This window comes from Pan troglodytes, chromosome 9 (genome assembly GCF_028858775.2).
Source record: "Pan troglodytes isolate AG18354 chromosome 9, NHGRI_mPanTro3-v2.0_pri, whole genome shotgun sequence".
Taxonomy (NCBI): domain Eukaryota; kingdom Metazoa; phylum Chordata; class Mammalia; order Primates; family Hominidae; genus Pan; species Pan troglodytes.
The window spans coordinates 126,130,729-126,274,907 of NC_072407.2; the positions used below are offsets into that span (position 1 = coordinate 126,130,729).

At 36.8% G+C, this 144,179-nt stretch overlaps 6 protein-coding genes, 1 non-coding gene and 3 pseudogenes across 7 annotated transcripts; 8 read left to right on the forward strand and 2 right to left on the reverse strand.

Annotated features, from left to right (window-relative positions):
* The first annotated feature begins 16,159 nt into the window (after positions 1-16,159).
* LOC466823 (olfactory receptor 8G50-like) lies at positions 16,160-17,136 on the forward strand (annotated as a pseudogene).
* Positions 17,137-23,745: 6,609 nt separating this feature from the next.
* Positions 23,746-24,879, forward strand: LOC107967308 (putative olfactory receptor 8G3). The gene has a single exon (XM_024347552.3). It carries the CDS (start codon positions 23,807-23,809, stop codon positions 24,680-24,682), a length of 876 nt encoding a protein of 291 aa, XP_024203320.2. The 5' UTR covers positions 23,746-23,806; the 3' UTR covers positions 24,683-24,879.
* An 8,835-nt stretch (positions 24,880-33,714) lies between these two features.
* Positions 33,715-34,721, forward strand: LOC466824 (putative olfactory receptor 8G2). The gene is given in 2 exon segments (XM_024347520.3): positions 33,715-33,952; positions 33,955-34,721. Coding segments are annotated over 2 exon segments (972 nt in total). The 5' UTR covers positions 33,715-33,747.
* A 12,814-nt stretch (positions 34,722-47,535) lies between these two features.
* On the forward strand, positions 47,536-48,660 carry LOC101059118 (olfactory receptor 8G1-like; annotated as a pseudogene).
* Positions 48,661-50,444: 1,784 nt separating this feature from the next.
* OR8G5 (olfactory receptor family 8 subfamily G member 5) lies at positions 50,445-97,914 on the forward strand. Its single transcript, XR_008538171.2, has 3 exons — positions 50,445-50,512; positions 64,985-65,360; positions 97,834-97,914. It is a non-coding gene; the product is annotated as an olfactory receptor family 8 subfamily G member 5 (transcript).
* On the forward strand, positions 58,767-59,250 carry LOC129135379 (putative olfactory receptor 8G2; annotated as a pseudogene).
* LOC134806920 (olfactory receptor 8G5) lies at positions 73,640-74,966 on the forward strand. Its single transcript, XM_063784595.1, has one exon. It carries the CDS (start codon positions 73,674-73,676, stop codon positions 74,607-74,609), a length of 936 nt encoding a protein of 311 aa, XP_063640665.1. The 5' UTR covers positions 73,640-73,673; the 3' UTR covers positions 74,610-74,966.
* An 11,351-nt stretch (positions 97,915-109,265) lies between the features above and the next one.
* On the forward strand, positions 109,266-110,198 carry LOC466827 (olfactory receptor 10D1B-like). Its single transcript, XM_016922398.1, is given in 1 exon segment — positions 109,266-110,198. A coding segment is annotated over 1 exon segment (933 nt).
* Positions 110,199-116,051: 5,853 nt separating this feature from the next.
* LOC466828 (olfactory receptor 8D1) lies at positions 116,052-127,230 on the reverse strand. The gene is made up of 3 exons (XM_054662811.2): positions 127,002-127,230; positions 124,798-124,902; positions 116,052-124,008 (listed from the first exon to the last, which is right to left on the reverse strand). The coding sequence occupies exon 3, from the start codon at positions 123,990-123,992 to the stop codon at positions 123,066-123,068; it is 927 nt and encodes a 308-aa protein (XP_054518786.1). The 5' UTR covers positions 123,993-124,008; positions 124,798-124,902; positions 127,002-127,230; the 3' UTR covers positions 116,052-123,065.
* Positions 127,231-133,950: 6,720 nt separating this feature from the next.
* OR8D2 (olfactory receptor family 8 subfamily D member 2) lies at positions 133,951-134,886 on the reverse strand. The gene has a single exon (XM_522229.7). The coding sequence runs from the start codon at positions 134,884-134,886 to the stop codon at positions 133,951-133,953; it is 936 nt and encodes a 311-aa protein (XP_522229.4).
* Positions 134,887-144,179: the final 9,293 nt, after the last annotated feature.

The following is a 144,179-nucleotide window of genomic DNA, read 5'->3' on the forward strand; positions in this document are numbered from 1 at the left end:
TTAATAATTTCATTACAACATCAGCATCATAAATTCTGAGAAGCAATGAGAGCATGGAGAAGTGACCAATTATTTCTGCCTAGGCTGTTTGGGAAGGCTTTGCAGGAAAGGTGGGATGTGAGCCAGGCTATGAGGGATGCATGGAGGGGAGTGTGAATAAACATCAGACAGAGGGTTAGAAAGTGTGGAATCAGAAAGAAGGGGACATCTTGTGGAAGCATGGGCATGTACCAAGCACACTATTTCCAGGGAGAACGATATTGTTATAATAAAAGATGATTGGAGGTGGAAGTGAAAGACAGGAGAAAGCAGGAAGAGAGAAGGAGATGGTAGAATGGAGCCTAATCATGAACGAGTTTCTTATCATGAAGTACCCTTTGTAGAAAAGGCCATATATTCAGATTTGCCAGGATAGTTTATACATGATTTTTAATAGTGTTAACACTCTAAAAAGTGTTCTGATGTGTAAAATAAATTATGTGGACACCTTACTTCTCTATGAATCAAAGGAGAACTTGGCAATGAAGATTCAATAAAAGTGTGGAGGCTGGTTATGACTTAGCTCAGCCAAGAGCATTTGCAAGTCCAGCCAGTGCCAAGAATAGAGTGGGCAGAGCACTCCACCAACAGAATGGAGAGGAATCTGCTCTCTTCTACCCCTGTGGGAAGTACCTAACACTTAACACCCACTGACCTCTGCACCATCAGATGTAGGTTGTACCAGCTCAGCTATTTACCACCAAGGACTCTTTCTCCTGCATTATTGGGGCTCATGCAGCAACCTTATGGCAGGACTAAGACTGGATCAGAACTCTAGTTTCTCTGACCTACATTATGTGAATTATACCACTTAAACTTTTTGCAAATGTGAATCATGTTATATTTTGTTACATACTACTTGTTATATGTTTAAGATCATACATAACATGGGCTCTGGGCTCTTAATTTTCCAAACTTAAATGAATCATGCTAAGCCCCTGTGCATGCTAACCTACTTATGTATTAGTGATAGTAGACACTGAAGGATAAGCCACAGGAAAATCGAGCATTTCTTTTAAAACACATTCCCAACTCATGATAATCCCCACAGAGGATCAGATAAAGAGATGCTCAGTTTTATCAGTTTATCATAGTCAGCAAGATATGGTTGACACTTATGCTCATAAGACACATGACCAGGAGGGTACTGAAAATCTCAAAGTCATCTGCTCACAGATCCAATGATCATTATCACAGAGCTTCTTTAAACTACCAAACCTCTCCCATCAGTGGTCTGAATCCTCAGATCTACTGGTTTATTTCCCAGTCCACTCTGTCAAAATTGTTCTTTCTAGCATCCTCCAAATAAATAAACACGAAGGCTCTTTCCTCCTAGATTCCATGACACCACCCAGTGATGGCTGCTCTCCACCTCTTTCATCAGATCTGTTCTGTAGCTTTGCTTACTTCTGTGGGAAGTTTGCTGCATACTTCAGGACTTGATCCTTCCCCCAAAACTTCATCTAATGAAATTATTCACTTCATGATTCTTAGTTGTAACCCATACACTGTTCATTTCTCCTTGAGCTCATGGGCAGGGTCTCCGGATAAATCTTAGATATTATGAAGAAAAATACCTGGATCTAAGTCTGCTTTGTTATGGGGAAAATTATGAGAGTAATTCTACTTATCTCATGGAACTGTTGTGAAAATTACATAAGAAAGTATATCATCAATCAACAAGTAAATAAAGAAAAGGTTATATATATATATACACACACACACACATATACACACACACACACCGTGAAATGGTGTATATACAGTATACACTATTGTATATATACAATGGAATATACTGCTATATATATTATATATATATATATATATCATGAAATACTACTCAGCCCCATAAAAATAAATGAAATAATGGCATTCGCAGTAACCTGGATGGAATTGGAGACTATTATTCTAAGTGAAGTGACTCAAGAATGAAAAATCAAACATCACATGTTCTCACTCATATGTGGGAGCTAAGCTATCAGGATGCAAAGGCATAAGAACAATAAATTGGACTTTGGGGACTCAGGGTACGGGGTGGTGAGGGATAAAAGACTACACACTGGATACAGTATACACTGCTCGGGTGATGGGTGCACCCGTCATCACCCATCACCACTCTCAGAAATCACCACTAAAGAACTTACTCATGTAACCAAACACCACCTGTTCTCCAAAAACCTATTGAAATAAAAAAGCTAAAAATTTTAAAAAGAAAGCAAATAAATGCAAGATTGTGAGATGTCTTATCATTTTAAAAAATAATGAAGTAAAAGGCAATACAACTATTCAAACAATTATGTAAATAAATTCTGTTTTGCATTTTAAAGAGAGAGAGAGAGAAAGAGGGAAATAGAGTTTCTCAAAGGAGGAAGTCTTTATACGTAACAGATTCACTGAGGTTAAGCTCTCTTTTGAGTATAGCTCAAGAGTGGAAGGGCCTGACTAGTTAGGTTTTGTTTTGGTCCCTCCACCTTCAATAATTAATCCAGGTTGAGAGTAGTCAACCCTGTTCCTCAATAGGGCATTTCAATACATTTTTCTTTTAAATTTTAAACCACAGTCATCTAGTTACAAATATTTCTGAAAAAAACTAACCTAATTGCTTATATTTCTCAATCATGATTTCGTTTCTGTAATTTCACTTTGTTTTTTTAACTGCTGCCAGTTTTGCCATATAAAACATTGACAAAATCATTTTGCTCTCTTGCTAAAAATTTCTTTGGTATGTTTCCATTTCCTATTGATGTCAAGGCTGACTATGTTGAGTTTAACATTCGAAGCTTTTTAACATCTGGTTCTGATCTCTGTCACCAATTTTATTCCTATTTCTCTTTTATTCTTGACTTCTCCACAAGCCAACTCAAACTCCTTTGTAATTTTCCAAACCAACGCTAACAACATGGTCTGGATTTTCCAGTTCAGTCCTAAATTAAGCTATTCTATTGCCGTGTTAGGCCATGTTTCTCACATTGTGCTCTATCGTGGATCCTGAATTTTGGTGTATTTCTCACATATTCCCTACTTTTGATGACTCTGAGTCCTAGTCTTCATGTGGCCTGTGTTTGGGATGTCAGTTTCGTTGTTCTCCATAGGACCAAATTATGCTCATTTTTCAGGACACCATCCAAACATTGTTTTCTTGCCAAAGCTTTCCTTAATGCTCCAAGCTAAAAGAAATGTTTCTCCTTTGAAATCTCATTTTCTTTGGAAGTACATATACTCTTGACAAATACCACCCATCTGAGAAAAAACACTATGAGTGAAGTGAAATAGGATGACCATAGTTTTTAACTAAACAGAATACAAAGATCTAGAAATTTATATGAAATAGTAAGACCAGAATCAACCTTACAGTAGCAGATCTGATGTTCAGTTTCAGCAAGTTTGTAATGAGGGTTTGAAGTACACTCACAAACTCTGATAAGTAGTTACATTTATGATGACATGAAAACTCAAGACATTATTGCTAACTGATCCATAGTGGTTGTGACAATTGGGGAACAAAGGTCACCCCTAAGACAATATATACTCAATATGTCTCAACTGTATGCTTCATTTTAGAGAACAGCAATCTTTGATAATTTTTCGTATAGTTCTAGTTATAGCTGTGCATTTAGATAAAGGGAAGTAGTAAACATACAGGGTATGTTAGATTTTAGAATTGTATATTGTAAATTCGTAATGAATCTGAGAATATGAATTTGCCACTCCTGGTCATAAGAATGTTTTCTTGTTTTGATTCTTAGCAACCTAGGAGCTGGAAAACTTGGAATTTCCCTTTGATGGATATGCCAGTAATAGGATTTAATCCCCTCCCTCTTTAGAGTCTCATGTTCCTGTAATATGAGAAAAGGGGTGACTGCATTGGGCTCCATGCCTCTGGGCAAGCTCTCTATCACAACATGGGAATGTTAAGCACATAACCTACCAAACTGAAAGCAAGTCACTGGGCACAGTCTCCATTGCAAGTCCCGGAGGGTGGAAGGGAGGTCTGATCAAGAATGAGAAACTTGCTTTTGTCCTCTCCTTGCCTTTTTGGCTGTGATCCAAAAGAAGGACATGCAGGCTCTCCTAGAATCTTCAAATCATCCCTAGTTCTTCTGATCTTTTCCCCGGTCTCTGTCCCTGCACTAATATGACAGCCATGGTCCCTATCTCCTATTTAGTCTATATTAGCTCTACAGATAGGATTCTGGCGGCATGTTAGTTATGTGATGCAGTCTAAGAAGTCAGTAACTGGACAACAAATTGTGCCAGCCTGGAGGCCACATGATAATCCGTATTCTGCAAACTGTGCTCTATCGCCCCCTGATGGACATAGGATCATCTCCAACCTTAGCACAGAGCGACCAATTCTCCTTGGCTTTAGGGGTAATCATGATGGGTGCTTTTGGAAGGGCAGGGACAGAAGAGGAAATTTGTTTTACAAGTTCATTGGTAATTTGGAAGAAATGACAACCTCTGCATAGATATTTACGCGCAGAGTAGATCTGATCATGTTAATTCCCATGCATTAAAATATTTTATGTCTCCTTGCTAACTTTAGAGTAAAATCTACTCTAATATGATATACAATGATTTTTATAATCTGTCTGTATCTCAGTGCCCAGCCTCATGGCCTTGTCCATTTTCCCCATCAGGCCTTACACTCTAAACTCACCAAATTATTTGTCATTTTTCCAAAACTAACTATATCAAACTTTGGTATATTTGGATAGGCTGTTTCCACTCTCTAGGATGCAATTCATTGTTTTCAAAATCTGTCAAAATTCTCCTGCAAAAAGTCTGACTTGATACTGGTGAGAAGACATAGGCTATGCTTCCTCTGTATTCTAATTTTAAATGATAAATACCATAATATTTCACCTTACATTACATTGCACTTTCCAGGCGGTGTTTCTAATTTCTACATATGTTATACTTCACATATGCTGAAGGGACTCAATTAAAAGAAGATAAACTATACATACATTATCAAATAATGGAGAAGATATAATTTATATTTCAAAATATAAAATTATTCCAAAATATAAAATTTTTCGAACAATAGTATACAAAATTACATGTAGGTTTAAAATTGAATCGAACATGTAGAAACATATCAACATGATCATTTCAAACATATAATGAAATAAGTTACAATTAATGCAAAGAAAATTGAACTAATAAATATAGATCCTTAATGTGACTATTAATTTTGAAAAATATACAATGTGACATGATGGTACCATTTTATATCTACTGAATAAGCAAACTAATATTGAATAGTAAATAATCAAGCTATATATTAACAAAGCTACAGAAGCCCCACAACATTTTTACACTACTGGTAGCATTTATTGATTTATGTGTTCATTCCAGGAGTATTTATTATCTATTCTATGTTTTGTATAGTGACAGGAGTTGAATTTACAAGTCCAACAAGGCATTTACCCTACCCTGAAGGTGATGATTGCAACAATATATGAACACGCAGGATTTTATGACAGCACTTAAGAGGAATACCTGTCTCAAAATGGGGAGAGATATGGGAAAAAACATGCAATAAGGGAATAAATATTAAATTTTATAACAGATAATAAAAGTCAGCTCTGCAAAAAAAAAAGTGGAGGAAGAAAAAGCAGGATTTGTGAAAGTACAAAGGAATAAAGCAGCATGGTTCATTCAGAAGTTTAAAACACATTGGTAACATCCTTCAGAAAAGGAACTTTTAAATACAAATAAGATAAATTGATATGTTTATATACTTTGGCCCTAGGAGTCTAATATTGAGAAATTATTCTAAAGGAAAAATATATGTAATGCCAATTCATTTCAAGTGGCAAGAACAATGGCATTTAAATATTCAGATATGGATAACATTAGGCAAAATATAATGTGTTGACTTAATAAAACATATGGTCATTATTATTGGCTATCAAAATTATTTTAGCAGCATGGAAAAAGGATTATAGAACAATTTAAGTTAAAAGAACAAAATAGTACATTTCTCTTACTAGGTCTTAAAGATAGTCTCTTGTATTCTTTTCTAGAAGCTTTATAGCTTAATTTTCTCTGTTTGTATCTATGACCCATCTCAAATTAATTTTTGTTTGTGGTCTGGAGTAAAGATTGATGTTCATTTTGTCCCCATGTGAATATTCAGTTGTTTCAGCATAATTTGTTTAAGAGACATCTTTTCCTACTGAGCTGCTATGAGGTTACAGTCGAAGAATAATGGGTGGGGCTACTTTGGACTTTCTCTTCTATTTCTTTGATCTGTCTATTCTTATGTCAATTTCACATTGCATTGATTATGGCAACTTTACAGATAATCTTTTTTTCCTTTGTCGGTTTAAAAACATTTTATTTTATAGGCATACAATTTTAATTGCCTATATTTAAGGTGTATAACATCATGTTTTGTTATCCTTGTATGTAAACACAGTGAAATGATGACTACAGTGAAGCAAATCAACATTTCTTCACATTTACTTTTGTTTGTGTAAAAGGACCTGAAATCTACCATCTTGGCAAATTTACAGGATAAAATATGTGATATGCACATTAGTCTTATTTATCCTACATAACTGCAACTTTGTACCCTTTGACCTACATCTACTCATCTTCCCCCAACCTGGTCCTACCCCTAGTAACAACCTTTCTACTCTGTTTCTGTGTATTCAGTTTTTTAGATTCTACATATGTGAGATCATAAAATGTTTTTATTTCTGTGCCTATTTCTGTTTTTTCACCAGCTTTATTGCGGTATGATTGACAAATAAAAATTGCATATATTTAGGTTATACAATGTGATGTTTTTATATACACATACATTGTGAAATGATTACCAAACTCAAGATAATTAACATATTCGTCACCTCACATAGTTAGATTTTTTTGTATATAGTGAGAACACTTGAAATCTGCTTTCTTGGCAAATGTAAGATATAAAATGCGTTATTATTAGTTATAGTCACGATGCTGTACTTTAGATCTCTATTACTTATTTGTCTTATAACTGAAGGTTTGTACCCTTTGGCCAATATCTTCCCCTTTCCCTGACCCATGTCCCTGGCAACCACCATTCTACTCTGTTACCATGAGTTCAACTTTTATTTTTTTAGATTCCACATATCAGGGAGATTATGCAGTATTTGTCTTTCTGTTTGGCTGATTTCACTTAGCATAGTGTACTCCAGGCTCACCCATGTTGCTGTAAATGGAGGGAACTCCATCTGTCAACGAACACTTAGGTTGTTTCTGTATCTTGGCTACTGTGAATAATTCTGCAATGAACCTGGGAATGCAGATACTTCTACAAGCTATAGTAATCTGCCCTGATCCTCGGGGAATACATTCCAAGACCCTCAGTGGGTACCTAAAACAGATACAGACAGGAGGCAGGGAATACTGGGTTGAAAGGGTGGAGTCTCTGGCGAGGGTTCCACCCTTAAGCCTGGACTCATGGCCCTAAATGAGAACTTCACATCCCAATTTTCCTGCCGGATTGTTGCTTTTTCCAAAACCACCCTGTCCTGCTCTGCCCCACACCCTGTACCCATAAAAATCCCAAGCTCCTCTAGCAGAGAAGCACAGCATAGTGGCAGAGAAGGAGAGAAGAGAAGAAGCAGCTGGACATTGGAGAAAAGCAGCTTGACTTTGGAGGGAAGGCTTGATGGTGGGACTTCAGAGAAGAGATTGACTGTCCCCAGGCGGGACTCCAGGGGAAGATTATCTTCCCACTCCATCCCCCTTCCAGCTCCCCTTCCCTCTGAGAGCCACCTTCACTACTCTATAAAATTTTCCACATACACCACCCTTCAATTCATTCATGTGACCTGATTCTTCCTGGATGCTGGACAAGAACTCAGGTACCAAGAGGGCAGTGTGTAAAAGGCTGTCACCCTGACCCTCCACTGAGCTGGTTAGCACTTAGCCATCTGTGAATGACAAATGCTAAAAGCACTGATTGTAACACATGCCCTCTAGGGATCTGGTGTTTGTTGACACCCCCTCCCAGACAGCAGAGCTAAAAGAGCATTGTAACACACTTGGACGCTGCCACAGGGCCCACACACAGCCTGCTTCTGCCAGAGAGGAGTGACCAGCCTATTCCAGCATTCATTCACTTCAGTTCCTGTACCCATTGGCTTGTGTGCTCCCTCCGGTAAGGGATTGATGGTGGCAGTTGAGCAAACGAGTCACCGTTTCATGAGTCGCATGAAGGGGTCAAGGGAAATACCCAATCTCAAAACCATGAATAGTACCAAACCCTATATATTTTATGTTTTTTTCCTCTACACACATATCTATGATAAAAGTTAATTTCAAAATTAGATATAGCAAGAAATTAACAGCTAATAATAAAATAGAACAATTATACACTGTAATAAAAGTTACGTGAAGGTGGTCTCTCTTTTTCTCAAAACAAAAATGTCTGTCCTCACCCAGGTCCGTGGGCACAGGCCCAGGAGTAGAGCCCTAGCCAGGGACCACCCCCTTCCCCTTCCCATCCCACGTCCCTTCCCCCTTCCATATCATTTAAAGGAATCATGCCCTTTCCTTCCCAGCACTTTCCTTCCATATCAGTACGAATAAGGACTCTGAAAAGTATTAGATTTGTTCATTGAAATATACACAATATGAACAGGGAGAATCCTTGGTATAAAATTAAATTATTTTTTATTTCATTTTCACCTCTCTACTTAGAGGAATTATATAATCTTCAGTCAAATAATTTCTATTAAGCAACTAAAATGAGATTTGTGTTGAAAAGATACAGGAATTTGTAAGTCATGGTCCATGTCCTTATGGAGGTCAATTACAAGACTACATTAAAACCTTTTAGAAAAGAGTAAACAATGCAACACAGTGTGCAAGTGAGTCAGAATTTGAATGACGTCATGCAAGCATCCATTATGTGCTTTAGAAATCAGGGATGGCTATGTGGAGGAGGTTACTATCAATGGCAAATAGAAATGGTACTTCTAAATAGGTGGAGTAGAATGATTATAAGCAGGATATGGAATGGAGCAGTGTGTTTGAGAGACATTGAGACTGTTCTGAGGAGAATATTTTTCCTGAATAAGAGTAAGAGATGAAGTTGGTGACATTAGGTAGGTAAGACTTTGATCTGGATGAAATTACATTATATTTTGAAAGCCGTGTGGAATAATTTAGGTATGAAACTTACTCTTTTTTGTTCTGTTTTTAGCTTTATTGAGGTATAATTGATATACAAAAACTGCACATATGTTATCCATACAGTTTGAATAAGTTTGGACATGTGTACACATATGATTCCGTCACCATAATCAAGGTAATAAACATAACAATCACCTCCAAAAGTTTCCTTTTTTTTGTTTTTGGGCGCGTGCGAGCACATACGCACGCGTGTGCATGCAAAAAACATGTAACCACAGATCTACCAGAGATCTTGTTTTCCTGCCAAAATGTTGCATTTCCCAAGATTACCCTGGCCTGCCACCCCCCGATACTGTGCCTATAAAAATCCCCAAGACCTGGCCTGGGCGCGGTGGCTCATGCCTTAATCCCAGCTCTTCGGGAGGCCAAGGCTGGTGGATTAGGAGGTCAGGGGATCGAGACCATTCTGGCCAACATGGTGAAACCCCATCTCTACTAAAATACAAAAAATTAGCCGGGTGAGGTGGCGGGCGCCTGTAGTCCCAGCTACTGGGGAGGCTGAGGCAGGGGAATCGCTTAAACTGGGGAGGTGGAGACTGCAGTGAATAGAGATTCTGCCACTTCACTCCAGCCTGGCGACAGAGTGAAACTCCGTCTAGGAAAAAAAAAAAAAAATCACCGAGACCGTACCAGGCAGACACACAGGCGGCTGGACGTCGAGAGGTGCACACCGACAGGCACCAGCATGCCAGCAGGCCACCGACCGGCAGAAGCAGAATGACACAGTTTGGCGGGGGCAGTTGGAGGAAAGCCCAGGCCACTGAGCGGCCTGACTCTAGGGGAAAACCTTCCCACTCCATCCCCTTCTGGCTCCCCCGTCTGCTGAGAGCTACTTCCACTCAATAAAACCTTGCATTCATTCTCCAAGCCCAGGTGTGATCAGATTCTTCGGATACATCAAGGCAAGAACCTGGGATACAGAAATCCCTCTGCCCTTAAGACAAGGTAGAGGGTCTAATTGAGCTGGTTAACACAAGCCGCCTATAGACGGCAAAACGAAAAGAACGACCTGTAACACACCCCCACTGGGGCTTCAGGAGCTGTAAACATTCAACCCTAGACACTGCCGTGGGTTGGAGCCCCACAGCCTGCCCGTCTGTATGCTCCCCTAGAGGTTTGAGCAGCGGGGCACTGAAGAAGCAAGCCACATCCCATCGCACGCCCTTCGAGGGGGACAAGGGAACTTTTCTCGTTTCTCTACCGTCACGTTGATTTTTTTCTAAATTTTTTTACATATATAGGAAACAAATGTCTTGGATTACAATTAGTAAGATGATTCTAATAAAATAGTGGCCACAGAAAAAGCATGAGAATCATTCTGTGAGTAAAAAACTTCTATTAGCCTCATCCCCCAAGACGAGGTTATTGATTTGTTAGCTCTCTATCATGCTTGAGGGCCTAGAAAGTAGTAGTGACTTTTAGACACTGTTCAGATGCAAAAAATTGAAATCAAGAGATGGAAGCCATGAAACTGTAGTTCAATTAAAAGAAAAATTAGAGTCTGAAACATGAGGAGAGATCTAAAAGATGTGAAGGCAAACAAAATGCACAAAATTTTCTAGGGTTGTTTTTTTTTGTTGTTGGGGGCGGAGAAGTTTTTGTATTAAATTAACTTCTCATTTTAGAATAATTTTAAATGTATAGAAAAGTTGCAAAAATATTATAGCGATTTCCCATATACGTTGCACCCAATTTTTCCTTGTACCCAGTTTAAATGTATCAAGTTAATATTACAATGGAATATTTGTCACAACCAATGAACCAATGTTGAAACCTTATTATTAGCTAAAGTTCATATTTTATTTTTATTGTCTTAGTTTTAACCTCTTTTGTTCTTGGTTGTCCTGGCTAGAGATTTATCAATTTTATTCACCTTTAAGAATAAGTAATTTTGATTTTGTTGGGTTTTTTTGTTTTCCTATTTTCAGTTTTTAAAATTCTGCTCTAAATTGTTATTATTTTTCTATGCTTTTAAAAAATATTTACTTGTCTCTTGCTTCTGTGGATTCTAAGGTATAAGCATAGTTTATTAATTTTAGATCTTTCTTATCTAATTTATTTTTTAATGTTCTAAATTTCCCTTTAAGCACTACTACATTTCACAAATTTTTGTAAGTTGTATTTTAGTTTTCATTTAGTTTAAAATGTTTTTCTTTGTCTTAAAACTTCTTTAACCTATAAATTATGTAGATACATGTTGTTTATTTTCCAAGAATTTGGGAAATTTTCATTTTCTGTTATTGATTTCTAGTTGTTGTGGTCTGCTAAGTGAAATAAACCCATCACAGCAGGACAAATGCTGCATATCTCCATTTATATGAGGTATCTATAATAGTCAAACTCATAGAAGCAGAGAATCCAATAACCGTTTCCAGGAGCTAAGAGGAGGGAGAAACAGGGAGTTGTTCACTGAGTATAAATTTTCAGTTATGCTATATGAATATGTTCTAAAGATCTGCCTTACAACATAGTGTGTATAGTTAACACAATGGACTTCAAAATTTGTTAACAGGGTACATCTCATCTTAAGTATTCTTACTACAAAAACAAACAACATAAATGGACACAAGAAAACTTGAGGAAGTAATGAATATGTCAGTTACCTCGATTGTGGTGATGGCATCAAGGATGTTTACATATGTCCAAACTCATCGAATTATACACATTTAAATATGTGGTTATGTGTCAATTCTACTTCAGTAAAATGGTTTAAAAACAAAAATATCCTTTCTTCCCCTTAAACTGTTTTGGTATTTTGCTTCATCTCTAAGATGGCTCAGATACAGATAGGCTAAGGCTACTGATGCAGACCAGGTTGTTTGGAAGTTCCCCACAAGTAATGATCATGGGCATTCAAACACAGAGGTGTTGTTAACAGGGCAGAACAGGAAGCAGTAGGCATTAAGAGCACGTATCAGAGTCAGACTTCAGTGGAAACTGTTCACATGCAATCAATCAGAGCCCCACAGCTGCTGTCAAAGTTACAAAGATTGGACACGAGGTCATGGAGCTTCTATGATGGTGTCTAGTAGTTGGTTGAACAGACTTGTGAGAGTCAAGGAACACAGAAAAAAATAGTCAACTGGCCAACGTGAAGAGTCAGAAATATGGAAGGATATGGAAACTGAGCTCTCTTAATACAGGTAAAATCAGGAGATATATTAAAATAAATAACTGGGATTTTATAAAAGATAACTGGGAAAAGATCATTTCTGGGTTTGCAAAATCAGCAATAGTTTGGGTTGTTCAGGAGTTGACAAATTTGTACTCTAGATTTCCATAAACTTTTCTAATGAAGTATAGAATTGATTCAGAGTTGGGGATGATTGGCCTTTGCAGGAGATGGCAAACTGGGGAGTCAGAAGAAAGGAGGTGTCAGGTAGCAAATTACTGGCTGCCTCACTTAAACCTGCTGGATATTTTCCGACAATCTCCAACTATACTGTGATTTCAGTTCTCCTTAACTATGTCTACTTTTTAAACTTATTTTTTTTCTCTGATAAGACACACAAGAAACATTTTAAACATCTTAACATTTTAAAGTATGTGTCTGCTCAAGGCCCTCCATATAGTACCTGGGTATCACTGCTGGTTACTCAGGGCCCAAGGGCTCTTCAGTTAGCAGGTGATGAATGCTGCCAGGACTGGGTCCTTTCCTTTAATGCAATGGGTTTCCTTCTGGCCCAGTGTGTGTCTAGAAATGTTGTCTGGGAGCTATGGCCTAGAACAGAGGCTTCCCCTCTCTGACGGGTGCCCTCTCTTGCTGTGGCTGAGGTGACATCCAAGATGCAAGACAGAGTCCTCCCCACTCTTCCATTTCCTCTCCTCAGGTGGAAGGAAGGGGTCTCTTTTGGAGCCACTAGCTGTGCAACCTGAGGTTAGGGGAGGGGTGATGCCAGCACTCTCTTGGCTGCCCTGGCTGGTGTCTCAGTATGTCATGCGTCCTCCTGTTCCACTGTCTCTGGGCCTAGTTTAGCATTGGGTGTTGCCTAAGAGTTGAAGTTCTTATAGCCTTCAAGTGTGCCTGGAGACGCAGAGCACTGTAGCCTGCAGTGGTAAGGTTTGCTGGAGCTCAAGTTTTGACTGCTGGGATCGGAGGTTCCCCTCTGGCTAGGGCTGGTTTAAATGCTCCCTCTGTGGGCAGACATCAGCTGAGTTTGGTCCGTCTTTCCTTTCTGCTCTAACAGGACAGCACTGAGTTCAATGCCTCACAATTGCTGTGTTCTCTTTCCCCCAGTGCCCAGAGATGCTCTCATGACCAGGCTGCAGCTGCTGGGGGTGGGGGAGGAGTGGTGTCCATGATTCAAGACTGTTTATTTCTCTCTTCAGTGCCTCTTTCAGCGATATGCAGTTAAAACCTGGTGCTATGCGTGTTCACCTGATTTTTGATTCTTATGAAGGTGGTTTTTCTGTGTGGATAGTTGTTAAATTGCTGTCCTTGTTGGGGGGATGATGGGTGGAGCTTTCTATTCTGCCATCTTGCTCTGCCCTCCCCAATTATCACTATTCTATACATACGTTTGAAACTGTGATAACCAAAAATTACTTAAAAATTACAAGTAAGACCTTACTCCAGGAGGACTTCACCATTATGAGTGAACTCTACTGCTGTAGACAAAAAGTGCTGACAAGAAAGTGGCAGAAAACCATTTCCTATTCCATTAAAAAGTTTCACAATGTTATCACATTCTTACATGACTCTAATTTAAGTAATAACCAAGTAGTAAGCCTGTGAAAACTGCCAGTAACAAAACTTGAGAGCATTTAACTATTAATCATTAGTATTACACTGAAAATATCTTGGTACTGTGAGGCAAAGTACTACAAAGAATATTACATTTTGACTTTATGTTTACCTGTTCTCAGCCATGACCTACAGTGTAAGTATAGAAACCACAGCAGACATTTTAGTGATAGGAAGGCACCATGCACTTAAAAGGAGTTTACATGCAGCTGGCAATTTGGGAAAGACAAAGGCTCTTGGTTTTACTTATTTCATGCTGTGAACCCAGTTGAGTCCCTTTATTCATACACCACTTATTGAACAATCTATGCACGTGTAAGTAATAAGTACAAATATGGACTCTGGTCTAATTAAAATTACTCAGTAAGTGCCAAGTATAACCTTTATAATTTTTCTCCAGTGCTTATGTTCTTTGAATCTAGTATATGTTTGTACATGGTTTGGTTTCAGAAAGACGGCATTTCCGGAAGATATAAATACTAGCTGATGTGTTATTTCTTTTATTTCTCACGGCTAAGTCAAATTTTTCATCTGCACTGCTAGAAAATCATCCTTCACATCTATATTGAAAAGCCACAGAGTCACCCTGAAAAACATTATAAACGTCTCTGAATTGTAGCTTTTGCATCTATAGAATGGGAATAATATTCTTGTACCCCATAGTGCTGTGGGGGAAAGAAATCATTTAACATTCATGAAAGTGCCTGAACAGTTCTAAGCATGTGGTAAACATGAAATAAATAGAAATACCGCTTTTTTTTTTTTGAGACAAAGTCTCACTCTCTCACCAGGCTGGAGTGCAGTGGCGCAATCCCGGCTCACTGCAACCTCCGACTCCCTGGTTGAAGCAATTCTCCTGCCTTAGCCTCCCGAATAGCTGGGATTACAGTCATGTGCCACCATACCCAGATAATTTTTGTATTTTTACAAGAGACGGGATTTCACCATGTTGGCCAGGATGGTCTCGATCTCCTGACCTCGTTATCCGCCCTCCTTGGCCTCCCAAAGTGCTTACAGGCATGAGCCACAGTACCCAGCCACCTTTCATCCTTACCTAAATATTCATACCTTTGTTTGATGATACCTCAAAAACCTCTTATGCTGTCTTTCAGATCTCTTTCTTTTGAACATAGAACTGTCATCACAGTGTCCTGTGCTCAGACCTTAATTAGCTTTCTTCCAAGCTCTTGTCCTGAAGCTAGAGAGATATCCATATTTTTTCCTGCTTTGGTCTCTCTTGCCTCTGAGGAAGTGCTGTTAAAAACTCTGGTTTGAAGGTGAGTGCAAAATATACCAAGACAAAGTGCACACTGTTACTATAGTCCAAGCATCATGCAAGATTGCCATTCTGCAGTCCAGGTCCTCCTACAGGCCCAGAGGGCCATGGACTACATCAGGTCAAGCCAGAGTACTTAGCACATGCTGGGCACCCCGTCAGTGTTTCTGGAATGAATTAATTTCGTATTTATTATTTCTTACTCTGAATTCTCCTCACTAGGAAACTCAAATCCTTCTTGGATGTCAAGTACAAATAGTTTGTACTAACCATTCGGTTACTTTTTAGAGCCATAATTTCTATGTTTTTGAAGCAGTGCCAGTAGTCCAAGTACTCACTTAAGGGGAATCTAGTCTAGATCAGTGCTGATACATCATCGTTAGCACTTTATGTGAATTTTTTCTTTCACATTAATTGTTGTAAGCGAGGCTTCACTGACATGAAAAAAGAGGTAAAAAAGTAGGAGGGAAGTCATGAGTAGCTAAAATAATAGAAGGTGAAACAGGTTTTATCTCCTTGATTATTTACTTATTACATGCCTAATTTTGGGCAAATATCCAACCGCTATCATCCTCAGTTACCTAATAGTAAAATAGGTACATTAGCATTTGCTCTGCTGAAAGAGTCAAGAGGATTACCAACAAGGCATGGGAAGTCCTTAGAACATTCAATCAAAGTTATCAGTACAGTTCTTTGGGTTTTCAGGGATTGAGCAGTACCAGTAGCCACTCTCATAGCATAGAACACAAATAGAGAAAGTTCTGAGATGTATCTGTGTATCCCATATTTCAGGGATCCTGGGGTCTTTTACTGCTAACATGAGGAACAGGCAGAGAACTGCAACTACCTAGTTGAAAAACTTGAATTTTGTTTCACATTTTATCGTGTTAGTGGGATAATGAATACCTAACTCAAATTTTCTTCTTCTCTTTCTACATAAAATTTCCAGAGAAAATGGTAAAAGGAAATCATTCCACAGTGACTGAATTTAATCTCGCTGGGCTAACAGACAAACCAGAGCTCCAGCTGCCTCTTTTCCTCCTCTTCCTGGGAATCTATGTGGTCACAGTGGTGGGCAACCTGAGCATGATCACTCTAATAGGGTTCAGTTCTCACCTGCACACCCCCATGTACAATTTCCTCAGCAGTCTGTCCTTCATTGATCTCTGCCAGTCCTCTGTCATTACCCCAAAAATGCTGGTGAATTTTGTATCAGAGAGGAATATTATCTCCTCCCCAGCATGCATGACTCAGCTCTACTTCTTCCTTGTTCTTGTCATATCTGAATGTCACATGTTGGCTGCAATGGCTTATGACCGCTACATTGCCATATGTAACCCACTGCTTTACCATGTCGCCATGTCTTATCAGGTCTGCTCCTGGATGGTAGTTGAGGTGTGTTTTGTGGGCTTTATTGGTGCTACATGCTCACACAGTCTGCATGCTAAGAGTGCTTTTCTGTAAGGTTGATGTAATCAACCATTACTTCTGTGATCTTTTCCCACTACTGGAGCTCTCCCGCTCCAGTATTTCTATCAATGAAATAGTAGTTTGTGCTTCAGTGCATTTAATATCCTTTTCCCCAGCCTCACCATCCTTAGCTCTTACATCTTCATCGTTGCCAGCATCCTCTGCATTTGCTCCACTGAGGGCAGGTCCAAAACCTTCAGCACTTGCAGCTGCCACATCTCGGCTGTTTCTGTTTTCTTTGGGTCTGCAGCATTCATATACCTGCAGCCATCATCTGTCAGCTCCATGGACCAGGGGAGTGTCTTCTGTGTTTTATGCTACTGTTGTGCCCATGCTGAACCCCCTGATCTACAGCCTGAGGAATAAAGATGTCAAAGTTGCCTTAATTAAGTTCCTTGAAAAAAGAAGTTTCTTGTGAAAGTTGCCTTAAATAACCTCCTTGAAAAAAGAAGTTTCCTTTGAAGGGGGGTATTTTGCTTTAGCAAAATACTTTTAATTTCTGGAAAAGGTTTGATAAGGAAACAATCTAGAGACAGTAAGGTATGTCCACAAGTAATGAGATGGCTGCTACTACTTGGTTATTTGGAAGAAAGATGCCAAGGGTAAGGCTGAATTCATAGGATCAGTTACATGTTGGGAGCATTTATGGGATGCCACAGAGTTCATCCACCCAGAGTAACACGTATCACTTCTAAACATTTAAAAAAATTCATAAGTCTCCGTGTGTGATTATACTTTATATGTATGGAATATGGCACTTTTTAAGGCAAGACTTATTTACCTTACTTTAAGGAATAAATATATCTTGTCAGTCCCCATGATATTCTCAATACTTGTGTACCTGAGTTTTTCTACTAAGTGTATAGGTAAACACTTCTCAAAGTGTGATCTCCAAAATAAATAATTGCAACCATTTTGAATACCAAATTCAATCACTAATTCTTACTAAGCATGTAGAAATATATTAGGGAATATGGAGGCATATGATGGGTAATAAAACAGTTTCTACCCATAAGGAGATAATACTTAGTGGAAGAGATTGACAGCAATAAATATTGCTAAATACATTTTGTGTATTTTGACATATATTTATGGCAAGGCTCCCACTACTGGCCTGGGTCTCACACCTCCAAGGGAGACTGTGCGTCAGGCATGGAATAGTGAGGGGTGTGTGAGTGAGCATGGGGTCTGGCCACTGCATACAGTCAGACACACCAGCTGCTGTTGCGGGATGGGCAGCTCCAGGTGCTGACACACTCTGCAAGGCTGCAGCTGGACTAAGTGCACTGCAAGCAGCTTCCTCAGCTGGCACCGGGGAATGTGGTGGCACCTAAAAGCTTGGAGACACCAGGAACTGCAGGGGCCCAAAGAAGTCACAGTGCTGTCTCGGGGAGCTCCCAGGTCTGGGATCCCCAAAGGGCCGCAGCTCTTCTCTCCTGTTCACCCACGACATGGTGAGCAAGGGGCATGTTTCAGCCCTGTTTCTGTTGCAGCTCTTTTAGCCTTGCCATTCAGTGGGTCCCAGGTTCTCGTCCTGAGACCAGAAAGAATAAGGCGCGCAGACAAGTGGAAGGTAAGCAAGACACAGAGGAGCTTTATCGCAGAATAGAACAGCTCAGAGGAGACCTGCAATGGGCAGCTCCTCTCCATAGCAGGGTTTCCCAATGAGTGTCAAGCTCTCAGCAGAGAGGGTAGTTCCTCTCTGCAGGTGGTCACCCAGTCATCTCTTCAGCTCTCAGCAGAGAGGGTATCTCCTCTCTGCTAGGCAGGTCATCCCGTCAAGTGCCCAGCTCTTAGCAGAGAGGGTAGTTTCTCCCTGCAGCTGGTCGTCCTATCATCTCCTTGGTTCTCGGCAGACAGGAAACCCTGGGGTGGGCAGCTCCTCTCTGCAGCTGGTCATCCCGTCATCTCCCTTTGTCTCTCCATCCTCTGCTCCAGTTTGGCCGACTGTGGGATTTTTATGGGCCTCAGAGGGGAGAAAGCGTGTACTGATTAGTCCATGAGTGGCCGTAGGGAAAAGCACCATAAGTTCCCCCTCTGGTCTGTGGGACTGTTGACCCCATCCCCAAGCTTCAGGCCCTCTCCAGCTTGGAGGTAGGGCTTCACCAAGGACCGCCACCTTCTGCCCAGGAGCCCGCCTGAGCATGTGCACCCCCGGCTGGGCTACAACAATGCCCGGGCTTGGTCCTGACTCAGAGCTGGCACCAACAGCAGAGAGAAGCCAGGCAGAGGGAGCAGGCACCCTCATCCCACCGAGGGCCAGGGGAGCCTTCCCAGGCCCCCAAGTCTGCAGAGATGCCTGGGCCTGCAGCCACAGCAGACATGGCAGGATGGCTGCACCTGCACCCAGGGAGTTCCCACTCTGCCAGCTTGGAAGGGGCCGGACTCCTGCTTATCCTTGGCCCTGGAGTGTGCAGCCCCAGCCACGCCTCCTTTAAGCCTGGGGCAGGGGCTCCAAGTCCTTGCTGGGCCTGGGCTGGCATCCAGGGCAGGAGTGACATCAACATAAGTTCTTCCCATGGCCCTGGTGATCAGGGGTGTCCCAGGGCTCCCACTTGGTCAGCTTGTGACTCTGCCTCAGGGGCACCTCTAGGAGCCGATTTCAGGTCCTGGGACTAGAGGTCAGGAGTGTCAGGCTTGGTGGTTGTCCAGATGCAGGGCAGACCCCTGGGACTCAGCCCCCAGTGCAGAGCCTTTTCTCAGGGCACAGGAACCTGGCACCATCAGCAAGGTGGGCATGGTGGCCATGCCACTGGCCAGGTCCCCAAAGCAGACGTTACCTCTGGCCCATCCTCCACACTCCATCTCCAACCACAGCACCATGCTGGGCCCAGCTCTGCCTCGGGGCCATCTCTGCCAGGCCTCCATGCCCAACCGTGCTGCTCCCCCACCAGGCAACTCGGCCCAGCCCTTTCGTGGTGGTCCCCACCATGACAGGCTACAGGTGGCTCCCAGGGGCGGGGTCCAGAGACTGTCTGCCTCCTCCCCAGCCCCTCCCCACAGCAGTGGCAGGCAAGAGTGGTGACATGGGGCCAGGGTCAGGAGCCACAGAGTCTCTAGGCCCAGGGGTGGGTCTTACCTGATCATGCAAAGGTGGGGGTGGCTCAGTTGCCTGCCTTGGAGGCATGGGGGATGGGGGTCCCACCACCGTTATTGCTGCCCCTGCAGCCTCTCCTGCCACAACCGCTGGCCTCCCCACTGCAGCTGGCACCATGGTAGCAGCGGTTCTGGATGGCCTACTTTTGCCATCAATATAACATTTAACAAAACATGAAATATAATTTTACTTCCAAAATTATTTAGTTTTATATAATACAAAAATAACTTCTGTAACACATATGTCTTTATTGCTCCTCAATATCATTCTTATTTTTTGATGAAAAAAGTCATCAACTCTCCTTGTTAGGCTTACTAGGAACTCCTCAGGGTCTTGGCAGTATCTATCATATTTTAACTTGGGGGCTGAATGAAAGCATTTTCTTCTTCATTGATCTGAAAGGAAGCAGCCCCCAAGTTAAAACATTTCAAGCATTACTGTTTTATGAATACATCATGATATCAAAATATCATTAGTAGAGGTAAATGAAAATGAAAACTTTCAAATTATAGAAACATTTGTTATTTCTGATTTTCTATTTTCCCCTTGTGACAAATCACTTTAGACAATTCCTTTAATGTATGTTTTAAAAATTGGCTGAAATTTTGAACTTTTCATTATCTCACTAAAGAGATGAAACTCACTAGAGCTCCAACAAAGTCTCTCATGTCCTCATTTCCAATCTGTAATATTACAAGAACAATGAATCACAACATATGGCAATAGGGAAACACTTGAGAACCAAGAGGGGGAAAGGGAAATTCTAATTGTTTCTTTTCCCAAGAGCTGACATTTGTGGGAATAGAATCTAGAGGGAGATCATTATCATTGTTTGTTCCCTATCAGACTCTTACTCTTACCCAGCATATAAAATCCTCACATCAGCCACCCTTTGCAGAGTGCCAGATGGCTTTAGGCATCAGCTTTGTCAGAGATCAGGATGAATGACTCAAAATAATTGCCAAGGAGACTTTTGGGCTATGACCTCCTCGTACCATCAGATTCATTTTTCCCTCCAGAGCAATGGAGAAGAAAAATGTACAACCCTGAAACCTGGCAGAAAGGATGGGTATGTCTGAGTCCCAGTCTTTGACTTTAAAATCTTGGAGTCTCCTGTTCCCGCTTCTTTCGCAGTGCATAGAGAGATGCACACAGCTATTCATCTGTCTCTCCCTGTCCTTATTCTCACATTCACATGCCTTGATGAGCAGTGGTTCCCTTGTCATCTACTTGTTCTCTGCAGTATACATTTATGACAAACACTTCTGTGTTTACTCAATTCAATTCAGGCAGTAAGAGGGTTTTTATTCAGTTATTTTGAATCCATGTTTACGTATCTCTAAGCTTCTTTGAGCAATTTTATTGAACATATATGTATTGAGTTGCTATATGCAAGGCACTACGCCAAGCACTATATTGAATTTATAGTCTAGTACAGAAGAAAAGCAAATAAATAAATAATAACATAGAATGAAATTAGTGTTACATGTAAACATAAGAAATATATGTATGGACATAGAAAATGGCCTTATTAAGTAGAGTTTGCACTATTAAATGGCCTTATTAAGTAGAGTTTGCACTATTAAAGCCCTTAACTAAAGAGCCTTAACTATTAAATAGGATGTCATAGGCTAGAGGTGATAGACAAAGAGAAAAATTAAAGGGACATCATGAGTTAAAACTGAGAGAGTACCAAATGGCCAAATCATGTAATAGCCAAATCATATAGTACTTGTTGGGACATAAAAGAAGAAAACTTTTATTTTGGTTTCCAGATGATAACAATCTTTGAATAAGAGATATTGATTTGAGCTTCCTATGAGGAAATAAAAAATAGTGATGATTTAAAGAGGTTACTGTTCAGTAAAAAAATAATTCTGAATCTCTGTGTTAATATGTGTATCCATGTAGGAAGGAGCAAAAACAAGATATGCTGAGGGAGGGAAAAAACCTTCAGCCATCATTATTGGAATAAAAATTTGAGCAAATAAAAGATATTTCAGAGAAGGCTCAATAGATTACAGTTAAAATAACACTGACATTTATTAAGTTCTTACCAACAGACGGGAACTATGCGTCTTTTGATTTTTACATGAGAATGATATTAACATTTCTACTTTTTAGAGGCCTGAAGACGAGAAGTAATTTTCTCAAGATCACACAGCATGTATGGGGTTGAGATGATATTTTAGCCCAGACTGCCTAATCTAATATCATAGCCCATTAGAATTTTAAATCATGAAATATTGGAACCAGAAGATATATTAAAGCTGATTGAATTCAAGCACCCATCTCATGCTGTGTCCTTGAATAATGTCTGCTAAATGGTTATACAGGCTGACTCTGACATTTCTGGCTATAAGTAAATTAAGGTGTGTTTGACTTTTGGAATGTTCTTTTTTGTTGTGAAACCAAATATTTCTCTCCATCATTTGAAGCACTTAGTTTTTATTTTTTCTCTCTTAGAGACATATACAAGGAGCCCTATACTTCTTAGATATTTTGAACATTTGGATATAAATGCCATGTGCCACATATATTTATATTGTGCTAGCTAAAACCTCAGTTATGTCAGTCGTTATTCAAATGACAATATTTTTAGATCATGTTTCTGATATTGTCCAGTTTTTCTATATTCCACATAAAATATTAAACCCTAAACTGAAAACACTAATCCAGCTATTGCTGGAGTGTTACATAAGACCATAAATTTCTTTCATCTAGAATCTACTAATTTTCTTTGCAAAAGTAAATATGTATTAGCCTTTTTTGAAAATCCACATCACACTGTTGACTAGTTTTATATTTAGACTAAGATTGTGAATTGTATTTTGCATGTGCTCTACTAATCCACATAGCCATTATCTTTAAATTTTATAGTGAGCACAGGCAAAATATATGATTATAAAAAGTGATCAGTATAGAAGATATCTAATGTTTGTTTTCACAAAGCCTTCTCGGTTTTGGAGAATATGAGTACTTTTCTGATCTTCTCCAATTCAGCCACGAAGCACACTTAATGTAGACCAATCATAGTTTTCTGCTCCCCTGGCCAGAATGGGATAATAGATGACCTGCATTGAGACCATTGTATTACTCCCTTGGGATTATTCAAATTAGAACAAGAGAGGCAATTCCCTCACTGTTGGAAAAGCTCCTGAGGTATAAGGATGCTATCAGCCACGCAGTTATGTTTTTGCCTTGCAGAATAGCAGGTCTGGGTGAAGAAAGTTGAGAAATAAAGAGCTGAAATTTCAGGCAGAATGAGACAGGTCATTACCCAGTTCTTCAGCTATTTTCAGTTGAAATTCTCATAAGAAAAGTAACTCAGACTAATATAACTAATTTTATAATCTCATGCCTTCTATTTTCATTTAGATAGATAGATAGATGGATGGATGGATGGATGGATGGATAGATAGATAGATAGATAGATAGATAGATAGATAGATAGATAGATAGATATGAGGTCTTGCTTTGTTGCCCAGGCTTGTCTCAAACAAGTGATCCTCCCACCTCAGCCTCCCAAAGTGCTGGGATTACAGGCATGAGCCACTGCGCCCGGCCAGGACTTCTATATTGATACATTATAAGGAGCATTTGGTTCTCTTTCCTAATCTGAGTAAAGTGAAAATCTCATGGCTATGCTATTTGATGTGCATGACGTATTTATATCCCAGAGAATATGGTAGGAAAGAAAAGAATCCTCTGGAATAACATTAGTAGCTTGCTTTCTTATTGAGGTCAAATATTGGTGTTTTCTCTTAAAAGGGTATGAACTAAATTTTAATGTTTTTAATGTCTGCAGTTCCTCCTCTGGTCGACCAGACTATTGTCTATTAAACAGTAGCAAGAGAGGCTCAGGAGACCACTGCATTCTGTTTCTCCTCTGATAAGGTATAGAATATGCGATGATTTACAAATAATTTCACTCTCACACACAAACACATTCAATTTCTATTTTTAAAACTTAGAGACTGTTAACAAGATCATGGACCCTGGAAACCATTCCTCAGTGACTGAGTTCATTCTGGCTGGGCTCTCAGAACAGCCAGAGCTCCAGCTGCGCCTCTTCCTCCTGTTCTTAGGAATCTATGTGGTCACAGTGGTGGGCAACCTGGGCATGACCACACTGATTGGGCTCAGTTCTCACCTGCATACCCCCATGTACGGTTTCCTCAGCAGTCTGTCCTTCATTGATCTCTGCCATTCCACTGTCATTACCCCTAAGATGCTGGTGAACTTTGTGACAGAGAAGAACATCATCTCCTACCCTGAACGCATGGCTCAGCTCTATTTATTCAGTATTTTTGCTATTGCAGAGTGTCACATGTTGGCTGCAATGGCATATGACCGCTATGTTGCCATCTGCAGCCCCTTGCTGTACAATGTCATCATGTCCTATCACCACTGCTTCTGGATCACAGTGAGAGTTTACATTTTAGGCATCCTTGGATCTACAATTCACACCGGCTTTATGTTGAGACTCTTTTTGTGCAAGACTAATGTGATTAACCATTATTTTTGTGATCTCTTCCCTCTCTTGGGGCTCTCCTGCTCCAGCACCTACATCAATGAATTGCTGGTTCTGGTCTTGAGTGCATTTAACATCCTGACGCCTGCCTTAACCATCCTTGCTTCTTACATCTTTATCATTGCCAACATCCTCCGCATTAGCTCCACTGAGGGCAGGTCCAAAGCCTTCAGCACTTGCAGCTCTCACATCTTGGCTGTTGCTGTTTTCTTTGGATCTGCAGCATTCATGTACCTGCAGCCATCATCTGTCAGCTCCATGGACCAGGGGAAAGTGTCGTCTGTGTTTTATACTAATATTGTGCCCATGCTGAACCCCCGACCTACAGCCTGAGGAATAAAGATGTCAAACTTGCTGTGAAGAAAATTCTGCATCAGACAGCATGTTAATGAATAGAATCAATGTTATGTTGTTACATCAAGATAGGTCTTTGGTTTGATTAGATATCTAACTTATTGGATTTATTGTTGAGATTTATGAAAATTTAGTGATGCTCTTTTATGTAACATAGCTCCAAAATATTCCTCCGGTCTGCGTCCATCGAACTTATATTCCAATGAGCATATGTAAAGAAATGCAAAGAATAAAATCAAAAGACTTTTGAGGTTTAAAGTATCCCTAGTTTTATTTATTATTATTATTGAGATGGAGTCTAGCTCTGTCACCTAGGCTGGAGTGCAGTGGTTCGACCTTGGCTCACTGCAGCCTCCGCCTCCCAAGTTCAAGAAATTCTTTTGCCTCAGCCTCCTGAGTAGCTGAGATTACAGGCGTGTGCCACCATGCCTGGCTAATTTTTAAATTTTTAGTAGAGACAGGGTTTCACCATATTGGCTAGGCTGGTCTCGAACTCCTGACATTCAGTGATCTGCCTGCCTCGGCCTCCCAAAGTGTTGGGATTACCGGTTTGAGCCACCACTCTCAGCCCCTAGTTTTATCTTTTAATTATAATATAGACAACAACCTCAACAACAACAGCAATGATAATGATGATGGTAATGAGAATGATAGTAATAACATATATTATTGAAAGTTTATGAAATATCAAGCACCCAGCTAAATGGGTCACTCTATTTAACATTTACAGTATTACTTCAGGGAAAGCCTTAGTATTATTATGCTTTTAAATATGAAAAAAATTAAACATTTGTTTGAGTGACTGCTCAGGATTCCAACCATAATATGACATTGAGACTGGAAAGGTTGGCTCAAGGACTTTTGACATTATTCAAAGTAGTACTTGGTCCAGGTAATTGTGAGTAGGTCTAAGGACTCTAGAGAATTTCTGTCTGCAAATCAAGCTTCCTGCGTTCCCTATGACATGTTCCCTACATGATTGTGTCACTGTCCTCTGGACAGCTTCATGACAGTTTCACTTTTATTTCATTTATTATAATGAACATAACCAAAATCTTTCAAATTTGTAATGATCAATGAAAAACAAAGCAAAACCAGAAAATTATTCTAGTCTTATTATAGAGATGCATTATACTTATATTATTATACTTCATATCAACAATTTATAAAAAACACACATTGTTTTATCATCATACCAATAACCCTATGGCTGTTTATGAGGCAGATCACTGGGGCAGCTGAAAATTCTGCTAAGTTGCATTGCTTCCATGTGGTTCACACTCTTTGGTATCATAATTTATAAACAGTTGCCATTTTATGTCAATTTTTCCTTAAAAAAATCTCTTCTCTGCCCTCATGTTATTACTTTTCTGCTTCTGGGCATTTAACATCCTGTAACTGTGAATATCCATGATATTCTAATTACTCGATTGCCTGTGTCTCTCCCCAATTTAAATTACCTACTCGCTATTGTCAGATCAATATTTTTGATGCTGTTCCGTGTTATTCAACTAATATAACAAGTTTCAGTGTTCACTATAATTTCCTAATATAGGAACAACTAGTACAATATGTCTTTATCATTCTTACATTTCATTATCCATTCATTCAATGCAGTAAGAGATTTGTTCGCAAGGACCCATTGCATTTATTATTTCACTTAATTTTCATCATTTATATAAAGTAAGGGAAAATGGCTACAACTATAACTCTTGTCTTAGGCATGATTCCCAGTCTAACACTCTGTCCAACAGACTGTCATATATACCAATAGGCTAAAAGAGGACAAACCAAAAAGCACTGTTGGGTAGACACTTGAATCAATATGGCTTGAGCTCATACACAAAATATAGACTACTTAAAAGGCAGTAGCTTTATCAAGGAAGAGGGAAAAAGCATGTCATATTCAGGGTACTATAATCAAGGCACAAAGATAGAAGAGTAAGCAGAAGTAGTTCATGAACCACCCTGGGTCACTGTAAGACACCACTCCTTATTTTTTTTAATTTCAAGTTTCAATTTTTGTGGATACATAATAGGTGTATATATTTATGGGTTGCATGAGATATTTTGAAACAAGCTTGCAATACATAATAATCACAGCAGAGTAAATGGATTATCTATCACCTCAAGCATTTATCCTTTGTGTTATAATCCAATTATACCCTTTTAGTTATTTTTAAATATACAATTAAATTATTTTTGACTGTGGTAACCCTATTGTGCTAGCAAATACCAAGTCTTTTCCATTCTTTCTATTATGTGTACCCACTAACCCTCCCCATTTTCCCAACCCTGCCCCCGCATCTGACCCCACCTACTACCCTTCACAGCCTCTGGTAACCATTCTTCTACTCTCTATCTCCATGAGTTCAATTGTTTTAACTTTTAGCTCCCTTGTTGAGAACATGTGAAATTTCTCTGTCTGTGCCTGGCTTATTTCACTTAACATAATGACCTCCAGTTTCATCCATGTTGTTGCAAATGACAAAATCTTATTCTTTTTTATGGTTGAATAGTACTTCGTTGTGTATATGTACCACATTTTCTTTATCCATTTGTCTGCTAATGGACACGTAGGTTGCTTCCAAATCTTGGCTATTGTGAATCGTGCTGCAGTAAACATAGAAGTGCAGATGTCTCTTCAACATACTGATTTCCTTTCTTTGGGGTGTATACTACGAGTGGGATTGCTGGATTGTAAGGTAGCTCTATTTTCAGTGTTTTGAGGAACCTCCAAACTATTCTGCCTAAAGATTGTGCTAATTTACATTCCCACCAACAGTGTACGAGGGTATCCTTTTCTCTACATCCTCATCAGCATTTGTTAAGCCTGTTTTTTGGATAAAAGCCATTTTAACTGGGGTGAGATGATATCTCATTATAGTTTTGATTGGTGTTTCTCTGATGATCAGTGATGTTGAGCATCTTTTCATATGCCTGTTTGCCATTTGTATATCTTCTTGTGAGAAATGTCTGTTCAAATCTTTTGCCCATTTTTAGTTGGATTATGAGATTTTTTTCCTATAGAGTTGTTTGAGCTCCTTATACACTCTAGTTATTAATCCACTATCAGATGAGTAGTTCGCAAATATTTTCTCCCATTCTGTGGATTTTCTCTTCACTTTGTTGATTGTCTTCTGCTGTGAAGAAGCTTTTTAACTTGATGTGATTCCATTTGTCCATTTTTGCTTTGGCCTGTGCTTGTGGGTATTACTCAAGAAATCTTTTCCCCCTTCAGTGTCCTGGAAAGTTTCTCCAATGTAGTCTTGTAGTAGCTTCCTAGTTTGAGGTCTTAGATTTAAGCATTTAATCCATTTTAATTTGATTTTTGCATATGGTAAAACATAGGGGTCAAGTTTCATTTGTCTGCATGTGGTTATTTAGTTTTCCCAGCACCATTTCCTGAAAAGAATGTCCTTTAGTTCCAATGTATCTTCTTGTCACCTTTGTAGAAAATGAGTTCACTACAGATGTACAAATTTATTTCAGGTCTATATGAATGTTTTATTCCAATACCATGTTTAAATCAGTCTCTCAGTGATTCTCATTATTGTATAATTAGTTATGAAAAGGCCTATTGATAGCATTCCCATTTATCATCTCAACCAAGCTTCAACTGTTTCTCACTCCTATTATTTATCATGTTGATGTAATAGTCATAGTCTGCTCTCCTGTGAAGTGGTGATCCAAATACATCATAATTTGTTATAGACAGCTCAGAATCCTGCAGGCATTGTAATTCTAAAGCTAAATAGAAGCTCTCTGATACATGATATGAAAGAACTTGCTGCACTCTGAAAAAATTTTTGTGGGAAGGATTTAATACGAGATATCATGGAACACCTCAATTCTCAGAGTGGTCCATGCACCAGCAGCATTGGCAAAACTTGACAGATGCTTAAAAGTGCAAATCTGAAGCTATGTATCAAACTTACCAAATCAGAATCTGCATTTGAAGAGGATCCCCAGTGTGATAAGCTTTTAAGAAATACCGGTATCTGACTTCAGATCCCAAGATTTTGATTTAAGTGATATGGGGAGGACATCTAATATTGTATTTTAAAAATCCCTTGGTTTTAAATATGCAGTAATAATTGAGAAAGATGAATATAGTCCAATCATCGACTTCTTTAAATAGAATTGAACCTAATGTATTTGTCTCTACTTTGATATGAGTGTCCAAATTTACCTTGATTTATTCTGTGAAGACTGCATCCAATTATTCCTATGTTAGAGAAAAACAGGAAAAATATATAAGAAATAAGAAGGAACATGGAACATAGGAAGCTAAAAATAAAATATCTAAATATTCGAATTAATGCAGGAAAAATATTATTAAGGGATCTTAAAAAAGTTAAGTACTATATCAATATTATGAATTCCTACCCCATATCTCTTAAAATCCAAGTATATATAGATTTTACTTTTGAATCAAGTATATTACCTGTTTATACATAAAATAAATTGAACATTTTTGCACAAGGAAATAAGTGGCTTAATTGGTTATTTAGTATTATCTAGTTCTATTAGCAGTAAGATAGCTTGTCAGGATATGCCTGGTGCTCTGAAACCTGCTCATTATAGTATAGGCTGTGAACCAATAGCACTGGCTATAAGAAATGAAGAATCTCAGACCCCACTCAGACCTGCTGGATCAGTGTCTATATGTTAACAAAATGCTCAGGTAATCCCTGCACACAAAACTTTATCACTAATTGATAAGTTTAGGATTGGCAGATAATCTCACTTGAGGAAAAAAAAAAAGGCCACTAGAGAGTCAACTGTAATTGCTTCTTTTCTCAAGAGCTAGCTTCCCTGAGAAATGGAAATCTCTGTGGAATATTTGTTCCATGTTATTTGGTACCTGATGTGTTTAAACCAAGGACATAGCTTTATAGCACAGCCATCAGAACCACTCAGGCGACTGTCAAAGGCAAGAATATTTGCTTCTCTGGTGCTGCAGAAAAAAATGAAAGGTTACAATTGTGGATGCTGATTTGTGATGTAGACCAGCTTCTGAGGCCAGACTGAGGGATGTGCCCTGCCCTCTTTCTCAGCACAAAAGATAGTAGAAACACCCAACACCAGCATTAGTGCCATTCTTTTCCAAATCAAAGAGAGTAAGTTGCAGGTAAAATTTGGCATTGCATTTCTCAAGCAGAGGTAAGGTGACTGCGGTCATCTCACACTTGTGATTTAAAACTATTAGGCCCGAAGTAATTGTTGTCAAAATTCAAAGATCCCTCTAAAAACATTAATTCATTCTTTCATTCACTCATAAAATATTTTTAAGCACCTTTGATGTGTCAGACGCTGGTTACTTGGGTTAAAGAAGAGGAGAAATTTAAGTTAGTCTTACATCTGTCTTATAGTTTAGCTCACAGTGTACAATTGCATTGTGTTGGAAATAATAGGTTGCTTTCTAAGCTTGTGTTAGGAAGGTCAATCTATTCCAATGAGTTGCAGATGTCTTCCTGATGGTGTAATTTTTAAATGAGACTTGGAAGAAATACAATTTCACCAGGCAATTGAGGGATAGGATTTAGTAAGACTATTTCATCTGAAAGGAAGCACAAATAAACGTTCAGATAGCTGAGAGAATATGACATATTCCAGAAACGGAAAGGAACCAAATGTGAACTAGGTCTGGAGAATTGCAAGAGGTAGCATAGACAGTCATACTTTATTCCTTTTTTTTATTTTTGAGACTGAGTCTCACTCTGTCACCCAGGCTGGAGTGCAGTGGCGCTATCTCGGCTCACTGCAATCTCCACCTCCCGGGTTCAAGCGATTCTCTTGCCTCAGCCAGTTCAACAACTGAGATTACAGGCGTGCACCACCACACTCAGCTACTGTTTTGTATTTTTAGTAGTGAGGGGTTTCACTATGTTGGCTAGGCTGGTCTTAAACTCCTGGCCTTAAGTGATCCACCTGCCTCGGCCTCCCAAAGTGCTGGGATTACAGGCATGAGCCACCACGCCTGGCAGCTATATGTGCTTTTTAGGCAGCTCCAAGAACTTACTGCCTATGCCTAGTTTGCTAAGAGGCTTTTTATTTATTATTACTTTTGGATATTTTCTATGTGCTTTTTCTATATTTTAGAAGAAAATCTGTAAGATTGGTGTTATTACATTCTTAAATGTGAAGAACAGTGAAAATGTCTGGGAAAATATTGTGCCTTGCTTTATGAACCAGCATATAAATAATTCTGTAAAGGTTCCATGTGACCTTAAAAAGAATATGTGTCATTAGTTGTTGCATGCCGTAAGATCGTGTGTGTGTGTATGTGTATACAGCTATACATACATATGATTATCTTCAAATTTATGACTCTCATTCATACCTCCTTTATCTTTGCCGATTCTTTATTAGGGTTTTTATTTTGAAAATAATTTTATTAATTTATTTTATTATATTTAATACTTTATAAGAGTATATCAAAATGTAATTTTATCTAGATTACATTAAGGATAAAAGTACCCATTTTAAGTGTAAAACTCCTAAATGAGTTTTGACAGATGCATACACTATAAACTGGTGAAATCAACACTTCCTTATTGAAACATTTTTATCATCCCTGAAGATTTCCCGTGCTCCTTTCTAGTCATTCTACAGTAGCTACTGACCTCATTTCTATCACCATAAAATTAGTTCTGCTGTTCTACAAGTTCGTATGAACGGAATTGTACAATATGTGTTCTTTTTTGTCTGGCTTTTTGCTTAACATGATGTTTTGAAGATTAATCCATATTGTTGCATATATCTGTGATTTATTCCTTGTTATTGATGAGTAGTGTTCTATTCTATGCAAATCCCGCAATTCATTTATTTATTCAATGGTTATTGAATAAATGAATGAATATTTGGGTTGTTTCCAGTTTGGAGTTGTTAGTAACAAGGCTTCCATGTATATGTTTGTACATGTCATTGTGTAGATACATGTTTACATTTCTCTTGAGTAAACCCTGAATAGCAGAATTGTTGGGTTATAATCTAAGTATATGATTAACTTTCTAAGATATTGCCAAGCAGTTTTCCGAAGTAGTTGTACGGTTTTACACCTCTCCTCACCAGCTATGTGTGAGAGCTTGAGTTATCCCATATCCTTGGCAAACTTTGGAACTGTAAGTTTTTGTTTATTTTGTTTTTTCTTTCTTTTATAATTTTTAGCCATTTCCATGTGGATGTGTAGTGGTATGTAATTTTCCTGATGAATAATGAATTTGGTATCTTTTTACGTGCTTATCAACTATTTACATATCTTCTGTCGTATATCATCTATACAAATACTTTTCTTATATTTTAATTTGGTCTATTGTCTTTGTATCATTGACATGTTGATATTATTTGTATATATTTACATAAAAGGCCATAGTCAGATATACGTATTTTTTGTGGCATACTCTTAATTTTCTTTTTTTAACTTTTATTTTAAGTTTAGAGGTATATGTGCAGGTTTGTTACATAGGTAAACTGTGTCAGGGGAGTTTGTTGTACAGATTATTTTATCACCCAGGTATTAAACCCAGTACCCATGAGTTATTTTTCCTGATCTTTTCCCTCCTCTCACCTTCCACTGGCTCTGATAGGCCCCAGTGTGTGTTGTCCCCCTCTATGTGTCCAAGTGGTCATGTGTTCAAATCATTTAGCTCCCACTTAGAAGTGAGAACATGTGGTATTTGGTTTTCTGTTCCTGTGTCGGTTTGCTAAGGATAATACATTCATGTCCCTGCAATGGACATAATCTTGTGCTTTTTTAATGGTACCTTTGGAGATGTGCTTTTAATTAGGATAAAAAAGGATTTATCAATGTTATGTGGCTAATTCATGTGTGCATATATGTCCTAAGGAATCTAATTGGATTACTCCACTATATTGAAATTTTCCTCTAGTGTTTTTTCCTAAAGTTTAATAGTTTATTGTTTATGCTTAAATTTAAGATTTATTTCAATATTCTGGTTTGCATGGGTGTGAGATAGAAGATTTTAGATTTTCTGTTTCTACTTTATTTAAAATTCAAGTATGACTTATTTGGAATTTTACATTAATGTATCAAATGACAAAATCTTTTGTTTAGTGCATAACAGAGGCTACATTTATATATTTCCTAATTTTATAACTCCATCTTTGGCACACTCCTAATTAAAGAAAGAGGAAAGAGATTAATGAAAATGTGTGAACATCATGTTTACTATTTTTGTATTTTGAAGTATATAAATATCCCTCATTTTCCAATTGATGGATGGTGGAACAACAACAAAAACAATTATTGTTGTCATTTTCAGAGTGCTAAATATCTGCTAATTAGATGATGATGTTAATTTAATTGTCCACACTTATCAACTGGTAAATGAGAGGATCAGAATATGAACACAGGCACTTTGATATTAAGGATTTTTTATTTAGCTGCTACTCCCACTGTTTTCCTCCAACAAAGGCAGAGGTGTAATATTTGGTCCAAGAGCCATAACACTGCTGCAGTGGGACAATTCTACTGGTAGATCTGTATCATGAATCTTGTTGGTGCCATTTCATTTTAATAATAATATTGAAAATCTGATAATTTTTAATAGAAACCTAAATTGCCTGATTATCATTAAAATCCTCCAAAGATGTAGCCATAATGCACCTCTGTTACCCTTGGCAGAACTTCTCTGCTCGTTAATAAAGGACACCGTACTGAATGCAGGTCTGCTCTCTCCCAGTGGCAGCTCAGCCAGCTTCCATCATTTTCATTAGCCCTTGTAAGTTTTTAAGTGTGCGAAAAACAGCTCAGAAAAGTTGACTTGAAATCTTTGGAATGTTCAACCCAGAGAGTAGCAATTAAAATTCTTAAATGATAATAATTATTGCTGAAATATTTTATATAAAAAACTATTTGATATTAAGCTATAAAATATTTAATTAATAAAAATATTACTTAGCTAATTTACCCAGAGTTAAATTATTATATATAAACCAAAGGTCATATAAATCATGAATCCTCAGCATGGGATACCCTCCTCCAAAAGTAGAATAGCAACTCAATCCCTACAAACACCATGGTTTTTCTTTCCTCCGTAGAAACTGACCAAAGGAAAATGTCAGCAGGAAACCATTCCTCAGTGATTGAGTTCATTCTGGCTGGGCTCTCAGAACAGCCAGAGCTCCAGCTGCGCCTCTTCCTCCTGTTCTTAGGAATCTATGTGGTCACCGTGGTGGGTAACTTGAGCATGATCACACTGATTGGGCTCAGTTCTCACCTGCATACCCCATGTACTATTTCCTCAGTGGTCTGTCCTTCATTGATCTCTGCCATTCCACTATCATTACCCCCAAAATGCTGGTGAACTTTGTGACAGAGAAGAACATCATCTCCTACCCTGAATGCATGACTCAGCTTTACTTCTTCCTCATTTTTGCTATTGCAGAGTGTCACATATTGGCTGCAATGGCATATGACCACTATGTTGCCATCTGCAGCCCCTTGCTGTACAATGTCATCGTGTCCTATCACCACTGCTTCTGGCTCACAGTGGGAGTTTACATTTTAGGCATCCTTGGATCTACAATTCACACCGGCTTTATGTTGAGACTCTTTTTGTGCAAGACTAATGTGATTAACCATTATTTTTGTGATCTCTTCCCTCTCTTGGGGCTCTCCTGCTCCAGCACCTACATCAGTGAATTGCTGGTTCTGGTCTTGAGTGCATTTAACATCCTGACGCCTGCCTTAACCATCCTTGCTTCTTACATCTTTATAATTGCCAGCATCCTCCGCATTAGCTCCACTGAGGGCAGGTCCAAAGCCTTCAGCACTTGCAGCTCCCACATCTTGGCTGTTGCTGTTTTCTTTGGATCTGCAGCATTCATGTACCTGCAGCCATCATCTGTCAGCTCTATGGACCAGGGGAAAGTGTCCTCTGTGTTTTACACTACTGTTGTGCCCATGCTGAACCCCCTAATTTATAGCCTAAGAAATAAGGACGTCAAATTTGCCCTGAAGAAAAATCTGGACAGCAAAACATGTTCATGAATCCAATTATTGCCAAGTTGTCATATCAAAACAGGCCTTCAGTTTGATTAGATATGTAATATGTTAGATTTATTGTTCAAATTTTTCAAAATATAGTGATGCTCTTTTATGTAACACACCTCCAAAATATTCCTTCAGTCTATTTCCATTGAACTTATATTCCAATGAGTATGTGTGGAGAAATACTAAAAATAAAATCAAAACTCTTGAGGTTTAAAGAAGCCATATTTTTATTATTTCATTAATAAAAATAACAATGCGCACAACAATGATAATCACAATAAGATGATAATGAAGATGCTAGTAGTGGCATATATCATTCATATGTGATGAAATAGCAAGCACTGTGTCCTAACATTTAAGTGGATAATTTTATTTAATATTTACAGTATTCCTTCAGGGGAAGCTGTAGTATTATTTCCCAATAAGTAAATAAGGCTTATTTTTTGAGTGAATGCTCAGAGCCCCAAACCTAAGAAGTCATTGAGAGTAGAAAGTTTGGCTTAAGGACTTGTGAATACTATTCAAAGTGATACTTGGTCCAGCTACTTGTGGATAGGTGTAAGGACTCCTGAGAAATCCCTTCCAAACATCAAGCTTCCCCAGTTCCCAACATGACTGCATCGCTGTCCTCTGGATAGCTCCAGGATAATTTACTTTTGTTTCATTTGCTATAATAAACATAATCAAAGTCTTCCAAATTTGTATTGATCAATGAAAAATAGATCAAAACCAGAAAATTATTATAGTTTTATTATAGACATACACTATAGATATTTATAATATTATTATACTTGATAGCAACAATTTTGTATAAAAACAACCCACACAATATTGCCTCATCTTTATGTCAGTAATGCTTTGGCTGTTTATGAGGCAACTCATGACAGCCGTAAATTCTTCTAAGTTGCATTGTTTCCATGTGGTTCATACTCTTTTGCCTTATAATTTACAAACCGTTGTCATTTTATATCAATTTTCTTTTAAAAAGTCTTCTTGGCCCCCAGGTTATTATCTTTCTGCTTCTCAGAATTTAACATCTTGTAAGTGTGAATTTCCATGATACTCTAAATAATTGCCTTGTCTCTCTCCCCAGTTCAATCTTTCCTACTCATTGTTGGCAGGTCAATAGTCTTTGGATGCTGTTTTGCATTATTCAGCTGATATAAGAAGTTTCAATGTTCACTATATAGTTTCTAAGTATAGGACAAACCTATATATTTTTATCTCCCTTGTATTCCGTTATTCATTGCAATCAGACATTCATTCTCAGAGTTCCTCTCACATTATTTCCCTCAATTTTCATCATTTATATAATGTAAGAGAAGTTGGCCACAATTACAACTCTTGTCTTAGGCATGATTCTGAGTCCAGTGCTCTGTCCAACACATTGTCATATATGCAAATAAGTGAAATGGGGACCAACAAAAAGCGTGCTGTTGCATAGACCTTTGAATCACTGGGGCTTGAGCTCATATAGAAAATACAGACTAATTAAAAGGTGGCAGTCTCATTAAGGAAATGGCAGAAGCTTGTGCAGCCCCAGAAGGGATGTCGTATTCAGGGTAATACAATCATGCTACAAGGATAGAAGAGTAGGCAGAAACAGTTCATGAACCAACCCTGATCATTATAAGACATCACTCCTCATTTTAGTGTGGGGAACTGCTAGAAGTTTTTAAGCAGGAAAGTGAACACAATTAGTTTTGCATGCTAATAATGTCACGTATGTCAATATGGAAGACAGATGGACGTGAATGAAGAACTTATGCTACTGAGGAAATGCCAAACGTAATTGCGTCTTTTCTCAAAAACTTGTTTCTCTGAGAAATTGAAATCTTGAGAGTATTTGTCTCTATGTTGTCATATCTAAATCTAAGATATATCTTTATAGCACATCCATCAGACCATCATAACTGTCAAAGGTGAGGATATTTGCTACCCTGATGCTGGAGAAACCTAACTTGAAAAGTTACAATTGTGGAGGCTGACCTGTGATGCAGACCAGCTTCAAATGTGGTTCTGAGACTAGACAAAGGGTTGTGCCCTGCCCTCTCAGCATTAAAGATAGCAGAATACTGAGTACCTACAACTCTCAACACCAACACTAGTGTAATTCTTCTCCAAATTGAAGAGAATAAGTTATGAGTAAAATTTGGCATTGCAGTTTTCAAGCAGAGGAAAGGTAACTGTGTTCTGCTCACACTTGTGATTTGAGACTATTAGGTCTGGAGGTAATTGCTGTAAAAATCCAGTTAAACATCCTGCTTTATACATTCATTCATTCATAAAATATTTTAAAGTGCCTTTGATGTTCCAGACACTGTACTCTTACTTTGGATAAAGAGGAAGATAAGTTTGAGTTGGTCTATCTTCTGGCTTATAGTACAGCTCACAGTCTCAAGTTGTACTGTTAGAAATTATAGGTGGTGTAGCCTAGGCGACATGGCAAAACTGTATCTCTACAAAAAAAAAAAAAAAGAAAAGAAAAAAAGTAACGGGACATGGTGGTGCACATCTGTAGTCCCAGCTACTCAGGAAGTTGAGGTGGAAGGGTAGATTTAGCCAGGTTCAACCAGGGCGAGGCTGCAATGAAGCATGATCACACCACTGCCCTGCTCTAACCTGGGCAACTGAGTGAGACCATGTCTGAAAGAAAGAAAGAAAGAAAGAAAGGGGGAGGGGGAGGGGGAGAGGGAGAGGAGGGGAGGGGAGGAGGGGAGGGGAGGGGAGGAGAGGAGAGGAGAGGAGAGGAAAGGAAAAATAAATTATAGGTGGTATAGGTGGCTTTTTCTGAGCTTGTATTCAGAAGGTCTAATCTATCCCAACAAATTGGAAATGTTTTTCCGATGGTGTAATTTTTAAATGCCACTTAGAAGAAATAAAATTTCACCAGGCAATTGAGGGATAGGATTTAATAAGACTATTTAACCTGAAAGAAAGCATAAATAAAAATTCAGATTTCTAAGATAATATGGCATATTCCAGAAACTGGAAGGAACCAGATGTGAACTAGGTCTGGAGAATAGAAAGAGGTAGTAGGTATATTCATTCTTTATCTTAAAAACAGTGAAGAAGATCCTTTTTTTAGTGTCCCCAAAAGTAGATTTTCCTCTGTTTTATAGTTGAGTGTATTGTATGATTTAGGAAAAGTACCTAGTTCCATTTTTAAGAACTCAAATTGTTAGAACCTTTCCCTCATATCTAGTAAAAGATACAGCCTTCAATGTTCCAAACACCGCACATGAAAGAAGTTTTCTTCCCTTTTGATTCCCTTTTGATATAAGACGACGCATGCTAATTATCCTATTACCTTTGAATATTTCCAAGTTATTCACAGCTTCTGTGTCCCTTTCATTTTGTCTATGTCCCTCCTTACAAAGGACATTAATAACAAAAACAAAACTTTAAATATAATGTAAGTGTAGCAGAGTGCCTCCCAGCTTCATTGCACACATAGAAAATGGTAATATTTCTGTGGCACAAGAACTTAGCACAGCTATGTTCCACTCACGGTATTCCAGTTCCATAGAACTCATGTCAGGAAGACTTGAGTCTTCCTGTTATGGACTTCCTGTTACTTACGGACTCCCTATTATTTACGGAGTCTTCCTGTTATGGACTTGTTATGGCTTTTATATGGATTATTGCCCATCATATTCTAGATAATATATTCATATAATTGCAATCTAAAACAAACCAATTTATTAACCAACCATTTACTTTATTGGCTTAATGAGTTAACGAAAAACTCAGCCCTGTTTTTTTCATGTGGGTTGCACCCAAAACATATACAGTATGCAAAAAAATTGTTTTTTTAAACTAAATTTAGAATTTAAATCTTTGCCCTGCTAAATTTCAACTTATTTGTTTTAACTGTTTTGGGCCTGGATCTATTTGCCCAGTAGGTATAGTCTTTTTGGGCCCAGATTACAGTAACATGAGAGGTTTTGTTGGCCACTTGGTGTGTAACATACTTACCATGGGGGATTAGCAATCTCCAAGTGCAAGCTTAAATGAGCAAAGGAAAATTTCACAGAGAATTGAAGTCTCAACTGCTTATTTCTAGTTGTATTCACAAGTATTGTCTTTACAATTAAGGTAAGAAAAAACAGAAGAAAGAAAGAGGAAGAGATGAATCAAGAAAAGTAAGGAAAGAAGGTAGGGAGGAAGGAAAGGATAGAAGGAAGAAAATGAAGACTAGAAGAGAAAAGAAAAAAAGATAGAGATTCTCAAGCTCTTCACTTGAAGCAGGCAACTACTTTGACTTTGGTTTCTTAATCCAGTCATTCCCACAGTTAGCTATTCATCACAATTAGTTGATACTTTGTTTTCTTGCTTTAAATTATTTTGACTTTTGAACATTTAGATCTTTAAAATGATCTAATCACTAGTTCTGTTCTTGGATTAAGAAGTCTGTATTGGGAATTTCTCTAGATGAGTTGAGAAAACTTTGAAAATTGATGAATAAATAGTTTTGAGAATATTTTTACATTTCCAGAAGCAAGTGAAAGAGGAATGAAAATGAAATACAAGATAAATATTGGAAGAGAGGGTAGGTGGTGGTAATGATTTAACTAAAGTAACTCCACATATATTAGAAGGTCGAGTTAATGTTCAAAGTTGATAATTATGAAAAAAAGCAATATGAGGAAATTATGTAGAGGTATGGGGGTAGCCTTCAGAAGAACTAGAAACAAAAGCTCTTTGTTGGAGCTGTTCTATAGAGATAAAGCTGTCTTTGGGGAATAGGACTAAGAGCATAGGGAAGGTAACACAGGAATTTTGGGGGTTTGTTATAATTATGGTAAGAGTTTTACATTCATTTTTGTACATACTATTATCTCCCTAGATGATGCTGATTATCAGCCATATCTGGAAATCTTTGAGTTAATTAACCCTCTGTGTTCAAGTATGTTCTTTTACATCTGACTGTAAAGCAACCAGCCCACATAACTATAGCTTATCCACAAACATGTTATGAGAGCCTGTGCCACTTGCCTATATAATTTGAAGATGAGCTGTACCTATGCCATATCCATCTTAAGTAACTTAAACATTGGCTTTGACATAAAATTCCTTTGAGTTCAGACAAACTGAATTCAGAAAGGAAGGCATTTACTGATTCCATATATGGATGTTAAGTTGGTTCAGATAGAAGGAGTAAGGAATATAGAGCATAAAAGCTCATCCTTCACAGGCTATTTAGATGGATAGTCTATTACAAGTTTCATTTATTGAAACACTGGTCTAGTCACTTCATGATGGGGTCACCATTGTCATAAATCAGATATCTGGATATGTATATAAATCTGGTTTTGAATTCTAAATTTTGCTCTACTAATCTATCCTTACACCAATAAGACACCATCTTGTCTTATAATGTGCCAATAACATATGATAGCGTGATTTATACAGCTTTGTTTTTCAAGGTTGTTGTGGATATTTTGGGCTATATGCGTTTCCATGTGAAATTTATGGCAATCCACTAAAAATTCTACAAAATTTCAATTTGGATCACATTGAATGTATAGATGAATATGGGAAGACTTGATATCTTCATAGTATTGAGTCTTCTAATTCACGAACATGGTAAATATCTCCTATTATTAAGATTTTCTTACATTTTTTAATAACTTATAGTTTTCAATATACAGACATAATACAATTTGGTGTATTTATTTCTAGGTATTTGATTCCAAATTATTGCTATTTTAAGTGATGTGATTTTTAAAAAATCTTTTATTTGTATTTGTTGCATCTTATAAAGATATATTTTAATATAAAGACATAGAAATGTTCAAAAGAAAAGAATTGAAAGTGATATGCTATGCAAGCACTAACCAAGTAAAAATGGCTTTGATATTCTAATCATAGGCATAGAAACTTAAAGCATGATGCATTACTATATATTAGGGAAACATTCCATAATGATATATGGTTCAGTCCAAGGTTACCTAAAACAAAGATCTCAGAACCCTAAATTTCTATATAACCCAAAGCTATATAGAAATATATATATACGGCCCCAAAATTTTGTAAAAATTATGAAATATATTTAGAAATAGACAAATCAAATATTTGTGGGATACTTTAATATATATTCCTCCGTCAATAACTCTTTTTTTTTTTGAGACGGAATCTCCCCCTGTCACCCAGGCACGATCTCGGCTCACTGTAAGCTCCGCCTCCCAGGTTGACGCCATTCTCCTGCATCAGCCTCCCGAGTAGCTGGAACTACAGGTGCCCGCCACCACGCCCGGCTAATTTTTTGTATTTTTAGTAGAGACAGGGTTTCACTGTGTTAGCCAGGATGGTCTCGATCTCCTGACCTCATGATCCACCCGCCTCGGATTTCCAAAGTGCTGGGATTACAGGCGTGAGCCACCACACTCGGCCTGTCAATAACTCTTCAAACAGAAGACCAAAAATAAAATCACTATGGATGTAAAATATGAAAACCACAATAATGAATTACATGTAACTCACATATATAGACCAAACAACTCTGAAAGAGCAAAAAACATTTTTTCAAATGCATTTGAAACATTCACAAAAATTGATCATATATTGTAAGATTTATAAAACTTCAACAAATTTCAAAAAGTAAATAATGTGTTTATTGACCACAATAAAATTAAAATATTTTTGAAGCCTAATTTTCTACAACTTAATAACATATTTTAAGTATTCAAATATATAACATTTATATATTAAAATATAAAAATAATACATTTAAAATATATTTTAGATATAGGGCAAAAATAATTGAAAAGAAAAAATACTTAAACTAAATTATAGTTACAATTTAAAACATTAAAACATGTAAGATGCAGCTAAAGAGGTGCCTTTGAGGAAATCTATACCTTATATGTATATGTTCAAAAAATAAGGATGATTGGGATAATCATTTAAGCTTTATTTAAAGAATTTAGGAAAAAAGCAGGAAAGCAAACCAAAAAATCTATAAAGAAAATTAAATAATAAAATTGTTAAGAATAGTTTAAATATAAAATATACACAAAATTCATAAAATCAACGTAATGTAAAATTTTTATAAAATTTATTAATAAAACTACTAACATGAATAATCAAGAGAAAAATAAACTATAAATATCTGATTTCTGGAATAAAGAAATAGAAAATATTGCATACCCTACAAATATTTTAAAAAGTGATAAAAATAGTATGAAAACCATTTAGTAATTTTCAAAATGGGTAAATGTCTTGAAGTATCAGTTTAAAAGAGTTGAAAAGAAAGACAAAATCTGAATAATTGATAGCTATTTAAGAAATTTAATCTGTTACTTGAAATCTAAACAAAAAGAATGTCAAAGATCTACATCACTTCACTAGTGAATACTTCCAAACATTTAAGGTAATTTTTATGCCAACTATTCCAGATTTAGGAAGAGAATATCTTCTAATCTTTTACAAATTCAGTTTTTAAAAAAATTACAAGAATGGAAAATTATGTATTATCTTTTTTTGTGAATATAGAAAATAAATACTCTGGCATATAAGTAATTCTGTAAAGGTTTCATATGGTCTCAAAAAGTATATCTAGTTGTTGACTGATGTGAGATGATAAGTATATATAGGTAGGTAGATATTCACATTTATGAATCTTGCTCAGGTATTCTTTATCTTTGCTGATTTGTATTATATACATTTTAAAATAAAGATTATTAATTTCATATTTAATAGGGATTATATAAAGATATAAGTTTATCAAGATTACATCAAGAATGAAAGCACCCATTTAAAGTGTAAAAGTCACGTGTCAAACTAAATGAGTTTGTCCAATGCATATACTATACACTGGTGAAACTAACACTTCATTATTGAAACATTTTCATCATCCCAAAGGTTCCCATGCCCCTTCCCAATCTCCTATATTCTTCTGGAGTCAGCCTCTGACCTTCTAGCACCACAGATTAATTGTGCTGTTCTACAGGTTTATATGAATGGTATTGCACAATGTGTACTCATGTCTTGTTCTGTTTGCTCAACATGACTTTTTCAAGAGTAATCCACATCATTGCATGTATCTGTGATTGATTCCTTGTTATTGATGAGTAGTGTTCCATTCTATGTATATACCATAATTCATTTATCTGTTCATTGATTGAATAATCGGGTTGTTTTCAGTTGGAGATGCTAGTAATAAAGTTTCTATGTACATAAATATTGAGGAATAGAATTGTTTGGTTATATTCTATGTATAGAATTAATTTTCTCTCAGGTTGCCAAAGAGTTTTCAAAAGTGGTTGGACAATGTTATATCCCTTCTCACCAGCTAGGAATGAGAGCTCTAGTTGCTCCATGTCCTGGTCAAACATTAGTACTGTAAGTTTTTGTTTGATTGTTAGTTTGTGTTTTTCTCTTTATTTTTTCTTCTTTATATTTTAGTCATTTCATTGTATGTGTGTGTGTACTGGTAGTTATTATGGGTTTAAGTTTCAATTCCCTGATAAATAATGATTTTAGTATCATTTTATGTGATTATAAACTACTTGTATGTTTTCTATGATATATCTGTTCGGATAGTTTTCCTATTTTTAAATTTATTATATTATCATCTGGTCAACATTATTTACAAATTTTAGATATAGTACACAGTTGGACAAATGTATTGTCTGTGGCTTACTCTTAATTTTTTAATGGTGCCTTTTGAAGAGTATTTTTTAATTTGGATAAAATATAATTTATCAATATTGTATAGGTAGTTTGTTTGTATGAGGGTATTCTCTCAAGAAATCCTAGACACTCCAGTAATGAAGATCTTCTTCAGTGTTTTTTTTTTCTCACAAGTTTAATAATTTGGTATTTATGCTTAGTTTTAAGATTGATTTCAAGTTTTTTTGATTGTTTGTTTAGGTGTGAGTAGAACATTTTAGATTTTTTGATCCTCCTTTTTTAAATTCAGGTATAATATATTTGGAATTTTACTTTGACACATGAAGTGATTTTTAAAATCATGTGTTTACTGCTTGACATAATAAGGGACTGCATTTATAATTCATTATCCCTTATTTTATGACTGCCTTTCACACCCTCCTAGGTAGCGAATGAAAAAAGATGAAGGGAAGAGTTTAAACATTATGATTGTTGGTTCTGTATTTGCAAGTTTGTAATTGTCCCATAATTTCTAACTGATGATTGTTGTAAGTTACAACAATTATTACTGTTGTTATTTTCAGAGTGCTAAATATTACTAATTAGATGATGTTATTTTACTTGCCCAAGCTTATTAGCTAGTAAATCATGGGGGCAGAATATGAAAACAGGCACTTAGACTTTGAGTCTTGCTTAGTTAACACTACGTAAACATCTTTTCTCAAGCAAAGCAAAATCATCTGACCCAAGAGCCACAAACTCTCCAACGGTGGGACACTCCAGCTGGTAGCTCTGAACCGAGTACTTCTGGTGCTGTTTCATTTTAATAGCAGTTGTGAAATCTGAAGATTTCTGGAAAAATTCAAATTAGCTGATTATCATTTAAAAACTCCAAAGATGTTCCAGTAATGTGTCTCTGTGAACCTCGGTTGATCTTAGCTGCTAGTTAATAAAGGATACTGCATTGAATCTGGGGCTGCTCTTTCTGAGTGGCTGCTCAGCCAGCTTCCATCATTTTCACTGGCTTCTCTAAGTTCAAGCCTGTAAATATCACCTTAGAAAAACTGATGTTTTGCATTTCTCTGATGGCCAGTGATGGTGAGCATTTTTTCATGTGTTTTTTGGCTGCATAAATGTCTTTTTGAGAAGTGTCTGTTCTTGTCCTTCGTCCACTTTTTGATGGGGTTGTTTGTTTTTTTCTTGTAAATTTGTTTGAGTTCATTGTAGATTCTGGGTATTAGCCCTTTGTCACATGAGTAGGTGGCGAAAATTTTCTCCCATTTTGTAGGTTGCCTGTTCACTCTGATGGTAGTTTCTAGAAGCTCTTTAGTTTAATTAGATCCCATTTGTCAATTTTGGCTTTTGTTGCCATTGCTTTTGGTGTTTTAGACATGAAGTCCTTGCCCATGCCTATGTCCTGAATGGTAATGCCTAGGTTTTCTTCTAGGGTTTTTATGGTTTTAGGTCTAATGTTTAAGTCTTTAATCCATCTTGAATTAATTTTTGTATAAGGTGTAAGGAAGGGATCCAGTTTCAGCTTTCTACATATGGCTAGCCAGTTTTCCCAGCACCATTTATTAAATAGGGAATCCTTTCCCCATTGCTTGTTTTTCTCAGGTTTGTCAAAGATCAGATAGTTGTAGATATGTGGCATTATTTCCGAGGGCTCTGTTCTGTTCCATTGATCTATATCTCTGTTTTGGTACCAGTACCATGCTGTTTTGGTGACTGTAGCCTTGTAGTATAGTTTGAAGTCAGGTAGCGTGATGCTTCCAGCTTTGTTCTTTTCGCTTAGGATTGCCTTGGTGATACGGGCTCTTTTTTGGTTCCATATGAACTTTGAAGTAGTGTTTTCTAATTCTGTGAAGAAAGTCATTGGTAGCTTGATGGGGATGGCATTGAATCTATAAATTACCTTGGAAAGTATGGCCATTTTCACAATATTGATTCTTCCTACCCATGAGCATGGAATGTTCTTCCATTTGTTTGTATCCTCTTTTATTTCATTGAGCAGTGGTTTGTATTTCTCCTTGAAGAGGTCCTTCACACCCCTTGTAAGGTGGATTCCTAGGTATTTTATTCTCTTTGAAGCAATTGTGAATGGGAGTTCACTCATGATTTGGCTCTCAGTTTGTCTGTTATTGGTGTATAAGAATGCTTGTGATTTTTGTACATTGATTTTGTATCCTGAGACTTTGCTGAAGTTGCTTATCAGCTTAAGGAGATTTTGGGCTGAGACAATGGGGTTTTCTAGATGTACAATCATGTCGTCTGCAAACAGGGACAATTTGACTTCCTCTTTTCCTAATCGAATACCCTTTATTTCCTTCTCCTGCCTAATTGCCCTGGCCAGAACTTCCAACACTATGTTGAATAGGAGTGGTGAGAGAGGGCATCCCTGTCTTGTGCCAGTTTTCAAAGGGAATGCTTCCAGTTTTTGTCCATTCTGTATGATATTGGCTGTGGGTTTGTCATAGATAGCTCTTATTATTTTGAGACACGTCCCATCAATACCTAATTTATTGAGAGTTTTTAGCATGAAGGGTTGTTGAATTTTGTCAAAGGCCTTTTCTGCATCTATTGAGATAATCATGTGGTTTTTGTCTTTGGTTCTGTTTATATGCTGGATTACATTTATTGATTTGCATATATTGAACCAGCCTTGCATCCCAGGGTGAAGCCCACTTGATCATGGTGGATAAGCTTTTTGATGTGCTGCTGGATTCGGTTTGCCAGTATTTTATTGAGGATTTTTGCATCAGAGATACCATCTCACACCAGTTAGAATGGCAATCATTAAAAAGTCAGGAAACAACAGGTGCTGGAGAGGATGTGGAGAAATAGGAACACTTTTACACTGTTGGTGGGACTGTAAACTAGTTCAACCCTTGTGGAAGTCAGTGTGGCCATTCCTCAGGGATCTAGAACTAGAAATACCATTTGACCCAGCAATCCCATTACTGGGTCTATACCCAAAGGACTATAAATCATGCTGCTATAAAGACACATGCACACGTATGTTTATTGCGGCACTATTCACAATAGCAAAGACTTGGAACCAACCCAAATGTCCAACAATGATAGACTGGATTAAGGAAATGTGGCACATATACACCATGGAATACTATGCAGCCATAAAAAATGATGAGTTCATGTCCTTTGTAGGGACATGGATGAAATTGGAAATCATCATTCTCAGTAAACTATCTCAAGAACAAAAAACCAAACACCGCATATTCTCACTCATAGGTGGGAATTGAAAAATGAGAACACATGGACACAGGAAGGGGAACATCATACTCTGGGGACTGTCGTGGGGTGGGGGGAGCGGGGAGGGATAGCTTTAGGAGATATACCTAATGCTAAATGATGAGTTAATGGGTCCAGCACACCAGCATGGCACATGTATACATATGTAACTAACCTGCACATTGTGCACATGTACCCTAAAACTTAAGGTATAATAATAATAAAATAAAATAAAAGAAAAAGAAAAACTGATGTTTATAAGGATCACTGAAGTGTTCAAAATAGAAAATAGATACTTCAATGATTTAGAATGATTAAAATTATGACTAAAATATTTTTTATAAAATAATTTGATATGTTTTAGGTTAAGATGTAAAGAACATTTAAAAAACACAAATATCACTTAGGTAAATCTATCTAAAGTTAAAATTATTATATGGAAACCAAGGTGATTGATATAGTTTGGCTTTGTGTCCCCACCAAAATACCATCTAGAATTGTAATCCCCATGTGTCAAGGGAGGGACCAGGTTGGGGGGTGATTGGATTATGGGGGCAGTTTCCCCCGTGCTGTTCTCATGATACTGAGTAAGTTCTCATGAGACCTAATGGTTTTATAAGTGTTTGGCAGTTCCTCCTTCGCTCTCCCTCCCTCTTTTCCTGCTGCCTTGTGAAGACGGTACCTGCTTCTCCTTCACTTTCCACCATGATTGTAAGTTTCCTGAGGCCTCCCCATCCATACAAAATTGTGAGTTAATTAAACCTCTTTCCTTTACAAATTACCCAGTCTTGGGTATTTATTCATAGCAGTGTGAAAACAGAGTAATACAGTGATACCTAAACCAATAATTTTCTATATGGGATACCTTTAAAAACTGAGGGAGAACAAAGATGTGTCTCTAAATACTATGTCTTTTTTTGCCCCTTTACAAACTACTCAGAAAAAAATGGAAGCAGTAAATTATTCTTCAGTGACTGAGTTCATTCTGGCTGGGCTAACAGAAGAGCCTGAGCTCCAGCTGCCCCTCTTCCTTGCCTTCCTGGGAATCTATATGGTCACAGTACTGGGGAACATAGGCATGATCACATTGATTGGGCTCAGTTCTCACCTGCATACCCCCATGTACTATTTCCTCAACAGTCTGTTCTTCATTGATCTCTGCCATTCCACTGTCTTTACCCCCAAAATGCTGGTGAACTTTGTGACAGAGAAGAACATCATCTCCTACCTGTATGCATGACTCAGCTCTACTTCTTCCTCATTTTTGCTATTGCAGAGTGTCACATGTTGGCTGCAATGGCGTATGACCACTGCGTTGCCATCTGTAGCCCCTTGCTGTACATTGTCGTCATGCCCTATCAGGCCTGTTTTTCCCCCTGATTTTGGGTGTTATATTATTATTTTATTTATGTATCTTTATTTTGGATTCAGGGGTACATTATAGGGTCATTATGTGGATATATTGTGTGATGCTAAAGTTTGGTGTATGCATGTTCTAGTCATGCAGGTGTCCAAAGCAATGTTCAGATTCCATGCTATCCCTATCAAAATACATCCTTTCTCACAGGTGTTATATAATTGGCCCAGTTTTGTGCATCAGCTTATACAAATATACAGCTGCATGTTTAGGGTTCAATTCTGCAAATTTGATGTGATCAATCATTATTTCTGTGATTTTCCTCCTTTTCTTAAGCTTCTTGATCTAGTACCTATGTTAACAAGTTACTGATTCTGTGTGTTCATGCATTTAACATCTTAGTCCCTAGCCTGACCTTCCTTAGCTCTTACATCTTTATTATTGCCAGCATCTTCTATATTTGCTCCACTGAAGGAAATTCCAAAGTCTTTAGCATTTATGGCTCTCACATGGTGGTGGATGTGGTCTTTTAGGGTCTGCAATATTCATATACCAGTAGCTATCATCTGTCAGCTCCGAGGAGTAATGGAAAGTATCCTGTCCTCTGCGTGTTACACTACTGTTGTGCCAATGCTTAACACCCTGATCTACAACCTGAGGAATAAAGATGTCAGTGTTTCCCTGGAGAAAATGCTGCAGAGAACATTACTGTAAACAGAAATAAAAGATGATTTATTAAACTTAAGTGGTTGACTATTATATTGTATGAACGGATGTCTTTCATTTTAGTGCAACTGTCAATATTTTTTCTCATTTGGTGAGATTGTATTACCATTATTTCTTCTTCTCATCATCTTTTGATGCTATTTCCCATGTGGGGTTTTATGTCATATGCATTATTGAGACACAGATTAGAAGAAAAACTAAGAATAGCATGGATACATAGATCAATTAATGCTATCCCTGCCCCCTTACCTCTCTTATTATACACAGTTGATAAAAACTCAGCTCAGTCTTCAACCATAATGGAAATATCATCTTCCAACAGTGATACCAACCTCATTTATTCTTTCCATTCAAAAAATAACAGAAATCATGACAATGTGTTAGTTGTAATCTCTAGTTTTTGCACAGTGTTAGCCTGCAGCAGTCTCTTTTCTGCCCGATTCAACTAACTAAACTTGTCTTATTTCTTCCATTATTTTTTTTTTACTTCAGAAACCTATTCAAAACTTTAGAGTCAAAGTTGCAGACCCACGTGTGTGTTGTGATTGTGCACTCCAATATGCCCACTGCTTTGCCTTTTACTATTCTAATTTGTGCTGCCTGCTTATTGTCCAATGTGCCATGGGCTGTAATCTAGGATGAGATTATGAAAAAAAACTCCTTGTTGATTTTAAATGTGCAGCCACAGTAAAATCACTGATCTAGACCTACTTCATTCTCTTTAAAGACAATCAAACCTAGTGTTCTGTATGATTTTTCAGAGCTTCTAATATGTGACTTCCCATATAGTCTTTTTCAATTCCTTCATTTATTTGATGCACATTCAATATAAAATTCCATCTAATTTTATTTTGAAGAAAGTGAAAAACCATAAAAAGTAAGAAGAAGTGGGGCACTTATATGGACTTATATGGAAACTAACTTCTCCAAAACTTAAATACTTTCTTCAGTTATAAAAATTAGGAGGCAGAATTTAAATCAACAAGGAAACTCAAAAATTAAGTATTATATCAGTCCCTAAATTATTACACCATGCTTCCTGAAATACAATTATAAACAGATTTGAATTTTCAGTCAACTATATAAATTACCTATTTACACACAAATTAAAACTAAATATATCTATTTGCAAGGAAATAAAAAGTGTGTTATTTTAAAGTTTTTAACTTTATTATCAGTACAAGATAACTTGTCAAGATGTGCTTAGTCCTCTCAAGTATATTAATCACAGTGTGTGCTGTGAACTAAATTACGTTAGAAGCATATAAGAAATGCAGAATTTCAAGCTCCACTCAGACCTATTGCATCAGAATCTGCATTTTAGCAGAGATAATCCTTGTGCACAAATATTTACCACCAATTGACAATTTTAAAATTGACAGGGAATTCGTTTACAGGAAAATTAGACAACTGGGGAAAATGTCAAGTGTAATTGCTGTTTTCTCCCAAGAATTTGGTCCCTGAGAAATGGAAATCCCGGGAGAGTATTTGTCTCCATGTTTTTTGGTACCTCGCATATCTTAACCTAGGGCAAGCCTTTATAGCACAGCAATCAGAGCTGCTCAGGTGAGGATGCTTGCCACCCTGAAGCTGGAGAAACAAAAACTGCAAAGTCGTAATTAGAAATACTGACCTGTGATGCAGACCAGCTTCAAAGTGACTCTGAGACAGAGGGCTGGGCCCTGCCCTCTCAACACTAAAGATTCCAGAATGCTCTATGACTCTCAACACCAACATTAATGCCATGTCAGGAAGAGAACATTCCAAGCCAACATTCTCCATGTCAGGAAGAGGAAATTGCAAGTAAAATTGAGCATTGAAGTTTTTAGGCAGTGGAAAGGTGAGTGTTTTCATCCATCACTTGTGATTTGAGACTATTAGATCTGGAAATAATCTTTGCAAAAAATCAGGAAACTGTTATTCCTCATTATCTTTACTTATTCAATTATTTATGAAATGCTCTTTTAAACCCTCTTCAGTGGGCCAGCCACTTTGCTAGTTACTAGAGATACAGAGGAGAATAGCTCGGGTCCATCACTGGGCTTATAAAATAACTCAGTCAAAAAAAATGTGCTGTCTGGAAATCAGAGTTTTTGGAGCTTACAGTAGGAAGATCAACTTAATTACAATAAACTGGACAATAGTTACATGATGACTTCATTTTAAATGAGATTTGAAAAGTAAATATTTACCAGACATCAGAAAGACAGGTGTTGGTAAGACTATCTAATGTAAAACAAATAGCTAATGAAAAGGCTCAGTGAATGTGACAGACTCTAGGAACTGAAAGAAGCGAAGTGTTCCTGTAGCCAAGAAGGAGGATCACAGGAACTAAAAGTGAAGAGGGACAAGAGATAGCATGAATCTGTGTACTTTATCCTAAGTGTAATTAAGGCAGCCTGTTCATCAGTGTCCCTGAAAGTGAATCATCATCTGATTTCTGGTCCAGTGTATTTTATGACCAGGAATAAGTAGCTCATTCAGCTTCTAAGAACTCAAATACTAGAATATTTTCCTTTACATTTATTTTTTATTTTTTTCAGTAGTAAATTATTATTTATTTTTATTATTATTATACTTTAAGTTTTAGGGTACATGTGCACACTGTGCAGGTTAGTTACATTTATTAAAAGATGTATTCATGAATCTTTCAAATGCCACACACAAAATTAAAGCTTATCCTTGCTCCTCTTAGGATACATGAAAATGCTCACTAATTATCTCATTGCCTACAAATATTTCCCAAGCTCTTGACAGCTTTTGTCTGCCTTCCATCTTATCAATGTCTTTCTTTTAAAAATATATCCATTGGAAAACGCTGGACTCCAGATGTAATATGATAAGTGTGGAACAGTGCTTTCTAACCTCATGAGCACATAGAAGATGGTCATATTAATATGGCATAATGAAGTTACTGGATGAGAAAGCTTGTGGCTGATGGTGACCAGTGAACTGGCTCTGAATGCCACAGTCTTATCTGTGAGAACCCGAGGGCTACAGACCAATACCTCTGAACCATTATGAACCTTTCCCTACATTTCAGTTCCATGGCATATGAGTTGGAAGCTATGTTAGATCTTACGTGGATTGCTAGTCATCATAGTCTAGCCATTATTTTTTTTTATAAATGAAATCTGAATCTCCCCTTGCTTTATCCATCATCCACTATTCTGTGGACTTCATTTAGTTAATACAGAAGTACACTTTTATGTTTTCTTATGAATTGTATTCAAACCAGATATGTTGTACATAAAGAATTAATCATTTAAACTAAGCCTGGAAGTTAAATATTTTTCTCACTCAATTTTAACTTGTTTGTTTTAGCTATTTTCAGTGTCTAGAACCAACCACATTTTGCTGGTTGTCATAATATTTTAGGACTGAAGTTACAGTAACTTGGGAATATTGTTAACCAAAGGGTGTGTGTAGACCATACCATGGGGAATTGTCAATTCCCAAATCCATGTATAACTCACAAAAAGAAAGTTTCACAGTTTAATTCCATAGAACTCTTCCCAGCTGTAATCCCTACTATGATGATTACAATTAAAGTAATCAAAAAAGTAAATGACTAAAAAAGTAGAGAAGAATGCTTTTGATATTCATGATGTTCAGTGACCTTACCTTATTCTTTGATATTATATAATTTATAACCCTACTGAGCTGGCTTTGGTCAGACCTTTTATTGCTACTGTCATATATACCCAATTTTTAACATGCAGGGGTAAACATAATAGACCAGGAGCCCTATATTTTTTATTTGTTCTTGTATTAACAGAAGACTATATTTTGTGTACATGTAAAGTATTTTTCAGAGCCTCATATTGATCCTATAGTGATCACATGAGGACACATAAATAATAGAAAATACATTTTTAAATGTATATATAACAGAATAGCTCTGAATTCGTTAGGGAAACCATTCAAAAGTTGCATGCCTCTCTAACTTTACTTCAATTATTGAAGTAATTGACACATCATCCCTTATTATGGTGAATATTAGACTTAGTATCAAGTCTCTACAACAGTATTTCTCTTCTTCTTAACACAGTCCTGTTGGGTTGTATAAACAATCAATTCACGTATTCATTGTATTGGCTGTTTCTTCCAGTTTTATTTTATCTGTACATTAGATGATCACTCATTTCCATTTTAATCTTAACTAAATTATTGAAAACATTGTTAACAGGATAGAATTAGATTGAGAGTTCTATTAAAGCAGGGAATGTGTCATTTTACTTTTCATGCATTTTGGCTTCGGGTCAGTATTCGACCACTTGTCTCTCAGTAATGATGGCTGAATAAAAGAGCGAGCTAGAATAGGTGCAGCAAACCACCATGGCACATGTATATCTATGTAACAAACCTGCACATTCTGCACATGTATCCCAGAACTTAAAATAAAAATTAAAAAATAACAAAAGAAAGAGCTAGAGAGAGAACGAGGAAAGGATGGCGAGAGGGAGAGAGAGATGGAGAGAGAACAAGGAAAGGATGGAGAGAGAGAGAGATGGAGAGAGAACGAGGAAAGGATGGGAGAGGGAGAGAGAGATGGAGAGAGAATGAGGAAAGGATGGAGAGAGGGAGAGAGAGATGGAGAAGCAGGGTGGGAAGAGCTTCAGAAGAGCTAGAAACAAAATGTCTACTGGAACTATTCTACAAAGACTAAGATGTCTCTAGGGAACAGGACTAAGCACATAAGGAGGTGATTCAGGAACTTTTATTTTTAATTACAATCATATTTACATTTTTACATTCATCAATTTTTATGAATACTATGATCTCCCTAGGTGACTCTGATGATTAACCATATTGGGAAATCCCTGAATTGATAAACACTGTTTGTGTTTAAATATGTCCTACATCTGGCTGTAAAGCAACAGAGCCCATGTTACTCGGTCTTACTCATGAGCATGTTGTGAGAGCCTGTGCAACCTGCCTGTATAAAATAAAGATGAACTATGTCTATGGCACATCTATATTGAGCAACTGAAACATTGGCTATGACAAAAAAAATTCCCTGATTTGAAACAAGTTACATCCTAGAAAGGAAGGCAATTACTGATCCTATGTAAGGATGTTAAGTGAAGACAGATTCAAGGAGAAAATGGTATGGAGTGTGAAGGCTAGCACATTTATGATAACCACCTTGAGTTTCTGGAGTACAATATTTATAACATATTGAGATCCAGTATCTTAATTCTACTCCCATATCAGGCTAAATTGAATTTTTTTCATAAATCTAAAGAGATTACCAGAAGTAGCCAATGATCCCTTCAGTGCTTTGTTGGTGTCTTAACATATTGATGATCTGTTTAGATGTTCTATTCAGGAACTGTATTATGTTGAGTCTATCCATAAGTTTGAGAGAATATCTTTGCAACACTGAGTCATTAAATTATGAATAGGAAAAATCCTTGACCTTATTAAGAATTTCTTTTTTTAAATTATTAGTATTATACTTTAAGTTTTAGGGTACATGTGCACAATGTGCAGGTTAGTTACATATGTATACATGTGCCATGCTGGTGTGCTGGACCTATTAACTCGTCATTTAGCATTAGGTATATCTCCTAATGCTATCCCTCCCCCCTTCCCCCACCCCACGACAGTCCCCAAAGTGTGATGTTCCCCTTCCTGTGTCCATGTGTTCTCATTGTTCAGTTCCCACCTATGAGTGAGAATATGCAGTGTTTGGTTTTTTGTTCTTGCGATAGTTTACTGAGAATGATGATTTCCAATTTCATCCTTGTCCCTACAAAGGACATGAACTCATCATTTTTGATGGCTGCATAGTATTCCATGGTGTATATGTGCCACATTTTCTTAATCCAGTCTATCATTGTTGGACATTTGGATTGGTTGCAAGTCTTTGCTATTGTGAATAGTGCTGCAATAAACATACGTGTGCATGTGTCTTTATAGCAGCATGATTTATAGTCCTTTGGGTATATACCCAGTAATGGGATGGCTGGGTCAAATGGTATTTCTAGTTCTAGATCCCTGAGGAATGGCCACTCTGACTTCCACAAGGGTTGAACTAGTTTACAGTCCCACCAACAGTGTAAAAGTATTCCTATTTCTCCACATCCTCTCCAGCACCTGTTGTTTCCTGACTTTTTAATGATTGCCATTCTAACTGGTGTGAGATGGTATCTCATTGTGGTTTTGATTTGCATTTCTCTGATGGCCAGTGATGGTGAGCATTTTATCACGTGTTTTTTGGCTGCATAAATGTCTTCTTTTGAGAAGTGTCTGTTCATGTCCTTCACCCACTGTTTGATGGGGTTGTTTGTTTTTTTCTTGTAAATTTGTTTGAGTTCATTGTAGATTCTGGATATTAGCCCTTTGTCAGATGAGTAGGTTGCGAAAATTTTCTCCCATTTTGTAGGTTGCCTGTTCACTCTGATGGTAGTTTCTTTTGCTGTGCAGAAGCTCTTTAGTTTAATTAGATCCCATTTGTCAATTTTGGCTTTTGTTGCCATTGCTTTTGGTGTTTTAGACATGAAGTCCTTGCCCATGCCTATGTCCTGAATGGTAATGCTTAGGTTTTCTTCTAGGGTTTTTATGGTTTTATGTCTAACATTCAAGTCTTTAATCCATCTTGAATTAATTTTTGTATAAGGTGTAAGGAAGGGATCCAGTTTCTTTAATTTCTCTCAGAAATATTTGAAAGTTTCATTCTATAAACATTGTATGTATTTTGTTAATTTTATTCCTAGGTATTTGATGCTAGCTTATTGCTATTTTACGTGATACTATTTTTAAATTTGTATTTTATTTGTAGCTTCTTAAAAATACATTTTAATGTAAAGATACCTAAAGATCAAATGGAAGAGAATGGAGAATAATGTGATTTGCAAACACTATCAGTGATGATATACTATTAGAAAAAGGAAAGTTTAGGCAAGATACATTAGTAAATCGTAATTGATAAGGGGTTAGATCCAAGGATGGAACAATTAACGGAAGAAGTATAAAAATCAGAAATTTTAGTGGGAGACATTGACATACCTCACTAAATAGCTATTGGAATAGTAAACAAGAGAAAAAAAACACTATGCACAAGAAAAATCTAAACAACATAATTAATGCATTAGATATAATTGAAATATATATATCACATGACCCTCCAAAGACAGACAACATATTCTTTAAGATGTACTGAAATATTCACAAAAATTGACCGTATGCTGTATTATAAAGTCTCAGTAATTTGCAATGATTTACATAATTCAGATTATGTTCATTGATTACAATGAAATTACAACAGATGTATTTTTGAAAGAAATAGCTAAAAAAAAAAAAAGCCCCACATCTGTAATGATAACAATTCACTTCTATATAATCCTTGGAATGATGAAAAAACTGAAACAAAAATTATAAAATATTTTAAACTTAATAATATTGTAAATTTTGTATACCAAACCTTGCGAGATCCAGCTAAAGTGGGGTTCAGATGGAAATTTATAACTTATATGTACACATTAGAAAAGAATAAAAGTTGAATTGTTGATTCAAGCTTCCACTTCAAGAGGTTAGGGAAAAAAATAGGAAATCATACTAAAGAAATGTGTAAAGAATATAATAAAGTTTTTAGAAACAACTAAAGTAGAAATAAATATATCACTCATAAAATTAACATATCCAAAAGTTAATTTACTTTATTTGAGTAATACAATTGGAAAATTTCTAGAATGATTGATCGAGACAAAAATGGAACCATAAATTACCGATTTTAGGAATCAGAAAAAAGAAATCGCTGCATAGTCTACAATTATGTTTAGATGTTAAAGAAACAATTACCAAAAAAGAAGAAGAATACAATATATTTGATCATTTGCAAAGTGGGCAAGCATTTTCAAATTTAAATTTAGGAAAGTTGAGAAGAAAGATAAGATCTGAATAGTAATATCTATTAAATAAATTCAGTCCATTACTAAAAATTCTCACAGAGAGAAAACCGTAAGTCTAGATTGCTACACTGGTGAATACTTCCAAACATTTAAGGTATTTTGGGGCAATCTATTCCAAAAAATATGTTTTTGAGATTTGTGTTATTGCATGTATTTGTGATATGTTCCTTTTAAAATATAGAGTAATATTTTATGTGTGTGTGCATACAAGACAGAGAGAGAGAGAGGAAGAGAGAGAGGGAGAGAGAATTGTAGTATAGGTGTATACTACATCTCATTTATGTATTCATCTGTTGATAATGTTTTGGTTGTTTCCAGTTTGGGGCTCTTATGAATAAGGCTGTCATGAACATTTTTGTATAAATCTTCATGTAGACAAATGTTTACATTTTTCTTGGGTAAATACTGAGGAGCAGAATTATTATATTGCACAATGTCTGTTTAAATTTATACTAAATTGCCAACATCTTTTCCAAAGTGGTTGGACAATTTTACACCTCCCCCAAATTTTATAAGTCCAGTTACTTCACACCAACATTTGGTATTGTTGGAGTTGTTTCATTTAACCCATTCCAATACAGGTGTGCAGAGCTGTATCACTATGGTTTTAACTTTCATTTCTTTGATGACTGACATTGAGCATATTTTCATATACTTAAGGACTATTCATACATATTTTTGTAAGGAATTTGTTCGGATATTTTCCTGTTTTTAAAATTTTCTTGCCTTCATATTAATTGTAAATATTATTTATGTATTTTGAATAAAAGCCCTTTTTCAGATATATGTATTTCCATAGAATTGCCTTCTCATTTTCTTAATACTATCTTTTGAAGAACAGCTTTTAATTTTGATGACATACAAATGAAGTATTTGTATGGTTTTTTGTTTGTTTGCTTTGGGTTTTATTTATGTGTGTCTGTGTGTGTGTGTGTATCCTTTCTAAGAAAGCTTAAATTTTAAAATCTCAAAGAATTTCTCTAGCATTTTCTTCCAGATATTTTATAGTTTTGCCTTTCTGTTTATATCTGTATTTTAGTTTTTTTATAGAAGTAAGATATACATTTTTAGGTTTTCCATATATAATATTCTTTGTAATTTAACTCTAAGCCATTTGGAATTTTACTTTGGCGCATGCAATGAGTAATTTGCATGATTATAGTTTAACAGAATAAATAACTATATTTTTAATTCCATATATTCTAAATGTATGCCTGTTTTTTGTACTTCTTCCTAATTCACCAAAGTTAGAAGAGGAAAAAATGGAGGCATTTATATCTGTTTCTGTAATTTGAATGAGTAAAATGGCTTATTTTCCAATTGACAGGATATGAATAGGTAACAATACAATGATGATCTTGCTTACTTTCTGATTAATAAGTCTGCCAATTTTATTAATAGGTAGGTAATATTTTTATTTATCTTTTACAGATTTGGAGTCAAGACACAAACGGGTTATTTAACTTATCCACGGGTATCATTAGTAAATGATAGAGTCAGAAAGCAAACTTAGGCACTTTGAGTTTAAGGCCTGTCCATTTAACCACTACTAACACAGTTTCCCTCAAATAATGGCAGAAGTACTTGGTCCAGAGACCATAAACCAGATAACTGTGGGCCAGTCCAGCTCGTGTTAAATTTATACAATTATTGTTATAGAGATTGTTTCATAGTAATAATATTTTAAAATATGAAAATTTTATGTATAAATCGAGATTTCTTGATAATTACATTAAAATGGAAAAATCTGACAGTAATATCTCTGTTCACCCCTCCCAGAAATTAGTTTCAGGTAATTAAAGTTTACCATCCTTAGGCAGGGTTTGTTCTCTCCAAGTTGTCATGAGTTCAACTCATTTATATTGGCTTATATTAATATTTAAGTTAGTGAGTCTAAACTTAGAAATATTGGCTTAAAATCACTGAAATATTTAAAAGAAGAAAGGGATACTTAGAAAGTGCTCAGTGATAAAAATGGCTAAAATATTTTACATGAAACACATTTATTATATTTGAAAATAAGATTAAATAAATATTATTTGAGGTAAACTTTACTTACTCAAAGGGGATACCTAAAGCATGAATATCTGGGAACCTTTTCTAAATGAAGAATAATAAAGTCCCTCCCACAACCATGGGGTTTTTTTGTTTTGTTTTTTCTCTTCCTGCAGAAACTGACTGGAGGAGATGTCAGGAGAAAATAATTCCTCAGTGACTGAGTTCATTCTGGCTGGGCTCTCAGAACAGCCAGAGCTCCAGCTGCGCCTCTTCCTCCTGTTCTTAGGAATCTATGTGGTCACAGTGGTGGGCAACCTGGGCATGACCACACTGATTGGGCTCAGTTCTCACCTGCACACCCCTATGTACTATTTCCTCTAGTATCTATGTCAACAAACTACTGATTCTATGTGTTGGTGCATTTAACATCCTTGTCCCCAGCCTGACCATCCTTTGCTCTTACATCTTTATTATTGCCAGCATCCTCCACATTCGCTCCACTGAGGGCAGGTCCAAAGCCTTCAGCACTTATAGCTCCCACATGTTGGTGGTTGTAATCTTTTTTGGATCTGCAGCATTCATGTACTTGCAGCCATCATCTGTCAGCTCCATGGACCAGGGGAAAGTATCCTCTGTGTTTTATACTATTATTGTGCCATGTTGAACCCTCTGATTTATAGCCTGAGGAATAAAGATGTCCATGTTTCCCTGAAGAAAATGCTACAGAGAAGAACATTACTGTAAACAGTAATAATAAGAAGATGACATATTAATCCTAAGTAGTGGACTATTACATTGTATGAATGGATGTCTTTCACTTTAATGCATCTGTCAATAATTTTTACCATTTGGTGAGATTATGTTACCATTATTTTTTCATTTCATGACCCTTTGATGTCATTTCCCATGTGGGGTTTTAACTGATATGTATCAGTGAGACACAAATTAATATAAATACTAAAATCGACATGAGTACATAGACTCATTAATGCCAGCCCCATATTCTTACCTCTTTTCTTCTACACAATTGATAAAATTCAGCTCAGTTCTCAACCATAATGAAAATACCATCTTCCAAAAGTGATACCAATCTCCCTTATTCTGTCTTTTCAATAACAACATAAATTATTGCAATATGATAGCTGTAATTTTAGCCTGCAGCAATCTCTTTTCTGCCTTATTCATCTATTTACCTCATTTGTCTGCTGTATTTCTTCTTTTACTTTAGCAACATAATCAAAATTTCAGAATATAAGTTACATATCCGTGTATATGTTATAATTGTGCAATCCAATATATCATCTGCTTTGCATTTTCCTATTCTAGTTTGTACTTGCCTTCAACCTACACTGGACTTCAGACTTCATGAAGATTCCCCCGTACATGTGGTTTATTGCCACGTCTCCAGCGTCTATCATAGTTCTTGCCACCTTAGGTCCTTGAAAGCTTTTTTATTATTTCCTCATTTAAGCTAAGTATAGGAAAGCCATATGTATGTCATACTTACTTTATCTATTTATCTCTCGAAGAGCTACATATGTTTTTAAATCTAATCTAATTTAATTTATATTTCAAGTTGATTAAAATTTACTTTAGAAGGTTCTTCAAGAATCTATAATATAACTGGTAACATTCTGACCTATTCTATGCTAAGATGTATGTGTATTTGTTCTGTGAAAAATCCCAATGCAGATATGATAACTTGTTAACACCTGATTTTTTAAGTCATTAAACCCTCTCAACAACCAAGGAGTCCCTAAAGCAATACTTATTTTTTCTTTCTTTTCAAACATGTGGCACAGGAAGGTTAAAAAATATGTTTGATGCCTGATGGGTAAACGTAGCAAATCTGGTGATAGAGTTGGAACCTGAATAGCATGGTCTAAACTACCCTTAATTCTCTATGCCTAGAGCAGAACATAATTTTACCTGTGCTGGTAATGAGAAAATTCCTTGCTATGTAGATATTTAGTGAATTTTATGATATATAAAATATACTTCAATAAAATTGCTTTAAAATAAAAGTGAGGGTGCTACGTGATCAAATACAATAAGCTATGTTTCTATAACCAGAAGAAATATTTCACTTGTCTATTTTTGGATGGGGCTGGTTAAGTTTCTTTGATCAGATTCCAGGTAATGCAGCTTACTCTGTTTATATATATTTAATAACAGGCTCCTGGATATCGAAACTATAGTTTGTCCATCCTTTTAGTTGAAGGGAGTGTAGGTGAATGAGCCATAGGTTAATAGGACTATTTCCCGGGAACTCTAAAAACATGGCATGTATAAAATTGAGCATACCAAGTAGATTTGGATCTTCTTGCCTGAGAAAATTCTCAATCAATCATGGACTCTATTAACCTGAGTCTGGGAGATTCAACTGTTAATCTGTTTCTTCCATGTGGAGCCAAGTTAAATGATTTCTTTAAGCTTATTTACTTATTACTTATTTGCTATTACTAGTGTATCTAAGTATAACTAGTAAAAAAATTGCCAGGATCCGACTTAGAAAAAAATATATTTCTAAAAGCTAAGGGGACTTAAAATTATTTCCTCAGAAAACTCATCTCTGAAACTCAATCTGCATTACTTTTCCATATCATCCTTATGTTCTCTTTCAGAAAAACTATCTCTTTTTCTTCTTAGCTTGCATTGCTTGTGGTAATTTTATGATCATTTGAACGTCTACTCTGTACATTTCCCTTGCTTCAATGGACTATAAACTCGAGTAGAGAATACACACTCAAATATTTATTAATGATTATACCAAACACCCTTGGTTTCTCATGCCACATTCTTTCAGACTACCTCCTGTTTCTCATTTCAGCAGACTTGAGGCACATTTATTAGCTGTGTGCAAGCTGAGAGTCAACTTGCATTGAAGGTGTTACACTTCAAATTTCCAGCAAGTGCTTTGCACCTTCACTCTGGAAACTTCTCCACAATTTCAGATGCTCATTTGGCTTATGTACAGTCAGCTCAAAGAATTCTTGCTCTTGGGGTCACCTTTACCAAGTAACAGTGAAAATTGTGTGTAATGCCACATCATCCTGTCACACAGGACAGCCATCTTGGGAAACATCATATGCACTTCTGAGGAAGTGCTGGTAAAATTGAACCACCATTGCTCATACCAGCTTTTCAATAACATACTCCAATATTAGCTTTTCCTTCTTCGCATTTTGACTCAAATTTGTAAACATTACTAAAAAATTAACAGCTTAAATGAAGATAAAACAATAAAGTCCTTTAGAAAACTATTTATGTTTGCTGAGTGCAGTGGCTCATGCCTGTAATCCCAGCACTTTGGGGAGCTGAGGTGGGTGAATCACTTCTGTTCAGGAGTTTGAGACCAGCCTGGACAACAAGGAGAAGCCTCATTTCTGCAGAAAATGCAAAAATTAGCTGGGCATGGTGGTGTGTGCCTGAAGTTCCAGCTACTTGGGAGGCTGAGGCAGCAGTATTGCTTGGGTCCAGGAGGTTGGGGCTGCAGTGAGCCTTGATTGTGCCACTGTACGTCAGCCTGGGTGACAGAAATTGTCCCCCAAACTACCACCACCACCAATGAACAAACAAACAAAAACTTTGACAACTTTTAATGGTCAAAAAATATTGTATGTATTATTGTGTACAAGTTATTTTGAATGTGTGTGTGTGTGTATAGCGAAATGCCTAAATTGAGCTAGTTAACATATATATTACCTAACATATTTATTTGTGTGTGTGGTGAGAACACTAATCCAATAGATTTTTATTACTATAGTTACCATTTATACAATAGATTGTTTTTAACTTATTCCTTCTATCTAATTAAGATATTATATCCTTTGACCAACATCTCCTCCCACACGCCCAGCTGCAGATAAACACAATTCTACTGTCTACCTCTGTGAGTTCAGCGTTTTTAGATTCCACATGTATGTGAGATCATGTAGTATTTGTCTTTCTGTGCCTGGCTTATTTCATGTAATATAATGTCCTACAGCTTCATCTGTATTGTTGCAAATTTTTAAATCTAAATATTATTCCATTGTGCACATATACCACATTTTCTTTATCCATTCTTCCTAAGCAATGGACACGTAGGTTAATCTATATCTTGGCTATTGTGAATAATGCTACAATAAACATGGGAGTGCAGATATTTCTTTGATGTGCTGATTGTATTTTTTGAATATATACCCGATAGTGGTATTGCTGGGTCATATGGTAGTTCAATTTTTAATTTTTTGGGGAAGCTTTACACTGTTTTCCATAATGACTGTACTAATTTACATTCCCATAAACAGCATGTAATGGTTCACTTTCCTCCACATCCTCTCCAACAGTTATCCCTTCTCTTTTTGATAGTAACTGTCCTAACAAGTATGAGGTGATATCTCACTGTAGTTTCTCTGCAATTTGATGATTTGTAATTTTGAACACTTTTTCATATACCTGTTGACCATTTTTATGTCTTCTTTTGAGAAATGTCTATTTAGATGCTTTGCCTATTTTTAAATCTGTTTAATTGTTTTCTTACCATTGAGATGTTTGCATTTCTTATATATGTAGGATATCAATCGCTTGTGAGATGTATGGTTTGCAAATATTTTCTTTCAAAGCAAATTTGATTAAGAAAATCTATTGTAAATTATTATCTCAAAATGATATAATACTAATAAATATTTTGAGTAAAAAGTTTAATAATTTTTATTTCCAAACAAGTTAATTAGTCTACATATAGAACTAAAATAACCTGTACAGTGCATGTGTTTCTTTTGTTCCTCAACATTTTTATTTTTAGAAGAAAACCTTATCATTTCTCCTTTGTGCAGTTCCCTAGGAACACCTCTTGTGTTTACACCAACATCTACCAGAAGCTTTCATTTAGCCCTCAAACTAAAATTATCCAAGCATTGGTGTTTTATGAGTACATTACAATATTTAATACAGTTAGTAGAGGTCAATGAAAATAAAAACTTCCATGTCTTACAGTGCATTCATTTTCTAGAATAGCTGTAACAAAGTATCATACTCTGGGCAGCTTTAAACAACTGAAATTTATTGTCTCATAGTTCTGGGAATTAGAAGTAAAAAAATCAAGATGTCAGCATAGGTGGTTCCTCCTGAAAGCTCTGAGGAAAATTTCATGCCTCTTCCTAATGCCCAGTTATGGCCAGCTTTTCCTGGTGGAAGTGATTTTCTTAAAGTCACACAGCAAGTATGGAGTTAAGCTGAGATTTGAACCTAGGACTGTCCAACCGAATATCAGGATATACTGGAATTTTTATATCAAGTCATGAAATATTAGAACTGGAAGAGATGTTAAAAATGATTTAACCCAATTACTCATATTGTACTGTGTACTTGAAAAATATCTGCTCAGTGGTTACACAGGCTATGCTCTAACATTTCTGGTTGTAAGTCCTGCACATTAAGGTAACTGCTTCCATTTCTGGATGTATTTGTATGCTCTTCTTTGTTGTGAAACAAAATGTGTCTTACCATAGTTTCTAGCAGTTAGTATTACAGCAATTTCTTAGACATGAAGAAAATGAATTCAACATCTCCTAAATATAGGAATATGCTGAATATTTGAAGATAGCTATCGTGTCAAACAGAGTATTACTGTGCTAGCTAAATATCTTCAGTTCTCTCTGACAATCTTCAAATGACAAAATTTCCAGAACATTTTTCTCCTGAAATTTTCCAGTTTTTCTATACCCCACAAAATTATGGTACTTCAAACTAAACAGTAGTCCAACTATTATTGAGTGTTAAATAAGACTAAGCAATTCCATTTTCTAGGACCTTTTTTTTTTTGCAAATGAAGACTAAAGATATATTGAGTCTTTTTTAAGTCACATTATACTGTTGACCAGTATTGAATTTGACTTTCACCACCTCAACCATGAAGTACAATAGTGTAGCTCAATCACAGTCCACTGCTCCCCGGCCACAATGGAGGATTACATGAATTATATTTAGGCTGTTTTATTGCTTTCCTGCAAATATTCAATTTAGCAACAAAGGAAGATAGTTCATTGGTTTTGGAGAAGCTGTTGAAATATAAGCATGAGACCTGTCAAGCAGTGATTTGATTTATTATTTTAAAATTTCTAACACTAATATGAGTAAGGTATAACTTTTCAGGAAGTGTCTTGGTCCTCTAAAATCAGCTAATAATAGTCTGGGCTGTGAACAAATAGTACTGGCTTGGAGTTTCTAAGAAATGCAGAATCTCAAACCGCACTCAGACTTGCTGGATCAGAATATACCTTTTCACAAAATCCTTTATTGCCAGTAGGCACAAATCTTTATTGCTAATCGACAAGTTTAGAATTGACAAAAATTCCCCTGAAGAAAAATTAGACAATTGGGTAAATGCCAACAGTAATTGCTTCTTTTCTCAGGAGCTTGTGTTCCCAGAGAAATGGAAATCCTTGGAGAATGTTTGTCTGCATGATATTTGGTACCTGGCGTATCTAAACCCAGGACAAATGTTCACAGCACAGCAATCAAAACTGCTCAGGCCACTGTAAAAGGGGAGGATGTGTGCTAGAGCTAGAGAAACACAACTGAAAAGTGACAACTGGAGATGCTGATCAGCGGTGCAGATTGATTTCAGAAGTGAGTGAGATGTCTTGTGCTTTGCAGTCTCAGGACCAAAGACTACAGAACGCTGGCTTGGTACCTATGACTTCCAACACCAGCATTAGTGCCATTCTCCAAGTCAAAGACAGCAAGTTGCAAATAAAATTTGGAACTGAGGTTTCAGGCAAAAGAAAGGTGAGTGTGTTCATCTCACACTTATGATTTGATGCTATTAGGTCTAGAAGTAATCACTGTAAAAACTGTAGGAAATATTTGTGAATACTTTCATTCATTCATTTAATCAATCATTTATTCTTAAAAGTACTTTTTAAACTTTCAGTGATTTGCCAGATATGGGCTAATACTGGGAATACAGAAGAGAGGAGGTCTGATCCACAGCCTGGCTTACAGTACGGTTCAGTCTAAAAATGTGCTGTTTAGAAATTAGAATTTTCTGAGCATGCAGTAGAAAGGTCCAATCAATTACAAGGAATTGGAGAATGGTTCTATGATTATGATAGTTTTGAATGAGATATGAAAGAAAACAAATGTTTGCCAGACAACAGAAAATGTAATTGGTAAGACTATTTAATGTAGAAGGAACAGTAAACAAAAAGTCAGACAGCTAAGTGAATGTGACAAATTCCAGGAACTGAATGAAGCCAAATATTTCTCTCACAAAGGAGGAAGATACAAGACCTAAGAGTAGAAAGAGATGAGAGATACTGGATATTTGTTTTTAATCATAAGATAAATTAAGAAAATCTTTTCCCTAATTTTTCTGAAGATGGATCGTCATGCTGTGGTTAAATATATTTAATGGCCAGAAATAAATAGCCTTTTCCTTTTTTAAGATCTCAAGTTATTAGAATATTTTTATATTGATTAAAGGGTGTATTCTTTTTTAATAGGAGAAAAAGGCATACAAAATTTATTTAATGTGTATATACATGGAAGTCATACACTAAGTATGAAACTCAAGAAGGACCAGGTGGTTGAAGCTTAAATACTCTTCATGGAAGAGAGATGTGTGGACGCAAGAGGTAGACATTATTTTGTAAATGATTATCTTTGGAAGCTGGATGAGATGGACAAGTTATGGAAGGTGAGGGGTGGAAATGCATGGGGACACAGGTTGTCTTATTATACAGATAAAGTCCCCCAGGTAATCTCTTGGAGCTGCCTTCAGAATAACAGATGAAAAGTCTGTCTGTGCATGGTGATGACTCCCAGTCTCTTCTCTGGTGGTTAATCTTTCCTGGTTATCTTTCCTGGATTCCAAAGAAGGGGGTCTTAAGACAACTGCATTTCTTTGGGAAAGAAGCTTAGTTAGATAAGGAAATTCCAAAGAGTCCCACCCATTACTTTGGGGAAGAGGATCTGAGAGACAAGGAGGTGGGAGAAGGTCAGAAACAGCCCTTGGTTCTGAAGCTTATTTCCAAGGCCTTTTAAAGCACTCAGCATGCCAGAGTGCCATATTTTGGGGAATCATCTTCTGCACCCCAACATCACCTCTCTTCTCTCTTAGGAAAAAGAGTCCTTCCTTTCTAAATCTAGCTCTTGTACACGTACTCCATATCCCATTATTTTCTTCTTCTCTGAGACTTTTCCCCACTGAATTATCTCCTCTCTGGCTAGCATCTTCAACATCTAAAGGGTGTATTCTTAAGTCTGTCAAACACCATACACAAAATAAACACCTCTTCTCTTTTGTTTCTCTTTCAATGTATAAAAGTGTCTGCTAATTATTTCATTACCTTTAAATATTTTCCAAGCTCTTCATAGCTTCTATACACCTTTCATCTTGTCAATGTTCCTCCTTAAAAAAGACATTCATGGCCGGGCTCTGTGGCTCACGCCTGTAATCCCAGCACTTTGGGAGGTCGAGGTGGGCGGATCGCCTGAGGTCAGGAGTTCGAGACTAGCCTGACCAACATAGCGAAACCCTGTCTCTACTAAAAAATACAAAAATTAGCTGAGCGTGGTGGCGGGCGCCTATAATCCCAGCTACTCAGGAGGCTGAGGCAGGAGAATTGCTTGAACCCAGGAGGTGAAGGTTGCAGTGAGCCGAGACCACACCACTGCACTCCAACTTGGGCAACAAGAGCGAGCGAGACTCCATCTCAAATAAATAAATAAATAAATAATAAAAAAGACATTCATAATTAAACAAAGTTCAAAATTTAATATGATAGGCATAGACTAGTACTTGCTAACCTCATAGTGCCCATAGAAGATGGTGATATTTGCATAGCATCTGGGGTAAGAAATTTACCCCAGCTTGTGGCAAATGCTGACCTCTAAGAGGCTCTGGATGCCACAGGCTTCTCTTCATTGCCCCAAGGACTAAACACCAGCACTTCAGCACCATTGTAACACATTCTAAGTCCATGGCACATGAGTTGGGAAGCTATGTCGTAGATCTTATTGAGATTATGGCTCATCATACTCTAGAAATTGTTTTTTAATAAATAAGCTATGAATTTTCAATTGCTTTATCATCTATTATTCTATGGACTCCATTGGATTATTTTTTAAAATGCCTTTATGCTTTTATATAAACTACACTCAAACCAGATATCTTTTATGGGAAGAATTAATTTTTAAACTAAGCTTAGAAGTTAATAAATATTTTCCCTGCTACATTTTAATTTGTTTCAACTCTGTTCTCAAACCTGGATGATCATCATCATTGATTTAGAAGTGTCATTTGTGTGTTTTATTTTTATTTTATTTTTCAGAGAGGTCAGATCTCTAAACCTCAACATCAAAGATTCTGATTCACTAAATCTGGTAGGGTGGTAGCAAATCTATATTAAACAACACAAACAGGATATTTACACATGAGTTAAAAAAATTCGAAATTTGACAAAGAGATTTGAAAATATTTTCAAAGTTTCAGAAGCTACTAAAAGATATCTGAACTAGAATACAACTATCAATTATCAGAATTAGAGAGGGGGTAGCAATACTAGTTTAACTAAAGTAAAACCACATGCAGTTTGGAAGTTTATAATGCTCAAAGTTATTAATTCTACAAATAGCAATATGAACAAATTAGAACTATAGCAGTAAACTTCAGAAGAACTAGAAGCAGACACTGTTGGAACTATTCTACAGAGATTAAGTAGTGTCTGGGGAACAGGATAGAGTATATAGGGAGGTGATTCTGGAACGTTTGTTTTTCATTATAATCATGTTTACATTTTTACATTAATCCTTTTTTGTAAACACTTCAATCTCCCTAGATGACTGTGATGATCAATCATATTGGGAAATACCTGAATCAACAAACACTCTCTGTGTTCAAATATTTTCTTCTACATCTGACTGTAAAGCAACAAGCCTCCCATAAATCTATCTTATCCAGCATATATTCTGAAAGCCTGTGCCACCTGCCTGTATAAATTGAAGATGAACTGTGTCTACAGCACATTCACACTGAGCAATTGAAATATTAGTGTTAATATAAAATTATCTGATTGAGACGAGCTGTATTCTAGAAAGCAAGGCATTTACTGATCTTATATACAGATGTTGAGAAAGGGATATAGAGAATAATGGCTATAATATCCATCTTGAGTTTTTAGAGTACAATAATTGTTAACTTTTGAGAATCAATATCTTGACTCCCCTTTGATATTGCACTGAGATGATATTTTCCATAAATCCTCAGACATAAACAGCAGTAGCTAAATATTCTCTTCAGGAATTTGTTGATATATTTTTCATAGTAATGCATTTTTTTATCTTTAAATAATTTTTTAAAATTTCAGTATACACCATAGAATACCACTGAGCCCTAAAAAGGAACAAAATAATGACTTTTGCAGCCACTTGGATGAAGCTGGAGGTCATTATTCTAAGTGAAGTAGTTCATGAATGGAAACCCAAATGTAATGTGTTCTCATTTATAAGTGACAGCTAAGCTATGTGTGGAGGAAGAGGATCAGAAAAAAATAACTAATAGGTACAATGCTTAATACCTGGGTGAGTAAATAATTTGTACAACAAACCCCCATGACACAAGTTTACCTATATGACAAACCTAAACATGTACCCTGAACTTAAAAGTTAAAAAAAGAATTACATATTGATATATATTTTAAACATATCGATCATCTGTTTAGATGTTATATCCAGCAATTGAATTATGTTAAATCTATACATAAGTTTGAGAGACTTAATATCTTTATAATAGTGAGTCTTATTATCCACAGATATGGTAAATCTCTTATTAGGGTTTTTAAAAAATTAATTGATACATAATTGTACATATTTGTGAGGTACCTGTGGTATTTTGATAGATGCATACAATGTGTAATGATCAGATCAGGGTATTTAGGATACTCATCACCTCAAACATTTATCATTTGTTTGTGTTGGAAACATTTTAAACCTTCTACCTATTTAAAAATACACTATATATTGTTGTTAACTATAATCACCCTACTGTGTTACTGAACATTAGGAACTATTCCTTCTATCTAACTGTATGTCATGTACCCATTAATCCATATCTCTTCATACTTCCACACCCAGCCAGTCTTTCCAGCCACCAGTGACTGTCATTCTACTCTTTATCTCCATGAGATCAGCTTTTTTAGCTTCCACATATGAGTAAGAATATAAAATATTTGTCTTTCTGTGCCTGGCTTATTTCACTTAACCACCAAATTACAGGATTTCGTTCATTTTATGGCTTCATAGTATTCCATTGTGTATGTATACCACATTTCCTTTATCCATCCATCCATCCACTGATGGAGACTTAAGTTTGTCTAATTTATCTTAAGATTACTTAAAAGTTTTAACCTATAGTCATTGTATATGTTTTGCTTTATATTTTGAGGTATTTGGTGCTAATTTGTTGCTATTTCACATGATATTATTTTTGTGCTTCTTTCAAAAATAAATTTTAATATAAGGAAACAGAAAATCTAATGAAAGGGAGTGAAAAATAGTATGCTGTGCAAACATTAACCAAAAAAATATTGTGATAGCCTAACAATGCTAAAAATGCTAACAAGAGACGAAGGAAGATTTAAGCAAGACACATTACTAAATATAAAGTTCTGCATTCCATAGCAATAAAGATTTTGGTAAAGATTCAACTACTAAAGGAAGAAATTTAAAAATCAGAAATTTTAGTGAGAGACATGGACATACTTAGCTACTAACCGTTAGAACATCAGACAGAAATATCACTGTGCATATTCAATGTCTCAACAACATAATTAGTGAATTGAACATCATTGAAATGTATGTATTAAGGGACCTCAATATCAGGCAATGTATCCTTTTAAGATGCATTTGGAATATTTATGAAAACTGATGATACGTTGTATTATAAAGAAAATCTCAGCAATTTGAAATAACTTCAATGATTCAGAGTATGTTTGTTAGCTACAATGAAATTAAGACAGACATTTTAAAAAGCCTGACTTCTGTAAAGTTAACAGTTTACTTTCTATAATCCACGGAACAACACAAATATAAAAAAGAAATTATAAAGTGTCTTAAACTGTGTAATATCGTAAGTTTGATATATCAAAACTTGTGACAAGTAGCTAAAGTAGGGCTGAGAGGGAAATTTATACCTTATATGCACATATTACAAAAGACTATAAATGGAAGATGTTGATTAAGGTTCAGTTCAAAAATCTAGGAAAAGGACAGGAAATCACGCTAAAGAAATGAATAAAAATAAAATAAATTATTAGAAATAATTTAAATAAAAATAAATGTTAACAAAATCAACAGAGTAAAAAGTTAGCTTATTTAAATTGATTAATAAAATTGACAGACTTCTAGCATGAATGATCAAGACAAAAAGACAACCTTAATTTATCGGATTCAGGAATGAAGAAGCAAAAAATTTTGCATAGCCTACAAATATTTTTTAAATGTTAATTATTATGAAAAACATAATGTAAAATGTTTCATAATTTGTAAAGTAAGCAACTGAATTGAAAATTCAATTTAAGAAAACTAAAAAGAAAGATAAAATCTGAATATATGATATCTATTAAATAAATTCATTCCATTACTGAAATTTCTTACACACAAAAAACCTGTAGGTCTAGAGAGCTACACTGGTGAATACTTCTATACATTTGGGGTTTCTGGTGGAAAGTCTATTGCAAAGAAACGTAATGTTTTTGAGATCCATGTTAAACGTATTTGTGATTTATATTTACTTTTTAAATTCTCAATAGTTTTCAGTTTTATGTATATGTACATACATACACACACACACACACACACACACACACACACACCACAACTCATGCATCTACTCATCTGTTGATGAACATTTGAGGTTGTTTCTAACTTTTGGTTGTTTTGAATAAGGCTGCCATGTACATTTTTGTACATATCTTTATGTAGACAAATGTTTACATTTTTCTTGGGTAAATACTAAGAGGCAGAATTCTGGATTTATTTAATGTCTGTTTAAGTTTATAAGAAATTGGCAAACTCTTTTCCAAAACAGTTGAACAATTTCACACTCCCTGCCAGCTTTGTATGACAAGTAGAGATGCTCCTGACACTTGATATATTCAGGTGTTTTTGTTTTGTTTTTTCTATTCTATCATGGTTTGTAGTGTCTCATTATGGTGTTAATTTTCATTTCCTTGATTACTAAAAACATTGGATATATTTTCATAAACTTACTGACCAGTCATATATCTCTTCTGTGAGATAGCTCTTCTGATATTTCACTAGTAGTTAATATTTGGTTGTCTGTGTACTATTATTTGCATATGTTATTTACATGTTTTAGATAAAAGTCCTCTGTCAGGCATATGTGTTACCTTGAGCTTGCCATTTCATTTTCTTAATGTCATTAATTTTGTTTTCATTTTGATGAAATATAATCGAAACATTGTTAGTTTTTGGTTCTTTTGCTTTTTTAAAAATATTTTATTTTATTTTTTATTATACTTTAAGCTTTAGGGTACGTGTGCACAGTGTGCAGGTTTGTTACATATGTATACATGTGCCATGTTGGTGTGCTGCACCCATTAACTTGTCATTTAACATTAGGTATATCTCCTAATGCTATCCCTCCCCCCTCCCCCCACCCCACAACAGGCCCTGGTGTGTGATGTTTCCCTTCCTGTGTCCATGTGTTCTCATTGTTCAGTTCCCACCTATGAGTGAGAACATGCGGTGTTTGGTTTTTTTGTCCTTGCGATAGTTTGCTGAGAATGATGGTTTCCAGCTTCATCCATGTTCTAAGAAATCATAAACTTTTCCAAGATATCAAGGATTTTATCAGTTGTTTTTCCAGAAGTTTTATAGTTAGTTTTATGCTCAGGTCTGATTTATTTCAGATTTATTTTGGTGTAGAAATGTGTTAAGAAATGTATAGATTTTCTAAATTTTGTATTTTTTTAAATAATTTGACTCATTCATTTGAAATGTAACTTTAGTGAATGGAATAGCTACATCATCTATTCACTGTTTAACAGAAAGGGGATCACACTTGTAATTCTGTTTTTTAATTGTGTGTCTCTACTTTTTACTCCCTTCTAATTCACAAAAGTTGAAGAAAATCAAAGGAAATACTGAGGTAGTAAGATTGCTGTTTCTGTACATTGAAATCAGTAATTTCTTACTATCTTCCCATTTTTACACTCTTAATAGACATTAACAACATAAGATTGACCTTCTTCACTTAATGATTTATGAGTCTGAAAATGTTATTATTAATAGGTAATAATGTTCTCTTTTACAGATTTGAAAGTCATGACACAAAGAGGCTATTTTACATGCTCAAGGGTATTGGCTAGTAAATGACGGGGTCAGAATTTGAATACAAGCACTTTGACTTTAGAGCCTGTCCATTCAACAACTACTCATTCTGTTTCCCTCAAGGGATGTCAGAGATACTTCCCTGTAGCTCAGAGATGACAAACCGTAGAATTATGGCCACTGCAGCTGATAGATATTCACAACGATCATTGTAAATGTTGTTTCATTTCAATAATATCTGAAAATATGAATGTTTGATGTACAAATCTAGATTTCTTGATAATTACATAAAACATTGAAGTCTGACAATAATAAGATTTCTGTTCATCCCTGACAGAAATTAGTTTCAGGTTATTAGAGGTTACTGTCAGTAGACAGGGATTGTTCTCCCCAAGTTGTCACTCAGCCATTTTTACTTATTTACACTGGGTTCTCTAAGAATTTAAGTTTGCAAGTATTAGCTTAAAAATATTGACTTGAAGATCATTGAAATATTCAAAATACAAAATAGACACTCAAAGTTTTTAATTATTATAAACATAGGTAAAATATTATCATATAGAATACCAGTTACTAGAAAATAAAGATTACTACATGCTAAATTGGGATAAATTATGATTCAGTTAATTGAACCGGAGTTAAATGATCATATATAAACAAGGGATCACTTTCCTACAAAAGGAGAATAACAATACAATTCACCTAAATACCATGTTTTTTCTCTCCCCTGCAGAAACTCATCAAAGAATGGCAGCAGAAAACCATTCTTTTGTGACTAAGTTTATTCTGGTTGGGCTAACAGAGAAGTCAGAGCTCCAGCTGCCCCTCTTCCTCCTGTTCTTAGGAATCTATGTGGTCACAGTGGTGGGCAACCTGGGCATGACCACACTGATTGGGCTCAGTTCTCACCTGCACATCCCTATGTACTATTTCCTCAGCAGTCTGTCCTTCATTGACTTCTGCCATTCCACTGTCATTACCCCTAAGATGCTGGTGAACTTTGTGACAGAGAAGAACATCATCTCCTACCCTGAATGCATGACTCAGCTCTACTTCTTCCTCGTTTTTGCTATTGCAGAGTGTCACATGTTGGCTGCAATGGCATATGACCGCTACGTGGCCATCTGTAGCCCCTTGCTGTACAGCATCATCATATCCAATAAGGCTTGCTTTTCTCTGATTTTAGGGGTGTATGTAATAGGCCTGATTTGTGCGTCAGCTCATATAGGCTGTATGTTTAGGGTTCAATTCTGCAAATTTGATGTGATCAACCATTATTTCTGTGATCTTATTTCTATCTTGAAGCTCTCCTGTTCTAGTACTTACATTAATGAGTTACTGATTTTAATCTTTAGTGGAATTAACATCCTTGTCCCCAGCCTGACCATCCTCAGCTCTTACATCTTCATCATTGCCAGCATCCTCCGCATTCGCTACACTGAGGGCAGGTCCAAAGCCTTCAGCACTTGCAGCTCCCACATCTTGGCTGTTTCTGTTTTCTTTGGGTCTGCAGCATTCTTGTACCTGCAGCCATCATCTGTCAGCTCCATGGACCAGGGGAAAGTGTCCTCTGTGTTTTATACTATTGTTGTGCCCATGCTGAACCCCCTGATCTACAGCCTGAGGAATAAAGATGTCCACGTTGCCCTGAAGAAAACGCTAGGGAAAAGAACATTCTTATGAACAGAAGTACAATGAAAAAGATTGCATTAGATCTAAGTTTTTGGCTATTATATTGTATGAAATGATGTCTTTCACTTTAGTGCATCTGTCAACATTCTTTCTAATTTGGGGGGATTTTACTGACGTTATGTTTTACGCACATGGTCTATTTCATGCCATTTCCCTCTCATTTTTTCTCTCATAAGGATTACGAAGACATGATATTTTCTTAGAAGAAATAATAAGGTTGACATAGTGAAATAGTGGCATAACCCGATAATGCCAATTCCATTCCCTTCCCCCTTTTCTTTCATGTAATTGATTAAAACATACTCCTCAACATAATAAAAACACTATCTTCTGGTGATAAAATACTATCATGTGGTGATGACTAGCAATCTGTTTTTTTTCTATCCACTCAAAAACAGCATAAGCCATAGCAATGGTAGGCCTGTAATCTTTAGTGTTTGCACATGTTTAGCCTAGAAAAGCCTATTACACATTATCCCATCCCATATATGTTTCTTCGGGGTTATTTCCTCTCTCTCCTGCTTAAAGGCAAAATCTAATCAGAACTTTAAAATCTGAATCACAGATCCATGTACATGCAGTTAATTGTTCCCAATCTAGTATACCCTTGCTATGCCATCTATTATTCTAGTTTTTAATTGCCTACTCGTTTTTAAATCCTGTACTGGACAGTAACCTCCATGAAAGAAATCCCTTGGACATATGGTTCACTGCTACATCTCCAATTCATAGTTGAGTGCCTGCTACATATTAGGCCTTTGAATTTTTTTTTTTTTTTTGAGATGGAGTCTCGCTTTCTCACTAGGTTGGAGTGCAGTGGCACAATCTTAGCTCACTGCAACCTCTGCCTTCCGGGTTCAAGCAATTCTCCTGCCTCAGCCTCCCAAGTAGCTGGGACTACAGGAGCACACCACCACGCCCAGCTAATTTTTGTATTTTTAGTAGAGATGGGGTTTCACCATGTTGGCCAGGCTGGTCTCGATCTCTTGACCTCACGATCTGCCCGCCTTAGCCTCCCCAAGTGCTGGGATTACAGGCGTGAGCCACCACACCCGACCAATAAATTTTTAATATTTATTTCCTCCCCATAAGATATTTATATGAAAACAAGTACATATCCAACACAGTTGTCACTCATTAACCACTTCAAGTACTACATACAGCATTTGTTTGTTTGTTTTTTGTTCAAATTGGTTATGTTTAAGTTTGAAGAATTCTTTAAGGATCTGTAAGATACCTGGTAACATCTTTAGCTGTTTCTATACAAGGAGTTTGAACTATTAGCCTTGACTTCCTTATGTGGTAAATCGCACACAGATATGATAACTTGCATGTACCTGATTTTGTAAGTCTTTAAATCCTGTTGACAACCAAGGAGTCCCTGAAACAAATCTAATTTATTCTTAAATTTAAGTAGGCAGCATAAGAAACTCAAGTATTTTAAAACAGATTTGAAATCTAATACGACAACATGACAAATTACGTGGTAGAGTGATGTCTGGGGCCCAAATAACACAGTCTAGACCATCATTCCCAGGACAGAAAATAACTTCACCCATGCTGGCGTAGGGGGAATTATTCTGCTGTTTAGACTTACAGAGAAATGGCATTAAATATTTAAGCATAGAAGTCTTGGTTACTGTTTCCAGTTGATCCATTTTAGTCACCCTTTGTTTTTCATTTTCTTTTCTTCTTTTTTTTTTGTTTTGTTTTGTTTTGGTTGTTTCTCTGCTTGACGGTCAGCTCATGTAGGCTGCTTTATGCATAAAATTATTTATAGCCCTCTGCTTATACAGTTTGTAATTCATCTAAGCCTTTAGCTGGAGGGAAGGTAGGAGAGTAAGCTACAGCTGTAAAGGGCTGTTTCCTGGAAAATCTAAAAACACATTACACTAATCATATCAAATAGAGCTGGTCAGGGTCTCCGTCAGTCATGGACTCTATTGTTTTGAGCCAACACAAATGCTAGCGTGAATGTATTTCTTCCACTTATGGCTGATTTCTGTAAGCTAAACCAAACTATTGGCTTATTTGGTATTGCCTGTGTACCTCAGGGTAATCAACACAACATAAACGTATGCCAGAATCAGACCTACAAAAATATACTTGTAAAGGCTAGAAATGTCATTTCTTCAGAGAACTCATCTTTGAAACTGCAGCTAAATTATACACTATCCCTCTCTTCTTGCTCTCAGATGCTGGCTACTTTTCTTCTCAGCACGTATGGCTTATGATAATAATATGATACTTAAATGCTTATTCTTTTAATCTTTCTCTGTTGAGTTGACTTAAGCTCTAATAAGACATAGAGTAGACACTCAAATAATATTGATTGAAAATAGTACCAGACACCTCAGACATCCCATGTCAGATCCTCTGCCTACCTCTCATTTCCGTCTCGTACACATCTGTTAGTTCTGTGCAAGCTCAAACTCAACTTGCATTAACAGAATTCCACTTTAAATATCCACGATGAAACTTTTTTCATATTTTAAAATTAATGTTATTTTTAGGACAGTTTTAAATTTATCAAAAACTTTTTATGATAATACAGAGTTCCCTTGCCCTGTATAATTTTTCCTATTACTAACATCATATATTAATATGCTACATTAGTTACAATGAATGAGTCATTGAAACATTATTAAATAGCATCTATATTCTTTTGTTTATTTACTTGTTTAATTGGAACAAATATATTATTTGTGGTGTACAACACTGATGCTTTGATATATGCATACATCGTGGAATGACTAAATCAAGCTAATTAACATATCCATTGCCTCACAAATTTATTATTTTTTTGTGGTGAGAACATTTAAAATCTACTCTCTTAGCAATTTTCAAGTATACGATATACTGTTATTAGATATACTTGCCTTTGTTGTACAATAAGTCTACTGAACTTATTCCTCCTAACTGAAATTTTGTATCTTTTGACCAACATCTCCCCAGTTGCCATCCCCTCCCGCAAACCCTGGTAACCACCATTTTACGCGCTGCTTTGATCTACTTTTTAGATTCCACACATAAGTGAGATCATGCAGTGTTTGTTTTTCTGTGCTTGGCTTATTTCATTTAACAAAATATCCTCCAGATTCATCCATGTTTTAGCAGATGACAAGATTTTTTTTTAAGTCTGAGTAGTATTCCATTATGAATATACACCTCATTTTCTTTATCCATTAATGTGTTGATGGACACTTATATTGATTACATAACTTGGCTACTGTGAGTAATGCTACAATAAACATGGGAGTGCACATATCTCATCAACATACTGATTTCATTTCCTTGAGATATATAACCAGTAGTGGGATTGTTGGATCACATGGAAGTTCTATTTTTTAATTTTTGAGGAAACCATACTGTTTTAAATAATAGCTGTGTGAATTTGTATTCCCGCCACCAGTGTGCAAGGGCTTTCTGTTCACATCCTAGCCAACCCATGTTATATCTTGTCTTCTTGATAATACCTATCCTAATAGCTATGAGGTGATACCTCATTGTGGTTTTAATTTGTGTTTTTCTGATGAATAGTGATGTCAACTATCTTCATTTACCTGTTGGCCATTTGTAGGTCTTCTTTGGAAAAATGTCTATTTGGGCCTATTTTTAGGTTGGTTTATTTTTTTCTTGCTATTGAGTTGACTTTTTAATATACTTTGGATATCAATCCCTTATCAGATGTATGGCTGCAAATATTTTCTTTTATGCCATAGGTTATCTCTTCACACTGTTAATTATTTCCTTTTCTGCACATAAGCTTCTTAGTTTGATGTACCCTCATCTATCTATTTTTGCTTTTCTTTCCTGTGCTTTTGGAGTTCAATCTAAAAGGTCTTTGCTCAAACCAATATCAAGAAGATTTCCCTAATGTTTTTCTCTAGTAGTTTTATATTTTCAAATCTTATACTTTATGTTTTTAATCCATTTTGAGTTCTTTACTTTTGTACATAGTGTGAAATAAGGCCAATTTTTATTCTTTTACTTGTGGATATCCAGTTTTTCCAACAGATTTTTGAAGTTTCTGTCCTTCCAATATTGTGTGTTCTTGACACCTTTGTCAAAAATCATTTAACCACAAATGAGTGGATTTATGAAGTTTCATTTTCACCATATTATATCAAAGGTACAACTATCAACTTTAAACACACTTATTACTGTTGATGCCAACCTTGATTTTGTGGTTGAGGTAGTGTTGGTCTGGTTTCTTCACTAAAAAGTTACACTTTTTTTCATATTTTCTATACTCTCTGGAAGAAAGTCAGTATGCATGGCTTACACTTAAAGAGTGGATGGTTATGTTTCACTTTATTTAGGGTGAAGTATCTTCATAAATTATTCAGAATTCTTCTTTGTGAGATTTTTCTCTTTTCTCATTTATTTATTTGTCCAATCATGTATTTATGTTACCAGTGTGGACTCATGGATATTACTATATATATTGGGTTATAATTCAATAATACTTTATTTGCTGCTCAAATTGTTCTAACATTGTCATCGGAGTTCCTTTAGTTGATTCCTGAATCCCTTTGACAAACTTGCATCAATCATCAACGTAGTGTTTTTTGTTTGCTTTATGATACCTCCCCTACTTCTAGCACTGTAGTATGCCCCAGGTTTATCTTGCATACTTCCTGCCTAGTTTTCGAATCACTTATTTCTCCTATTGCTAACAATAATGAAAGGAAAATCTTGTTAGCAATAGAATAAAATATAGGCTCCTATCGCACCTCATTCACAAAATTACCAAATATGTCTAGGTCTACTTTTGCACTCTCTATTGTTCTGTTTTTTTTCTCTACAATCACCTATAACACACAACCTAATCTGTGGGAAAGGGAGTTTCTGGGATGCCAGATGAGTTGGTCTCCCCTGTGTGAGACACCCATGGGGAGCCACGGGCAGACTATGAGGAGAAAAGTCTCCTTATTGCCTTAATGTCTTTATGCCCCAAGAGCATAACAGCTCTGTGGCATGCCACAGGTTGCTCGGGGAATTAACACTCCCTTGAAGCAGTGGAGTATAATCAAACATCTTGGCTCCTCCTGAAACCTGCTCCCACCCATTTCAGTCCCTAGAAGTTAAAGATCTTAAGTAGTTTAGACACACGCCTTTGCTCAAGGAAATTCACAGAAACCGCCACTGCTATGCATCTTATTGAATGACTCAGGAGTTCTCCTTCACTGATTAATCATTTTCCTCATCCCTTCCTCCCCCTTCCATCTGCCCTAAGAACAAAGAGCTTGTAAACCAATAAATTGGGTGGAGGCCGAGAGCTCAGGGCCCTGAGCAAGCCTCGGAAGCTATGGTCCCCTGGACCCGCCTTTTAAATTATTATTCTGTCTCTTTCTATTCTTCTGTCTCTGCTGGACTTGGGGTACCTGCCAGGTGGTGTGGTGTGTCAACACTAATCTGTGTCATAGTATTTCTCAAAACATTTTAGTTTATATCATATACCTTTGTTCTTTGTCAAGATAGCTTTAGATATTCTAAGGCAATCAAAATTCCATATGATGTCTAAATTTGACAGACTTGCAAGAAAAAGTAGACAAATCCACAAGTATTTTTGGAGATACTTATGCCACTCTCTCAATCACTGATAGAACAAGTAGATAGAAACATTTTAAGAAAGGATTTCAAAAAGCATGATTTATAAAAAATCAAATTGATACTGTAGATTTTATCAAAATTAAAAATTTTTGCTCCTCGTAAGACATTGTTAAGAGATTAAAAACATAAATCTCAGAACATATTTGCAGATCAGGCATCGACTAAAGTCTTGTATTCAGAATATGCAAAAATTCTCAAAACTCAATCATAAGAAAACAACCCATAAAATGAACAAATATTCGAATTCATCACCGTTGTTATAATGATGGCAAATAAACACATGTTAAGATACCACAGTACACCTATTAATTAGAATGACCGACATTAAAAGTATAAGCTGAGGCTGTGCATTGACTGGAACTATCACAATCTGGTAGTATGAATCTAAAATGATACAGCCACTTAAAAAAACAATTTTCCAGTTACTAAAAAATTAAACATATATCCACTGTATTACTCACCCTTTCCATACTAAGTAGTTACTCAGGAGAAATTAAACATATGTTTATACAAAGACTTGTACATTAATATTCACATTAGCTTTATTTGTCAATACTGGAAATGATGCAAGTATTCCTTAATTGAAAATGCTTTGTGGTTTATTCATCCAAATCCATACCACTCAGTAGTAAAAACATTGAACAATTGATACACACGGCAACATGGATAAATCTCAAAATAATCATGCTAAGCAGAAGGAGCCAAATCTGCACCCCACCCCCCAGAAAAAAATACGTCTATATAATTTCATCTTTGTAAAATTCTAGCAAATGCAAATTAATCTATATAGACAGAAAGCAGATGATTCTTTGTGTGAGGACAGGAGTAGGGCATTACAAAGGGGCAGGAAGAAAACATCTGTGGATAGCAGGTATGTTCCTTAGCTTGGTGGTGATAATTTTACATATATTACATACATACATACATATATATATACACACATATGTAAGTGGTGATGTTTTTATATTGTATATATGTATATAAATTTGTATATATATGTGTGTAGCAAGATAGATAACACTTACCAAGTTGTGTATTTTAAATATGTAAATATTGAAGTAAATTCACAGGAGTTGACCACAAACATTCCAATCTAATTCTAGTCTGAAAATTTTCAAAAAGGTCAAACTTTTTAATCTTATAAATACTTAAGATTTTCTTCCACAACAGAACAGATAATAAGGCCTAATTATTTAGTTCATTCTTATAGTACATCCGCATTAACTGATGCTTGCTGAGTGGAAGACACGGCCTCATGACACTCCTGAGAGGAAGACCTAAGAACAGACAGTGCAAATCAGGAAGCGCAGCCTAGAAGCTTACTCATGGTCACTCTATCACTGGTGCTAATCTCAGTTCTTCCCAATATATTAGATTAGAGGAGTGGAGAAAACTGGGTAGTTCAAAGCCCTCCTTACAGGTGCACGTCTGAATTCTGCCTTTACAAATTAATGTGTCTGCAGACTCTAAAAATATCCTTACAAATGCAGATTATTCTAGAAATTAAAGAACTGAGATAATTGCCTAAGAAAAAGAAGTCTCTGCTCACAATGTAGGGAAGGGGGTACCAGGAAGGCAGGGGAGAAGATAAATTTTCCTCGATTTCAATTTCAAAGACCCACCCAATGTGTTCAAACCATTTATGAAAGAAGCCATCTTCTTGAAGTCAGTTTACTGGCTACCTGTGTTGTGTCAAGCATAATTATTATTGTTAATTTTACAAAGACATTTTAGCTGTGATCTTTGAGATGTATGAGTTCACCAACCAATGGAAGAACCAGGCATAATAACCCATAATAAAATGTGATAATAATAATAGCATGTCTATGTACCAGACATTAATGGAATCACACATATTTATTAACTCATTTAAACCTCATAACTATACTATATAGTAGATATGTCTATTATCTGCATTTTACAAATGAGGAAACTGAGGCATGGAGAAGTTAAATAACTTCTCAAATGTTACAAAGTTAGGAAAAGACAAAGCCAGGGTTAGAACCCAGGCAATCTGACTTCAGCAAACGTTCCTTTAATTATTTCACCCTACAGTCTACTGCAATTAGCTTAGCACACATGTGATAAAAGCACAAAGCCATGAGTTATGAATTCTGTTTATGGGGCTCTAAGAAGGCTTTGCAGGGAAGGTTACATGAGAGTCAGATTTTTAATGATGAACAAAATTTGTCATGGAAAAAAAGAAATGAAAGAACGAAGGAATATAAAGCAAATGGGTGATATGAAGCACTTCAAAAAGAAGTGGACAATTTGACATAGTCATGAGTAAAAGGGAGAAAGAAGGGACTGACATTTTGCTAACATAATCGTTAATCATGGCATGTGTTCATGTAATGTCAAAGAGCTTGATTTGAGTTAGAAAACCGACAAGTGGCAGCAAGAATCAATTCAATAATGAATGCACAACAGGGGTGCTTAAATGCTTTTGTTTAATATTTAAATCATTTGGTTTTCTTATCAGGCTATTTGTCTTTCTAGCGACTGTCATCAGCATCATATAGGTCCCATTGGTACAAGTATCTCAAAATCAGCAACTGATTATTATGCACAATCAATTGCTAGTTATCTTGGGCCTCTAATTGCAGCTGTTTTCCTGCTTGCCATCTTCTATAAAAGAGTCAGTGAACAGGGAGCATTCTGGTTGGACTTGTAATGGGCCTTACGGATATGATTGCAGAGTTCACCTTTGGAACAGGGAGTTGCTTATCTTCCAGTGACTGTCCCAAGATTATCTGTTAAGAGCACTGTCTGTACTTTTCCATCATTCCTTTTTTTCTCTCTCTCTTTTTGGTGGTGGGTGGGGGGCAGTCTATACTGGCAGTCTTAGGAATCTCCCTCTTAACAAAACCTATTCCTAATGTACATATTATCTTGAGCAATCTCATGGATATCTCAAGAAAGCTTATGACTTATTCTGTGGTTTGCGGAAGACAGGGCTCAAGCTGCCCAAGGAGGATGAAGCCCCGAGAAAGAAGCTGTCATCTGAGAGGCCCTTGTGGAGGACTGCAGTAAACATCAATGTCATCCTCCTCCTGGTGGTGGTGGTCTTTGTTTATGGCTATTTTGCCTGAACTCTGAGCCACTAAAATACTTGATAATTATTAATAAGTAAACCAAGGATAATTTTATGAATTTTCTTATAGCTTCTTGTGTTGCAAAAGGGAGATGAGCAGTTGGTAATTTTCTCTAAGGAAATGACTAAAGACTTGATATTTTGCTTTAATTGTTTCTTTGTATCATTAAGAAAAAGTTGGGCCGGGTGCGGTGGCTCACGCCTGTAATCCCATCGCTTTGGGAGGCTGAGGCAAGCAGATCACCTGAGGTCAGGAGTTTGAGACCAGCCTGACCAACATGGTGAAACCCCGTCTCTACTAAAAATACAAAAATTTAGCCGGGCATGGTGGCGGGTGCCTGTAATCCCAGCTAGTCGGGAGGCTGAGACAGGAGAATCGCTTGAACCCAGGAGGCAGAGGTTGCAGTGAGCCGAGATCATGCCATTGCACTCCAGCCTGGGTGCAACAGGGCGAGACTCCGTTTCAAAAAAAAAAAAAAGACAAAAAAGAAAAAGTTGACAATTTATAAAACTATTAAGTGACCCTATATGTGTGTAAACCAGACACATAGGGTCTAAATTATTGTTTCCAGCTTTATTTTGGTATAATTAAAAAATAAAAATTGTATGTATTTAAGATGTAAAAAAAAAAAAAGGAAGGAAGGATTGGTGGAAGGAACACTAGACAAGCGACTTAAATTTCATGACCAAAGAACACTATGGAAAGTTAAGGAGTCTTAAATGTAGCATATAGGCTGTGGATGATGGGGATGAATTCAAGGTGTTAAAGCAGAGAAATGTCAGGTGAGATTAGTTTGCACTGAAAATACCTGTCAGGCCAAAGATTACATTGTACATTGCATTAGCAAAATAGAGACAGCTCTACTCTTGTACACTACTTCATATTTCATATCCACTGGGATTTGTATTTGGGCCCGGATCAGTCATCCTCAGAGGCCTCCTCTGCTCTGCAATTTACCTCCTGGATCCTTTTCCTTCTCTTTGCTGATCTCATGCAGCAATCATGTAATGAAGCTATGGAAAAATCATAAGATTTCTGGTTTCTTTGTTATTCTTTTTTTTTTTGTAGAGGTGGCAGGGGGATGAAGTTTCACTCTGTCACCCAGGCCGAAGTGCAGTGGCATGATCTTGGCTCACTGCAAACTCTGCCTCCCAGGTTCAAGCGATTCTCCTGCCTCAGCCTCCCAGGTAGCTGGGATTACAGGCATGTGCCACCACGCCAGGCTAATTTTGCATTTTTAGTAGAGATGGGGTTTCACCATCTTGGCCAGGCTGGTCTTGAACTCCTGACCTCAGTTGATCCTCCCGCCTCGGCCTCCCAAAGTGCTAGGATTATAGGTGTGAGCCACTGTGCCCAGCCTGTTTCTTTGTTATCTTTCCAATATATCACTGTGTTTTCCCTCAGTCAGAATTATCTTCTATTTTGTTATATATTACCATGTTGACCGATGCACCTCTAGAGTTCCTTAATTTTCTAAGGTTAAACTGTTGAACAAGTCCTTGTGCATGTTAATCTACGTGAAAGTCAGAAAGAGAAAAAGGTAAAGAGGTAAGCTTCAGGAGAAACAAAGAACCTCCTTTACAAAAGGATTTCTAGTCTGAGTGAATGGTAGGCCCCAAACAACTGTAACCTGTAAGAACAGATTAAGTGATATTTTATCTTAATGAATGGGAAACTTCATGGTTAGCAGGATGTGAGTAACACTCATGCACATAAACCGCAGGACCACTGGACTCATGATAAGTAGAACACTGAGAACCTCAATGTCATCTGTTTATAGACCCAAGTGATCATTATCACTGACCTCCTTTCAACCATCAACTTTTTCCAGCTAGTGGTTTACCATCTGTATAGACATTTATTTCCTGATTTATGATAATGTTAGTAACATGTTCTCCTAGGGACCTCCAAAATCCAAATATAAATGTGTAAGCAGTCTCTTTTCCTGCCTAGACTTCATAACACAATCTTATGCAATTTGCCATTTACTTCTCCGCTCAAACATTCTCCATCTGCTAGGCTGTCTCCTCCTCCTCTTCCTCCAAACCACCTCTCAGTTTGAATCTTTAATCATTCTTTCAAGTATATCATTTTTTCTGAAACTTTTTAAAAAATGATTAAAATATGAAATCAAAATGAGATATGTGGAGTGCCAATTAAGAGGGTAAAATTGTGTCATCAGAGAATATTACAAACCATACTTTGTGCTCATCTCCCCTATTTTGTTTTCCTAAGTGGCACTTTTTTAAGTGAATGAAAATGACCCTAGAGTGGCATGATGACAGACTAGATGCAGCCAAGAAGTTTGGCTCGCATAGAGAGAACATGATTTCAACTACACCAACATAACTTGAACACTTATTGGGAGAGAAAATGCTGAATGTGAATGGAGAAAAGATGCAGTCACTAAGGCTGAAGCGAGGGTAAACTGGGAACCCTGATTGGGGTGCCTGAATCCTAGGGCTGGTTCCTGGCCATGAATGGTGCCTGGGAAAGGAGTGAGTGAAGGGACTCGGGGGCTTCTTGCTCTCGCTGTGGACCTCTGGGGTCTTATCTGCAGGGGATCCCACAGCCCTAGGGACATGTGAGCTGGCAAAGGGTCTCCCTGAAGATTACACAGAGACGGAGACAGAGCTGCAACAGGCACACAGCTGGGAACCTTTGAGTGTGGGTCAGCTCCGACAGAGCCCAGCCATAAGCACCTACCTTCTAGGGCTGCCCATCTCTCTCTGAGAGGCTCTGGCCCCAGAGAGAAAGCAAGGCCTGCTTCCCTATGGGACTGGAGCACATCTGTCCTGCAGGCCCACCTGCCCATCAACTCCTTCCAGTGCTCCTGCCTGGCTGCCCCCTAGGAGTGTGTATACAGTGCAGTCTCTGCTGCCCAGCTTGGGTGCTTTGCTCTACCTAAGTGCATTCTGGCAACCTAGCAATCCTTTGAGTCCCCCAGCACACCGGGAATTCAACCCCAAGGGTCCAGAAGAGGGAGCCACAAGAAGGTCATGGGCCCCAGAGCCGCAGCCCATGGCTCAGGAGTACAGAGCTGGGATCTGGGCTAACGAGGGAGTAGCCCACACTCTCAGAAAACAGAGGAGGTAAGTCGCACAGTTTGATGGGCTGGTATGGGACCTAGGTAGGCCTCCCCCAACAGGGCTGGTTCGTTAAGGGTATGGTCTATCTCTGTACCAGACCTCTCCCCAAGGGTGCCCCACAGGCTGAAAGACCTAACAACAACAACAAAATCATAGTGCCAGTGATCGGAGGTGGCTCCCCAAAGGCCCAGGAGCGGACCTGGGCCCAGAATCGGACCGAAAGAAGGATGGGGTCACCTCTCTCTCCTTGGCACTATAGAATACAGCTGCAAATGCAAGGATACACAAAGGAACCCAGCCTCCAGTAAGAGCTGATCTACCCTCTGTTGCTCTTATGTGCCATCTACTGGATCACAGCCCAAAGTATAACAACAAAAAACAACTAATTCTCCAGGGACTGTGAAACCAAGGACAAGAATTCAACTACCTGTCCACAGCCTTACCCTCTGAACACTTCCAGAAATGAGGCCAACTGACTACACTCAACTTACACCACAGTTAAAGGAATATCCACCTTTCCAGATGAGAAAGAAGTAGCACAAGAACTCTGGCAATTCAAAAAGTCAGAGTGTCCCCTCACCTCCAAATGAGCCCATTGGCTACCCGGCAATGGTTCTTAACGAGTCTGGGTTGTCTGAAATGACAGTCATGGAATTCAGAATCTGGATGGTAAGGAAGCTTATTGAGATCCAGGAGAAAGTTGAAACTCAATCCAAGAATTCCAAACACCCAGGAAAACAATCCATTGTAAGATTGTCAGTAAAATATCCATTGTTAGAATGATGCAAACTGAACCTCCTGAGTTGGAACATTCACTACAAGAGTTTCATAATACAATCAGAAGTAATAACAACAGAATAGACCAAGCTGAGGAAAAATTCTCAGTGCCTGAAGACCAGTCCTTTGAATCAAGTCAGTCAGATAAAAATGAAGAAAAAAGGAATTAAGAAAAATAAACAAAACCTATGAGAAATATGGGTAAAGAGACCAAATCTATGGCTCACCAGCATTCCTGAGAGAGAATAAGGAACTTGGAAAATGTATTTGAGGATATAGTCCATGAAATTTTCCCTAATATCACTAGAGGTTTATATGTAAATCCAAGAAATACAGAGAACCCCATCCAGATACTATACAAGACAACCATCCCCAAGGCTCATAGTCATCAGATTCACCAAGGTCAATACAAAGGTAAAAAAAGAAAAAAAAAAGACAACGGTGTTTTTTTGTTTTTTGTTTTTTTTTTTGAGACAGAGTTTCACTCTTGTTGCCCAGGCTGGAGTGCAATGACATGATGTCAGCTCACTGCAAGCTCTGCCTCCTGGGTTCAAGTGATTCTCCTGCCTCAGCCCCCCAAGTACCTGGAATTACAGGCAACCGCCACCACGTCTGACTAATTTTGAATTTTTAGTAGAAACGGGGTTTCACCACGTTTGTCAGGCTGGTCTTGAACTCCTGACCTCAAGTAATCCACCCACCTTGGCCTGGGATTACAGGCATGAGCCACTGCGCCCAGCCAAAGGAAAAAAAATATAAAGACATATATTTTATAAAAAAATATAAAGACAACTAGAGAAAAGGGGCAAGTCACCTACAGAGGGACTCTCATCAGTCTAGTAGCAGACCTCACAGCACAAACCTTACCCAGAAGAGTCTGGGGGCCTATTTCATCAACCTTGAAGAAAATAAACTCTCACCAAGAACTGCATATCCTGCCAAACTAAGCTTCATAGATAAAGGAGTAATAAAATCCTTCACTGACAAGCAAATGCTGAGGGAATAGGTTTCAACTAGACCAGACTTACAAGAGGTCCTTAAGGGAAAGATACACATGGATTCAAAAGAACCACACCTTCTACCGCAAAAGTACACTTAAGCAATAGCCCACAGGCACTATAAAGTAACTATCCAATCAAGTCTACATAACGGCTAGCTAACAACACAGTGACAGGATCAAAATCACACATATCAGTACTAACTACATCAATGTAAATAGGCTAAATGTTCCACTCAAAAGACACAAAATGGCAGGCTGCATAAAAAGACAAAACCCAACCATCTGTTGCCTTCAAGAAGCCCATCCCATATATAACAACACCCACAGGTTCAAAGTAAAAGGGTGGAGTGAGATCTACCATGCAAATGGAAAACAGAGCAGGAATGGCTATTTTTATATCGGATAAAACAGACTTGAAACCAATAAAAATTTAGAAGGACGATAAAGGGCATTACATAATGATAAAGGGTACAATCCAACAAGAGGCCCTAACTATCCTAAATATATATGCATCCAATATTGAAGCACCTAGACTCATAAAACAAATTCTTCCTGGCCTACAAAAAGACTTAGACAACCACACAATAATAGTGGGAAACTTTAACACCACACTGACAGCATTAGACAGATTGTTGATGCAGAAAACTAAAAAAGAAACTCTGGACTTAAACTCAACACTTGGCCCACTGGATATAATAGAAATCTACAGAACGCCCCGATCTACAACCACAGAATATACATTCTTCTTATCTGCACACAGAACATATTCTAAGATTGACCACATGCTTTCTTATAAAGCAAGACTAAATAATTTTTTTTAGAAAAATTGAACTCATACCAAGCACACTCTCAGACCACAGTGCAATAAAAAATGGAAATCAATAACAAGATCTCTCAAAACTACACAACCATTGTAAAATGGGTTGAGTTCTTGATTTGATTCTTCGCTTGGTGGCTGTTGGTGTACAGAAGAGCTACTGATTTGTGTATATTAATCTTGTATCCAGAAACTTTGCTGAATTCTTTTATCAGTTCTGGAGCTTTCTGGAGGAGTCTTTAGGATTTTTGAGGTAAACGATCATATCGTCAGCAAACAATGACAGTTTGACTTCTTCTTTCCCAATTTGTATGCCCTTTATTTCTTTCTCTTGTCTGATGGCTCTGGCTAGGACTTCAAGTGCTATGTTGAGGAGGAGTGGTAAGAGTACTACAAAAAACATAAAATACTTAGGATTATACCTAACCAAGGAGGCAAAAGACCTCTGCAAGGAAAACTACAAAACACTGCTGAAAGAAATCATAGATGACACAAACAAATGGAAACACAACCTGTACTCATTGATGGGTAGAATCAATATTGTGAAAATGGCCATAATGCCAAAAGTAATCTACAAATTCAACACAATCCCCATCAAAATACCACCATCATTCTTTACAGAATTAGAAAAAACAGTTCTAAATTCATATTGAACCAAAAAAGAGCCCACATAGTCAAAGCAAGACTAATCAAAAGGAACAAATCTGGAGACATCACACTACCTGATTTCAAACTATACTATAAGGCCATAGTCACCAAAACAGCATGGTACTGATATAAAAGTAGGCATATAGACCAATGGAACAGAAAAGAAAACCAAAAAGTAAGCCCAAATATTTACAGGCCAACTGATCTTCAAGAAAGCAAACAAAAACCTAAAGTGGGGAAATGACATCCTTTTCAACAAATGGTGCTGGGAAAATTGGCTAGCCAGAGAGAATGAAACTAGACCCTCATCTCTCACCTTACACAAAAATCAACTCAAGATCAATTAAGGACTTAAATATAAGATCTGAAACTGTAAAAATTCTAGAAGATAGCATTGGAAAAGCCCTTCTAGACATGGGCTTAGGCAAGGATTTCATGACCGAGAACCCAAAAGCAAATGCAATAAAAACAAAGATAAAAAGCTGGGGCTTAATTAAACTAAAGATCTTTTGCACTGCAAAAGGAAAAGTCAGCAGAGTAAACACAAAACCCACAGAGTGGGAGGAAATCTTTGCAAACTATACACCTGACAAAGGACTAATATCCAGAATCTACAATGAGTTCATACAAATCAGCAAGAAAAAAACAATCCCATCAAAAAGTGGGACGTGAATAGACAGTTCTCAAAAGAAGATATACAAATGGCCAAAAAACATATGAAAAAATATGCTCAGCATCACTAATTATCAGATAAATGAAAATCAAAACCACAATGTCATACGACCTTATTCTTGCAAGAATGGCCATAATCAAAAGATAACAGTAGATGTTGTTATGGATGTGGTGATCAGAGAACACTTCTGCATTGCTGGTGGGAACGTAAACTAGTACAACCTTTATGGAAAACAGTGTGAGTGTGGAGATTCCTTAAAGAACTAAAAGTAGAACTACCATTTGATCCAGCAATCCCACTACTGGGTATCTACCCAAAGGAAAAAAAAAAAGTCATTATAAGAAAAAGATACCTGCACACACATGTTTATAGCAGCACAATTCACAATTGCAAAGTCATGGAAGCAACCCAAATGCCAATCAATCAACAAGTGGATAAAGAAACTGTGGTATATATATGCAATGGAATACTACTCAGCCATAAAAAGGAATGAATTAACAACAGCATTTGCAGTGACTTGGATGAGATTGGAGATGATTATTCTAAGTGAAGTAACTCATGAATGGAAAACCAAACATTGTATGTTCTCACTGGTTTGTGGGAGCTAAACTATGAGCATAAGAAGGCATAAGAATGATACAGTGGACTTTGGGGACTTGGCAGGAAGGGTGGGAGAGGGGTGAGGGATAAAAGACTACAAATAAGGTGCAGTGTATACTGCTCGGGTGATGGGTGCACCAAAATCTCACAAATCACCACTAAAGAACTTACTCATATAATCAAACACCATCTGTACCCCAATAATCTATGGAAAATTTAAAGAAAAATAAAACTACACAACCACATGGAAATTAAAAATCTTACTTCTGAATAACTCCTGGGTGAACAACGAAATTAAAGAAGAAATAAAAAAATTCTTTGAAATTAATAAAAATAGGGACACAGCTTATCAAAGTCTGGGGGATGCAACCAAAATAGTGTTAAGAAGAAAGATTATAACCCTAAACACCTTCACTAAGAAATCAGAAAGATCTCAAATTAGCAATCTGTGCACCTAGGGAGCTAGGAAAAAAAAAAAAAACCCAAAGCTAGGAAAGCAGAAATAACCAAAAGTAGAGAACTTAATAAAAGTGACATGCAAAAATCCATACAAAAGATCAATTACTAAAACACCAAAAGCAATGGCAACTAAAGCCGAAATTGACAAATGGGATCTAATTAAACTTAAGAGCTTCTGCATAGCAAAAGAAACTATCATCAGAGTGAATAGACAACCTACAGAATGGGAGAAAATTTTTGCAATCTATCCATCTGACAAAAGGCTAATATCCAGAATCTACAAGGAGCTTAAAAAATTTTACAAGAAAAAAACAAGCAAGGCTGGGCATGGTGGCTCACTCCTGTAATCCCAGCAATTTGGGAGACCAAGGAAGGTGGATCATCTGAGGTCAGGAGTTCAAGACTAGCCTGCACAACATGGTGAAACCCCATCTCTACTAAAAATACAAAAATTAGCTGGGCACAGTGGTGTGTGTGTGTGTGTGTGCATGCGCCTGTGCGCCTGTAATCCAAGCTACTTGGGAGGTTGAGGCAGGAGAATCTCTTGAGCCTGGGAGGCAGAGGTTGCAGTGAGCCGAGATTGCACCACTGCACTCCAGTTTGGGTGATAGAGCGAGACTCCATCTCAAAAAAAAAAAAAAAAAAAGTGGGTGAAGCATATGAACAGACACTTCTCAAAAGAAGACACTTATGTGGCCAACAAACATATGAAAAAATGTTCATCATCACTGGTCATTAGAGAAATGCAAATCAAAACTCAAAACCATAATGAGATACCATCTCACACCAGTTAGAAGGGCTATGATTAAAAAGTCAGGAAGAAACATGCTGGAGAGGATGTGGAGAAATAGGACACTTTTACATTGTTGGTGGGAGTCTAAATTAGTTCAACCATTGTGGAAGAGTGTGGCAATTCCTCAAGGATATAGAACCAGAAATACCATTTGACCCAGCAATCCCATTACTGGGTATATACCCAAAGGATTATAAATCATTCTACTATAAAAGCATATGCACATGAATGTTTATTGTAGCACTGTTCACAACAGCAAAGACTTGAAACCAACCCAAATGCCCATCAGTGATAGACTGGATAAAGAAAATGTGGCATATAGACACCATGGAATACTATGCAGCCATAAAAAAGGATGAGTTCATGTCTTTTGCAGGGACGTGGATGAAGGTGGAAACCATCATTTTCAGCAAACGATCACAGGAACAGAAAACCAAACACCACATATTCTTACTCATAAGTGGGAGTTTAACAATGAGAACACATGGACACAGGGAGAGGAACGTTACACACTGAGGCCTGTCGGGGGTGAGGGGCTAGGGGAGGGATAGCATTAGGAGAAATACCTAATGTAGATGACGGATATAGAAAACCACCATGGCACGTATATACCTATGTAACAAACCTGCACGTTCTGCACATGTATCCCAGAACTTAAAGTATAACAATAATCATCATCATAATAATAATAAATCAATTAAACCAGGAGTTGGTTTTTCAAAAAAATAAGATTAATAGACTGCCAGCTAGATTAAGAAAGATAAAGAGAAGATCCAAATAAGCATAATCAGAAATGATAAAGGCACTATTACAACTGATATCACAAAAATGAAAAGATCCTCAGAGACAACTATGAACAGCTATATGCAAAAAAATTAGAAAATCTAGAGGAAATGGATAAATTCCTGGAAGCACACAGTTTTCCAAGATTGAATCAAAAAAAGATTGACACCATGAATAGACAAAATCAAATTCTAAAATTAAATGAATAATCAAGAACCTACTAAGTAAGAAAACAAAACAAAACAAAACAAAGCAAAACAAAAACCCTGGACCAGATAGATTCACAGCCAAATTCTACCAAATGTACAAAGAAGAACTGAAACAAATCCTACTGAAACTATTCCAAAATACCAAGGAAATGAGACTCCTCCCTAACTCATTCTATGAAGCCAGCATCAGCCTGGCACATATCAAAATCTGGCACAGATACAATGAAAAAAGTAAACTTCAGGCCAATATTCCTCAGGAACACAGATGCAAAAATCCTTAACAACATATTAGCAACAGAATCTAGCAGCACATCAAAAAGTTAATACACCAGGACGCAAGCCTGGTTCAAAATGCAAGTCAATAAATGTTTTTCATCACATAAACAGAATTAAAAACCACAATAGACACAGAAAAAGCTTTCAATAAAATGCAACATCTCTTCATAATAAAAACCCTCAACATATTCAGCATTGAAAGAACATACCTAAATAATAAGAGCCTTCTATGACAAACCCACAGCCAACATCATACTGAATGGACAAAAGCTGAACCCATTCCCCATGAGCACTAGAATAGGACAAAGTTGCCTACTGTCACCACTCCTATTCAATATGGTACTGAAAGTCTGAGCCAAAGCAATCAGGCAAGAGAAAGAAATAAAAGGCATAAAATAGGAAATGAAGAAGTCAAAATATCTCTCTTTGCTGATGATGTGATTCTATACCTAGAAAATCCTAAAGAATCTCCCAAAAGGCTCCTAGAACTGATAAACAACTTCAGTAAAGTTATGGAATACAAAATCAATCGATTTTTTTTATTTTTTTTTGAGATGGAGTCTCGCTGTGTCTCAAAAATATACAGTATATACAATATACATTATACAAAAATTAACTCAAAATGGACAAAAGATTTAAAGGTAGGACCTCAAAGTATAAAAATCTTGAAAGACAACCTAGAAAACACTCTTCTCAACATCAGCCATGGCAAAGAGTGTTTGGCTAAGTCCCCAAAAGCAATTGCAACAAAAACAAAAATAGACAAGTGGGACACTATGAGTGGGACACTCACGGACTCAAAGAAAAAGGATGGGAGAAGATAATTTGCAAATTAATCCTCCACCAAAGTCTGAATATCCAGAATCTATAGGTAATTTAAATAAATTGACAAGCAAAAAATAAATAACCCCATTAAAAATAGGCAAAAGACATGAACAAAGTCCTCTCAAAAGAAAACATTTAAGCCACCAACAAACATGAAAAAATGTTCAGCATCACTAATCATGAGAGAAATGCAAATCAAAACCACAATGAGATACTATCTCATACCAGTCAGCAAGACTATCAATAGAGTCAGACAACAAAAGATGCCGGCAAGACTATGGAGAAAAGGAAATGTTTGTACCCTGTTGGTGGGAATGCAATTTAGTTATTACCATTTGACCCAGCACTGGATATATGCCCAAAGGAATATAAATTGTTCTACCATAAAGACACACACACTCACAATTTTATTTATCCAGTCATCTGCTGAAGAACATCTTGATTGCTTCCAAGTTTTGGCAATTATGGAAAAGCCTCTATAAACATACATTAGCAGGTTTTGGTGTGGACATAAGTTTTCAACTCCTTTCGGTAAACACCAAGGAGTGTTTTTCCTGGATCATATGATGAATATGTTTAGTTTTGTCAGCAGCTGCCAAACTGTCTTCCAAACTGGCTGTACTATTTTGCGTTCCCACAAGCAATGAATGAGCATTCATGTTGCCTCATATCCTCCCCAGCATTTGGTGTTGTCAGTGTTCTGGATTTTTGCCATTCTAGTAGATGTATAGTGTATTTCATTGTTGTTTTTATTTGCATCTCTCTGATGACATATGATGTGGAACATTTTTCAAATGCCTATTTGTTGTCTGTATATTTTCTTTGGTGGGGTATCTGCTAAGGTATTTGGGCCATTTTAAAATCAGGGTTTTAAAAAATATATTATTGAGTTTTAAGACTTCTTTGTATATTTTGAATAATAACAGTCATTTATTATATGTGTCTTTTACCAATATTTGCTTTCAATCTGTGGCTTGTATTTTTATTCTCTTGACAATGTCTTTTGCAGACCTGAAATTTTTAGTTTTAAGGAAGTGCAGATTAGCAATTCTTTTTTTTTTATGAATCATGAATTTCATGTTTTATCTAGAAAGCCATCACTAAATCCAAGGTTATCTAGATTTTCTCCTGTGTTTTTATAGGTATTTTATAGTTTTGCATTTAATATATTTAGGTCTGGAATCCATTTGGGGTTAATTTTTGTGAAGAGTTTGAATTTTGTCTAGATTTTGTTTTTTTATATGCGAATAACCAGCTATAGCACAATTTGTTTAAAAGGCTTTCTTTTTGCCATTTTATGTTGTCTTTGTTCTTCTGTCAAATATCAGTTGGCTATATTTATGTGGGTCTATTTCTGGACAATATATTCTGTTGTGTTAATCTATATGTCTGTTATTTTTATGAATTACAAACTGTCTTGATGACTGTAGCTTTAAAGTAAGCCTTGAAGTTAGGTAGTGTCAGTCCTTCAACTTCATTATTTTCCTTAACATCGTGTTGGCTATTCTGGATCTTTCACCTCTCAGCATAAACTTTAATAATCAGTTTGTAGTCAGGCATGGTGGTGCACATCTGTATTCCCAGCTATTAGGGAGGCCAAGGTGGGAGGATCACTTGAGCCCAGAAGTTCAAGGCTGCAGTGAGCCAAGATTGTGCCACTCTCCTCCAGCTTGGGCAACAGAGTGAGATCCCTTCTCAATGAAGAAAAAAATCAATTTTTAAATATTCACAAAATAACATGTTGGAATTTTTACTGGGGTTGCATTGAATTTATAGATCAAATTGGGAGGAACTGACATTTTGACAATACTGTTTCTTCTCCACAAACATGGACTATCTCTCCATTTACTTATTTACTGGATTTCTTCCACCAGATATTGCAGTTTTGCTCATATAGGTCTTTGTTAGATTGATACCTAAGTATTTTTTTCTTTGATGAAGTGTTCATGTAAATGTTATTATGCTTTTAATTTCAAATTCCACTTTTCATTACAGGGAAACAATTTTATCAGTATAGGGAAACAATTGGCTTTGGTATGTTAACCTTTTATCTTGCAACTTTTCTATAATTACTATTTAGTTCAAGAATTTTTTATTGTTGTTGCTGATTTTCTTTTTCTGTCAATTCTTATAGATTTTCCACATAGACAACCATATTATCTGTGAATAAAGACAGTTACACTTCTTCCTTCCCAATGAATGTATCTTTTATTTCCTTTTCTTGTCTTATTGTATTAGCCAAGAAAATCTTGGCTAGATCTAAGATTTCTTCTTAGAAAATCTTAGATCTTAGCTAATTCAATAAGACAAGAAACATTGCATTTCCAGTACAATGATAAAAATGAGTGGTGAGAGGGGACATGGTGCCTTATTCCTGATCTTAGTGGGAAAGCTGCTTGTTTCTCCTTATTAAGCATGATGTTAACTGTAAGGTTGGGTTTTTCCTTTTTCATATATATGCATTGTCAAGTTGAGGAAGCTGCTCTTTATTCCTAGTTTGCTGAGAGTTTTTGGCATGAATGGACATTGGACTTTGTCAAATGCTTTTTCTGTATATATTGTATGATCATGTGAATTTTCTTCTTTAGCCTGTTGATGTAATAAATTACATGAATTGATTTTTAAGTGCTTAACCAGCCTGGTATACCTGGAATAAATTCCACTTGATCATAGTGCTTATTTTTTATACATTGTTGGATTCAATTTACTAATATTTTGTTGAGGATTCTTTTACCTATACACTAGAGACATATTGATCTGTAGTTTTATTTTCTAGTAACAACTTTGTCTACTTTTGGTATTAGTTTAAGGCTGGCCTCATAAAATTAGTTTGAAAGTATTCTGTGTCTATCTCCTAGATGAAAGTGTACAGAATTGGTATAATTTCGTCCTGAAATGTTGGGTAGAATTTATCACTGAGCCCATTTGGGCCTGATACTTTCTAGTTTGGGAAGATATTAATTATTTACTTAATTTCTTTAATAGATACAGGCCTATTAAGATTGTCCATTTCTTCTTGAATGAGTTTTGGCAGATGTGTTGTTCAAGGAACTGACTGGTCCATTTCATCTAGGTTATGAAATTTGTGGGCATATAATTTATTATCCTGTTAAATGTGCATGGGCTCTGTAGTGATGTTCCCACATTTATTTCTAATATAAGTAATTTGTATCTTCTCTCTTTTTTATTAGCCTGCTAGGCTACAGACATAAATCATCTTGATATTTTTAAAGAACAAGCTTTTGGTTTTGTTGATTCCCTATTTTCAATTTCATGAATTTCTGCTCTAATTTTTATTGTTTCTTTTCTTCTTTTCTTTTCTTTCTTTTCTTTTTTTTCCTTTCCTCTCCTCGCCTCTCTTTCCTTTTCTTTCTTTTTGTGAGGGGATCTCACTCTGTTTCCTAGGCTGGCATGCAGTGGAGTGATCATGGCTTACTGTGGCCTTGAGCTTCCAGGCTCAAGTGATCCTTCCACCTTAGCCTTCTGAATAGCTGGGACCACAGGCACATACCAGCATGCCCAGCAATCTCTCTGTTTTTTTTTTTTAATTTGTAGAAACAAGATCGCACTGTGTTCCCCAGGATGGTCTCAAACTGGACTCAAGCAATCCTGCCTCAGCCTTCCAAAGTGCTGTGATTACAGGTATGAACCACTATATTTGGCCTTATTATCTATTTTATTCTTCATGATTTGGATTTAATTTGCTCTTTCTTTTCTAGTTTCCTAAGATTGATGCTTAAACGAATGATATCAGATTTTTCTTCTTTTCTAATATGTGTATTTAATGCTACAAATTGTCCTCTAAGTACTGCTTTTGCTGTTTCCCCAAAATTTTGATAAGTTAATGTTTCATTTTCATTTAGTTCTATTATTTTAAAATTTTTCTTGTGTTTCCTTCTTTGACCCTTTCTTGTATTGTTTAGAAGTAGGTTGTTTAATCTCCAATATTTTAGAATTTTCCAGCTACCTTTCTTTTTTGTTGCTGTTGAAATTATTTATTATAGCAAATATGCTATTTCAGGGAGTATTTACAATTAAATTTCTTCACATATTAATATTTTTAGGTACTTGTTATAATTACTTCTTTTTTTAACTTTTATCTTAGGTTCAGGGGTACGTGTGCAGATTTGCTATGTGTGTAAATTGTGTGCTGCAGGGTTTGGTGTACAAATTATTTCGTCATCCAAGTAATAAGCATAGTATCTGATAGGTAGTGTTTCAATTATCACCCTTCCCCTACCCTGCACCCTGTAGTAGGCCCCAGTGTCTGTTGTTCCCTTCTTTGTGTCAATATGTACTCAGTGTTTAGCTCCCACTTACAAGTGAGAATGTGTGGTTTTTTTTTCTGTTCCTGTGCTAGTTTCCTAAGGATAATGACCTCCAGCTCTATCCATGTTGCTACAAAGGACATGATCTCATTCTTTTTGTGGCTGCATAGTATTCCATGATGTGTATCTATACTATATTTTCTTTACCCAACCTACTGTTGATGGATATTTAGGTTGATACCATGTCTTTCCTATTGTGAATAGCACTATGATAAACATATGCATGTATGTGCCTTTATGGTAGAACAATTTTTATCCCTTTGGGTATATACCCAATAATGGGTTTACTGGGTCAAATGGTAATTCTGTTATAAGTTTTTTGAGAAATTGACACACTGCTTTCCACAATGACTGAACGAATTTTTATTCCCACCAGCAGTGTATAAAACATTCCCTTTTCTCTACAACTTCACCAGGATCTGTTACTTTTTGACTTTCTAATAGTAGTCATTACGACTGGTGTGAAATGGTATCTTGTCGTGGTTTTAATTTGCATTTCTCTAGTGATTAGTGATGTTGAGCATTTTCTCATATGCTTTTGAGCCAAAATATGTCTTATTTTGAAAAGTGTCTGTTTATGTCTTTTGCCCACTTTTTAATGGGTTTGTTTTTTGCTTGTAAATTAAATTTGTTTAAATTCCTTATAGATTCTGGATATTATACCTTTGTTGGATGCATAGTTTGCAAATATCTTCTCTGGTTTTGTAATTTGTCTGTTTATTCGTTGTTTTTTGTTGTTGTTGTTGTTGTTTGTTTTCCATGCAGAAGCTCTGTTGTTTAATTAGGCCCCATTTGTTGATTTTTGTTTTTGTTGCATTTGCTTTTGGCATCTTCATCAAGAAATCTTTTCCAGGTCCTGTGTCCAAAATAGTATTTCCTAGTTTATCTTACAGGGTTTTTAGAGTTTCGGTTTTACATTGTATTTAATCCATTTTGAGTTTATTTTTGTGTATGGCATAAGGAAGGGGTTCAGTTATCCCAGCACCATTTATTGAATAGGGAGTCCTTTCCCCCATTGTTTGTTTTTGTCAATTTTTGTTGAAGATCAGATGGTTTTAGATGTATGGAATTATTTCTGGACTCTGTATTCTGTTCCTGTGGTCTATTTGTCTGTTTTTGTACCAGTACCATGCTATTTTGGTTACTGCAGCTTTGTAGTATAGTTTGAAGTTGGGTAATGTGATGCCTTTAGCTTTGTTCTTTTTGTTTAGGATTATCTTGGCTATTCAGGCTGTTATTGGTTCCATATGAATTTTTAAATACCTTTTTATAATTCTGCGTGGAATGTCATTGGTAGTTTGATAGGAATAGAATTGAATCCCTAAACTGCTTTGGACATTATGTCCATCTTAACAATATTGATTCTCCCTATCCATGAGCATGGAATGTTTTTCCATTCATTTGTGTCTTTGTGTAGTGTTTTGTAAATCTCATTGTAGAGATCTTTTTCCTCTCTGGTTAGCTGTATTCCTAGGTATTTTATTCTTTTTGTGGCTATTGTGAATGGGATTGCATTCTTGAGTTGGCCCTCAGCTTGGACGTTGTTGCAGTAGAGAAATGCTACTGATTTTTGTGCATTGATTTTGTATCTTGAAACTTTGCTGAGGTTGTTTATCATATCTGGGATCTGTTGCACACAGACTATGGAGTTTTCCAGATATAGAATTATGTAATCTGCAAACAGGGATAAGTTGACTAGCTCTCTTCATTTTATTTCTTTCTTCATCCTGATTGCTCTGGCTAGGAATTACAGTACTATGTTGAATACGAGTGGCAAGAGAGGGCATCCTTGTCTTGTTCCAGTCTTTAACAGGAATGCTTCTAGCTTTTGCCCGTTCAGCATGATGTTGGCTGTGGGTTTTTCATAAATGGCTCTTATTATTTTGTAGTATGTTCCTTCAATGCCTAGTTTGTTGAGGGTTTTCACATTAAGTGATGTTGAATTTTATCAAAAGCCTTTTCTGCATTTATTGAGGTGATCATGTGGTTCTTGTCTTTAGTTCTATTTGTGTGATGAACCACATTTATTGATTTCTGTATGTTGAACCAATTTTAGAATATGTGTCATGTACAGATGAGAAGAATGTATATTCTGTTGTTTTGGGGTGGAGAATTTTGTAGATGTCTATTAAGTTTATTTCATCAAGTGTTGAGTTCAGGTCCCAAATATCTTTGTTAATTTTCTGTCACAATGATCTGTCTAATACCTAGTGGGGTGTTGAAGTCTTCCACTATTATTGTGTGGTTATCTAATCCCTTTGTAGGTCTTTAAGAATTGCTGTATGAATCTGGTTGCTCCTGTGCTGAGTATGTATATATTTAGAATAGTTAGGTCTTCTTGTGAATTGGGCCCTTTGCCATTATGTAATATTCTTCTTTGTGTTTTTTTATCTTTGTTGGTTTAAATTCTGTTTTGTCCAAACTACTACTAAGTCCATCAAAGGCATTCTTCATTTTTGTTACAGTATTTTTGATCTCTGGCTTTTACTGAGGGAGGGGTTCTTTCTTCAAATGTCTCTCTCTTCGCTATCATTGCTCGTCTGTTATTGCATGCTGTCTACTTTATCCACTTAGAGCCCCTAGCATAAAAGCACATTTTAAATTCTCAGTCTAATTATCCAGGACCCTGCCATATCTGAATGTGGTTCATACACTTACTCTGTCTCTTCATCTGTGCTTTTTGCCTTTTGGTATGTCTGGCAGTTTTTTTCTTGATAGCTGGACATGAGGTACTGAGTAAAAGAAACTATTAGAAATAGGACTTTAGTCATGTGGTGGTAATGTGTGGGGGAAGGAAAAGCTTTCTATATTCCTATGGTTGGGTCTCAGTCTTTAGTGAGATTCTGCCTTTAGATTTTGAAGTTCACAAGTGCTTCTCAATTCCTCCCCTGTCCTGAATTGGGACAGAATGGCTAGAGTGGGTCAGAGGTGAGATTGTTTTTCTGCCACATAGAAGGCCAGAGCTGGTTGGAGTTGGGTGTTTTCTTTCCCCCAGGTCATTTAGGCACTGATAAAACTCCAGCAGGTTAGGTGCTGATTTAATAGTTTCTCCTGAGGTCAGACTAAGAAAAACAGAATTCTTCAGAATGCTTTAAAGTGGTTCCTTTTCCACTCCCCCTGCCAGAAGCATTAAGGAACTTTTCTCCAATATTCACTACGTTGTGCACATGTACCCCAAAACTTAAAGTATAATAAAATAAAAAAAAGAAAACCTGGCCAAACTTCTGGAAGCAAACCTCACAAAAGGGTGGAGACTATCCTATAACTGGATACCGCTAAGTTTTCGAATCTCGTACTTGTCCACACTGAGCCTGCAACCATTCATCAATTACTGTTTAGGTTTTTCTACCCCAGGCACTGGTTCTCATGGAGGTTTCCGTTCATGGGTTTCTGTTCCAGTAAGATATGATTCTCTGTATTCACCTCTTTCTCCAATTTTTGGGACAGTGGTTTTTCCTGTGGTCTCACTCCTCTGATAGAGCAAAGAAGAGTTGATGATTTTTTAGTTTAGCGAGCTTCAGCTTTTTACCTGTTGGTAGGATAAAGGGTTACCCTGAAGCTCTTACATGCTGGACCAGAAACCAGAAGTTGCCAATTGCTTTTCACGGTCAGTTATTTATATTAATGAGAAATAACTGAACTGCAACAGAATTTTGAATGTTGTTTTGATACATGAACAGGTTTAACTAGAATAAATTATTTGTGAAAGTTTATTTCTTGATGCTTGGTGTGAGGTGTTTATTTCCTGTTCTTACGATGCATAAATCATCATGGGTTCCATTAAGTCAAGAATTTGAAAGCTAACACACGAAAAACTCAAGGGTATCCAAAACCACTGAAGGGGTTCTAGAGGTTTAATATGACCCAGACCAAGACTTAATATTCTGATAAAATTGGACTGAAATGTGTTGGGGAGCAGAAGGCTTTGAACATTTCTTCCAGCTTTCTCATAGTCTAGGAAGAAGTTTGTGTGTTAGGTCAAATCATATTCCTTCTCAAATCTTTATTCCGTGATGGTCAAAGTTGTTTAGAATACATATTAATAGCCTCTTGAAAATAATCTAATTGCAGCCAGGCATGGTGGCTCATGCTTGTAATCCCAGCACTTTGGGAGGCCAAGGCGGGTGGATCACCTGAGGTCAGGAGTTTGAGACCAACATGGTGAAACCCCATCTCTACTAAAAATACAAAAATTAGCCAGGCGTGGTGGCAGGCACCTGTCATCATAGCTACTTGGGAGGCTGAGGCCCAAGAATCGCTTGAACCTGGGAGGCAGAGGTTCTAGTGAGCCGGGATTGTGCCACTGCACTCCAGCCTAGGCGACAGAGTGTGACTTTGTCTTAAAAAACAAACAAAAACAACAACAACAAAAAAAACAACTGATTGCTCTCTAATTGATATATAAAACCAATATAATTTATGATATTTGTTAAAAAAAGTTGTACTATTAGATCAGCATCCTAAGACAAATTATTATGGAACTCTGATATGTCTGAAATTATTGCAGGTGTTGGTAAATCTGAGGTACTCTAGAAGATGGTTTTCAAGGGGTAAACACCAGCAGTTTTCTCTGAATCCCTTTTTGTCAACAAAATTAGATTATTATTAGATACATATTTGTTGTTATGACAAAATGGGAGGCATTTAGCCACTTATGCCCAGTGTTCCATTATTGGAACACTAAGCATGTGGGAGTTATTTATATCCTACTGCTGAAGGTCATTGCCAAGGTCTGACTGCAAAAATTCAAAAAATTGCAACTTCAGGTGTAAATGGGTTAAGAAAGATGGGTATTGTAATAAGTAATAGAGTTTTATACTTAAAGTTTTGTTAAATATTTTTCTGAATTATGCAGTAAACACTACACTTAACTGCTTTATGGTGCTGGTTTGAATCATAATAAAATAATGTCTCTTAAGAGGATCAAGCCAGATCAGTGTCAGCTTCCTTTTTGTTACTTAGGAATTCTTCATATCCATAAACCCAAGTGAAGGAGAACTATGATATAAGTGAACATTATGTTCTTTCAGAGGTTGAGGACTTACCTTTTTGCAGGATGACTTAGCCATGATATCTAGAGTAAACCCTAAATCTTCCTTTCCAAACCCTTGTTGGACATGTTTCCATATGTATATCCTGAATCACATAAAAGTTGTTTTCTCTCCTGACTTAAATTCAATTCACCAATCTTTGGGGTATTAGGATCCAAGGAACCATGCTTGATTATTTCCACTTTGGTTTCTTTGAGACAGTCTCCCGCCGCCACCAACAAATGGACAGATAGTATGTGAATAGTTATTTTTATTAGAATAATTGGGGGTTACTATAAATACACGAACAAAAAACGGTAAAACCTTTCATTTAAAGAATGGGATCTACCTCTGTGGGTGAGGTCATTTCACTTATGTCCGGGAAAAAGTCTGCAGGCTTACTGAATATTTGAACTCATAAGTAGAAGTAAAACAAGGAGATAGGCTGTTATTTCTGAATGAAATGAATATGATGCAAATTTATCTTTGTTACACCATAATCTGAAGTATGTTCTTGGGGATTATCATTAGGCACTAAAACTTCTCTGTAGCTCTACAACCTATTAACTTAGTATAATACAATCTTGAAAGACTCGTGTTCCTCTCCTGAGCTATAAGCTGGTGCCATAAACTATTAAAATAATAATATATAAAGACAGTTAATGGCTGCAAGGGTGCCAGGAAAACTTCTCCAAACTTGGAAGCATGAATCTGTGAGTGATATTTTTTCCCTTACACAGGGGCAATTTCTCTCCGCATCAAGTATTTTTGGAGACAGTGAAGGTGTAATAGAAATAAGACTAAACATGGAGTCAGAAGATTTGGGTATAACTTACTCTTCCCTTTTTAGTTTCAGAAAAGTTTTTAAGTCTCTGAATTTCAATGTCCTTATCTGGAAATTACAACAATCTTGCAAGGCTTTTCTGAGAATTAATTAAGAGAAAATAAAATTACATTGTAAAAATAAAGCAATACGAAATAAGATTATTTAGAATTATTGTCTTTGAGTGAGTATTAGGAAGTCAGAATTAGTAACTACTCAGCAAAGCATTCCTACTGTTCTGCGTGTGAGACCCAAATCTACCCACCAATAGATGTAGATACTTGTTCAATTCACTTACATTCTCTGTGCCTCGGCTTTCTGATGTAAAATGAGAATTAACACTACCTGTTTTACAGAGTTTTGGTAAAGACTAAGAGAGTTAGTATGCATAAAATAATCAGTACAATGCTTGTATGTATTCATTTTGAACATAATTGAGATTTTTTGGGTTTTTTTTAAGCTACATACCATACACAAAAGTATCCCAATGAGCATCTACCATCCCAAGGGACTCTTCTTCAGTGGAATTCTGGCTTTCCCCATGGCATGTGCTTCTTTTCTTCTAAGATGCATTAAAAATGGTGTTAATTTGTTACCATGGTAACTGCTATACATATATTCATAGTTCTTATTGGTTTTTCTGTTTGTTGTTTTGGGGGGTTTTAAACTTTTAGTGTCCAGGAGTACATGTGAAGGTTTGTTACCTAGGTAAACTCATGTCATGGGGGTTTGTTGTATGGATTATTTAATCACTCAGGTACTTAAGCCCAGTATCCAACAGGTTTCTTTTCTGCTTCTCTTCCCTCTTCCACCTTCAACCCTCAAGTAGACCCCAGTGACCATTTCCTTCTTTGTGTTCATAAGTTCTTATCATTTAGCTCCCACTTACAAGAGAGAACATGCAGTATTTTGTTTTCTGTTCCTGCATTAGTTTGCTAAGGGTAATGTTTTAAAGGTGAATAGATCTATCACATTTGAATGAAAATCACCTGCTTACAAAGAGAACCATTTGTTAAGCTTTATTGTGCCTACTCAGATACATATATATAAAATATGTATATATAGATACATATTATATAATATGTATATATACACATATATAATATGTATATATACATATATGATATGTATATATACACATATACATATATGATATGTATATATAAATATACATATATATGAAAAGATGGACTATGTAATAAAATCAAATGATCTCAAAATTATAAGCAATATAAAGGGCACATGTAGGATAATCTTGCATTCTGATTAGGAATGTCCCTTATCACCTCTCTGAAAGAATGCTTTTTGATCCATGCTTACACTCTTTACAGTGGTAGTAAACTCACTCCTTCACAAGGCAACATATCTCACCATTGTTTTTCTCCTTATACCGAAATGAAATCTAAGTTTTTATTAGTTTCACATCTTTTTACTGGCTTTTCACCATGGAAAACCACACGACAAATCTACATAGCAGTTTTTGTAAGTATTTGAAGTCAAGTGTCATGTCTCTACTTCTCTAAACAAAATATCCCTTGGGAGCTCTCACAGTAGAAGGGGAGAAGTGTTGGCTTTGGAATCAGATCTGGGTTTAATTCTTAGCTCAATCACTTTCCAGCTGTGTGATCAAGGTATTAAATCTCTCTGTGCTTTAGTCTTTCTCTCCTACTTAATAAGTTTGTTTTGTGACTTAAATAAGAAAAAAACACTAAACTTGAAAAAAAAATCACAGTATTTAGAAATATTCAATCAATATTAACTGTTAGGTATTTTAAATCATTTTCATATGCGGTGAGCCACTTTATCAATTTATAATCTTTCTTTGAATGTATTTAGTTTATTAATGTTACTTTTAAGATGCATTTGCTGGAAGAACACATACATAACAACTAAACAATTGTTAATTATTTATTAAATTCTGTCTTAAATGGTAATGCTAATTGTAGATATCTACAAATTCCCAGAAATTTTGATGCAGTTAAATTACAGGTGTTTAAATGTCACCATAGGCAAAGACATAAACATGTAAGAGACAGGCACAAAAAGAACCATGAACCCTTGGGGTCAGGATTGGAGTCCATTCTCTAGGCAAACACACTGGGAAGAGGTGTATATATTTTCTCTTTCAAAGCATCTCACTATTGTTATTTTATTTTGGGTGGCAAATGTGGTTAACTTTAATTGCTCCCTCATAGCTACCAATGACTACATCATGAGAAATGCCCAACGGTATGTGAAGAAAGTAATCCAGGGAGAATGAGTGTGTTCACGTCTTGATAGTATACCCCCTTGGGACCTCCTTCTATAAACACCAAATTTGAGTTCCTGAGGCTGAGATACCACACTCTTCTGGAAACCAGATAATGTGACTTGGTTTCTCTTTTACAATACTGCAGAAAATTCCACAATGGTCTATGTGGACTGCACGAGTGTTCAAAGGTATTAAAGTTTCAGATTTTGTATTTAAATGTATGATTCATTTAAGTGTATTTTTGTATGAGGTGTTAGGCATGGGTCTGGGATCACTGGTTTTTGTTTTGTTTCGTTTTGTTTTACTATATGAATGGCTAATTGTTTCAGAATTATTTGGTATTTGTTGAAAAGACCATTTTTCTCTATTTACTTGCCTTTGCACAATTTTTCAAAAATCAATTGACCATATATGTGTGGTTCTGTTCTCAGGATCTCTGTTCTGTTCTATTGAGCTATGAGTCCCTTCATCGATACCATCAATACCACATGGTCTTGATTTAACATAGCATTATGCATTATAGTAAGTTTTAAAATCTAGTAGTATGAGCCCTCAAACTTTGTTGTTTTTCAAAAGCGTCTGTCTATTATAATTATTCTTTACATATAAACTTTAGAATTGTCTTCTTAATATCTAAAAAAAAATATTCTGTTGGAATTCAGATCAAGAGTGCATTGATGATACAGTTTAGGTAGAATTGATTTCTTAACGATATTGAGTCTTCCAATCCATAAACACAGTTTGTTTCTCCATTTATATATGTCTTCTTTGATTGCTTCCATTAATGTTTTATTTTCAATATACTGATCCTGCACATATTTTACTAGACTCAAAACTGTGTACTTTGGTGATGTTATAAATGATATATTCGTTTTACTTTTGCTTTACTATTTTTAATTGCCAATATATGGAAACATAACATATTTTTGTATATTGACTTTGCATACAGTGACTTTGCTAAATTCCCTTATTAGTTCTAGAAGCTTTTATTGTAGATTCCTTGGGATTTATTATGGAGATAAACATATTGTATGTAAATAGAAAAAGTTTCATTTTTTACTTTGTATCCTCTTGCCTTTTTTCTCTTTTGTCACACTAGTTAGAACTCCCAGTATGATGTTAAATATTTCTAATTTCTTAAGCATTAATTCTATATTTCAGTTCTAAATGTTTTCTTTGTTCCTTTTTTTATAGTTTACATTTGTCTGCTGAGGACTTCTATTCCTGCATATATTTTAAATTTGTTTATTTATACCTTATGGAACACAGTCATAACAGATGCTTTAATATTTTTGATAATTCTAATATCTGGGTAATCGCAGGGTTGGTATTTGTTGATCATCTCTTCTGTTGAGAATTGGTTACATTTTCTTGATTTTTTGTATGCTAAATAATTTCAGATTTCATTCTGGACACTTTTCATGTTATGCTATTTAGACTCCAGATCCTGTTAAAATTCTCTGGAGAATATTGATTTTTGTTTGCTTCTTTGTTTGTTTTAACACATTGTCAATCCATAGCATCAGACAAGTAGCTCCTCTTGCCTTCCATGGGCAATGTTTCCAATGTCAGTACAATTTTCAAAGCCTTTAATATGCCGCATCGTGTTTGTCTTTCAAATGTACCGCTCAGAAGTTAGTATGAGATTTTGCCACGCAGAGGTCAGTCTAAGACCTGGGTGGTGTTTCAAATTGTCGTTCAGTTTTTAAAGCCTTTGTGATACTTCCTTGGGTCTGTTCCACACATGCACAGCTTAGGAGTGAGCTCTGGCTTTGTTTCCTTCCCCAGCTCTCTTATCTAAAGAAATATGCACCAGTCTCCCCTGTCGATCCCTTTACACACACACACACACACACACACACACATACATACACACACACACACTCCTCCATGCTGGCATCCTCTATTCAGAAAGTGGAGTTTATCTCCAAGTTTTTGTTTCTCATGCTATTGCCTCATAGTTTCAAAATTGAGAAGACTTGTGACACAGCTGGAATTAAAAAGAGAGAGAGACAATGCAGGAATTCCCTCACATGCTTTGATCACAGAGGCCTCTTTTATCAGGTTTCCTAGTGAAAAACATGGGTCATCTATTGGGGTTTCAGCATCCTGAGCAGCCCCTACTCATTTCTGTAACTTTGGCCACCCTCCGTTCAAAACTACAAGATTAGAGGAGAAATGTAGTAGAAATTCATATTTGTAGGGGTTTCTCCTCTAGGTTTTGTCTCCTCTTGCCCATCTGCCTCTTCTGTTTGCTTTTCAGAGTTCTTAGGCAAATAACTTTTGTGATTTTATATAGAGTTTTAATTGTATTCTGTGAGAAAGAGGCTGTGGTGACCTCAGTCCAGCTTGGCCAAAACCAAAAGTTAAAGACTACAGTCAAGAATTTTTATCATCCTCATATTTTTATGTAGATCTGCCCCTACGTAAGAAGGTTGATTGTGGAATGTTAAAACATGAAGCCGGGACATCTATCAGACAGCTTCTTGATTTGATGTCAGTATTCATACTTTGCAGACCTGTGTTCTTTTTTGAAGTCCAACACTCTGACAAAGATGAGGAATCTCTCGGTGGTGACTGAATTCATCCTGCTGGGCATCCCTCACATGGAGGGTCTGGAGACTATGCTCTTGGTCCTGTTTTTGTCCTTCTACATCTTCACCGTTATGGGGAACCTGCTCATCTTGCTGGCTATTGTCTCCTCTGCTCGGCTTCACACGCCCATGTACTTCTTCCTGTGCAAGCTGTCTGTTTTTGACATATTTTTCCCTTCTGTGAGTTCCCCTAAGATGCTGTGCTATCTTTAATGGAACAGCCGAGCCATCTCCTATGCAGGCTGTGCATCCCAGCTCTTCTTCTACCATTTCCTGGGCTGCACTGAGTGTTTCCTGTACACGGTGATGGCCTACGACCGCTTTGTTGCCATTTGTCACCCTCTACGCTACACCATAATCATGAGCCACAGAGCGTGTATCATCCTAGCCATGGGGACCTCATTCTTTGGCTGCATTCAGGCCATCTTTCTGACCACTCTCACCTTCCAATTGCCTTACTGTGGCCCCAATGAGGTGGACTATTATTTCTGTGATATCCCAGTCATGCTGAAGCTGGCTTGTGCAGATACCTCAGCCCTGGAGATGGTGGGATTCATCAGTGTGGGCCTCATGCCCCTCAGCTGTTTCCTTCTCATCCTCACCTCCTACAGCTGCATTATTTGCTCCATCCTGCACATCCGCTCTGCCGAGGGCCGACGCTGTGCCTTCTCCACCTGCAGCACCCACCTCACTGCCATCCTTCTCTCCTTTATGCCAGTGGTTCTCATCTACATGCAGCCCACCCTCAATCCCTGGCTTAATGCAACGGTTCAAATCCTGAATAACTTGGTCACCCCCATGCTGAATCCTTTGATCTATAGTCTGAGAAATAAGGAAGTTAAATATTCTCTGAGAAAGGTTCTGCAGCCAGTAGCTTTCCTTCCTGGGAGGTGATAGAGAAGGATCCGTAGCTTAACACTAATAACACCACAATAATTACAAAAGGTGTTTCCTTTTGTGCAATAAGGAGCACAGATATTACCACGGCCCCCTTTTACAGGTGAAAAAGTGAAGACTTGAAGACATGAAGTGAATGACTCAAGGTGAGGTAACTAATAAATTATCCTGTCTGGGAAAAATTATCTCTTCCTGCTTGGCAAGTTATTCTGGACCTTCTCTTCAATTGTCTCTTCTATTTTTCTGCCCTTACATCTTCTCCTTCTCTCCTCTTTCTCCTTACTCTAGCACTGTTTTGTCTTCACTGGCATGTTTTTTCTAATTGACCCATTAAATGTCAGCACTGATTAAATAAACCCTCCTTTGATAGTCTAGAAGTTGCAGAAAAATGGAAGAGGTTCAACTACATGGAGGTGGTATCCTGCAACTTCTCAAGCATAAAGAAGTTGTATAAAATAAAAGAACTTCTGGATGGGATGTAAGGCAGGTCTCTTATGGATGAATCCGAGGCACTAGTGCACTCTGTCACCTATAAAGCCTGTCTGTTGGTCTTAGACCTATAAGCAAGTCTTGGCCTGGTGCTGAAACAGTAGATGAAAGACAATGTGGAGAGGGTAGATAAAAAAGAGTCTGTGACGGGTAACTTGTTCTGTTGTTTTTTAGTATTAGAAAATTTGAGTTTGGCTGTGTAATCCCCAGCACAGACATGGGGCATTGCAAAGTCCAAGCTGCTGTTTTATGGTTTTGGATACGCAGTTTACACAAAGGCTTTGACTTTAGTTTTCTCCCACCTATATGTCTTTGTTCTTCCTAGTGAGCTTAACATAAGAAATGTGCTATTACAATTCAGACCGCAATTTGATGGGAAGAAGAGCAGTGAGAAGATGGTGATGGGAAAGAAGGGGACTATGGGAAGAAAAGGGGGTGCCGAGGAGGGAAAGGCAGAGGCAAGTCTCCCTTCCTTTTGACTCTCTTCAGGATCTGAGGTCAGTCAAGGAATCTGCTGAGTTCAGTCAAGGAATCTGCTAGATTGAATCAGATACAACATTTGTTTGGACCTCATATGAGGGTGGTGAGCAGATCCATGCTTTTGAAGGGAGCGCACTTTTTCCTGCTCACTTTTCTTAAGCTCCGTGCCTTTTATTCTCTCCACCTGCAGTGCTCTTTCAAGTCTTCAGCTGGACAAACTCATTCTCAACATTCAACGCCCAGTTCAAATACCATTGACCATGCAAAAACTTTATCTCAAGCAGGGTCAGAGTCCTCACTTTTCTATGTTTTGAATCAGACTTGACAATGTCATCACCCCATTGTGTCAGAATATGTTTTGGCCAAGCATTTTCCAAAAGCAAAAGTCAGGTAGGTTCAGGGAGGGTGAGGACAAAAAAGGGCCAGTTGGGGATGGACAATACAGAAGTAACAGCTCATTTGTTGAGCAAATGTAGGTCTGAATCCCAGATGATTTTTTTGTTGTGGTTAGTGAAGCAGAGTTTCAGTCTTCTCATATCTGTCAGTTTTTGTGTACCCACAAAGCATCTCCAGAGTACTGATAGCATATTCTTCTTCTAGCTTTTGGGGAAAAACTTCAGTGATAGTCACAGTCCTTGTCTTTTAAAGAGCTTTTATCAAATGAGGAAACGTGATGGTAGTCATATTGTGTATTTGTTCAAAAAATATTTATGGAGCTGTCATTTAGGCAAAGCACAAAACAGAGAGGAAGGCAGGAAAATAGAGCACCAAAGACCAAAATGTAGTAAGTGAACGAATGCACACATTCAATAGATACTGAGGATATCAAGACCCTCTGTCTAATCCTTCCTTCTCCTAGTTACTTAAAAGTTTGGCCCAAAAGAAAATAAGTTGTTGGGGTGAGGAAATCTTCATTAAGAGAACTTTAAGTCATCATTGCTTACTAAGCACCCTTAATAAGCAGCGAGCTTAGTAAGAAGAAATTCATATATATATGTGTGTGTATATGTATATATAAATATAAATATATATATACTGTCTCACATTGTGAGTCTCGTTTTCTTCCCTTGCAACATGGAAATAGTAATACCTTTCTTGCATTGCTGTTGTAAAGATTGAATGACACAAAAGCAAAATACTCATCTGACTTAATGTAGGGACTCCAAAAACTTGGTAATTATAATATTTTTTGTATTTTTAAGAATTTTTTTAGCTTACTCCCTCACTTCATTCTGGTCTTTAATGCTCAAACCACAGAGAATACTTCTACACTTATACTATTAAGATACTCTCCCCTTCATCATATTTTTCTTATTATCTTGCTAAATGTATGTATTTTTAACTTTCATTTTAGGTTCAGTTCTCTCTGCTTTAGTTTTTAGAGTTTATATTTGTCTACTGAGAACTTCTATTCTTCCATTTATTTTAAATTTGTTTATTTATACCTTATGGAGCACAGTCATAACAGATGCTTTAGTATTTTTGATAATTCTAATGTCTGGGTGATCTCAGGGTTGGTATTTGTTGATCATCTCTTCTGTTGAGAATTGGTTACATTTTCTTGATTTTTTTGTATGCTAAATAATTTCAGATTTCATTCTGGACACTTTTCATGTTATGCTATTTAGACTCTAGATCCTGTTAAAATTCCCTGGAGAATATTGATTTTTGTTTGCTTCTTTGTTTGTTTAACACATTGTTAATCCAGAGCATCAGACAAGTAGTTCCTCTTGCCTTGCATGGGCAATGTTTCCAATGTCAGTTCAGTTCTCAAAGCCTTTAATATGCCGCATTGTGTTTGTCCTTCAAATGTGCTGCTCAGAAGTTAGTATGAGATTTTGCCACTCAGAGGTCAGTCTGAGATCTGGGTGGTGTTTCAAATTGTCGTTCAGTTTTTAAAGCCTTTGTGATACTTCCTTGGGTCTGTTCCACACATGCACAGCTTAGGAGTGAGCTCTGGCTTTGTTTCCTTCCCCAGCTCTCTTATCTAAAGAAATATACACCAATGTCCCCTGCCAACCCCTTTACACACACACACACACACACACACACACACACTCCTTCATTTATTATTATAAACTAGGGTTAATAATGGAAATGTAAGATTCATTTAACATTCGAAAGTCAATCAGTGTAATTCCCCAATAAACAAGACAAAATAGAAAAACCTATGTGCGTTCCCAATAAAAACTCTCAGGAAATTCAGAATAGAGGAGCACTTCCTCAACCTGTAAAAGGCGTCTACTAAGATTGATGGCTAACATTATGCTTAGTGGTAAAACACTGAATGTTTCCTCTGTCCGTTTTTTATCTTTCATCTCTCATTTCTAAATTCATCCTTTTTGCAGGCTGTGTAATAATGAAGCTGAGCCTTGTAAAATAGTTCTTCTCTGCCCTTGGGCAACGTGCTATGTGTTGTCAATACAGGCCACTGGAAGGACACCTAAAGAGAAACAGGTTTTGTCCTGGTTAAGGCTTGTCTCTCTTGCCCATATCCTATAGAGCATATTTTTCTCCACTGTAGGGCCTCTCATGGTTTCTTCAGTGCTAGGCTTGTGTCGGCTGGAAATTTCTCTAGCAGTTGGCCACCACTCATTTTTTTTCAGCACTAAACTGAGGCAGTGGTGGCATTGCCAGGAGGCTTGGAAGAAACCTGCAACCCAACTGAGATCACTGTTCTTCACACCTTCTTCCTACCTCAGGGCACATGCATGTACCCTGGGGGTGGTCCCACCCCCAGGGCAATTAATGTAGCAATTAATGTAGCAAGCTAAGTGCACAGTTTTTACCTGATGCAGCCAGCCTGCTGCCTCAGCCCAAGATGGACAGTTTTATCATTTAGATAACTAAATCTTGCTAATTGTGCAGCATTAGGTAGACAGTTTGGAGACCAGTCTGTTATATTGTTATAATCCAAATTAAATGCACAAGTGCTTGGGAAATTATGTTTCATATAGAAAATATAGATTAGCAATGACTATATAAGTAATATACATTTATATATAAGAATATACATTTGTTATAAACAAATATAAAACATGCAAGCATAGAATAAAGACAAATAGCACACCCCTCAGAAATAACCATGATAATATATTCCTGTACAATTTTCGTCAATATATGTGAAGGTGTATTCATTTACTTATATAACTACTAGAGGACATTTAATTTGGTATAATCTTTCTGAAATGCGATATATAGCAAAAGTTTGTAAAATATTCTTATTATTGACCCAGAAACTACTTTTCTGTGAACAAATTTTAAGGAAAAAGTATGAATAATAATTTAGCTATTAGAATGACTTGACATTTTCTATCATCAAAAAGGAAAACTAAAAGAACCTAATTGTTTAATAAAAAGGAATGAGATACCACTCAGTAAATATTAGCTATTCCTGTTAACAGGATGTCTTAGAGCTGAAAATAGACATCAAGTTTATTTGATCAATTCACCATTTTTAATTGAGGCCCAGAAAGAGGACACTATGTGACTCAATAGTCATTCCATGATACTTAATGTAAATATGTATCTAATTAACATTTTGTCTTCTACTATGCTATTTTATCTACTGTAATAACAAACATAAATTAAAATGCCATTTAAATTGTAATTGAAATAAAATGAAGGGGAGGACGAGCATAGCTGATTTTTTTCACTTTGTTCCATTTTCCTACTTAATGGATTGTACTTACTTGGCTTCACACTCAGCCTTTCTACAGGGAAAGAATGAGTCATGCGGACTGCATTATGCAAGTTCTGGGGACAAACTCAGTTCTCTTTTAAATTAATATATTGGCCTTCTGGTTGTGGATCTATCTCCCATGTAACCTGACTGAATCGGAAGACTGACAGTACCTTCAAGTGTCCTGCATTTGTTGTAATTTAAAAACTAGCATTCTGCTCCTGTGCATCAGCTTGCTGAGCTTGATTATTGTGAAATCCATTCCCAAAAGAACGATTTCCTCTGCAGACAAAATTAGATTTGCAAGCTTGCAGGGCTGAGAGCAGATTCTAGACTAAAATTAATATACCAGGGTTGTGACTGTCATTCTGTGGGGCCTTTTGAACAGCCTGCCAGGCTTCTCCAGGGGTACACTTATCTATATTAAATGTACCCTACGCAATTATACTGATAGAACTGTGGAAGACAGAGGCTTACGCATTTTGTGCTGGAGCCAGGTTTCCAATGCAAGTCTTCTAAGCGCTGGTTCTATGCTCTTTTGATAATTCTTAAATTTTTCTGCTAAAGTAACTTAAATGGCAGACAAGAGTTAATATGCTAAAGGCATGAAATGAGGAAGAGAAGGCAGGTTAAAATTGAGGCAATTTTTAAGTCTCATTTATATTCAAACTTCTCTTACATCAACAATTTTAACATAAAAATTGCTGGGTTTACACCATCACATTTTTAAGCCAAATTAGGTCTTTAAGAAAATGAACTCTGTTTATTCTTTACATGAGTTTTCCCAAGTCTATCTTCAGCTGTGCCTTGTCCACAATTTGAGAAACACTGTGTTGTTTCCTTCCCAGGCATGTTAAGACACTGTGAATGTTTGTGAGAGATTAATGTTTGTGGATGATGTTATCACTCCTAAATAGATTGTAAACTTTCATGCACAAAGGTATGTGTATATGTATTGGGTCTGACATTTCATTACAAATAACTATTTCTCAATATGTTGAGATTCTCTTTCAGGTCTATAGCCATAAAACTGATAGTTTCCTCAGAAGTGCATATACATCTTTGCCTGTACCCATTTTAGGAAAAAAAAAATCCAAGCCCTTAAAGAAGAAAGGGCTTCATAGTTTTCAAGTCAGATGAATCATAACAAATGATATTGTATCAAATCTATAAAGATTTACAGTTTTATTTATTCACATATTTAACTTATCTTACTCTCATAACGGTTTTATAAGAAAGGAAGAATTGGAGTAGTGTGATTTCTTTACAAATGAGTATATGCAGGAATGCAGTTTCACAAGTGAATCTGGAGCCAGGGCTTCCTGTCTCCTGATTTACTCGTGACCTCCTTACTAGGAAAGAATAAGGAGACCAAAACTACAGCCAGTTCAGAAATGAGTCTGTATTAATCCGTTTTCACATTGCTATAAGGAACTGCTGGAGACTAGGTTATTTATAAGGAAAAGAGGTTTAATTGACTCACAGTTCTACATGGCTGGGGAAGCCTCAGGAAACTTACAATCATAGCAGAAGGGAAAGCAGGCACATCTTACATGGCGGGAGGTGTGAGACAGAGCAGGAAAAACTACCATTTATAAAACCATCAGATCTTGTGAGAATTCACTCACTATTACAAGAACAGCATGGAGGAAACTTCCCCCATAATCCAACCACCTCCCTCTCTTGACACACGGGGATTACAGGTCCCTCTGTTGACACGTGGATGTGGACACAGGGCTAAACCATATGAGTCCTTGACATGTAGTATAGTAAACGGTCGTATTTGGCTGATTCTGTGAAGTTAAACATTGTTCCATTTGTTTATTGGCTACTGGACATTCTGTTTTCAATGTAAATTGCTGCTTATATCTTTTGCCTGGTTTTCTATTAGGCTTTTTGTCCTTTGCTTATTAATTTGTGGGGCTTTTAAAATTATAGATATCAATTATTTTGTGTTTCAGTTATCCTTTTCTGATTTGTAGCTTGCCTTTAGCTTTATGTATGATGCCTTTTATTGTAAAGTTTTTTAATGTGGCTATATTTATGACTCATTTTCTTTAAAAATTATGCTCATTTGAAGTCATAAAGTCCTCTATGTTTTCTTATTTTTATATTATAATCATTTCAAAATAATTACATACAGCAAAATGAACAGGTATTAAGTATATAATTCAATGAGTTTTGATAAATACATTCACTCAAATAACTAGCACACCTATCAAGATAAAGAGTAGCGGTGCAAAACATGGGTTATGGGGCAAATCCAGCCCAGAGTTTAGTATTGTTTATGAGCTAGTATCACTTTTTACATTTTTAAATGGTTGAAAAAAATCAAAATAAAATTATATAAAATTTAAATTTTAGTGTTTATAAATAAAATTGTATTGTACAAGACCACATTCATTCATTACAATATAATAGTTCAGTAGTTACAATGGAATCCTTATGGTCTGTGAACTCTAAACGATTTGTTATCTGGTTTTTTAGAGAAAACATGTCAGTCTCTAATGTAGGCCATTGCTATCACCTGAGAAAGTTTTTTTGTGTTTATATCCAGTATGAGTATTTACTTCTTCCAAAGAAACAATCATCATTATGAATTTTATCTTCACAGGTTTATATTGCCTATTCTTGCACTTGAAATAAATTGATTTATACTGTGTGTACTCTTGTGTTTGTGGTTTCTTGGCCTAGACATATTATTAAATGATATTCACCTGTTTGGTTGCATGCCTCAATAGATTGTCCCTTTTTATTACTAAGTGGTGTTCCATTATACATATATTCCATAATTTCCTTCTCCATTTATCAGATGATGGACATTTCTTGATTTTTTTGCTGTTATGAATAAAGATTTAATAGACATTCTAGTATATTTTTATTTCTGCACTGTTTAACATTTTACACTACAACATGTAAAATTTGAGAGATGCCATTTCTCTGAATCCTCTCCAATACTTGATATTTTAATCTTTTAAATTTTAACCCTTCTAGTGGGTGTGTAATGATATCTCTTCGTGGTTTTAATTTGAATTTTCCTGATGACTATTAATATTGAAATGGCCTAATGTATTTGTAAGCCCTAGTATACAGTTCATATAAAGTTTCTTTTACTCATTTTTTAAATAATTGGTTGTAGGAATTATTTATAAAAGTTGGATATAAGTCATTTGTTGGACACATTTGTTTTGTGTTTGTATATGTGTGTGTGTACATTATTTTTCCAGCCTGTGTGTGCACATTTTTATTCTAAAATAGTGTCTTTTAATAATAAAAATTTTAAATTTTGATGGAGTCACATTTATCATTTTTCTTGGTATTCTATGTAAGAAATGTTTGACTACCTCCCAGTCACAAAGATAGCTCTTATGCTCCCTTCTGTAATCAATCTCTAGTTAGTGTGTGTGTATGGTGTCAGGCATTGAATCAGGTTCAGCTTTTGGATACAGACATCTAGTCAATCAGAACAATCTGTTAAACAGATTTTCTTTTCCTCATTGATTTCCATCAGTGCATATGCCTGAAAATAATAAAGATAGACAATAGAATATAGGGTACAAAGTAGGTCCCTATATAGATGGTCAGTTGATCTTAACAAAGGAAAATGTCAAGGCAAGTTGATAGTGCTATGATGCATGCAAATCATGGTGAATCTGAAAGTAATTATGCTGAAAGTAAAAAAGACATCAAGTAAAGAGTATATACTGTATGGCCTTATAAACACAAAATTCTTGGAAATGCTAATAATCTACAATGACAAAAGTGGATTCATGATTGCCTAGGAAAGGGTGGAAAAAGGTTGAGGGAAGGATTATAATGGAGTATGAGAAAAGTTTGTATACAGTTCAAAAAAAAAAGAAAATGACCAATTGTACAAGTCAATATAGTGGGTACTTCTTGAAGATGGGTATTGACTCGGGAAAAGCAAAAGGGGGCCTCCAGGAGTGATGCTAATATTCTATATCTTTACCTGGAGAGTCACTAAATAGATATAAACATCATTAGCAATTTAAAGAGCTATACTCTTGGTGCATTTTCTGTGTATACATATATAAAATTCATTAAAATGCAGTGGAGGAATGTCTTAAAAACTGATTGGAGTAGAAGATAAAGCCCTTTGAATCCCCTGTATTCAACACAGACACACAAAAATAATGTTAAAACACCCCTAAAACATTATCCTCATTTATTTGCATGCTACACACTTCTTTCAATATGAAAAGAAAAGAAAGAATGTCTGTTAAAGCACTACGGATTTTTCATTCAAGCGCGTCATACATATCAGTATCATTTATCATGCCCGTCTTCTTAACTTACTATATACTTTGCATATTGTCCCTGCCAGTACTATTTCACAAAATTATTTTAATGATACCATATTTATTCTACTGGATATCTGAATCTTACTCAAACCTATAACTTTGAAGAACATTTAACTCAATTCATTATTTTGTTATTGTCAATATATTTATAGCTCTGCCTTTGACATTGTCACTTTTATTTCTTAAGTATGCATGCCTAGAAATTGAATAACTTGGTAAAATTCTATGGAATTATTTGGCGTATATTATTTGATATATATTATCAACCTGTCTTACAGAAATTAATACAGTTATCTATATATATTATCATTCTTGTTTACCTCACCTTTAAGATTTATTAAAATATTATTTACCATTTCACAGGTAAATAAGTATATGACTTATTTTATTTGAATTTTTATTTTTAGTATGGTTGACCAAGTTTAATAGCTACTACATATATATAATGAATATTATATATATAATATTCATATAATATTCACAGTGAAACTTCTGCATACTTTTCTATGGGATATTAATCTTTTTTGTATTAACTTCAAATCACCATTTACGTATTTTTATTTTGGTCAGCTAAAATTCTTTTTCTCTTCTCCATTGTCCTTATTTTCCCTTCTGTAGTAAGACAAAAACATCCTAATAGTGTGCTGATGAGGGTTTTTTCAGCAGAAAAAGGCTTTTGTGTCACTTTTCTTAAGAGTTACTTCGAATTTCCCAATTATAATTTTGAATCTTCTGTATTTCTTGATTCTACTTTTCTCTAAAATAGCCTTGCCATTTTTTTCTCTCTTAACTGATTGGAATCTGTTTTTCTAAATCCTAGGGTATATGTAGGAAGAATGAGGCACCTCTCCTGGCTTCTGATGTTCCAATCCATGAGGAGGAACACCTATTACTCTAATACTCCCGCCTCTTTTTCACACCTTTACTCACTTTACCCAGGAACGTGGGATGACTTTTCTGATGATTAGTTGTGAAAAAGAAATGGTTCTCTTCTTTGTTGTTCTTTTTGAGAGTTAGCATATTTTAGAAACAATATATCCTTGGTTATCCTTGCCTATGAAATTCTACCTCTACTAATAGAGACCTACAGGGATCCAGCATTTTCTATGGTTCAAGTGGCAATTTTGTCTAATGCTAGAGCTTGGTATTAAGAAATTTATTTGCCCCAAAATATACCTTGCCAAACAACCAGCATCTGGTGGTTTGGACCAGGGTTATGAAGAACTTAACAGCAAAAGTAGATTTAAGTACAAAAGTGTACTTACAAGTTTGGGACTTTCCATGAGGAGAGAGGATTTTGACCTCAGGAGCATGCAGTGACATTTATTTTGCAATATTTTATAGTTTACAGTTTATGTGTAACTTTTAACTGTAGTGATCCCAGCAGGCAGCTGTGGTTCCTGACCTCTGACAATGTAAGATTTTAACCTCCACTGGTGCATATACAGAAGAGTTGTTTACAAATAAGTGAATAACTTTAGAAGAGCACAGATTCATTCCCCTGGAGATCATGCTGCTAGTGCTAGGCCCTAAGCAAAAGGCAAATGCCTCAGGAAAGGCTGTCTTCTGAAAAATGTGAGCAAAGTGAGGCTCCACAAAGCCCTGGGTCCTATAATCCTAAGTAATTGTAGGCTGGATAGTTTGAGCAACCTTAGCAACTGCGAAAGCCACTTAAGAATCAGCAAATATTGGTGCAGCTTAAAATTGAACACAAAGGGGAAGCTTTTTTCAAGTAAGTCATGATATGATTATAGGGAAAAGAGAATATTTTCATATAAAGGTATTTTAGACAGAGGGGATGGGATAATAATTGGTTATTTTCACAGTTTCCAGCTTGTCCACATGCTTGAGGGTTAACTCTCACCAAATGGTCTCAAGCTCTCTCTGGATTTGTTAAATATATAAGTTCTGAGCAGGGCTACAAATATCCGTCTTCTAAATTGTAGCTTTCCCTTTAAAGGGGTGGTAGATTTCACTCATGAACCAAAAAATAAAAAATAAAAATAAAAATAACGGGGGAAGAGGGTCTTAGCATAAAAATAATATTGCATCTAAATATACTGAGAAAGCGAAACAGTTCAATTGAATTATTGGAAAGCTAACAACTAAGAATACAGTTTTAAAATCTGGGTTTGGAACACCCTGTTTCTAAGAATCAAATCTGCTTAGAAAATAAAGTGATTTAGAAAGAATGCTTCAGTTTTATAACCCTAACAAGAGCAGAAGAAAAATGAGACTAAAAGTAAAATAAGTTAATTAAACTGGAATAAGAGAGAGAAGAGGACAGGTTAGAAAACTATGTGACACCAAATGATAATTTGAAGGTCAGGATCCTGGATTCAGAAAAGTGTTAATTGCACTATTAAAGCTGCTGAAAAAGAGTAAGTAGTATGTGTCCCCCTCAAAAAGATCTTAAGGAATGGGAGGACTTGAGAAGATATAGGCACTGTATCTGAGAAACTCTAAGAAAACATTAAAAAATATTAGAGCAAGGCATACAGAGGAGAAGATGTATTAAGGGGAAGGTGAGCAAGGCCACGGTAAATGTTCAGGACCTGGTTCAACAAACTGATAGGAAGATGTATTCTGGGTGAGATTATCAAAATGTAGGAGCTAAAGGTAGACAAGCTTTGTTAGAACAGTAGGATTTTGGTAGATACAAAATTTACTGATTTCTTATTTCTTGCTTGGAATGATTCTTTAAGCTAAAATCTAGAGTATTAGGTTGTAAAAATTATTTTGGCAAAAACAAAGAAAAAGTAAAAGGAGAAAGGCAACTAATTTCAGCAAACACTAATGGTTTAATATGTGATATAGAGTGAAGAAAACTAACTTGATATGGAAGTTAAAATGCTAGAAATTCAATGGAATATTCCTGGGAAGAAGAGAAAAAAGCTGAGGGATGCAGAACAGTAGAGGCATCTTATTACTACCCAGCAACATACAAAAGCTAAAAACAAAAACAGAAGGAAATGTTACATGAGACCTAAGACCTGTGAAAACCCAAGAAAAGCATTGTATACAGAGCTCTTGGTACCTACTTTTACTGTAAGGTCACATGCTCAAAAACATGGACCACAGCTTCAGTTCAGGAATCTGCAGAGGACAATTCTCCAACTGAAACAAATGTGGGAGTTATATCTTCCCTATGAGGAAGGTTTTTCAACCTTAGGCAACTCCATTGCAATAGATAGTGAAAACACGTGGTCAGAGGTCCCTTAGTGTAGAACTGTGGTGTTAAAGTAGATATAGAAATACAAAAAAAAAAAAAAAAAAAAAACCAGATCCATGAAGAACAACAAGGAAATGAAAATAAAGAGATTTTTAATATACTGAGTAGAAAAAAAAATAGTAAAAGCGATTTGAATAAGACCTGCTGACTAGATTTGCTATTCTTGTTCTTAACTTTTTCTTTTCTTTTCTTTCCTTCTCTTTTTTCTTTTCTTTTCTGTTCTTTTCCCTTGTGTATTTGTCTAATTCCCTGAAGAATTAATAGATATCTGGGATCAGGCTAACATACCTCTTAGCATTCATATCAGTGGACAACTCAGTACCTCCCACATAGCAAGTATTCAACAAGCAAACATGGGATATTAGGAAGAGAGGACTAACATCGGAGAAAATCTGAATTCTCATGTCTTCTCTATCATAATTGGTAAAAAAAAATTAAAACTACCTAGACCTCAGTTTTCCTATCAAAAGATAAGAATGTTAATACCTGCTTTACACAATTATTTTGTTGAGAAAGTTGAATCAATCATAGATGGGAAAGTATTTTTAAAATCTAGATATTATGTATGTTACAACAGAATAACATGAAAATAGAAAAAAGGAATACATGTTCATTGGAACTATTCATTTTTCCCATCTATAAATCCCCCAAATCAGGACTCATTTTCCTACTAAGACCTTCCTCAATGCTTTCTTCACATCCTTATTCCTCAGACTGTATATTAAAGGGTTCAGCATGGGGATCACCGTGGTGTAGAATACAGAGGACACCTTCTCCTGGTCCAGGGAGTTACTTGAAGGGGGCTTGAAATACATGAAGGTAATGGACCCAAAGAAGATCCCCACAGCCATGAGATGAGAGCTGCATGTTCCAAAAGCTTTGGACCGGCCCTCTGAGGAGCGGATGTGAAGGATGCTGTAGAGGATGAAGGCATAGGAGACAGCAACAGCTAGAGTGGGCACCAAGGTGTTAAACCCCGCAATGATAAAAAGTAGAAGCTCATTGAGGTGTGTGTTGGAGCAGGAGAGATTGAGGAGGGGAAGAACATCACAGAAGTAATGGTTGATAATGTGGGATTTGCAAAAGGACAGTTTCATCATGGCACTTGTATGAGTCAAGGCAGAGAGAAAGCCCAAGAAGAAGGCAGCCAGCACTAGCAGTGAGCAGACCCATGAAGACATGATCGCATTATAAAGCAGTGGGCTACAGATGGCAACATAGCGATCATATGCCATGGCAGTCAGGAGGTAACCCTCAGCCACCACAAAGACCACAAAGAAAAAGAGCTGGACCATGCACTCAGAGTAAAGGATTGTATTCTTCTTTCCTAGGAAGTTCACCAGCATTTTGGGAGTAATGACAGAGGAATAGCAGAAATCGACGAAGGACAAGCTGCTGAGGAAATAGTACATGGGGGTGTGAAGTAGAGGGCTGACTGCAATCAGGAGAATCATGCCCAGGTTGCCCACTACTGTGACCACATAGATTCCCAGGAACAGGAGGAAGAGGGGCAGCTGGAGCTCTGCTTGCTGTGTTAAACCATCGAAGACAAACTGAGCTGCCGTAGAATAATTTTCCATGGTCATTCTTCTTTAGGCATTTCTGTGAAAATAGAAAGTATGAATTACCTTAACATGGACCCTCACTGCTCTTCCAAACAAAACCAAATTGCATAAGGGAGGTTGACAGCAGCTAACAGACTGAGTCATAGTTTTCATTGTCTCTAAACTTGATACCTCTGCTTTGTCTCCCTAAAGTTCCCTGGGCCTTCTCCAAGTTGGTCCAGAATTTAAGTTACAAAAAAGTACTTCCTGACTGACTCAGTAACATTTGCCTCCTGAATTTGGTAGAAAAAAAGCAAATGTTTACTTTGTGGGGAGAATTTCTGATAGCCAATTTGTCACAGTTAAACAGTAGAAGAGATTGAAGGAAGATTCAATCACTTTTTCAATTTCCCCAGTTTTCTCCTACTCAAAGGCCTGCACATACTTCTCACAATATCTGAAAACAAGGAGAGGATGACGCCTCAGCCTCAGAGAATTGAAAGTGTCTATTACTTCCAACTGGAGTGATGGTGGGCATGGGGTTGGGTGTAAGGCATCTACTCATTATGCTGAATAAAAATACCTCCAGTGTAAAAATACTGCAGAAGTGGGAGTCTCCACATAATACCTCTGGCCCTCTGCTAAGCTGGAGAAGGGTGGGGGAGGCAAAAGCTTCATCATTGGAATCACTGATGAGAACAATCTCTTGTAACCCAGGTGTTCATCTATAAAGTTCACAGAGTCTTATCGGACCTCAACTATTGCCAGAAGAGTTGGCTGGCTGGAATCCTAGCAGTGAACTACTTCCCCCCTGACTTACGAGATCCGCACACCCCACAGAATAGACCTTACGGTGGCAGGAAAAGGTGCTTCTGAAGGTGTCTGAGAAGAATGTTGCTATGGGTGTAAATCTTGAACTTTCCAAAGTGTGGTACCCTTGGTGGTTTGGGCCCTGGATACAAAGAAATAAAAGAGAATGCTGTACTTTTCCCAGAAGAAACACTAGAATCTAGTTGGTCCACCCTTTTCAACATGAACTGGCTCCCTGGTGGAGCCATTTCAGAGGAGTGTGTGTGTTGTCAGGTGCCAGTTATTCATTTAAGGCTCCAAATAGTCCAGCTAGAAAGAAACCTGTTCAATTTTGCAAACTCAGCACTTCCAATGTCTATTTGACAACAGAAATATTGAATGAGCGTAATGAGGTGAACTATAGTCTACTCAGCAATGAATGGAAAGGTTTGGGTATCAAAGTAGGTGTATTTCAAGGGTTGACTTTACTGCAGACCAGTTTGTAACACTGGGCAAGTCATTTCATGTAAACTTCATTGTTCTAATCTGTGAAGTGGGATACCTGTTTCAAAGGTAAAATGGTAAATGTAAAGATTCATTATCTAAAAACACTTGTCAACATTTCATGTGGCACATATTGTTAAATACAATTGAACAGAGAAAAGTACATAACATCAGGAGATGAAAATACACTACCTTTGTATGAAGAAAAGACAGACACATGTGTTTCTTTGCCCTAGGTCCTTCACTTTGGTAAGAATAACCAAAATGTTTTAAACATTTGGTGCTGGTTAGGTTTTAAAATGTTTGTTTTCAGATTTGGAAATTTTGAGAGGGATTTAAAGTGTTTGGCCTTTTTTGAAGGAGTTGGGGGCACTGAAGTGTTTTCATCTCCAAGGGACATGTGCTTATGAGGCCAGGAGGAAACACAGCAGAGCTATGCAAGCTGAATGGACCCTTGATCCATCTCCTAGTGACCTCAGAACATTTTTCTTTCTTTCTTTCTTTCTTTCTTTCTTTCTTTCTTTCTTTCTTTCTTTTTTTTATGAGATAGAGTTTTGCTCTGTCGCCCAGGCTGGAGTGCAATGGCGCCATCTCGGCTCATTGCAACCTCTGCCTCCCAGATTCAAGCAATTCTCCTGTCTAAGCCTCCTGAGTAGGTGGGATTACAGGCATGCACCACCAAGCCCAGGTAATTTTTGTATTTTTAGTAAAGACAAGGTTTCACCATGTTGGCCAGGCTGGTCTCAAACTCCTGACCTCAGGTGATCCACCCACCTCGGCCTCCCAAAGTGCTGGGAGAACATTTCTTTAGATGGATGAGAAGGTAGGAATTTATGTTTAATACTCTGTCCAAAATGAATACTCTACCTGGGATTGTATCTTTATCTCTTAGACATTTGAGCCAGGCGTGGTGCCTCATCCATGTAATCCCAGAACTTTGGGAGGCTGAGGTGAGCGGATCACCTGAAATCAGGAGTTCAAGATTAGCCTTGCCAACATGGTGAAACCCTGTCTCTACTAAAAACACAAAAATTATCTGGACGTGGTGGTAAGCATCTGTAATCCTAGCTACTCGGGAGCCTGAGGCAGGAGAATCGCTTGAACCTGGGAGGCAGAGGTTGCAATGAGCCAAGATCGTGACACTGCACTCCAGCGTGGGTGACAGAGCAAGACTCCATCTCGAAAGGAAAGAAAAAGAAGGAAGGAAGGAAGGAAGGAAGGAAGGAAGGAAGGAAGGAAGGAAGGAAGGAAAGAAAGAAAGAAAAGAAAGGAAAGAAAGAAGGAGGGAGGGAGGGAAGGAAGGAGGGAAGGAAGGAGAGAGAGAGAAAGAAAAAAAGAAGGAAGGAAAGAAAGAAAAAGAAAAAGGAAAGAAAGAAAAAGAGGAAAGAAAAAGAAAAAAAGAAAGAAATTTGTATGTGTAGGATGGTGTGCAAGAAGACAAGTAACACTAATAAATACGTAAGCCAGAAGAATTTCAGGGAAGCAAACACTTCAGTCATATGGAAATTCCTGCACCAGAGCTGGTTGAACTTAGACTAGGAATCATTCCTGCAGATTTTGTGACCCAGGTTATAAAGAAGTGACAAGGCAAAATCAATAGAAGAGGAGAAGGGAGGACATAACCTAGAGGAGAGAACGGTGGGGCAGGTGCTCCTCAGTAAAGAGAAAATGTTGCACAAGGGTCAGCACGGTTGTTAATCACCAATTGCCCTTGCATTAGATATAATATGATGGTCATAAAGGAGATGGGACACTTACCTTGGTCCTGCACAGAAACAGAATTTCTTAGGAATTGTTCACTTTGCTCAGGTCGCAGATCCCTGTAATAGCCAACAAAGAACAAAGTCTTTCCTACTACCTTATACACACATTTATATGCCAAGGGCTGAATTATTTGGTTGGCTAAAAGTAAAACATCAAAATATATTAAATAGTACAAACAACTCTTGGACCCTGAAGCAGATCATGATATCCAGCTCCCCCAATCTTAAAAGCAAGAGGGCAGCATGATATGCAGCTTTCATCTGAGGTTTAGTGAGCTTAGGGATATCATTAGGAATAAAAACACACCCATACACACACAAATCCCCCAAGACCTATTGAGCCCAGAGATTACTGGTGTGCCCAACATTTAATAACCCTCTGCAGAAATGATCACATCATGTCCTGGGCCCCCTATTGCCGTTTATCCCAAGAGTGTTGGAGGTCCTGAAAGAAGTTTCTTATTTTATTTTTAATGTTACCAATAAGGATTCTGTAACACAGAGGAATTAGATCAATGATTCCCAAAATTGATTCCGAAGTCAGTTGCTGGTTCTTGACTAAAAGTTCATCAATGAGTAAAAATTGTTTTAAACTGAAGAAAAACAAAGACAACATAATATTTTTTCTAAAACTAAACTTATTCAATTCAAAGGCTGTCCTTTTCTGAGGTTGTCAATTTTACCTCTTTAAATGTTTTGGGATTCGAAATATTCTTTCATTTTATTGTATGGTTCTGACAGTAGATAATAGTTATGTCTTTTGGTTGCTTGCTTATTTATTTTTACATTGTATTTGAATGCCTTTACTTGGAAAACCAAATTTTTGGCAACCCTATTGTGGTCTCTCATTGCAATTATATTGTCTTGGGGCTGGGCGCAGTGGCTCACGCCTGTAATCCCAGCACTTTGGGAGGCCAAGGCAGGTGGATCACTTGAGGTCAGGAGTTTGAGACCAGCCTGGCCAACATGGTGAAAACCCATCTCTACTGAAAATACAAAAATTAGCCTGGCGTGTTTGCACATGCTTGTAATCTCAGCTATTCCGGAGGCAGGAGAATCGCTTGAACCTGGGAGGTGGAGGTTGCAATGAGCCGAGGTTGTGCCACTGCACTCCAGCCTGGGTAAAAGAGCGAGACTCCATCTCCAAAAAAAAGGAAATTATATTGTCTTGGGAAAGCCAAATTCTGAGAACTGTAAAGTTGGTTACCATAGATAAGCAACATAGAATGTCCTGGTTGTCCTTCCTGTGAAAGAGTTCAGATCAGAAATCTGCTAAGATCCTGAGAAATATCTTCCATGGAATCTTTTCCACTGAACCAATTTTTAATTACCAGAATTCAGTAATCGTTCAGCCTCTGCTCCTGTACTATTCCCTGTGACTGCAGTTTATGTCACTCAATGGCTTAAAAAGCTTTAATCTATTCCACCCTGTCCAGGGTACCTCCCATTCCAGGTCACATGAGTTCTATGCTTTCCTGATGTAGAGCCACCGTCAAAGGGGATGTAGCTCTTAAGAGCCACCTCAACTTTTTTGTATTGGTCCTGCCAGAAATAAACAGGATTTCCCCAGTGACTCACTTCTTTAGTGAAGTCAGCTATAAAGCATCCACAGATCTCTAGTAATGTTTACACATAAAAAATATGTTAATACAGTTGATTCAGAACTGGATTTACTCAGTAGCTTGTTTTAGTTTCAAATCTGCCCCAATACTAATATCATCAATTATAACAACTACTCCTTTTTATAGTATCATAATTAGTAATACTGCTTATAGATGCTCACTGTGTAGTGGGCATTGAACTAACCACTTCATATATATATATATATTATATATAATTATATATATATAAAATGTTCATTTAATTAAAATAAATATGTGTCTCTAAGGAAGTCATTGAGACTCTAAGACTTAGATTCCTTATCAATAAAATAATCAGAATTAAGTAAATTATTTTTCAAATTTCTTAGTGCTAGAACTTTTATAATGAGAAAAACTTATACCAGAAGCAGAAGGATTTTTTTTTGTAGTTCAACTATTCTTTGATTCAGAATTCATGGTAAAAATGTTTTCAATTTCGTACCAATAATTGTTTATGATGAAAAGATAGAAATAATCCTGGTTGGCATTTAGGAGACTCAGACTTTTATCTTGGTTTTATAGTTACTATCTGTGGAAAAGGCAATTTAACCTTGTCAAACTTTAATTTTCTCATCTGTAAAATATTCCTCATTTGCCTCACAGGGAAGTCATAAAGTAATATATATTACAAAATGCAGTTTGAGGCTGGGCATGGTGGCTCACATCTGTAATCCCAGTACTTTGGGAGGCCAAGGCAGGCAGATCACCTAAGGTTAGGAGTTTGAGACCAGCCTGACTAATATGGTAAAACCCCATCTCTACTAAAAATACAAAAATTAGGCGTGGTGGCAAGCACCTGTAACCCCAGCTATTCAGGAGGCTGAGGCAGAAGGATAGCTTGAACCCGGGAGGCGCAGGTTGCAGTGAGGGAGATCATGCCACTGCACTCCAGCCTGTGACAGAGAGATTCCGTCTCAAAAAAAAAAAAAAAAAAAAAAAAAGCTATTTTAACTGGAGCGAGATGATATTTCATTGTAGTTTTGATTTGCATTTTTCTGATGATCGGTGATGTTGAGCACCTTTTCATATACGTGTTGTCATTCTTATGTCTTCTCTTGAGAAATTTATTTCAAATGTGTTGCTCTTTTTAAAATCAGATCATTAGATTTTTCCCATAGAGTCATTTAAGCTCCTTATACATTCTGCTTATTAATCCCTTTTCAGATGGATATTTGGCAAATATTTTCTTCCATTCTGTGGGTTATCTCTTCACTTTTGTTGATTGTTTCCTTTGCTGTGCAGAAGATTTTTAATATGATGTAATCCCGTTTGTCCATTTTTGCTTTGGTTGTCTGTGCTTATGGAGTATCCCTCAAGAACTATTTGCCCACTCCAATGTTCTGGGAATTTCCCCAGTGTTTTCTTTTAGTAGTTTCATAGTTTAAGGTCTTATATTTAAGTCTTTAGTCCATTTTGATTTGATTTTTGTATATGGTGACAGACAGGGGTCAAGTTTCATTCTTTTGCGTATGGATATTCAGTTTTCCAGCATCAAGTATTGAAGAGACAATCCTTTCCCCAATGTATGTTGGCTCTTTTGTCAAAAATGAGAATATGTATGGATTTGTTTCTGAGTTCTCTATTCTGTTCCATTGGTCTATGTGTCTGCTTTTATACAAGTACCATGCTCTTTTGATTACTATAGCTTGTTGTATAATTTGATTTCTCCAGTTTGGGAGGTAATGTGGTTCCTCTAGTTTTGTTCTGCTCAGGATAGCTTTGGCTATTCTGTATCTTTTGTGGTTCCACATAAATTTTAGGATTGTTGTTTCATTTCTGTGAAAAAATGCCAGTGATATTTTGATAGGGATTGCACTGAATTGGTAGATTGAGTGCAATGGGTAGTATGAACATTTTAACAATATTGATTTTTCCAGTCCGTGAACATGGAATAACTTTTTATTTGTGTGTGTGTGTGTGTGTGTGTGTGTGTGTGTGTGTGTGTTCTCTTTCTTTCATCGATGTTTTATAATTCTCATTGTAGAGATATTTCACTTCTTTGGTTAATTTCTAGGTATTTTATTTGAATTGTAGGTATTGTAAATAGGATTACTTCTTAAATTTCTTTTTCAGATTGCTCACTGTTGGCATGTAGAAATGCTACTGATTTTGTATGTCTACTTTATATCTTGCAACTTTACTGAGTTTGTTCAGTAGTACAAAATGAATTTAAACTTTTCTGAACAATTTGAACTTCTCTGAAAAGTTCAAAAAGTCCAGAAAAAAAAGTTCAAATTGAATTTGAACTTTTCCAAATCAGTTCTAATAGTTTTTTTTGGTGGCATCTTTAGGCTTTTCTAAACATAAGATCATGTCATCTGCAAGCAACGATAACTTGACTTCTTCCTTTCTAATTTGGATGCCCTTTCTTTCTCTTGTCTGATTGCTCTGGTTAGGACTTCCAAACAATTAGTTCTGATTTATGGGAACTTGTAAAGTGGGAGAAAAAGAGAAAGGGAATAAAAGAGATTATAGGAAAGGGGGAGTAGGCATGTTCAGATAGTGGAAAGGATAAAAAGAGATGGAATAGAAAGTATCAGAAGGTGATGAAATGAATGGATCATAAAACCTCAGTGTTAGCAATGAACAAAGGGATCAGTTTGGTCATATTCTTAGCCAGCATTTGATTCTTCTCAGAAATATTCCAGACAGAATGGTTGAATATTCTGTCTGGAATATGTACTTAAATCCCTACTGCTGGATAGTTCATAAATTCCCAAGATAGCTAATTATTTTTTGATAGTTCTGATTTTTGGAAGAGTCTTCTTTAGCCTACTTGTGCTCTGTGGCAAGAACTACTAAAACCTCAATAACTAGCCTACATATGTGTAACTCCTATGTGTAACTTAATTATCCTCTAATATCTGTGAGCAATTTCTATCCTCTTGGCTTTATTTTCTAAGACATTTTATGATCTGAGACTCTATGATGTATTTTTCTCCCTGTTTATTGCCTTTCTTTCAGGCTAAAACCTAAATCTAATGAAGGCAAGGAGTTTGTGACTTTTGTTCATCTCTTTATCACCAGTATGAGGAATAGTGACAAGTATGTAGTGGGCATTCAATGAGTATTCATTAAATGAATGACCCAAAGAATAAACAAATCAATGAATGTGTGATTTCAAGTTGCTTCATCGTGGCCACGCGTCTCAGAATATATTTCAAAATGCCAATGGCCTCTTAAATAGTAATATCAACAAAGTAAATTACTTTCAAGTGGACACAGTCTAATTGCTGTTGTGCAAGTGATGACTAGAATGTTCCTCATTCTAAATACTAAAATGTAGCTAATGCAGACAAGGTAATAGTAACTTTCTAGTTAGTTATCCTTTTTACTTATATTGTCAAAAATCCTTAATTCTCAAAGTTTTTCCCACTCTCTTCATTTTTGTAGAAGTATAGAATCTTATATTACCCACGTACATTTTAAAAATCTCATTAAATGCGACTATCACTCCAGCCTTTAAAAGTCTTTGTGAATCATGCTCTGTCATCCATTAAATCAACTATTTCAAGTCTGAGGATCGTGACTCAGGCTTGTAATTCCAGCACATTGGGAGGCCAAGTTTGGAGGATTACTTGAGGCCAGGAGTTCAAGACCAGCCTGGGCATTCACAAGATCCCATTTCTACAAATTAAAAATAAAAACTAGCTTGAGTGGTGGTGCACACCTATAGTCCTAGTTACTAGTGAGGCTTAAACAGGAGGATTACTTGAGCCCAGGAGATCGAGGCTGCATTGAACTGTGATCCTGCCACTGCACTCAAACCTGGGTGATAGAGCAAGACCCTGTCTCAAAAAAAATCAATCGATCAATTTTTTTTTGCAATTTCACATTGTCTGCAAGTCTGATTAGAACTTCTTTGGTATTCTTATTCAAATCTTTGACCAAAATATGCTAAATCACACAGCTGGATTCCTAGCTACCTCATGCACATATCACTAATAAAGAGTGCTATAATTAGGAGTAAAATGATCTGGAGGTTATGCACTAATGCTGGAATGGTGATCCACCATGGGAAACTATCAGTAAGATTGTTTTCCTGTTTGCTGAGAGTTGGATTCCTGCACCAAAGGGAAATGGTAAATATAGGCACAATCACAGGTATTCAAAAACTGGGATTCATGCCGGGCATATAAAGGGGCTTCAGAGTTCCAAGAGAAGGCCGGGCGCAGTGGCTCATGCCTGTAATCGCAGCACTTTGGGAGGCTGAGGCAGGTGGATCACGAGGTCAGGAGATGGAGAACATCCTGGCTAACACAGTGAAACCCCGTCTCCACTAAAAAGTACAAAAAATTAACCGGGCGTGGTGGTGGGCACCTGTAGTCCCAGCTACTCAGGAGGCTGAGGCAGGAGAATGGTGTGAACCCGGGAGGCGGAGCTTGCAGTGAGCAAAGATCGCACCACTGCACTCCAGCCTGGGCAACAGAGCGAGACTCCGTCTCAAAAAAAAAAAAAAAAAAAAAAAAGAATTCCAAGAGATAAGAAGCATCATTTGCATCATTAAAATGATTATCGTAATGCAAAATCAGAAATAAATTCTACTTCCCAGATAAAAGGCATGCTCTACCAGACTTTGTGTTGGATAGTCATAGCCTAAGTAGTAACCTCCAAAGAGAGGTAATGTGGGGCTTCAGGATAGTTATTAGTGATCTTTACTCAATGTGTATAGGTTCTTGATGAGACCCACCGATGTCCTTGCCATCTTTTACCTTAACTCACAGCCTAAACGTAGTGTGTGCATTGCATATTCTCTCTCTCTCTCTCTCTCTCACACACACACACACACACACACACCATGATCTACCCACAAATTGTTCTTCACTGTTAGTAATATGCCCCTCACAGCACCTTCTCAATATCCTCAATATCTCAACATAAAGCCTTTGGGGCCAAAAAACAACCCCTCTTCTCAAAAAGTTTAAAGACATCCTTCTTTCTGCATTCCTGGAATTCTGATTTCCCAATTAGCACCATCCCTTCTCAGATACAGCCCTTAACTTACTCTCTGATTCTCAAACACTTTCAAAAGTAATATGTTCAATAAACTTTTTAATGTGTATTTGCCCTTCCTCTTCTGTCATCTCCCATTTCTCTAATACATTTTTGAAGATTATATTGACCATCAGAAAATTTTATTGTTTCATAATCTCCAAAAATGTCTTAATCATTCTCTAATATAAAATATACATTTTTAAGTGATGATAATTTTTCTCTCTCCGAGAGAGACAGAAACTTACAAAGATCCTATAACAACTTTTTATATGGTTTATTTTTTCTGGCTGCCAATGAGAACCCTCTTTATCAGGATGACTGCCTTCCCCCAGTCATCATCCTCAGTGCATTTTTCACATCCTTGTTCCTCAGGCTATAGATTAGAGGATTCAGCATGGGGATTATTGTGATGTAGAACACAGAAGACACCTTCTCTTTTTCCATAGTAGTGCTGGAAGGGGGCTTGAAATACATGAATGTTATAGACCCAAAAAAGATGCCCACAGCCAAGAGATGGGAGCTACAAGTGCCAAAGGCTTTGGATCGCCCCTCAGTGGAATGAATACCAAGGCTACTAGAGAAGATGAAAGCATAAGAGATAAGGACCGCCAGTGTAGTTGCTAAGGTATTAACTCCTCCAATAATGAACAGCAGAATCTCATTGATGTGGGTGCTGGAGCAAGACAGAGTCAATAAGGGGAGAATATCACAAAAATAATGACTGACCGTATGAGACCTACAGAATGACAACACTGACATGCGGGTAGTATGGACTGTGGCCCACAAAAAACCCAGTGAGTATACCACAGCCATCATTATGGAACAGACCCTGTGGGACATGACAATATTGTAAAGCAGTGGGTGACAGATTGCAACATAACGGTCATATTCCATGGCTGTCAGAAGGTAGCCTTCTGCAATTACAAAAATAAGGAAGAAATAAAGTTGAGTAATGCATTCCAGAAAGGAGATAATGTTCTCCTCTGGAACAAAGTTCACCAGCATCTTAGGGGTAATGACAGAGGAGTAGCAGAGATCAATGAAAGACAAATGACTGAGAAAATAATACACTGGAGAGTAAAGTTGAGAACTGAGAGCAATTAAGAAGATCATGCCCAGGTTCCCCACCCTTGTGACCACATATATTCCAAGGAACAGGAGGAAGAGTGGCAGTTGAAGTTCTGGGCATTGTGTCAAGCCTGCCAGGATAAACTCAGCCCCTGAAGAATGGTTTGAAGTAGCCATGTCTTTTAAGGTATTATCTGTAAGAAGAAATAAGAGAAAAGAGGGACATTAGATTTATTTTCTGATTCCCAAAGCACAATGACATGCCCCATGTTGGTTGCTTCCATTCCTGAGAGCCTCATCTGTCCCGTGATTGCCTCCTTTCAGGGACCTCTTACAAGATCAAGGGCAAATATTATGAGTATAACCAAGAACCTTGATTTCACCCAAAACCCTGTTGAATGCTCCTCTTTTAGTAAGAGCCCTCCCGTTTTGTTTCCAGGCTTATGCCCATAATTACCTCACTGCTGGAGGAAGCACAAACTTTCCAAATCTAATTAGTTTGTCATTGCTACCATTAAAACAACACTGCTTACCTTCTTTATCTGAGCATATGCCAATAGAGCCTTCAGACTTTGTTACAACATGGCTTCTAATCCAGCTCTGATGATATAAAAGTAGTCCATTTCAGTTTCCTTACCCATCAACGTGAATCAACATAATTAGCATTTGCTAAAACTAGGAAATAAGAAACATAAAAGACGTCTATAAAGAGACCTTAGTACAAAAAAAAAAGTATGGAAATGGTTCTAATCAATTCTGACCCTCATTAGCTCACTTCTGTTCTTTGAATGGAAAACTTGAGTGGGCCAGGAGATTCTTGTACTCAGTGTGGATATGGTTGACAGAAATGTTGTGCCAAAGGCTATCCTGAGATTCTAGTTTAGATCTTTCCTGTTCCAGAAACAGCAAAGAAGTAAGGTTGACTTTCAGGTGTAAGACCTGAACCATCAGCAACTCAGCGCTTCCCTCCCTGGCCCTTTCCTGCTATCCATTATTCATGGCCAAACTCTCACTGACCTTTCTCTTTCAAAACTGTGAGATCTGTACTGGAGATTTCTTATTCCCTGACTTAGTTTCCCCTAAAGTTTAAGCAAAGGATTCAGGGTGTGTTGCTTTCAGCTGAAACACTGTATATTACCTAAGACATCAGGTTTCATAATTTTTTTCCAAAGTGAAAAAAAATGTCAAGGGAGGAAAAACTCCATACATAGAGTGAGATGTTGTTTGCTTTTATTTTGCATAAAAATATATTTTTATGGTCACAAACAAAAATTTATAAAAATTTGCTTCTACAACGTTTTAAGGGTACTCAATATATATGTTGATTTAAAAGCTGACAGGTGGGGTGTTATCTCCAAGAGCACTTGAGAAGACAGCCATGTTTCTGAATTAGGGGAATTAGAGAATACTCTAAGAGAAAGAGAATCAGAGTTACCAGAATGCAACTCTAAGAAGCCCTGTTACAGGAAGTTCAGGAATTCTAGATTTTTAGCCTTACTTGGAAAAATATTCTACCAAATGACTGAATTAGCCAAAAAGAGAATTTGTTGAAGAAAAATAGCAGAGAGCTTATTTAGAGAGAGACAGTACACTCTGGAAAGGTGAGACAGAGCTGGCTGCTGAAGGGGATGAGCCAGCAGCAGCTTGAGAGTTCTGCACTGGGTTTTTGAGATGATGTCCGACATTTTCTTGAAGTTCCCACCTCTGTCATGAGCCTCTGCCTTTTCCTTTGTCCAGTTTCCCGCTTCTGCCTTAAGTCCCCTTCTCTTCCCTGCCTAGTTCCCATGCCAGGCTTGTGGAACCCTCCCTTACTATTGGCTGATGTGCATGCATGGACCCTGTGTTGGATATGAATCCTACCTAACAGCCGCATTGCCACCCAAGGGAGGCTGCTTAATAATAGGTCTAGTGATTGAAGCACATTCTTTCCTATATCCATAACATTTCTATATTGATATATTCCCAAATTATTTTCATCACAGAACTATCACAAATAATGCCTAGAGTATTTCTTTTAGAAAAGACTAGCTCAATAAAGTAGAAAGGTTAAGAATTTAAAATTACATGCTATGGAATGAGAACTTTACCCTCTTTATTACTCATTAAGCTAAGCATAATGATATATAACATACTACTTTTTTTACTTTAAATTCTGGGGTACATGTGCAGAACGTGCAGGTTTGCTACATAGGTATGCATGTGCCATGGTGGTTTGCTGCACCTATCAACCCATCACTTAGGTTTTAAGCCCCAAATGCATTAGCTGTTTGTCCTGATGCTCTCCCTCTACAAATTTATACCATGAGATTGTATTTATACTTTCTTCTCCCACAGACATCAAGAGTAATGACTACATTTATCATCTGGTGTGGTAAAGACAATCATCTCTTCCTTGCTATGATCTGAATTACTCTAAGTTTTTTAAAAGTGTTACCCTACCTCTGCCGATTCTCCTTTCTGTGAGCCGTCTGTACTAGGAAGTTGTTCCCACATACTGAGGCCTTATTCTCAATCTTGTTCATGGATTAGTTTACTGTTCACTTGAGTATAGCTGTAATCAAAGTTTTATAACCTTATTGTATTGTGAAATTTAGCTTAAATACATATATAAAAATGTAGAAAATATATATACTTCCACCTACTATAAAATGAGCAGCTTTAACCACCATGCAGATCTATAAATAGAATATCACCAGCACCCCAGAGCCCTCTATGTGCCCCCTTTTTATTGTAGCTTCATCCATCCTTCCATTCTCTATCCTGATTCTATTGCAATCACTCTCTGGTTTTCGTTATAGCTTCATCACCTAAGTGTGGCTTCATTGGTTATCTGCATCTAGCCCAGAAAAGGGCAAAGAGAAAGTGAAAAGGGAACAATGTAGCCCTGGAATAGCATCCATCATCTCTAAAATAGTCACGTGCCACACGGCACTGCAGGAGACACTGGGAAATGTGTGTTCTGGAAGAACAGTGAACAGCAACAATCTCTGACACACTGGGCTAATCATATTGGTGCCTACCAATTATCAGTGGTTGGTTATGTGTCTTTTTGAGTCTTGACTTGATGACATTTTGCTGGCTCCTTTCTTTCCCATACCCCTACTTCTATTTTACAGAATGAGGTGTTGCCCCATTCTAGAATGGCAAATAAAAGCCAATTAGAGCTTTAAATCAAATGTGTTATAATTTTATCTTTTGACAAAACTAATGTACATTCACTGTGGATTATGTGTTTAATCAAAGCTTAATGGATAATGCAGAATAATTACAGTACTTTACAGAATGGCATACAAATTCGGAATAAAACGCAGTTTCTAAAACTTCTTTGACCATTTCCCACAGAGGGACCTTGCATTTATTGGCCATGTGTCTTCTTGGGTATTAACTTAATGACATTTTGCTGACTCCTTCCTCTCCCATGCCCCTACTCTCTAAATTACTAGTACTTACACATTCAAAATTCTCCTTTTTAAAAAATTTGGCTGAAAAGTCTCCCCTCTGTTTAACCCACTCACCTTTCAACTATACCAGCTCAACAGGCCTCCTCTTTCCCAACAAAAAGAACCTTCAAATGATTTTCCTAAACATACACACAAGATAAATGGAAAAACAATACCCTACCTGAGAAAAAGTCATGTATCATCTCAGAACTAAGCAGTCAACATTCAAAATAGCAATTTTTTTATATATTGTACTTGCTGAAATAAAATAATAGAATGAAGTAGAAGCAAAGTAAACTAGAAAGAGTAGTCAATTTAAAATCAGAAGGCTAATAGCTTATTCTAAGTTTTTTCATTAAGAAGCTGGGTGACTATAAGTAAATCAATAACCACTCTGAGCCTCCCTTTCCTGACCGTGCAATAAACACATATTGAACATCTGTTATATGCTACTTTGAAGGCACAAAGATAAATAAGAAAACTCTTTGCCAAAGGAAGCATAATGAACAGTGTTTATAGATGCAAAGTGGGTTATAATTGATAGTCTTTATGAAACTTTCAATCTCTGGCATTTAAAGGAAACATCTATTTTCTCAGTAGAGGATGTAAAGATGAGAGTTAAAATAGATTGTCTAATTCATGTTTCCAACAGCAAGTGGCAAAAAACCATCCCAATACAACAATGTTGTTCTATTGTTACTTGGTTCATTTATTGTCAGGCTATTCATTTTTTCCAGTAGAAAACAAAATGAAGTTCAAAATGGCAATGAATAAAGAAACAGGTATAATAAACTTCTTCCTCAAAGTTATTACTCAACAAGAAAAAAGTGAGAAAAATAAATTATACAATGATTAAGAAAATAGGAAGATCTACTCTATAAAAAGTACAAATAAATTATCGAGAGAATACTCCAATGTCTTTCTTTCTTTTTCTTTTTTTGTTTACTTTAAGTTCTGGGTTACATGTGCTGAACGTGCCGGTTTGTTACATAGGTATACATGTATCATGGTGGTTTGCTGCATCTATCAACCCGTCATCTAGGTTTTAAGCCCCACATACATTAGGCATTTGTCCTAATGCTCTCCCTCCTCTTGTGCCCCACCCCTGAGAGGCCCCGGTATGTGATGTTCCCCTCCCTGTGTTCATGTGTTCTCATTGTTCAACCCCCACTTATAAGTGAGAACATGTGGTATTTGCTTTTCTGTTCCTGTGTTAGTTTGCTGAGAATGATGGCTTCCAGCTTCATCCATGTCCCTGCAGAGCAATGTCTTTCTTTCTTAAGAAAGAAACAAGATAAGAAAGTTGCCACTGAAAATATTTTAATTAAACCCACAGAATCTCCTTGTCCTGTAACTATATGCATGGAGAGAGATAGTTTCAAATGGAAATTTTCTCCAACTTAGGATTTTTCTCCAGGCAAGTTTAACATCATTGTTTCTTAAGCTGTAAATTGAGGAGTTTATCATGGGAACTACATCAATGTGAAAGACAGAAGATATTTTACCTTCATTTATAGTCCCAGTTGAGGATAATTTAAGACACAATGATGCACCTAATCCAAAGAACAGAGAAATGGCAATTTTGTGGAAACTGCAGGTGCTGAAAACTTTTGACCAGCCCTCAGTGAAGCTGATAGGATAATGGAGAAGTAAAAAAATAAGAGATAAAGATGGTGATACTGGGCACAGTGAAAATGATGCCTGCTGTAATGAAAACCATCAACTCACTGACGTAGGTGCTGGTGCAAGAGAGCTGGAGCAGATGAAGGGTGTCACAGAAGTAGTGGTTGATGGTGTTTGCCTCACAGAAGGTCAGTTTCAGCATGCACCTGGTATGGGCCATGGCCCCAGAAAAGGGCCAGAAGTAGGAACCAAGCATATGGCTGGAACACACTTTAGGGGACATGGCAATGTTATACAGAAGCGGGTTACAGATGGCCATGGCCACTAGTGATCAGAGACCATTGACGTCGAAACATAATATTCAGAAATAACAAAAAAAGAAAAGAAAGAAAAAAAAGCTGACATGCAACCTGCATAGGAAATAATATTCTTCTCTGTTATGAAGTTCATCAGCATTTTTGGAATAAACACAAAAGAATAAAAGTGGTCTATAAAAGCTAAACTAAAAAGAAAAAAGTACATGGGTGCATGAAAGTGTGAACTGAACACAATCAGAGTTACCAAGCCCAAATTCCCCTACCCAGTGACCACACCCATTACTAGAAACAGGAAGAACAGGGGCGGTTGGAGATCTGTCTGGTCTTTTAACCCCACCAGAATTAATTCAGCCACAGTAGAAATATTTCCAGGAGCCATTCTTCTCTATGGAAAGCTGTGGACAAAGGAGAAAAGTGTTGCATTAGAGGACAACCCAGCTCTTCCCACAGTATTTTCTCCCACAACGTGGGATATTGCTGGGATTGTTTGAAACTAGCCCAACCTGGATCCACAGAATCTGGCTTTACCAATGTCATGATACTTGGGTGATACTGACTTAGGCTTTTTAGAGTCTTATTAAACTAGATAGAGCAAAGAGCAGTGCCACTTTAGCCTACAGCCAGTGCTGCCATATGCAAACATGATTGCTGAAAGACCAAGGGATAAGGGAGAAGGGTGGACTAGGACAGAATCCGCATTCTCTCATCTCATCATTTCTTCATTCACTTGCGTCCTCCCGCCTCTCATCAATAAAATTAGAGGCAGAGGCCATAGGACATACTCATTGTCATCTGTCCTTACATCTAAAATTGGCCATGTGACATAGCCACATGATTAAAGGGAGAAGGGAAGCCATCGACTAGCTTCTGGAAAGGATTCACCTCGTGATAAATATAAAGAGAGGTATGTACGGAGAGCTGTATTTCTTGTTGCCTTGTTTCCATCTTTGGGTACAGTTGTGTTTAGATGTCATTCATGGAGCTATGACAGCAATTTTGTGATTGTGAAGTGATAAGCCTGAGGTCTAAAACTAGCAGACTGAAGACAGTGGCATGAAAAGCCCTGGTTGTTGATGAGAATTGCTTAGTTGCTAAATCAATCCTAGGACACGCTCCCTCCAGATTTATTGTTACATGAGGAAAAAATAGTTCCTAATTAAAATAGGTTTTTATTTGAACATTCTATAACTTGTTGCTAGAAACTTTCCAACTGTTATCATCAACTGGAGGCTACGTTCTTGAGATATTTTTTTAAAAATGCATTATTTTAAGAAATGAACACCTTGGAGGAGATGATTTTCTTTTCAATAAATATTGAAGAGTAAAACTAATTCAGTATGATAAGTAGAAGAGTTGTACAGTTTCAGCTATTAACTTTAAATAAAATCTTTGGTTCTTCTTATTAGTGTTCCTTGCTTATTATACCATTGGGGTCCTTTTTTGACTTTTAGGTTCAGGGCTGCATGTGAAGTTTGGTTATATAGATAAACTCATGTCATGGGGGTTTTGTTGTACAGATTATTTCATCACCCAGCTCTTAAGCCTAGTACCCAATAGTTATTTTTTCTGCTTCTCCCTCCTCAAAATCATGCAATTACATGGAAATTAAACAACATGCTCCTGGATGACTTTGGGGTAAATAAAGAAATTAAGACAGAAACCACTGTGGTCTTAAAATGTAAACATTTTCCAACTTTTTCTGTATTTTTAATTGTGAGACACTTAGTTTAAAAAAATACTAAAAGTGCTTAAAAACACTTAAACCAATTAGAATAGTCCATTCATGATGTCTTATCAGCTACATGTTGAGCATCTCAAATCTGAAAATTCAAATTTTCAAATGCTTCAAAATCTAAAACTTGTTTTTCTTTCTTTAAACTTTTTTGTATTTTTCCATAAGTTATTGGGGTACAGGTGGTTTTGATCACATGAGTAAGTTCTTTAGTGGCGATTTGTGAGATTTTGATTTACCCATCACCTGAGAAGTATACACTGCATCCTATTTGTAATCTTTTATCCCTCACCCCCCTCCCATCCATCCCCCCAAGTCCCCAAAGTCCACTGTGACAGAGCAGGAGCACCATCATCTCAGTCACTTTAAGTTCCAGCTCCCTTTCTAGCCTCATGGATTTCAAGGAAATCATTTCTCTTCTAACTACAAGAAGCCAGAAAGAGCAGACAGTAAAACACAGATAAGACAGCTCGGGCACAGAAGAAGGTGGGAGGAAAGTCTTTTGGGTAACTGCCAAACTTCAATAGTCCCCAGTAAAACAATGGGCCTTAATAAACACATTCCTTTCCCTTCAGGTATGCTAAGATAGGAAAGCTAAAAGCAGACTCATGGGGTATGCCTGCAGCTGCAGAAAGATGTATGGGGACAGACACACAACTCTCCCTCCCAGATGAGCACAACAAAGAAACACAGAAGCAGTCCAAGCCTCTGATAAGCTCTCCCACCCTGAATCCTTAAAGAAACTGTCTGTAAGAGAGTGTGGCTCTGACCTAACTCAGCCAGAAGCCCCTCTCAGGTTTGTTTTCTAAAATAAACCTGTCATTGTTGACTGTTGAGCCACACTTTGTATTTCTTTCCTCTTTCTTTAATTCTTACATATTGTATCATTCTTATGCCTTTGTGTCCTCAAAGCTTAGCTCCCACATATCAGTGAGAATACACGATGTTTGGTTTTCCATTCCTGTTACTTCACTTAGAATAAGTCTCCAATCTCATCCAGGTTGCTGCAAATGCCATTAATTCATTCCATTTTATGGCTCAGTAGTATTCCATTGTATAAATATATCACAGTTTCTTTATCCACTCATAGATTGATGGGCATTTGGGTTGGTTCCACAATTTTGCAATTGTGAATTGTGCTCCTATAAACGTGCATGTGCGAGTATCTTTTTTGTATAATGATTTTTTAACTCTGGGTAGACACCCAGTAGTGGGATTGCTGGATCAAGTGGTAGTTCTACTTTTAGTTCTTTAAGGAATCTCCACATTGTTTCCCATAGTGGTTGTACTAGTTTACATTTCCTCCAGCAGTGTAGAAGTGTTCCCTGTTCACCGCATGGAACTTCCTCCAAGATAGAGCATATGATAGGTCATAAAACGAGCATCAATAAGTTTAAGAAAATTGAAATTATATCAAGCATTCTCTCAGACCACAGTGAAATAAAACTGGAAATCAACTCCAAAAGGAAGATTCAAAACCGTGCAAATACATAGAAATTAAATAACATGCTCCTGAATGAGCATTGAGTCAAAAACGAAATCAACATAGAAATTTAAAAATTCTTCAAACTGAATGACAGTAATGACAAAACCTATCAAAACCTCTGGGATACAGCAAAAGCAGTGCTAAGGGGAAACTTCAAATCCCTAAATGCCTACATCAAAAAGACTCAAAGACCACAAACTAACATTCTAAGGTCACACCTCAAGGCACTAGAGAAACAAGAACAAACCAAACCCAAACCTCGCAGAGGAAAGGAAGTAACCAAGATCAGAGCAGAACTAAATGCAATTGAAACAACAACAACAAAAAGAAAGATAAATGAAACAAAACACTGGTTCTCTGAAACTTTTTGAGCACCAACACAATGCTCAGAGAAAATGTTCATTGGAGCATTTGGATTTCAAATTTTCAGACTTGGCATGCTCTACCCCTAAATATGTAATGCAAATGTTCCAAAATCTGAAAAGATAAGAAATCCACAACATTTCTGGCCCCAAGCATTTTGGATAAGGGATATTTAACCTGTATAACCAGGACAGAATCGTCATTCTCTCCTCTCATCATTGCTCCATTCACTTGAGTTTTCACTTCACCAGGAAAATTGGAGGTAGAGGCTTCAGCAACCTGGGTGCTGGCTTCTAATACAGATTAGACCCAGGTGGGATGGGAGCAAAGAACACTGTGTCTAATCCACAGAGGACCAGCATCTAGAAAATGTTAAGTTACTGCACATGTCATAGAATAAAAGACCTACATCTAGAACAGGGAGAGTTCTGTTTATGGAGAGACATAGTAGTAACTGAGGTACTACTCTCCCTAAGGCCCCTAATGTCTATGAATCTTCTCTGATCCTC

Bases quoted from the DNA above. Each gene is read 5' to 3' on its own strand.
- OR8D2 (XM_522229.7), bottom strand. From the start codon at position 134,886: ATGGCTACTTCAAACCATTCTTCAGGGGCTGAGTTTATCCTGGCAGGC.
- LOC107967308 (XM_024347552.3), top strand. From the start codon at position 23,807: ATGGACCCTGGAAACCATTCCTCAGTGACTGAGTTCATTCTGGCTGGG.
- LOC134806920 (XM_063784595.1), top strand. From the start codon at position 73,674: ATGGCAGCAGAAAACCATTCTTTTGTGACTAAGTTTATTCTGGTTGGG.
- LOC466828 (XM_054662811.2), bottom strand. From the start codon at position 123,992: ATGACCATGGAAAATTATTCTACGGCAGCTCAGTTTGTCTTCGATGGT.